The sequence below is a fragment of the Salmo trutta genome, chromosome 3 (assembly GCF_901001165.1).
Source record: "Salmo trutta chromosome 3, fSalTru1.1, whole genome shotgun sequence".
Taxonomy (NCBI): domain Eukaryota; kingdom Metazoa; phylum Chordata; class Actinopteri; order Salmoniformes; family Salmonidae; genus Salmo; species Salmo trutta.
The window spans coordinates 51,727,131-51,831,899 of record NC_042959.1 but is presented as its reverse complement, the minus strand read 5'-3'; the positions used below and the strand labels follow the sequence as shown (position 1 = coordinate 51,831,899).

The window sequence follows — 104,769 nt, the reverse complement described above, 5'->3', positions numbered from 1 at the left end:
TAACGACAGCTGCACAAACTCATACGGTGTAGTCCTTATTTCTTACGTACTGCAAACAAACGAAATGCATTATTTTGCCATTCATTCACAATCTCCTGAAGGTTTTCTGGTGGACACAAAACAAACATGTTACCTAGACAGATCAGAATACGTGTAAACTGTACCTCGTTAGCTTTCAGAGACCTCGCTAACAGCTAACCCACTTGGCCTGTAAGCCACATGGTCCCATCCCGAGCTGCCGGCCGCTGTTGCCGCGGGTGATGATGAAGATGTTGGCACAAGCAACAGAGACTCAGGTGCCATCTCCAAGGGAACCAGCATGCACTGTGACAATGTGATCACCTCTCAGGCGACTGACACCTGCTAACCCCAGCCTGCGAAGCTGCCCAACTGGAAGCAGATTGATAAGGCTGTTGTATGAATGACACAATGCCTTTTATGACAGGTTATAAAAGGTCATGACAAGGGAGATAAAGACAAAGGTTATGGTAAAAAGACTGCGTACGCTACTTTATGTAGGAACGACAATATAGGCTACTTTATGTAGGAAAAATTATGTGGGATACTATATGTAGGAAGACTATGGGATACTTTATGTAGGAAGACTATGGGATACTTTATGTAGGAAAGACTGTGGGATAATTTATGTAGGAAAGACTGTGGGATACTTTGTCACTTACATTTATGATGATAATTGACTTAACACAAAGTTCTGCATTTGATTATCATTATCTCATTGTTGCCTCAGATTAATATGTTAAGAGGTTTTACTTGGGTGATTTTCCTTGAAACTGTGACCACGGTTAGTATATGAAAATAAGAGTTGCACACTCTCTCTCGCACTCTCGCTCGCACACTATCTATCTATCTATCTATCTATCTATCTATCTATCTATCTATCTATCTATCTATCTATCTTTTATATATATATATATATATATAATATATAAACTCCCTGTATTGTATTTGGTAAAACACTAACGTTTGGGGATCATTGTGCCTCCTTCAGGGTTAGTATGACACTTATGTAGGCTGCATATTTGGCAATATCATAAGATGTGAATTGAGTTTGTAAGCTTTTCTTATATGATGACATATTGTAAAGTTTTCCAAGTTGGAGCTGAAATATACGTAGGCTCTTGAGCTCCTGGGTAGCTCAATCAAGTTAATTAGAGTGCAATCATCGCTTTATCATTATTTAACATTTTCCCTCTTTGATGTTGATGTTTCGGGTTCATCCCTCCCAGCTAAGTACTGTACACACTCCAAGCTTTTTCATATTTAGGTGATGTCCCCCTGAAGGTGCTGTTTGACAGAGCTCAACTCCATGTAAACAGAATCAACTTTTTCTTTCCTTGTTAAGCCTAGGCAATATTCTCAAAGGAATACAGCCATGAAGTACTGCTGGCCCATATCAAACGTATTACTGTACTGTAAAAATCAGGCATAAAATGTTTATACTACCAGAAACCTGCAGTATTTTGTAAAAGGCCACCAGTTTATTCATAGACATGTTATTTTGAATATTGGTCATTTATGTCATATAGTGCATTTGCCCAGGTCAGACAACCTCAATAGCTCATTGCTAAATGGAAGTCTTTTAAATGTTCATTGGTTCATTCGATAAGTGTGCCCATTTTGATTGGTAAAAGCATTCACTGCGCTTTTTCTTATTGGCTCTCCCTTATGGGCCAGATGACCATTAAGCATCCATGGGTTCGAGCCTTTTCATTACCTATGTCACACGTCGCCACCGACAACAACAACAAGGAGTGAGAAAGGATTTAAGCTCCCTCTTTAAAAGTGTAATGCTATATTTATAAGCCAGTATTTATAAACACATTTGCATATATCAAGATGAAAAAGTTGTTTGAATTGGGGGCAATTTGCATTTGGTGAAACATATGGCGGAGCGGCGGAAGCCATGGGCCATGCCTTCATTACCCGATCTTCGTTTCATCAGCTCCTCGCTCCCCCGCTGAGCCTCCCCACGGTGTCGCCTTCTGTCCCCGAGGTTCCAGTGACAGGGGACAATATGTCCCCAAGGTGAGGAGCAGGGGGAAAACCGTACGCGCCGCTTCTCCAATGATTATTTAATCAGACTTTTCACTCTGGATCTTCAGAGAGGAACAAGGGGAGAGAGACAGAGAGGTACAAAGTGGTGCTTATTACCCATTTGTTCAATGCTGGGAGGAGAACAAGGGGAGACGAGGTGATTGGTGATTCGTTAACGTGGAGAGAGGAAAGATGAGAGAGAGAAGATGGAGAGAGGTTCATGACAGAGAAAGAGGAGGGTGAGAGGAGAATATAGTATCTAATATAGTAGAGTGGAGAATATAGTATCTAATATAGTAGAGTGGAGAATATAGTATCCAATATAGTAGAGAGGAGAATATAGTATCTAATATAGTAGAGTGGAGAATATAGTATCCAATATAGTAGAGAGGAGAATATAGTATCCAATATAGTAGAGAGGATAAGTGAGAGGAAGCGGAGAGATGGGAACAGTTGATAAGAGAGGAGAAAAAGAGCAGTGAAGAAGAGGAGAGGAGGAATGAGAAGGGTGAGCGAGGAGAAGTGAGAGTAGAGGAGGGCTGAAGGGAGAGGAGAGGGGGGCATGCAGGTGAAGTGCCGGTTGGCAACTTGGCACTTGCCCATCACGGCTGGCTGCAGCTCGGTGTGCCACTCGCACCACATTTGCATGTGCAAAAAGGGCTTGTGTTGATCCGCTGCGGTGGCAGTCTCTCTCTCCCCTCCTCTCCTCTAAGCGTGTGTGGTTGTCACTGCTTGTGCTGTGTGTAAGTGCTTATGAAAGGGGCTCATCACAACTCTCTTTAGCTCTGATCTGATGTGTTTTGACAGGCAATACCTAGTCTGGTCGCATCTTTTCATGACTTCAGGTTATTTTCAGTCACTATCTGGAGCCCGAGAGCACAGTCAGGGAAGGGCAGAAATAGTACAGGTCACAGTTGTCCGTCACGGTTTCTCTCCTCAATGTTTGTCTTGCTATTTCCATAGTTGATTACATTTAGATGCTGCTGGATTTAGAGCCAGGTGGCTTTTACTGAAGACTACTTTTAGTCAAATATGGTGAGGTGAAAGAGCTGTTTAGCAGATTCGGTGTTATTCCATTTGAAAATGAGTGACCCATATTTTTAATGCAGACAAATTGTTCAATTGCACTTAAATTACCAGCAGTGAAGAAAAAAAAGTAACTACCCTTTTAGAATTTGTTTTTTGCAATTGCTGTATATGCTGAACACTTTCCCTTCTACAATTTTGTTCAATCTTTTCTGCAGGAACTGTACAGCAAGAACAGACAACAGGATGTCATATTTATATTTTTAACAGAGAATAAAAGGACATTGTCTTTCCTGCACAGAGTAGCCCACATAGTCTTTCTTACATAGAGTGGCCCCAATACTATTTTCTACATAAAGTAACCCCAATAGTATTTTCTACATAAAGTAACCCCAATAGTATTTTCTACATAAAGTAACCCCAATAGTATTTTCTACATAAAGTAACCCCAATAGTATTTTCTACATAAAGTAACCCCAATAGTCTTTTCTACATAAAGTAACCCCAATAGTATTTTCTACATAAAGTAACCCCAATAGTATTTTCTACATAAAGTAACCCCAATAGTCTTTTCTACATAAAGTAACCCCAATAGTATTTTCTACATAGAGTAACCCCAATAGTATTTTCTACATGGAGTGAACTCAATAGTCTTTTCAACATTGAGTAACCCAAATAGTATTTTCTGCATAAAGTAACCCCAATAGTATTTTCTACATAAAGTAAACCCAATAGTCTTTTCTACATGAAGTAACCCCAATAGCATTTTCTACATGAAGTAACCCCAATAGTATTTTCTACATGGAGTAACCCCAATAGTCTTTTCTACATAGAGTAACCCCAATAGTCTTTTCTACATAGAGTAACCCCAATAGTCTTTTCTACATAAAGTAACCCCAATAGTCTTTTCTACATAAAGTAACCCCAATAGTCTTTTCTACATAAAGTAGCCCCAATAGTCTTTTCTACATGGAGTAACCCCAATAGTCTTTTCTACATAAAGTAACCCCAATAGTCTTTTCTACATGGAGTAACCCCAATAGTATTTTCTACATAAAGTAACCCCAATAGTCTTTTCTACATAAAGTAACCCCAATAGTCTTTTCTACATAAAGTAACCCCAAAAGTCTTTTCTACATAAAGTAACCCCAATAGTCTTTTCTACATAAAGTAACCCCAATAGTCTTTTCTACATAAAGTAACCCCAAAAGTCTTTTCTACATGGAGTAACCCCAATAGTCTTTTCTACATAAAGTAACCCCAATAGTATTTTCTACATAAAGTAACCCCAATAGACTTTTCTACATGGAGTAACCCCAATAGTATTTTCTACATGGAGTAACCCCAATAGTATTTTCTACATGGAGTAACCCCAATAGTCTTTTCTACATGGAGTAACCCAATAGTATTTTCTACATGGAGTAACCCCAATAGTCTTTTCTACATAAAGTAACCCCAATAGTCTTTTCTACATAAAGTAACCCCAATAGTCTTTTCTACATGGAGTAACCCCAATAGTCTTTTCTACATAAAGTTACCCAATAGTATTTTCTACATAAAGTAACCCCAATAGTATTTTCTACATGGAGTAACCCCAATAGTATTTTCTACATGGAGTAACCCCAATAGTCTTTTCTACATGGAGTAACCCCAATAGTCTTTTCTACATGGAGTAACCCCAATAGTATTTTCTACATAAAGTAACCCCAATAGTGTATTCTACATGGAGTAACCCCAATAGTATTTTCTACATGGAGTAACCCCAATAGTCTTTTCTACATGGAGTAACCCCAATAGTATTTTCTACATAAAGTAACCCCAATAGTGTATTCTACATGGAGTAACCCCAATAGTCTTTTCTACATAAAGTAACCCCAATAGTCTTTTCTACATAAAGTAACCCCAAAAGTCTTTTCTACATGGAGTAACCCCAATAGTCTTTTCTACATAAAGTAACCCCAATAGTATTTTCTACATAAAGTAACCCCAATAGACTTTTCTACATGGAGTAACCCCAATAGTATTTTCTACATGGAGTAACCCCAATAGTATTTTCTACATGGAGTAACCCCAATAGTCTTTTCTACATGGAGTAACCCAATAGTATTTTCTACATGGAGTAACCCCAATAGTCTTTTCTACATAAAGTAACCCCAATAGTCTTTTCTACATAAAGTAACCCAATAGTATTTTCTACATAAAGTAACCCCAATAGTATTTTCTACATGGAGTAACCCCAATAGTATTTTCTACATAAAGTTACCCAATAGTATTTTCTACATAAAGTAACCCCAATAGTCTTTTCTACATAAAGTAACCCAATAGTATTTTCTACATAAAGTAACCCCAATAGTCTTTTCTACATGGAGTAACCCCAATAGTCTTTTCTACATAAAGTTACCCAATAGTATTTTCTACATAAAGTAACCCCAATAGTATTTTCTACATGGAGTAACCCCAATAGTATTTTCTACATGGAGTAACCCCAATAGTCTTTTCTACATGGAGTAACCCCAATAGTCTTTTCTACATGGAGTAACCCCAATAGTATTTTCTACATAAAGTAACCCCAATAGTCTTTTCTACATAAAGTAACCCCAATAGTATTTTCTACATGGAGTAACCCCAATAGTCTTTTCTACATGGAGTAACCCCAATAGTCTTTTCTACATAGAGTAACCCCAATAGTATTTTCTACATAAAGTAACCCCAATAGTGTATTCTACATGGAGTAACCCCAATAGTATTTTCTACATGGAGTAACCCCAATAGTCTTTTCTACATGGAGTAACCCCAATAGTATTTTCTACATAAAGTAACCCCAATAGTGTATTCTACATGGAGTAACCCCAATAGTCTTTTCTACATGGAGTAACCCCAATAGTATTTTCAACATAAAGTAACCCCAATAGTCTTTTCTACATGGAGTAACCCCAATAGTCTATTCTACATAAAGTAACCCCAATAGTGTATTCTACATGGAGTAACCCCAATAGTCTTTTCTACATGGAGTAACCCCAATAGTCTTTTCTACATAAAGTAACCCCAATAGTATTTTCAACATAAAGTAACCCCAATAGTCTTTTCTACATGGAGTAACCCCAATAGTCTATTCTACATAAAGTAACCCCAATAGTGTATTCTACATGGAGTAACCCCAATAGTCTTTTCTACATGGAGTAACCCCAATAGTCTTTTCTACATAAAGTAACCCCAATAGTATTTTCAACATAAAGTAACCCCAATAGTCTTTTCTACACGGAGTAACCCCAATAGTCTATTCTACATAAAGTAACCCCAATAGTGTATTCTACATGGAGTAACCCCAATAGTGTATTCTACATGGAGTAACCCCAATAGTCTTTTCTACATGGAGTGAACCCAATAGTATTTTCTACATAGAGTAACCCCAATAGTCTTTTCTACATAAAGTAACCCCAATAGTCTTTTCTACATGGAGTGAACCCAATAGTATTTTCTACATAGAGTAACCCCAATAGTCTTTTCTACATGGAGTGAACCCAATAGTATTTTCTACATAGAGTAACCCCAATAGTCTTTTCTACATAAAGTAACCCCAATAGTCTTTTCTACATGGAGTGAACCCAATAGTATTTTCTACATGGAGTGAACCCAATAGTATTTTCTACATGGAGTAACCCATTAAGGGATCTATTCAATCTGTATCTCTGAAGCGAGATAGAAATGTAAAGGTCATTTCAGATTGAGCTGTCATGTGCACCGTTCACCATGAATGCAGTCTCCACTAACGCGGGAACATTGCCTTTAAATTTCAATCACTCTATAACGCTGAACTTCCGCGATACAGATTGAATAGAGCCCATAGTCTTTTCTACATCAAGTAACCTACAGTCTTTCTAACATGAAGTAGCCCCAATAGTCTTTCCTACATAACCTTTGTCTCCATGTGTTTTGTTGGAATGAGCTTATCTCCACCAGGGTTAAAACCATCAGTAGGCCGGGCCCTGAAGAAACAGAGGCATTAATCACAACCGGGCCTGAGAAAACGGCGTTTCAGCTATGTACACAGTCAATTCAAAATACTGGTTTAATTAATTTCCCCTTATGATAATGATTTCATCTGAGCCAATAAATAGACATTTTCACTTAGTTTTATCAGCGCGCGGAATAACCCTAATATTTTTTCTGCCATTTAGTTCAAGTTAAAATAGGGGTATACAGGATGGGTGCATGTTTAGAGCCACACATCCACACATTCCGACTGGGGAAAAGCATCCAGTGAGTTAATAAGTAATGACTGCCCGAGATCACAGGAACCTTACACTACAGCAAAACAAGTTAAGCGCAAGCTTTGATAATGACTGTTAATAATTCAATGTGTGTAATTATCCCGATGTGGAAAGCAACAATGGTGGCGGGACGCTGTAGGGACGATGAGAAGCAATTACAGCGAGAGGTCGGGGTCACAAGATCAAGGGGGACATGATAGGCTACCGTCTTTGTCGAGTCGACTTTGTTGAACGTGCAGGTGTTGTCGTCGAGACAGACTCCGTCAAACTAACTAGATCTTCTGGGATTCTTTGGATGACTGACGATAGGATTTACATGCCACTTCAGGTGATAGACACGAGCGCAAATGACAGTATTTTCTCAAATCCCATATATTTTCAGGGGAAATGTTCATTTAAATCAATTCATGAGACACTGCCCTAGGCTACTGCTTAACATTCACAGGTTCACAGTATGCTCTGGAGTTTTGAGTAACCTAAATGAACTGTGACCTATTGCTTCCTCAGATATGTACCTCCTTTGTCTGTGCCTGTGATTCACTCAGGGCCCACATTTTGAGGTGAAGGATTTACAACTCAAAACCATTTACATTAATGCCAGAGCTAATCACTCTATTTGTCATCTCCAGATTTGAATCTCATAATGTGCTCCAAAAACCTGGAAAGAATCTGGCGTCACACAAAATCACTGTCTTTCAACAGCCCCTCTCACTCTTTTACGTGAAAAGGGCATTCACACGCGTTCGGCATCCATTGTTGGGGGGTAAATGACTAATCATAACATCATTGAAGTGTGAAACAACAAACGCGGTGTCATTGACAACCTTTGCTCCCGAGCGGTGAGAGTTAATTTGATCTTGATGACACCAGGCTCTTTCAGGCCTTTTCAGGCCACAAACAGCTGGAGCTAAGAGCACGAGATGAACGAGGGATGAATTCCACACGAGGAGCGAGAACAGAGGGGTAGAGTTGTTATTATACCTCTATTGAGGGGCTAAGAGGGGCTGCTGAATTGCCCTGGATTACATGTGTCTAATTCCAGCGCTGGGCCCTGTGAGCACTGAGCAGCCACTGGGCCTAGGGCCAGTATTAGGCGCTGGTGGAGCGCTGGTAAGAATAAGATCACAATTGCATTTAAAGCCCAGAGAGGGAGCGAGAGCGAGAGAGAGAGGAAGCCTATGAACCCTAATTGCCAGATGGCGAATATTTTCGCTCCCTTTCAACGGCGCATTAATTGCAGGGCTGCCCGGGGGTTGAGACGCACTGATCAGTGTGGTAGAGGATCCTGACCCTGATTATCCCCCGTTGAAGGAGGGAGGTAGGGAGGGCGAGGGGGGTTGCAACAGATATTCACCCAATCATTTGCCTATCGAGCCACCTGGGCCTTGACACTAGGGGTGGCGAGTGTGGAAGGGGGGGGGGCTTGGAGGGTCTGTGGGGGCAAGGGGAAGACTGGTGGGGTGTTAGGGCTGCAGGAGGCTTGAGGGGTTGTTTCAACATTCCGTGACCCCCCCCCATCCCACAAAAAACCCCTCTACCCACCTAACTCTCCTTACAAATCCCTCTTACCCCACCACCACCAGCCTAACGCCCCCTATGCGACTCGTTTACATATCTCCCAAAGATGTAATTGAATTAAATAAAGCTTTCTCAGGGGCAGCTGCCACAGCTGCTGTTTGTGGCATGTCAAAAGGGCCGCCACTTTAAGAGCACTTACATATGATCCAAATTAGCAGGTCAGATAGGCAGGCGCTCGATGACAGGGCTGAGGCTGCCAGCGCTACGAGGGGCCTACAGCTGGGAGCATTTCATTGGGAGTGAGGGCCCTTTTCAGTTTAGACCCCTGATTAGGAAGGGTGAGAGACACACACACACTCACATACACACACACACTGGTCACTGGGGGAATTAGGGAGCATTAGTTAACTGTCCCATTAAGGGCCCATAAACACAGAAGAGCAGGGGTCAGGGAGTCAGAGGATGAGCTCTCTAACCAATCAGCTGTGATTACCGTAGGACAGGAAGTGGTGCGTTGGTAAACTGCCCCTCTAAAGTATACATTGAGGTAAAAAAAGTAATATTTAAACACACATTTTGAATCAATTCCGTTACATGCAGTGTTTTTCTGAGGATTATCAAAAGTATTTATAGCCGAAATCCAAAATAGGCGCAACAGCACCACTGTCCGCCCCAGGCCCATTTGTTATTGTTGTTGTTTTGAGGAAATGAGCATCCAGCATTGTGGTAAAAATACATCTTAGTACATACTCGTTGTTTTATCGCGCGTGCAGTGATGTCGGATGGGGAAAAAACGGTGTTATTTGTTTGAACTAACGTCTTTTCTGTTTTAATATCGCAAACGGACTTGGCAGTTTTACCGCTATGGATTCCAGCGTTAAGGATGATGTTATTTCGAACCAATATCTCAATACATGTCCCAACATTAACTGCATTGTTTGTCATTGCTCATTGTGTTGTCAAATTATTTCAAAGGTATACTTTAGTAAAGTCATTGCTTATTATAGTGTCAATAGTTTGCATTAGTTGCGCATCTAAGGGATACGTTTGTATTCCACAATGCCTGTCATAGTAATCAGCTTTCGCAAACAATTATCTAATGACTTGTCACTCAAAATCCGTCTGGCAATTATGTTTATTTTTACTGCATGGCAGTGTGGTGTTTATGACAAATGAACCATTATGTAATTGCACCTGTTTTCTTTAAGAGGTGTGCTGTTTGATTAGCTAGCAGTAGGACTGACATCGTTAGACAAATTAGCCTTAAAGTTAACACGAACATTGCCAACCTTATGTAAACAACCTTGTACTTATAAAGTGGTCATCAAATATGCGATGGCAATGTGTGAAATGTAAATATTTGGTGTCACACCGCTATCAAAATGTGTTAAATTACATATATGTAAACTATTAGATAAGTGCTTTACAGCGTATGTATAAATACGGCGAAGCTATAGATCTGAAGAGTCAAGTTAGAGGAAGTGTTTGTCATGATTCCCACTGTATTTTAAAACTTTATTATCTAGTCCATTCAAGACTCGTTGGATTGACGTATATTGAAAAGATTATTTCCTAAACGCTATATCCACACATTTTTCATATTTGTGTTTTTCCATCAGAAATGATTGCTTATACACACCTTCATGTGTGTGTAAAATATTACTATTCTCAGATTTTTTTATTCATAGATTTTAGATGAGTATGAAAATGTGTTTACTTGCAAAATGCTATATATCCATTAGCTGGAATACAGTGTTGTATCCTGTAAATTTGACTATAATATGTGCTTGTCTCACCTACCTGTAGCTACAGTACAGTAGAATGCACTTACTGTAAGTCTTTTTTGATAAGAGCATCTGCTAAATGACTAAAATGTCAAATGTACATGTTTTACATACAGATATTACTTAATTTAACTATTTGTTCAAAAAAATATTGATGTCACATGTATCATTGTACAGTTCCTTATTAAACATAGTTAAGTGTTACATTTGACTCTGTAAATCCTAGCACTACTACTTATTTCTCTGAGAGTGAGGCAGATATATAGCATTTTGCAAAAAAAAACATGACTATTTGTCTCTCTGTAATGAAACCATCAAGTGATAGATTTTAAAACAAATACATGTCTGTCATTGGACAACCCCGTTCCATGATTAGATAGTGAAAAAGCACACCAATCTCTTTCATAATTTCTTTAAACAATAAAAGCTTATTTACCAACATTTCTGAAAATGGATATATAGCGTTTTGGAATGAAACTCTTCATCTGCCTTTATCAGACTTATCATCTATGAGTTCTACCTGTCCCCTCCAAAGCCTACCATGTTTCCTAGCTTCTACCAAAGCTAGGGAACACCACTACTAACCAAGAGTATGAGGATTGAAGTTGAGTTATCGTTACCCTTTGTGTATGTATTTATCTTACTATTTTTCTATTATTTCTTTTTTTCCCTCTGCATTGTTGGGAAGGGCCCGTAAGTAAGCATTTTACTGTTAGTCTCTAAACCTGTTGTTTTACGAAGCATGTGACAAAAAAACATTTGATTTGATTTGAATCTAAGGCGTTATTGTTTGTCTTCCCGTCCTGTGGCGAGCAGAAAGCCTGTGACTCAGCTGTTTCCATGCTGCATTATAGAAACTGAATGTGAAGGCACACCAAACAGGCCCTTTAAAAATGCATGAGCGCTCCCCAAACCTCCCTCTCCCTCCTTCCAATAGAGCTATCACTGGGGCCTGTTCTCTCCCGAACCCCCAGGTAGAAAATGGTAATGATACCACTTAACATCACTGCACATATGGAGGAAAAATGGAAATGCCAACAGCACCTCAACTATAAAGCAAATCAAATTGAAATATTAATCCGCTGATTAATATAACATTATGAGAGCCCCATTCTCTTTGTTGTTTAACAACAAAGGGTTGCAAAATAAGCAACTGCCTAAGAGGTAAGGGGTTTAAAAGAGTCCCACAGAGGTGCTAAAGCCCCTTTCAAACATCATTACTGTGCATAATGTATTCACTTCCACAGTGCTGAGATTTGATATTGATGTTTACTCATTTATTTTTTCATTAATGTTCGTTGTTAATGAATTCTTTGATGAGAGGCATTTTGTAAATCATTATCCATGGAAGAGAAAAAATGGGTGCAGCGTTTCTCGGCCGTTGAACTGGGTATATAAATGCTAGGTGTAAGGAGAAAAAGTTGATGAAAATTGGGGCCATTGTCAAAACAGTTTTAAAATCCCCGGTGATACATTTTTTTGTTGTGGATTTGTGATCGCAACTTCTATCCACGCGGGGATGTGTGTTGAGAAGTCGACTGGGAGTTGCACGGGAGTGTTGAGCGAGTGAGATGCTTAGCTAATTAAACGAATCTTACTCAAGGCTCCAAGAGGAGGAGATACAGGTTGGTTTCTCCACAGAGCCTTTGGTGGAGCCCTGTCCTTCCCCTCATCTATATTGATCACTGGGGATCTTATGGAGGACAGAAAGTGAGCAGGGAAAACAGGAAGTCAAGTGAAACCACCACCGCTCAGCGTCAGCAAGAGATAGTTGAACAAACTGTTTACTCTGAGTTTTACCAACACCTCTTCTATTATTGGTGAAGTACTGTACTGTATGTTCCTCAGTTACCACCAAAGAAAGATTGTCCTATGGCCTTGGATGATACTGAATCTGTGGAACAGTAGACGGTTTGAACCATTTGGCCATTGGTGAGTCTCGAGTCCCCTACCCATCTGGAGACCGCTTTGAGGAAGCAGAAACCTGGACCTCGAACAGCTCTTGGCAAGGCCAGTCCTGTCTCTCTACAGATACTGTACAAGGCTGTTCAAGGCTCTAATCCTACCAAACAATTAATTGTGTACTTGGATCAATTAGGCATCCCAATTGGTCCCACTGATCTCCCCCAGTTGCATTCTGGTTTGTAAATTCATGAAAAACTTTAACGCAATATAACAACATGTTCCATTCTGCTACTTTTCAGCTCCAGTATGGGTTATTCACCTACATATAAAAGAAAATCTGCCAAATGTTTATTCAAAAATGTTGAAAAAGATTGTATGAAGTACCTCTTTGAATTAAATCTTGATCCTTTCTAGGTTTTAGGCAACATATGCAGTTTTTTATTTAGTAGGCTTTGGTCTGTATCACAAAGATTTCAATTCCATTTCAATCATGAAAGCACTTTTCAAGTTTACATGTCTTGTCATTATGCAGTATATGTTTTTGAGACAGAGGGACAATCTTCGTGACTTATTGTGTTTGCAATATCTCAGTGTTCGTACAGCTTTTTTTTCGTCCTATCCTTCCAGCCAGTCTCAAATGGAGCCCAGCCACACCGCTTTAACGGCACATTTATCAAAAAGTGAAAGCAAGCATGGTGCAGATGTTATGCGTGTCGTAAATGATTGCTCCCACTTTCCCAAAAATGTCGCAACTAGAATTACGGCTTTTCATCAGCCGATATATTTCACTTGTGATTAATTGCAACACTCACATTTGGATCATTTCTGCACAAGAGAGAGCATTTCTGCTTTGTGAAATTGATATAAAAGAAATGCAAATCGATGGTGTTCTTGGCACCAAACATATGCTGCCACAATGCCAACAAGCCTGCCCCTGACAACCCCAGCTGGGGGCTTGTAAGACTTGCTCTTGGCAAAAGACGTTTTTTTCCCAGCCGCTTTGCAAATGAACACCAATTAATACGAACAGCATCCAATTCTAGTGCTGCACCTGGTTAAGTCTCTGAGAAGAATCGTTCTCCAAATCTATTACATGCTAAGGATCCAATGGATTGAAATTCCATAAAGATCATCATTGTATTGGTGATGTGTGTTAAATCCTCCTGAAATCCAAACCGAGACAAATGACTCTGGCCCACCATCTCAGTTCATTTTTTGTCTTGATCCATCAGGTACAATGTAACATTTCTGTCCTGTCCTTTATAGCTCACCACTAACCTAGTTGTCTCTCAGCAAATGCATAGGCATCTCGACTAGTCAGTTTCCCATCGACCAAACTCTGAGCTGCTGTGGTAACATCCTTGTCTCTCTCTCTCTCTCGCTCTCTCTCTCTCTCTCTCTCTCTCTCTCTCTCTCTCTCTCTCGCTCTCTCTCGCTCACACACTTTCTCACTTTCTCTCTCATTCTGTCTTTCTCTCTCTCTCTCTCTCAAACTGATAGTCACCATATGACTTATGATGGATAGGAAGCTTTAATGAGCTCTTACAAGCAATTAAGTAATCAGGGAACCCCGCTGCTCGGAGCAGGAGCTAGCGAGAGCGGTGACAAATGGAGGCCCATCAGTACTGTAATCAACACAGGACAAGCTCCTCTCCTTCGCTCACCACTCCCAAACAATGACACGCAAGGACAGCGATGGGGCAACCAGCACGGCCCAATCTCATGTTGTTGTTGTGTCTCCAAATAGGATCTGAACCGTTGGACATTCCAGTGTGCTCTTTTCAAATTGTACGCACGTTAGACGTTACTTGCAATACCTACATGACAGGTTATCGGCAATGAGTGGAGATAAGTGCAATGTTCATGCTATGTGATGTTTTTTTCTGTTTTCTGATCAACACAAACATATTCCTATGCACGATTCCTATCAATGATATCAGTGTACAGTGGAAGCCTTCATTACCACTTCAGTGGGTTCCAGACGTGCAGGTTTATATCGCAACATGTTGTGGCAAGGAAAATTGAATCTAATTGCAAGACTTGGCCTGCTCAGCTCCCAGTCCGCCTGGGGCTACGGTATGTATGTAGTGAGCCTCTACGTTCTCAGTTTCACATTCTCACCCACCCAAAGAATGGTGTGCACCCCAGGGTGGTATGACACCTCTCCCACTCCTGATCTACTCTGAATAATTCAACTCTTACCGTACGTCTGATGTCTCCGTGTTGGATATCAGAACAGAGTTGGAGCCCGACACAATACCTTGTGTATTGAAAATCAAATATGTTGCTTATTAATAGGGCGGCTTTGGCGAACGCTACCTGGAGAAATGCCTAAGGGAGGCTGGGAGAAGGGCGCCCATAGGGTAACGCTCTCATGTGAGTGAGGGAAACAGCTGAGGGTGCAGATTTGACATCACTGAAACTGGCACAGTGAACACACACCCACACACACACACACAAACGTGCAAGCACGCACTGTATGGAAATCAGAGAGCTAGGCCAGCCATGCATGACAAACTGGGCTTGTGTGTGTGTGTGTGTGTGTGTGTGTGTGTGTGTGTGTGTGTGTGTGTGTGTGTGTGTGTGTGTGTGTGTGTGTGTGTGTGTGTGTGTGTGTGTGTGTGACAGAGAGAGAGCCCCGTTTATACCTGGTGCTAACATGGGTCCTTTGTCTTGATCTTGTCTACATTCTGATTGTGCCCACATTTCCAGAAATGTGTCTACACATGCTATTAAAATGTGTCTGTTATCCATCCACTGTGTCTGCACTGTGTCCAGATTTCCTGGTCCCTTCCTTTATGCAAATTCTTTCACAGCTATTCTTTCAAAAATAATGCTTATTTATTTATTTATTGTAAGATACATATTGATGTAATCAGTCAATGGTGCCACCTGTCAGAATAATAGATATCAGAATAATGATGATTTAAGTGTTTTTTTATGAACAGATCTGTCTACATTTTGTAAGATATCCGGACACAATGCATGTCTGACTACCTCCGGAGGTGGGCAGGATGATCTGATCACAATCCGATCACAATGTGTCTTTTGAATGCCTACACCTGTCTAAAAATGTAGGCACAATCAGAATGTGGACAAGATCGTACAAAGGATGCGAGTTAGAGAGAGAGAGAGAGGGAGAGAGAGAGAGAGAGAGAGATGGAGGGAGAGAGATCTTGGGGACAAAGAAAAGGGCAAGCTGGCAGGAAGCGAGTCCAACCCTCAATTGACCTCTGCTTTGAGTCAATGACAGCACACAATCAAAACAAGGTTTGATGTTTGGGTGGTGGCAGTATCACAATAAAGCACCGGACCAGTTATGTTTTGGTTAGCTACCATCTGGCCCGGTGCCACATGGATTGTGTTCCTTCCAATTCAAATTGGCTCAGGGAGGTACTCATGTCCTTTCATATACTGCTCATTATATTAGCCACCAAACTGAAGGTATAATAATTACCCCATCCACTGCGATCATTTGTAAGTCATTGTGTAAGCAACAATGTTACTGATATCTGTGGGTCCTTACAGTGAAATGTACACACTGAAGAGTGAGCTCTGTTGCACTGCTAACTCGGCGTCATTTCCTCAGATTCCGTACAGATTGCACCAGCTAATTATGATCTAATAACTGGCAGACTGTCTCAATATTATTACAGGAAGAGTAGGTTTAAATGAATAGCTCATCATCTGTCCTCAGTATCAGTCATGTTGTTTTAATGATCATAATTCCACCATTAAATCTTAATAATATGTCAAGATCTTAAGGGAAGTATGTCAATTTGCTGCTCCAATTGGAATTAACCCAAGTATTGCTCAAGTTAGGTCTGTTTTTCCAAGGAGGCTTATTTTGTTAGCTATGTACACAGCGCGCGAACAGACGCAGAGCCACATCATTCTTCAGTCAGAGACACAAAAATGTATGTTCATTCATTTATTCATCTGTTGATGTAACGAGATACAGACAGACCAATAGTTTTCTCCTTTGAATATTTGGGCACTGGCATGTGCAAATACACAACCATTCAAATGTTGGCAAAATGAACGCAGTTTTAAGAGGTCCGTGTGGTTTTCCATTTGGATATGCATCCCTAAATGAACTGATTTTCAGAGTAAACATCTCTGAATTATAAAACAACCATAAAAACACTCAAAGGACCTGTGGAGGGAGATATGGCGCTTTTGGCTGGACTTTCAGAATCTCTAAAATCACTGCTTTGAGGTGTAAATCTGTAAGATAACTTCTCCCCAAGGCGTTCTATTTGTGAGGGAGACAGACACTGCAAACAGCTTCCAGCTAAGAATCGCTGTAGGGGACAGAGAGAACAAGAGAGCAAGAAACAGAAGGGGGAAAAAAACAATAGAGAAAAGAGAGGGAGAGGACGTGGGAGGGAGAGAGAAAGAAAGAAAATAGAGGGAGAGAGAAACAGAAGAGGGGTTGAAATAGAAATAGAAAGAGTGCAAAAAGGTGTCTGATATAGTGAGCATCATCACTGCCGGCCGGTAGTGTCTAAGTCTGTCTAGCTCCGCGCTGTACATGTTACTGGAACACTGGAGGGGCGGTGAAGCACCAGCAAGACATCTAAATCAATCAAGTGTCCGGTTGGTGGGGAGAAGGCTGGACGGGTGGTAACAGGGTGTACCCAGCCCCAGGCCTAGGGGTCACCACGGGCAAGGGAGGGGTTGAATGGCGCACAGTGTCAATGGCCCTATTGAGGAATAGCATGAAGAGACAGCGCTAATGAGAAGGGCACAGTGTAAAACTCACATTAGTGTTGTATTGTGCAGTAGATAAGAGAGGGAGAGACTGTTTTATAGACTGCTGTGTTTAGCAGCTTTAACTTTATGGTAATCATAGCCATCGTGTCCGTATTACTGTCATGCTTGTCGTTGGTTAAGGAGGACCAAAACGCAGCAGGTATGTGCAGGCTCATCTTGACTTTTTATTTAACTATCAAAATGAACACCAAAATAACAAACAGAAATACGATCGACAAAAAAAACAGTCTGGTAAGGCACAAGGCTAAACACAGAACAATCTCCCACAAAATACAAGACAAACACACCCAACTAATATAGGACTTCCAATCAAAGGCAACACCAAACAGCTGCCTTCAATTGGAAGTCCAACCCCAATTAACTCAACATAGAACCACACACACTAGACTAACCATAGAATACATGAAAACCAAACAGTGCCCAAAAACCCCGGAATACTTAAATCAAATGCCCCTTCAACAAACACACCACCCCGAACCACATAAAACGAATACCCTCTGCCACGTCCTGACCAAACTACAATACCAATTAACCTTATACTGGCCAGGACGTGGCAATTACAGTCTTATAATAAGTTGCTGTTTGACTTAGTGAGAGTGGGCTCATGATCTCTGCCATTATACTGTGAAGACAGATATGTGGTAATAGGTAATTGATGAACCTATGATGAACCTACTGTACATACCGTATGTACATCAGTCAAAACAGTGGAAATAATAGTTTTCCATTCTTCTGAAATGCCATGAATAGAAAGGTGAAATATAGACTAAATGGCAAAAATAAAACTGTTTCCTAACATGAGCTTTACCACACACACACACAACACACAAATACAGAGCCCATTAAAGCAACACAAGTCTCACGAACTGAGAAACACAGTTATCCCTGAATCCTCCCCCCTCCCTCTTCAACAGATCCTCACCTACAAAACAACTCCAAAATTAGGTGAACGCTCGCTCAAAATAGGCCCTGTCCAAAATAACCGTAAGCCATTGCACCTCCAACACCAATTGATCAATTGTAATTACCTACCTGTGGATTAGCCTAGTGCTGCTAGTGCTGCTCCTTAGGCCCCTGGGGCCGGTGCTATAGACAGACCTGGAGCCTGAGAGCCAGTCACAGGTAGAACTCCATAGGAAGGAGGAGAGAATGAGCTTTTAATTGCTTTGTGCACTGTGTGTAATTGAAGGTTGAAGTGTGTTTGCCATTAGGAGTGTGACTTCACTTGGCCCTGTCTAATTAATCCTGTCACACGAGCCTTCTGCCTTCAATTTTCACTTTGCCGCTCAGCATCGCGAGGTGAGAATACAACTGGAAATATAGGTTGGTAACTGTCTATCGCTCACTGGGCCAGACGCAGCACAAAAACAGCAATATGAAAGGGAGAGAGAGAGAGACTCTGTTTTTCTCAATGTGGGGAGAACACATATTGGGAGATGTTTGATTCAATCAAGCTTTAGCGAAGCAACTTTCCCAGTACACACATTTGATGGCAGTTTTTCTGTTGTTGCTATAGGGACCAATACTGTAGATTCAAGTGTATCAATATGGCTTCATTAGCATAGAGATTAATGACATTTTTAATGAGTGAAATCTCATATAGGATGAGGATGACTCATTCAGACCTTCTGGCTTAAATATGTATATATCTTTCTTATATGATAATCTTATCTAAAAATAAGAAGTATACAGATGTAGGATCTTAATTTAACCTATATTGTCACAGCAAGCAGGATTTGAACGTTTAGTCCATAATGTTACTTGATCGGCGTTTAGGCAACTAGCTGGCCAAACGTAGGCTACATGAAAAGCGCAATGCTGTTAATATAACCGTGTTTAAGTGCGGGTTTTCAGTGAATTTTGTGTTAATCATGAAGCTCATTTGCAGGAAAATTGTCAGCAACAAAAGAGTTATCAAATTAAGATCCTACATCTGTGGCTAAATACTTGACTTACTTCTCACTACACTAGAAAATAAACACATACACATAAAGTAATCACATATCATACCCTCTCCAGCCTACAGACACTGAAGGGCAGAGCCAGAGACAAAATAAACAAGCTCCCTGCCTCCCAACGGACTGAATGCTGACATCTTTGGCCCACATTCTGCACAAAGAGTTGTGATCATCATCACTTTTGACTATTTTTTCCCCCATTTCCACTGTTTTCCCTGCCTGGACTTGCAGGAGGAGTGAAGACGAGCCGTTGCCCATAGTGAGTCCCCCTGGCACAGATAGACATGGGATGGCCGTGCAACAGTATGTACAGCCTGCCTTCCTTCTGTTAGCAGTGCATCTGAAGATAGCAAACTGCACTGTTGCTCGCACTCCCCGATCCTGTTGTTGTCGTTGGCCAGCAGCCACCGCTATAGCGAGCCAACTGAGTTAACAGACACTTCCGCTCGGCACATAAGGAACCATCTGTTTAAAGGCAAAAAATAAATAAATAAAGGGCCTCTCTATACCACCCGTTTCCTCCCTCCTCCCATCCTTCTATGGCCATGCTACAGTAAATAGTGTTTAATAACAGGGCTACTCCTCATACTTCACTGAACAGCCAATGAAATAGCGGTAAAAGTGTCTAATGTGCCTATTGTCTCTTTCTTAAAGGAATGACTTAGCAAGTATTTCTCGACACCTAGATGGCCTTGATTCGGGACTCTCCTCGCTGTCTAATAGGCTTTATTTAACCTCCCATGTTTTTTTAGATTCTCTTTTTCGGTCCGCAACATTATTCATTGGTCGACTTCACACAATAGGGGTTGTTGTCCCTTATGAACTTTTTTATTGTCGTGTTACTAGGGCAGAAATGACAGACTAGTGCCAGAGTCTTTGAGCAGTAGATTACTGTGGTCAATGTCAAGTAGGGTTTTAAAGCCTGATAATCCTAAAGTCTCGGTGTGTTTAAACCATGGTTCCACAGTAGCCTTGGCTCTGTAAAACTCTTCAGACATGCCAGCTTGTAGCTAAATAAATATTGGCCGAGGGGCATTTGAAAAAACATATTGTCCTGGCTCGGCATCCAATCCTTCGGCCCTCTGTTGCCAAAACAAGACGACGGGGGTCTACAGCAGAATTGATCCTCACATGAGTGAGTTTGTAATGGTCAACTCAAACTCACTGCCATGGCTGTCTCTCGGGCTTTGTTCAGGTTTTGTGTATATTTCATATACCCTACATGCCATGTATAGGCATATATTACAGTGTCATATATATATTACAGTGTCATATATATATACAGGAAGAGTAGGTATATATACAGGAAGAGTATATATATATATATATATATATATATATATATATATATATATATATATATATATATATATATATATATATATGATGTTACATCATGTAAGCTTGTGGAGGAGCCTGGGTGTGCCATTTACAATATCACACAGCGCCTTTGTTGCTCCCAATACGGTTAACGAGAAGAGGAGGGTTCTTGTTCTTCTGTCTTCTGTTTGCACCTTGAAAGAAACACATTCAGAAATATATTTGTCTCCCTTGTTTATGACATGTATTTTGAGAAAGTGTTCTAAATCTGACAGCCGCCACACTGGGGTTTATATTTCATCTTTAGAAACCATTGGCCAGGGTCTGTGTCATTTCATATGTACACTATTTGGAGCATTTTGTTAAGCTTAAAACCATAGTGTTTCTATTTTTGGTTCCGCTTACTTTATTGACTCGGTTAAGTTCCAACGCACATTTTTAGAATCTCGCCAGGTCCTGGATTTAGCTAACAAACCAAAGCAAACTTTTCTCTGCCTACCTTATTTAACATTAAGGAAACTTCAACATTGAGCTACAAAAGAATAAAATAACTTTAAGAGAGTTATGACTAGAATATTACCACCTGTACTCAATCTCACATGTGAATGGCCCATAAATTCTCATCATAAAGAAATGAAGGTGCATTTTAATAGGTGCATTTAGTAGATTTGACATGGCTGCCGTGTATTAGCACAGCGAGAGCGTCTGTAAAAACTCCACAGAGAAAGAAACTGATAATTGTCTCAGAACCTATTTCTATTTCTCCTCTTAAGCCTATTTTAAGAGCATTAGGTCGTTATAAATGTGAGATGGTCTAAATTTAGCCATGCAACATCTATCATCATCTGACTACATTAGTGTACTTTCCAGGCTCTGCACTGACTAAACTCTCTCTAGGAATTAAACGAGTGGGACTCTTGTATTGAGACTTATTTTTATAACTTCTCCCAGATACATTTTTCTTAGTGTTGTCATTATTATTATTTACACTACTGTCTATATGGCAGAAGGTTTTTGTTAAACAGCTGAGGAACAGCATGTAAATGGTTGAAAAAAATGAATCATGTATGTATACACTGAAAAGCAGCCGTATGGGAATTATGTCGCTAGGACTCCATTTTGTGCCTATTAAGATCCCCCCTGGATACACTTGCTGTATGTAGCAGAGCTAATGGTCCAGGGGAGGGGAAACTGTGCGTGAGGAGGTAGAGCCCTACGCTTCTAAGGTCTCTGGGCCCGGCGACAGATGGTTGGCCACCACACTGACACTGGGTGGCTGTGTGTACTAGGGTCCGTCGTGAGACTGATCTGTGGTGTTGGCGTGGCAGAGATCAAACGACATTGTGGAAGGTGAAGAGACGGGTCGAGCGCCAGGCCAACTGTGTGACACCCGGAGAAGGAGATGCGAGACGAGGCGCCGTCGTGGCAACCCTGCCTCGACTGTTGGTTTTGACAGCCTCCCGTTTGTGTGTACAAAACGTCTCCGGAGTCGAGCGTTGGCTGGCAGGGAATGTGGCACGCTACATGGTGTTTTGGGGCTGTCGTGTGAGAGTGTTAACCCTCACTACTCGTAGTGCAGGCAGGAGATGAAAAAAGTAGCCACACTAGCAATAAGTACAACAACAAATTATCACCATCATCATCATCACTAAATGCAAAAACAATTAGCAGATTCAGGCAGCAATCATTACCTCAAAGCTATGTGAACAATAGATGCCATACTGCCATGCACTCACAGATCATCATCAAGACACAAACACAGTGTCAGTAAAGGGTTGTTTAAACACATCACCCATTTTGACAAAGGATATTGTGTAAACGGTAAGAAAGGTAGGCCTACATATTGAGAAAATACTTTGAATGGCAAAGTACGTTTGTTTTCATTTAGATGGTAGTAGACAAAATGAGATGAATGTGAGAAATCCCCATTGAAAACAAGCAGGGCATCCATTCTACAACAGATCCACCCTGGATAAAGGGTAGGACCGTCAAGCGATTACTACCCCGTCTTACATTCCCAATGATCAGATTATCTTCTGCCCACAGTCTAGTCAGAAACTACTTCGACCCGACGCTCCCATCTAAAAGCATCTCAATATCCAATTTCACAGCTTTCTAAACATGGATCATGCCCCTATTTATTACTGCCATGATCTTTGTGTCAGTTTCTGTCAGTCAGCCCCCAGTCTGCTCTTTGTGTTTCATCTGCTCCAGAACAGGAAGATGGCAACCAGATCAACAGGGGGAACAGTGTAATGAGTGTAGATGGAACCACCGGCGATGCCTAGATCTGAGAGGGCTCCTCGTCAATTACAGACGACGCTGTTCGTCTCAGGAGTCAGCAGCTTCTCTGAGACCTTTGATCCATTCGCTGTGAGTGAGTGGCTACTGGAGATAACAATTACAGCAGCCTATACAGTACACAATCTGGATGGGCTCGGTGCAATTGATGAAACGGTTGTAGATGTAGGCCCACCTACATTGGACAATAAAGGGCCGATGTGTATTTATGAAAATTTGTGTTTTCATGTTTTACTTTCATTCTATTCCCCATGTTCAGTGGATGAAATATGATTGGTGTGTAAAAAAAAAATAATAATAATAATATATATATATATATATACATATACCAGTCAAATTTTGGACACACCTACTCATTCAAGGGTTTTCTTTATTTTTACTATTTTCTACATTGTAGAATAATAGTGAAGACATCAAAACTGTGAAATAACACATTGTAGTAACCCAAAAAGTGTTCAACAAAATATATGAAATATTTTAGATTTTTCAAAGTAGCCACCCTTTGCCTTGATGACAGCTTTGCACAATCTTGGCATTCTCTCAACCAGCTTCATCTGGAATGCTTTTCCAACAGTCTTCAATGAGTTCCCACATATGCTGAGCACTTGTTGGCTGCTTTTCCTTCACTCTGCGGTCCAACTCATCCCAAACCATCTCAATTGGGTTGAGGTTGGGTGAATGTGGAGGCCAGGTAATTTGCTGCAGGACTTCATCACTCTCCTTCTTGGTCAAATAGTCCTTAAACAGCCTGGAAGTGTGTTGGGTCATAGTCCTGATGAAAAACAAATGATAGTCCCACTAAGCGCAAACCACATGGGATGGCGTATCACTGCAGAATGCTGTGGTAGCCATGCTGGTTAAGTGTGCCTTGAATTCTAAATAAATCACTGACAGTGTCACCAGTAAAAGCACCCCCACACCATCACACTTCCTCATCCATGCTTCACGGTGGGAACCATACATGCGGAGATCATCCGTTCACCTACTCTGCATCTCACAGACACGGTGGTTGGAAACAAAAAATCTCAAATTTGGACTCGTCAGACCAAAGGACAGATTTGCACCGGTCTAATGTCCATTGCTTGTGTTTCTTGGCCCAAGCAAGTCTCTTCTTCTTATTGGTGTCCTTTAGTAGAGGTTTCTTTGCAGCAATTTGGCCATGAAGGCCTGATTCACATAGTCTCCACTGAACAGTTGATGTTGAGATGTGTCTGTTACTTGAACTCTGTGAAGTATTTATTTGGGCTGCAATTTCTGAAGCAGGTAACTGTAATGAACGGTGCAATTGCAGCAGAGGTAACTCTGCTAATGAGTCACCTCCACTGAACAGTTAATGTTGAGATGTCTGTTACTTGAACTCTGTGAAGTATTTATTTGGGCTGCAATTTCTGAAGCAGGTAACTGTAATGAACGTTACCTCTGCAGCAGAGAGCATGAGAGCAAGTTTCATCATAGCTCTTGATGGTTTTTGCGACTGCACATGAAACTTTCAAAGTTCTCGAAATTTTCCGTATTGACTAATGATGGACTGTCATTTCTGTGTTCTTTTTTAAGCTGATCTTGCCATAATATGGACTTCGTCTTTCACCAAATAGGGCTATCTTCTGTATACCACCCCTACCTTGTCACAACACAACTGATTGGCTCAAACGCATTAAGAAGGAAAGAAATTCCACAAATTTACTTTTAACAAGGCACACCTGTTTTTTGAAATGCATTCCAGGTGACTACATCTTGAAGCTGGTTGAGAGAATGCGAAGAGTGTGCAAAGCTGTCATCAAGGCAAAGGTTGGCTACTTTGAAGAATCTCAAATATTAAATATATTTTGATTTGTTTAACACTTTTTTGGTTACTACATGATTCCATATGTGTTATTTCAAAGTTTTGATGTCTTCACTACAATGTAGAAAATAGTAAAAATAAAGAAAACCCCTTGTTTTTGTGTGTCCAAACTTTTGACTGGTACTGTATATGGAACCCGTTCAGGGAACAGAACAGAAAACTGGCAAAGAATGACATTTTTCAAGGAACAGAAATGGAACTTGGAACGAAATGAGCCATACTGTTTCGGGAACAGAATCATTATTTTAATGCATAGGAATCGGTTAATAATGCTATTTTATGTTCCAGACATTTTTTTTATATTCCTACAACAAAACATAACAAAGCATCTATGCAAAGCCCTCACTCTGCCAATCAGAAACGTATTCCAGTGTCTGCCTGCAAGCTGGAAATCTTTGCCTGTGTGTGTTTAGGTTACCTGCCCCTCCCCCCTCTGAAGCGAAGGTTACTGTAGCTACTGACGTTACAAGCGTGATTCAGAGATTATGGAGAGAGATTTTTTTTATAAACTAGAGAAGAATGGATTAACTTTTTCAATGTTTGTTAATGATACTATAGACCTAGTTACCACTTTTCACGCTGGATTTATTAACTACAAAAGGTAAGATGTGTTTTTAATTCTGGTGGCGCTCTGAACACACAAGCTTTCTAGCTAGCTAGCTCAAATGACATTCAAAGTTCCTCTATAGAAGTGGCTTCTCCTAGGTTATAATTCTGTAGACCTAGTTCATATAATGCATGTCATAGCAAGATGCCCATCACTTCAAGCCTCCTCCTCAACCCTCTCACGCTATTATTGGAAGAAAAAAATAATAATCAGCAGACAGTGCCTTTAACTGTACCAACAGCTGTAATGGGCCTGCTATTACAGAGGCCTTATTATCTCCCTGCTTTTCCTTGTAAAACCACTGTTGTTCCTCTGATTTACCCCTGAATGATTTATGCTCACTGGTCTGGCCACTGATGGCCAGACCAGTGGCAGGAAAGACACCCTGGCAGGAAAGATAGAAACACACTTAGGGGCTTTCTCACGGGTAAACACACCATATTAAAAGCACACTTGTTTCGAAAGCCCAAACACATTTGCTACATGGGGGTGGCCCAATGTCATTTCACTTGTCAAATACTACAGTGTCAGAGCCAATCAGGCTACTCGGCTGGCAACACAACCCATTTAACCTGAGCAAACATGGTGTGTCATAAAGCCCAAAGAGAACTTAGAGCCTCTGCAAACACCGGCGAGGGATAGCGAGGACCATCGGGCACGAATCAAGGCAGCCACGGTGAACACGAGTCACTCCCGTAATGGGTTTGTGATGACTCAAGAACCAAGGGCCATCTGCTTGCTCCAGTGGGGGAGGACAGAATGGACAGAATCACAGTTCAGAGACACACGAATCATACCATATTAGCATGACTGGTAGTAAAGGGAAAAATAACTGTCACACAATGCATAAGGTTTAAAAAAAAAAGAAAATCTTAAAGTGATAGTTCAGTGATTTGACATATTAAGATACGTGTTTTCTTTGAAAAGCAGTATATGGACAATGAAAGAAATGTAAAATGGCTGAACTATCCCTTTAAGCCATGTTCTATGTATTGTAACCAGATAACAGGATTAGCATGGCGATTTTCAGCTCCTATACATGAAGCCTAGAGGGCTTCACAAAATTAACTCCTTTCTCTGAAACCTGTTTATTTCTTGGTCAAATAAAATGTTATAGGATCTCTATAAGCTCTCTTGCTTAGTGCTCTTTTGTAGGGCATTCAATTTCCCTGATGACATGAATGCTCACCACGTATTTAAAACACAGGGGTTTGCATGGGATTTCAATGTAGAACTTTGAATAAACCACAGTCATTTGTGTCCGCTCTGGAACCGTGAAGTTCATTTCAACAGCCAAAGTCAACCACAGCCTTGGACACACACAACTGCAATGAGGCACCAAAACAAAAAGGCTTTTCTCCGGAAGCACAAGTTTGAATGTACGGTCGTTCCACGAAAAGAGTGCCTTTTACGTTCTTTTGATATTTTAAGTAGAAATTGTGCATCAATATTTAATTTTAAATGCCTGCTATATTAAATGAAATGCCCTTTAATATAGACCATATAATCACATTTGTAATATGAACAGAGGCTTGCTAAAGTGAAAAAAGTCCATGTTTCGCCATCATTGTAAAGCCCTAGTTATTTTGTTGCTTTGATAAAGTCATTTCTGAAGACTATTATTTATTTAATAATGTGATTAGTGACTCTGTCCCTCATTTTAAGGTCAACCCTGTTACATGAACTGAACTCTCATTTTAATATGGTGAAACTATTGCTTTAAAATAAAAATCCCATAGAAACATTGAACATCTAACAGTCAAATCAGAAGAGCTGGTTTGACTATTTTTGGCCATTTACTGATGTTTGTGGTGGATAACTGAGTGGGTTGAGCATACCATGTTAACCCTGATACCCATAGATAGACAGGCTAGAAATATTTTTGCAATTAAATTGCCACTCCCTGTTGCACACAACAAGCTGATTTAAGATGACATTTCCTACCCTGTTCTGGTCAACCTATTTTTTTATGTAGACTGAACAAAAATGAGTTTTTCTGTTTGTAATGAAACTCATTCTGATTGGCTGCGCCCCTGCCCAGTCATGTGAAATCCATAGATTAGGGCCTAATTCATTTATTTCAGTTGACTGATTTCCTTATATGAACTGAAATTGTTGCATGTTGCATTTATAATTTTGTTCAGTATAGTTGAACATGTGTTCTTTATGACAGAATGTTAAAATTAGGTCAAATCAACTTTTTTTTACCAAGTTACACTTCTCAAAGCACTGAATTGGTGGAATGACCCTGTAATCAAATAATATGAAATCCATCATATTAAAAGTTAGGTGTTAGTAAATGCTTCAAAAAAGCAATCAGATGGATAAAGTTAAAGGGGCAATACATTGCACTATAGGCAATCAATAAAAACATCTAAGAGTAGGACCTATAATAGGGTTTGCCTGTAACCTGGCCTGACAAATTAAGGCAAGCTGTGTTTTTTCATTACTTACACATCCGTTTTCATTTTTCCCCCAGTGAAACCAATTAAACAACGCTTCCTTAAATTAGTCATTGATTTTTTGGCGAGTGACACTTTACACGAGGCAATAATAACTTTAAGGCAGTGTTACTTTTTCATTACTGACACTCCAGCTTTTTAAGAGTAGGAATAAAAGACACCAACAATTGTCCAACATGAAAAAAAATACTGCCTTAAATTAGACATTGATTTTTCTTTGTGTGTCACTTTTGGCTAAATGCTTTGCGGTAGAGAGTATCCCCACCAACCTGGAAATTGACGAGTTACTTTTCTCCATTGCACTTCTCTACACCAACCCACACATGTTTGGTTGAACTGGTCTAATTGTTTTTATGCCTGTCAGTAAATCTACTGAGTAATGTGGTTTTGAAACCTTACAGAACATTTGTGTTTAATGCAACAAGAGGTTTTGTGGTAAGATTGGCTGTGGAAATTACGACAAAAATGATATTTTCTATTTCAATAGTTGCCATAGATAGCTCACCAAGATCCCATACTTCTATTCTTTTTACAAATGTTTCTTGTTAAGACTTAAATAAATCTGAAAATATTGTATTCATGGTAAAAAAAAAAAGAAAAGATTTTCATGGGTGACAATCACGCATATACGAGTTTTTCAGCACTATTTTATTCCAGAATTTTGGCTATTGCTAATCCCATCCCAACCTGTATACTTTTTACAGAACTTCATCGTGGTGACCTCATTTTTTTCATTTTTGAAGAATATAAAACAAAACATATGAATAAACAAAACACTTAAACATAGAACGCAGAATTGCAGTTGCCATTATTTTTAGACTATTAAAATCACAGTTACAATTAGAAGCAGCAACCAATGTGCATTTACCTGATAACACATGGAAACCCTATTTCAGATATAACATGGATCTTTATAATACTATAAAATTCAAAATATTTCTGATACCTTTTTATTAAAATGCAACCCATGTATGCAACATTTACACCATTTGTCTACAAACTAAAAAGGAAAGTTAGATATGATTTCATTTAATTTAGCATGTTTTTCTCTTTTTGTACGGTATGCATTCCTCACATTACCTTTGATTTTAAAAGGGGAAAGCAACATTGTGTAAAAGGATTTAAAAGGAATGTTTGTTTTGTACATTTCCCATATTGTGGCCTTGAAATATTGGATAACTAGTGTTATGGCTGAACTGCTACACATCATTAACATAAAAACCATTTGTGTCATGTAATGTAGGACAAATCAGAATGAAATGTTTGTTCTAAATATGTAATTCATTAAGTTGACTGCTGGTGTGATATACATAAAAATGCAAAGACTAAATAAAGGTACAGTCTCCGCTTCATTTGTCCTTCAAATACAAGTCATTTGCATTACATATAATAAAGTATGTTTAGGGTGAATTTGATTGCATCTGACAGTTTCGTGTCGAATTCCTACAGGTCTACACAGTCAATGCGGTTTTGAAAAGGAACCCAAAACGCAGTCATATCATGATGTACTGTTGGGCAGTCAGTATTGGCAAAGGGGCACGTTTAAAACTGGTAGCAAGGCAGCATGTAGATGTCAACTAAGATTGGTATAATTACATTACTGTTTCAAGTCTATAATTATGTCACTTCACCATAAAAGTATCCTAAAAGCATGTCATTACAATACATTGCATTATTCACTTAAATGAGTAAGAAAGTACACATGATGGAGATGAAAGGGCAATTGAACAAAAAGAGGACTGAGAGAAATAATTGAGGATGCTTCCTGTAACTGTCGAAAAGATCAGGATGAATTTTTTTCTTCAAGCTCTGAGGATTCACCTGCCTAGACTGCAGGAATATGTCCATATGTGACCTTTGGCCTTTGAGTCCTATCTCATACGAATACGGCATGCTCGGGGGGGGGGGGGGGGGATCCCTCCTTTAAAATCAACATAAACATCTGAAATGACCCAATTACATAGTTAGCCCCCGCAGGTTCACACACTGTCAGTCAGTCCATAAAGTGCACTCTCTATCCTGCAGTACGGCTTGGACGTCAACAAAATTGTGAAGAAAAAAGGTGGAGTTTGTGAGAGAGGGTGAGTCGGGGTCCTCTGAATGACAAAGTCTTTCCCCCCCGTTCGTAGTGACTGTGAAGTACATTGCAGTTCGGCGTCTTGGGGCTTTACGTTAATAAACGTAGCCCTCGCTGTACGGGTGTGGCGGGTTGCAGTAGGGCCCCGCCTCCTGCACATAGGCCATGTTCTCGTCAAAGTGTGACAGCGGCACTGTGTCCTCCTCGTTGATCTGCCGCTCCATGTCCGTCTTCAGCACGGGCCGCTGATTGTCAGGGAAGGCCATGGAGAACAGAGCCTCGGGGTCGCACACAAATTTGTACACGTATCTCTCCCCTGCCACCTGGAGATAAGATTAGATAAGATAAAATGAGATTAACTTTATTGTCCCCAAAGGGACATTTGTCAGAGCACATGGTTGACTATGGAGAAGAAGGTATCACAGCTAATCAAACACAGAACCATCGTCATATGTCTCTTGTCAGGATGCAGCCTTAGGCCTCTTTTACCTTCTGCATAATGCCTTTTTCGTAGTAATAGCGTAACGATCGGCTGAGTTTGTCGTAGTTCATAGCTGGTCGATTCTTCTGGATTCCCCATCGACGTGCAACCTTTGTTACACACATCCACAAGCAGACAGACACACATAAACAAAGGGGAAATGGCCATGGTGAAATGAATAGAACCAGAATGCCATAGAAAGATCACATTTCTTATGTTTATTCAAGGATTAGTGGCTTCAGTCTTGTAACATATTCCCTGTGCATAATAAGAGGTGAGAACATAACACGTAGTGTTATGTTACACAACTTCCTGGTAAGAATGCAATGACGTTGTCTAAATGTCAAAGCTTACTAATCCATATTTCCTAATAACAGCAATTAGAGTGGAACCAGACTCCACACCCCTTGACAGGGATGTGTTCATTAGGAACTTGTCACCCACCCAGTGTAGCAGGCAGCAGATGTTACAGCACCTGTCTACCAGACCACACAACCTCCCATCCTCCATTCTAAAGCCATATTCCCACTGTCTCTGTATACCACTCTCTCTCTCTCCCTGTCTCTCTCTCTCTCTAACCCTGTCTCTCTCTCTCTCTCTCTCTCTCTAACCCTGTCTCTCATCCCCTCTCTCTCTCTCTCTCTCTCTCTCTCTCTCTCTGCCTGGACCCAACACTAAAAACATTGCGCCCCCTTTCATGTCCTCATGCTCATTCATGTGTTACACCTGCCCGGGCCAAAGGCAGAATTTACGGCCACCCAAAGCCCAAAGTTAGCGCGTTTGGTCACCTGATGGTATGAATGGCCGCCCTGTTCGCTGCAGCTGGCTGGTCCCACTGAGTTGGGCCACGTGGACCGATGCCAAGGTACCCCCCCCCCCCCCCAACACACACACTCCACTAACCATTACCCTACCAACACACCGGACACTGACTGTGCCTCTCTGTCTGCGATGTGAGCGCACAAACCCAGACCTGTTCTATTTCAAAGGGCCGAACCGTCAACACCGTTTATATTTTTAGGAACAGGTTAATTGAAATATTTAGTAGGCCACTCTCCGGTTGACAGTGTGTTTGATTTGATCAGATTACATACTTTTAGCACGTGGTGAGGCAATAAAAAAAAGAACGTCAGTACGGTACATAGCCTCGTTCAAAACGTTTCCTAACACATTATTCTGACCATTTGAAGAGCAGGTTTCACCTCAAACTCACTTTAATGATCAGAATAATCTGGTCACTGTTGCTTGAAGGGACTAAGATACTCTGTGGAATATGATGAGACAGACATGCTCTCACCTCCTCAGGCTCGATGAGTTTGAACTCCATGCCCCGGCCAGTCCAGGCGATAAAGTGAGAGTTGGACGGGTCATCCAGGAGAGCCACCAGGAACTGCCAGAGCTGCAGTGAGCCTCGGCGCTGGTAGGTTGGACCTTCACGGTACAGACCTGACTCCTGCTTTATGTCACCTAGAGTGGGGATGGTGGGAGGAGGTTGTCATTTCACATGTTTCAATGACTTAAAATGTCTTTGATTGAAATTACAAGTGAAAGCAGCAGTTTGTGTCGACTCTTGGACGTCTCACCTTCAACCTTTTCGGGGACCACGCAGGTGTCGTCGTAGAAATGTCTCGCGACTTTATCGAACATGCAGCCTGATAGATGAGACAGTGTTGAGAAATCGCATTAGGAAAACGGCAACTTGGACGGGATGAATAACTCAACCAACATGCATATCTCCCAAGCGTCATCCCTCACCTTCAGTCCTGCTGCTGTGAGCCAGATAGCCGTCTTGCCTCAGGTAGACAGAATGGCAGCTAGGCACTTCTGCTGGAGACAGGGGAGAATGGGTGTTAGAAGCCCTTAAGGCAGCATTAGGACAGTATCAGATATCTGAGAGTAGTCAGTTACTGCTCACTCACTGCCCCTGATAAAAGAACATGTCTTCTAGCATCACACTGGAGCTCAGTCAACACTACGCTTACAATATGAAACTAGTACTGAACAGTGTAGTGTCATAGTCTTGGCTAAGCTCAAGATAACCTATTAGCAGCGCTGGAGTAAATGTAGCATAACGTGTCGGCCATGTTTTCTGCCTGTTCTGTTTCTTCAGCAGTGAAACATGATAGCTGTGATGACTTTGTTTCACTGCCGACAACTTCACTGGTACTATTTACAACAGTATAATATTATACTGTATATGTCTGGCCCTCCTACAACATTACAGCTGCTGGTTACAATCAAAGGGCCGAAACAGTTACAAAGTGAATGGTCAATAAAATGACTAATCCTGTTAATTTAATTCATCAAAGTAATGGGCTTGTAGAGGAAATTACTGCTAATGAAATTACCAGGCTCCCCTCCCATCCTCTCAACAGACCTGGTCTAGTAAACAAGCTGCAGAATGACTGCTAATAAATTCGCCTAAATGGTCAATCTGGGATATAAAACATGCTGGAAAAGAACTCCCTCTGTTCATCCATGCCATCGAGATACATGGAAACCTGTGTAAATGTTTGCAGGGTAGTGTTCATTGGACACCAAACTGAAGACAACAGACTGAAATAAACTGTCCAGTGTGGCTCAGTTGGTAGAGCATGGTGCTTGCAACACCAAGGTTGTGGATTCCATTCCACGGGAGGACAGTATGAAAATGTATGCACTCACTACTGTAAGTCGCTCTGGATAAAAGAGTCTGCTGAATAACTCAAATGTAAATAGTGAGGACTACCTGGATATAGAAACATTGGTTTTCTGTTGCAAATGTTTTCTGTTGCGCTCTCTTATGAACATGTCCCTGTTGAAAAGGGCTCATGTTACAGAGAGAAGGCCCACTCAAAGGGAGCTCAGTGCTGTTAATATTGAAATCTTTCTCTGCAGTGGATGCCACATTCCACCCTGACTGGGCACACTATTACACCACTCCACAGTAATCTCTCCTTGAATGAAGCCAGCAGTCCAGTGCAGGTTCATTCATTCATGCTCCGGCGTGGCCTCAGGCTTCTGGGACCCGGGGGGTTAGAACACTCCACCACCCCTTCTGCGGGGGCGGACTGTGACCAGGCACAAAGATTAGAGCACCACAGGAAATGGAGCCCGGCACAGACACCCAAACCAGAACCCCCTGCGCTAATAATGGGTTAATCCAATCAACAGGCCCATTCCTCAAATGACAACTATCTGGTCTGATTAAAAAGAGGGTGGTTTGATGCCGTGGTGGGTCCAAATGCTCAAGTATTTGGTTATATTATTGAGTGCAAAGAGTGTCCTTTGGTTGAATTTCTCATATTTATCTAATGATGGACACTAAAATATAAATATGTAGTAGGCTACATTTTTCTATAGTTCTTACCCTAGTTATAGATTCAATGGTTGTAAAGATGGGGAGAGGTCCGGCCGTAATAAAGAGATGTTCTGCTTTCTTTTGACACAACACTCCACAAAGCATGTCCTGCAGGCTGTATGTATTGATATGTAGGCTACATGTGAAGTTTTTAAATGTGTGTAGTTCTGTCCTTGAGCGGTTCTTGTCTATTCTGTATTATCTCATGTTTCATGTTCTGTGTGGACCCCAGCAACAGCTAATGGGGATCCTAACAAAATACCAAATACCAAATAAGATAATGACAACACAATATTAAATACAACATATTTTACTGTATCTCTACGACCACCCCCTCCTCCCCCCAATAAAGAAGAAGACACCCATCACACCCACTCACCTGAGTCATAGGTGAAATCCCTGGGCTCCTGTTTGATCATCATGGAGGGGGGGTACGTGGGGGGAATGGGTGCCCCCACCATGGCAGGGTGCTCAAACAAGGGGTCGGGGTACTCCTGCTTGAAGCCTTGTGGGGGGAACAGGATGTTGGGCTCGGACATCTGTCTGTGGTACATGGGCCTGCCGTCCCGAGACATCGACGGTGGGGAGGGGAACGAGTGGCAGGGCTCCGACAGCTGACGTCGAAATCTGACAAAGGAAAAAATATTACATTTTCACAAATTTTCATGATAACCGATTGAGACAGATGGACTGACATAAATACACATGTTTATACCTAAAGCTTGACAATTTATACAACCCTTGTGTCTAATTAGAATGGTACATCTAGATTCTGGTAAACTGTACTGAATGTACTAAAATGATCAAATAAACGTAAAATGTGCACTTGAAACTATGTCGATAATGTTTTGTTAGTGCCAGTTTAAAGATGATGTAGTGGTGGCCTCAAGTATACAGTAGCTGTGTAGTACAGTACCTGTGGTCCATGGAGTAGGCGCTGTCAGGGAGGGGCTGGGAGGGCTGGAGGTGGGGGTACGTCCTGTCTGGTTTGGGGGTGGGGACTGTCGTGGGTGAGCCATGATGAAGGGGGGACACGGGGGTGCTGCAGGGGGGCGTCGCTGGGCTGGAGGGCTTCATGCCTGTGGGGTGTTTGTGCTGCTGGTAGGCACTGAGAGACACACGGGGTGGAGGGATCAGTCTGATGTTGTTTTTACATTATATCCATGCATGCCATTTGACAGAAGCCATTGTAGTGTGGCCTAGTATTTGAACGCTATCCTTTTTCATATCCAATCGTCTTTTATGTTATAGTGAAACTGTGAAAATGACAGTTTAAAAACTTTTCGGACAAAATTATGAATTTGAATCTTTACACATTTTCCTTCTTTAAGAAAATATATATTTTAGCGTATTTGTTTAGGGTTTCAAATACTTTTGTGTCGCCTCTTCTAGAATACTTCTTCAAGATGACCCTTGACGTACATGGTACTGTAATATCGTAAGCATATATCAAAATCCATATATCAGAAGTCAAATCAATTCAAGATTTAATGTAACTAGGCAACTCTTGTGCCATGGGTATATTGGTTCATTTGAAAAAGCAGTTCATTGAATTGAATTGAATTGAACTTGCACCTTAGGTAGACAGTATATTATCCTAGATCTATTCCCCAAGTCAAGTGCATCCAACTTGAAACATTTAGCACAGCACCTGGCCTTTTGTTTCATAGGGAATGACTGCAATTAAGTAATACAGCATTGAAAACAGGGTGGGAAGCCAGAAGTACTGTAGTTTATCAAGCAATCATAATGAAGCAGTCATTATCCATCCAACAGTGTTGAGATATATTGGACAGCCTGAGGAGATGAAAAAAGACTGCACAACGTGGGTTTAATGTTTATTTTAATCAAACCACATTTACCTGCAGAATCCTTGTGAGATGTCACTACAGGTCAAATAAATACTACTTCAATATCCCACAGGATATTTTCCAAACCACCAAAACCTATGATGTTCATTTTTGGGTGTTAGTCTATTTCTTTGTATGCAATCTGGCTCTGTTGGTTCCAGATAGGGGAAAGTGACTGGTGCTGTGGCTTACCTACCTGATGTTGTACAGGCACTTCTCCCCATAGTGGAGTTTGAAGGGCCGCTCCTGGCCACAGGTGGAGCCCAGCTCGGAGCAGGGGCTGTGGGGCTCCTTCTTGATCTTCAGCTGCAGTCCGTGGAATGCCACTACGACATGTATGTGTGAGAGGGAGGGAGGGGGGATGGAGAGGAGACAGGTGGAAAGGTACATTAGATTGGTGATGTTGAAACATTTATTCAGTAACTCATTCATTATTTATCTGTACTCAATATGTCCAAATGTACAATAGTCATATCACCATGGAAAGTAAACCTCTTTTGAAGGCCCTTCCACCACATATAAAATCCTTACTCAACACATAAAAGCATATCCAGTACTTCATCTTACTCCACTGCTATCCCTAAGGACAGGGCCGGGAATATCTATGCAGACTATTTCTAATTCTAAGTCCAGAATCCCAGTCTTCATCACTCACTGTAACTCACTCTTCCTTCCTGAAATATGACAATCTCAAAGCAGGGCTAGACTCCACTAAATCCCTATCACATTTCAGCTAACTGCCAATACTGTCCAGACAACACTAACAAAGCCCATTGATCTGAGCCCACTCTCTGTACCTATGCCCAGTTTCCCACAGTGGCCTGTGCATTTAAGAAGCTGTTAAGTGCCAAATCAGTCCTGATTAACGTCCCATCATCTTGAGTCATGATCAACACTAATTCAATTGGCCACGCTGATGAAAACCCAGTCAGTCAGGATCAAGTCAGTCCTGGGTACCTGGAGAGCTAGCGTGTCATCGCTAATAAACACACGTAGGCTACGTACGTGCACGAACATGCACACGCGGTTGCACCAGGTACATCCACAATGACTGAGGAGAGTATAAACCCAAAGTGCTTTACTTATGCAGAGAATAGGGCACAATCATTTCCTCGTTACAGTTGACAGGAAGAGGTTGGTCAATTTTCATGTTAAAATCCGCATCAGACACAATGTGACGTCAAAACAAAGTCGATAGCGATCATGAAGGGAAGTGAAAATCTATCAAACTAAACAAAAAACTAAAATTGCTTGTCTTTTCTCTGGTTATTTAGGGCTAGAACCATGCTCAAATGTCTACATGGGTGATTGCCAGCCCAGTGTATATTTTTCTTGAATGGGCCTTGTAAAACAAGTCCATTCCGGGGCTGATGACTGAGGAAGTAGTTTAGGGGTTGAGGAGCTGAGAGAAGCGGATGTTTTGAGTTTCTCACTGCTGACTGACAGCTTGGCCTGTGTGACAGTGTCACAGTCTCTCTGTGTGGAGGAGTCAATCTGTCAACACCCCATCTGACGCCTGGGTCCCGGGGGACTGATGCACGGGGCACGTTGTGGCAAAGCACAGGGGATGTTCACAGGTCTCGCTGGCCTCGGTGGGGCGCGACCTTTACGGGTCATCGATCGGAGGTCAAAGTGGTACTTCCTGAGGGGAGACATTTGACGAGGTCGAACGGCGTCACAGGAGTCGCAGACACAGAGGCTGCAGCCTTATCTGGCTAATTAAAGGCTTATGGCAAGAGGGACAATAAGTAACAGAGACTTATTGTTTACTGTTTTGTGATGTACATGTATTTATCAATGGACATACACTGAATAAAAATATAAACACAGCATGTAAAGTGTTGGCCCCAATGTTTCATGAGCTGAAATAAAAAATCCCAGAAATGTTCCATACGCACAAAAAGCTTATTTCTCTCAAATTCTGTTTACATCCCTATTGGTGACCATTTCTCCTTTGCCAAGATAATCCATTCACCTGGCAGGTGTGGCATATCAAGAAGCTGATTAAACAGCATGATCATTACACGAGTCCACCTTGTGCTGGGGACAATAAAAGGCCACTTTAAAATGTGCCGTTTTGTCACACAACCAAATGCCTCAGATGTCAACATTTTTGAGGGAGCATACAATTGGCATGCTGACTGCAGGAATGTCCACCAGAGCTGTTGCCAGAGAACAAAATGTTAATTTCTCTACCATAAGCTGCTTCCAACGTCGTTTTAGAGAATTTGGCAGTACGTCGAACCGGCCTCATAACCGCAGACCACGTGTAACCACGTCAGCCCAGGACCTTCAAACCTGGCTTCTTCACCTGTGGGATCTTCTGAGGGGGGTGGAGGCGCTGAGGAGTATTTATGTCTTTAATAAAACCCTTTTGTGGGGAAAAACCCATTTTTATTGGCTGGGCCTGGCTCCTCAGTGGGTGGGCCTGGTTGCCAAGTGGGGCCTATGCCCTCCAAGGCCGACCCATGGCTGCACCCCTGCCCAGTTACGTGAAATCCATAGATTTAGGATCTAATTAATTTATTTCAATTGACTGATTTCCTTATATGAACTGTAACTCAGTAAAATCTTTGAAATTGTTACATGTTGCGTTTATATTTTTGTTCACTATAATTATGGTTTATGAAATTATGTTTTTGTTATACAACACAGTAAGTTAATATGCAAATTAACTGAATGCGCTACAATGTTAAGAATAGCTCATGCGCTCCAAGAGAGGCACCTAAAATAGAGATGTAAATGTCACAATAGATTTATCAGTGGGGTGCCAAATGTACACAATCAATATGGAAGACATCACCTGTAACGAGAACAGATAAACCTTTTTAGAATGTCAGGTCCATCAATGTTAAATTGCTGTGATTATCTACAGATTGATTTATCTAAATGACTGTGTTTCTTAAGAACAAGCATTTACGACAGTTAATTACATCATTTTGAATGGATTTCATTTGAATTTCTCAACTATTCTGTCAACTTCTTTGGCTGGTTTTCTGTACAAAATGAACATGTGTTATGCTTGCTCACATTATTTGCATTTTAATATTTTGATAACAAATTACTATTGTTTGTTTGGACCTATTCCTTATTTAGAAACCAAAGCATACATTTGGTTCAAAACAACATTTTGATCATTGATTTTTATAAATACAGATTTTAGTCTATTTGCATTTTGTCTCTGACTTTACGCTTTGCAGTGCACAAAGTAAGTGCACACTATCTCTTTCATTGATTATTTCAGTTCCCTTATTTCAATCATATTTGAAATACCTCCCAACCAGCTATGCCGTTCACAGTGAATTTTCTCAATACAGCCACTATATTAGCTGCAAGCTAATAAATGTCATTTTGGTGCCAATCATTCCAAATTACCACAAACCGCCCTTGAGGGCAACAGTTGTGTGCGTTGGGTTACAAACTGTGTATTTTGGCATTTACAGCGAAGTCTACTTTTGGCAGATATTTCTCCAGTCCATTCATAAAATAGCAACAAGGGGAAAAAAAAAAATCAATTTTCACAAACTAAGTGCTTGCCATTACTGTTAATGTTAGGAGCTTATCTGCTGATTACATGTGGTCTCATTTTACACCACCTACAGTACTTCTTCATACCCTGCTAAGTTATGCTAATGAGAGCATGGAAACCACTAACATTGAAGGTATTAGACAAAGAAAATGTCTCCTCCATGTGCAAAGCCTTAAAAATCAGTGTCTGGAAGTTTCCCTTTCAAATTTGATGTTTAGTATGGTTGACAGCATGGAAAAATTGTCCACAAGTGAGGTGATAAAGTGAGGACATGAATGCTTCTCTTTGAAGCTCAAAAAAATATGTAAAAAATATCAGCTTATATCAACAGTGTTCTCAAAGTCTATTGCCACGTTTCCACCTGTTCTCAATGTATATTTCTTCATACTGTAAGAATGAATTGACTGCACATGTCATACACCTCGTTTTACCTCTATTGACCTCTAAACAATCCCACCATCCTCTCTCACTCTCTCCTTGGTGAAACCCATATTGGAGTGCTGCAGGCTGGGACGCCTGCTCGAGAGCCCAACCACAGTGCCCTCGCCCTCCCTCCCACCATCTGTTTGTGCCTCTCCAGTCTGCTCCGGCATGCCAACAGGACGTTTCCTATGGTCAGCAGTCTCCTACTACAATGGACATGATGGGCCATGGATGGCTTTGAAGGACATGGGGACCTCAAGACCTTATGGATGTTACTGTGCAACCATTTTGGATCCTATAGTGGCTTTGTACCATACTGTACGTCTATGGATCTCAGAGAAACTGGTAGGAGGTTCCTCAAAGCCAAACAGTTCCTTGAGACAAATGTAGAAATAAAAGTATTGAAATGAATAAAATATTCTGAGGTGAATATCAAACATGTGAGTGATAAAGGGGGGTAATGGTCATTACAGACACAGTTTCCTGCTTTCTCACTGTTGCACAGGCCTTTTGGCTCATCTAAAAGACATGTGCTAGCACTGGATCCCACTGAGCTCCACTCACTCCATTTCTGTCTCCACGCTGGCTGACTTCCTTCATAACCACACAGTGCCAACAACAGCCTCGTCTCCACTCACTTTAAATGCTCATTGTACTGTGCCACCAAGTGCATTATAATGTATAACGCATTTGTGTCAAGATATATTGGATTTCTTCCAGTATAACCACCACAACACATACTGACAGTTACAGAGGATAAAATACTGTAGGAAAATATTGAGTTTGAGATTATTATATATATACATATATATAAAAAACACTATTTGATTATTATCACTCATTGCAAACGACTCAAAATATTTGGATGTTTTCCTACATAAATAAACCCCAGTGCTATAATATCATAGCTACCTATTCTACCCCCTCTCTTCTGCCCCTGTCTGCCAACCCGCAAGACTAGCTCTCTGGAGAGCACATGTGAGAGTGAAGGTGGGGGTACTGAGAGACATGGAAAAACACACACACTCACACATACACACAAGTGCAAACACACACACACACACACACACACACACACACACACACACACAAACACATAGACTCACACATACATACACAAATACAATAACATTGTGGCATCATATACTCACAGTTTTCAGTCTGGAAGTCTGGGACAAACTGCTCGTCATTGTCGGGAACTTGAGCTAAAGAAAGAATCAGAGAGGAGAGGAAAAGGTGATTTTCAAGCCGATGGACAACACCAGATTCATGATATCCAGTCTAACCATCTCAATCCTTTCCTTTGGCAAAAAGCCCCTAAAGACATAAGAAATCCCTTTATGGACATTTATCTATTCATGAACAAAGCAATGTAACCACAGAATCCTCCCAATGTTTATCCACGGTATAACGCACTGATGGACAAACAGAATGCAAATGGGGTAGCTAAAAGTTAAAATAACGGTCTCTAGGGAGAAAGAATCTTTCTCTTGATTACATAAGTCCTGAGGTTGTCTAGTCAGTTTTTTGATGATGCTGTAGCTTCAGGAGTTTGCTATCTCCACGCCGATAGCAATAACACCCATTGTTAACAGTAGCTAATTGGGTTCTTCCCCACTGCTGAATCCACCTGTACCTGCCAAGTCAGCTCTGCTCCAATCCAGAGGGTTTCACCTATCATTCACACTCCTGTGCTTTCAGCTAATGCTAAGATAACGAAGGCTCTGCACAGGGTCCAATTAGGCATGTACATATTTATATCACACATATTTGTACTTTTTAGGTCCCTGAAGTTTGACGAGTTTGGAGAATTGTGGCAAATGGCAATATGAGAAATTTAAATGTGTCATTAGCACGTCTATTTTTACGCACAAAGAGGTGGATTCTCATTATCACTGAATCAGTATCATGTCGAGGCAGGTCTGTATCACATGATCAAGTTGTTCTGTATTTTCACTTTCAAAAGGATTTTCACTTTTCAAAACGAGAGAAAACGAACAATCCAAGAAAATTAAAAAATAAAAACTCCTATTTTCTCACAATATAAGTTGTGTAAAAACAAGTGAAAAACTGTTAGGTCAAGCCTTGTGTGAACTAATATTCACCGTAAAACAATTGTCAATAAAGTACACTGTTGTAATACACACTTGGGAAGATGAATTGTATTGTATGGTGCAATACTGTATAGTGATAAAGATCAACATAACAGCAACTGAAGTATAATTGTAAAACCCTGTGCACCTGCTGACTTCAACTCTTTGTGCCAGCCAAGCCCCCTCTTGTAGAGGGTGTGTGGTATGCACTGTGATTTCTGCATCAATATGGCCATTGTAAGAACTTGAACCGTTTCATACAAAGCACCTTTTAGTGCAAAATAATGTCATACCTTACCACTATAAATAATTACAAACCAGAACTTTCTCTAAATTCAAAATACTGGCTCCACCACAAGACCATGACTGGCAAACATTCACCCAGTGCAAGCCGTACCACTCAAAGAAAAAACAACAACGTCTCGACCACAACCGTGTACAACTTCTTTCTACCTCAAGTTTGCTAGCACTGTGTAACACACGCGCACTGCAGACATCACAAAGTCGCAAGGTTCAAAGCGAGAGGGGAAGAAGGATGGAGACGGACAGGCGGAAAGGAGAGGGGGACAAAGTGATGTTGCAGCCAGGAGCTGCAGCAGGATGTATGAGTCACTGGACCCAGTCTGTGAATGGGCCAGCTGATCCCTGCAACAATTCCTGGGGCGAGCACCAAAACTGGAACTCTGCCGCCATTCACAAAAAGAGAGAGAGAAAGAGAGAAAAGAAGAGAGAAAAGAAAAACAGCAAAGCCCCATACACAGGCCCTGAGCAGTAGTGGCACATCCTTTGTCTTTTCCTCAACCCGTTCTTTTCATCCCAGCCCTGTCGTTGGCGCGCTAACTAGATTTGTTTGAAACCCAACACCATCAGGCTCCTGTACCTACAAGTGCTGTGTGTCTGATGGTGTTCGGTTTCAAACAAATCTAGCTAGCGCGCCAGCAGGGCTGAGATGAAAAGAACGGGGTGAGGAAAAGATTTACCGTCTCCTTTTAAAACTTTGCATTCAATAGGCCAGACTACATCAACTATCATTTTCACATTTGTGTCAACATTTTTATTTTATTTTAAATGACAGTATTCTAAAGTTGTGGCAACCTCCCCAAATAGATCTCAAAGTGAAATTGATACTTGAAGAACTCCCAAAAAGAGAGAGAAAAAAAGCCTTGGCCAAAATGGCCAGGTTAAGAACCCTTCAACCTCTCGGTTTGTGATGTCGGAAATTCAGTCTGTCTCCCATAATTCCTCCTCTTATTTCCAATTACCTGAATGAATAAATCTTTGAAATAGGTAGCTAGGTATTCCTTTTTAACTTAATGGACAGGAAGTAATTTACTAAATCTACTTCAATCTTGAAACGTACATCACATTGATCCATGACATGCAGAACTGTACTCCTTACAGTAATATCTATATCAGGAACCAAGTCCTTTTTTCCCCACTTAAATACTAAAATATTAAAACGACATCTTACTCTTTTACAAGCCCTGCGGTATATACTTCATAATCTAACTGGCAGAGAGTAGCTGGTAAAGTATTCCAATATCTATTTCAAAGCATACTTTTCATTTTTAAAACCCCTAAATTACACTGCAAGCATTTTTAAATGTATTAAAGAATAGATGAATCTCATCAATGATTAAGTTGCCTATCCACCTGTGCAAAGCAGGGAGAAATATGTTTCTACCTCTGTGGAAAATGTAATAAGATAACCGCCCAAAAAAATTTTTTTACAGAAAGCATTACAGTTGATTGAGTATAATAAAAATGTATATTATTGGGTAAGGATCTGCTGTATACTTTAGACCTTAACATTACGACTAGAATCATCTGCCAGTAGAGACTAAGGCCTACTGGATAAAGGAACAGGTTGTCTTGCTCAATACTAATATAGTGCAACAGTAGAGCTGAAGAAAATATCTAAACAATTTACCATAAGTATATATTTTTCTATTTGAATTTGAAATATCTGGTCTGAATATAAATCATCAAAAGTTCAATCTGTCATCAAGCCTCGATTCCCCTCAAAGCTTGAGAGACCAACAAAGGACAAAAGCCCTGACACTGACATAGATTGAACCACAAAAGAATGATGGCATTATTGATACCAAATGTAGCCTAATCCTAATGCAAACAATATTTGTATTAAATAGTTAGCTGACACAAGATGTTGGCATGTTTTTGTCTCCCATAATGCAGTCCACATAAATCAATGATGTGTAGTGCATATAAGGAGAAAAATAAATATGCAGTGCATTGAGAAGGATGTCTCACATACAGAGATAAACGCTGTTATACTATGTGTAGAAAGGGAACTCATGGTACATTTACAATACGAGTTAAAGTGATGGGACCAAATTATACAGCACAAAATGTTGTGGGCTTGTTTTGGTCCCTAAGCAAGAGGCAAGTACAAACTTCAAGATTTGTCACGCATGCATACAATCATATTGACATGGGAAATGTTAATGATTAAAAAGTAATGTAGATTACTTTTAAAGAAGCTACAAAGAACTCACATGTTGAATCCACATCCTACTTCATATTTACACCACTATTTACTCAGAGTCTGAACCTTTGTGATTTCATGTTTTAAAACCTAATGCCAATAACATAGATTGGACATACTGTATATTATAATTTATAGCTCACTCTAAAGGTAATCAAAGCAATAGTAACATCCAAAATGTACCAACAAAAGTTTTAAAGAATAAAAGGCCATGTTTTTCTGTTAACGCACAATGCAGCTTATTAGCAATCAATTAATTGTAAAGAATAAACATTGCAAACTAATACAAATGTCCCATGCAAAGAAAAGGATTTTCAATATGTAAATGATACTCAAGAGAAGAAGATCAAATGTAGATACAAACAGCAGACTAACACGTTTACAAACTTAGACATGCACAAACACAGGAAACATGCATCTTACGAAAATGGTACAGGCACAATATGATCAATATTCTTTACTAACCAAAACTTCTGTGCTGCAAACAGGGTGGAAAGAAGACACCCGCGCTTAAATCCTGAAGCATCACGTCTGAGTTATACCACACAGAGCAAGTCTTGCCATTAGAAAAAAAGTATTAAATAAACAAACAAAAAAACTAACTCTCAACAAAAAATCTCAGTTGCTGATCACAGACCAACTGATTTTTCTAAGTCAAAAGTAAATCCGTTATTTTTCTTCCAAAAGAAAAATAAAGAAACGGAGAAGACAGCTGATACTACAGCTATGGAGGATGATCTTTAGAGAGATGCGCTGAGAGGAAAAGAAAGAGATTGAGTGAGGGAGTGTGAGAGAGAGAGAGAGAGCGATAGAGAGTGAGGAGATGGTAGACAACCGGTGGAGTTGGTGCGGTGGTGGCGGCTCGTGTGCGTTAGCTCTTGCCAAAAGCAGAAGAGACAGTGAGCAGCGGACAGCTTTCTCTGGTAATTTGTGATGACACTGAGTAGAGCCTCCTCAGTCTCCCTCAAGACCACGCTCATCACAGTCTCTAATGTATGCATGACACACAAGGTGCCTCTTCCACAGAAGCTTTAATTGGACTGCACGTTAGTAGGAATGGAACTTGGGGCCGATTTCTGTCTACATCTCTACCTTTCCCTTTCTCTCCAATTCTCTTACTCTGTCTTTTAAACCAAGTGAGCTTGTTGAGCTTCGACAGTACAGTAAATGGGTAAACACTTACCTTCCGCCAGCCAGGTCTCTTGCAATTGACTGAGGTCCTGGAAGAGTTCTAGGAGAATAAAACAAAGGAGGACAAACATGGAGGGGAAGAAAAAACAGGACAAAAAAGCTTCAGAAACAATTCCCTCCACTATGACAGGCTGATAGGCTTAGAATGCCATTGGAGGCTTGGCCAGATGATTCAGAGGCACGTGTGTAACTAATAACAACTCAATTTGGGTCTGTAGCCACTGACAGATGCTACTCGCAATCTTCACAGGTGAAAGTGTTGTAATTGAGATTTTGCTTAAGAGTGCAGGTGGCCACAAACCAATTGAATTTTGCTAAATGTTAAGAAGCCGTGAAATTAACTTTTTCGTCCCCTCTGCTCTACCTACCTTCAGTGTCCAGGGCCAGGTCAGAGTTAATTAATTTTATTTTTCTGTCATTTGCTGGTCTCTCGCTGTAAGACGTCTTCCCTTGTGGCCTCTAAAAGGGAGAAAACAAATCAATGTTTCCCACTGGAGTGATTCTGTTGTGTACTAGCACACTTACACAGATGACAGCTGAGAGAGCAATAGATGTCCATCAATCACACAGCTCACACACTTTTAAACTTGGCCCTGTCCCTTTTCTTTACCTATAACTACAGAGGAAATGCAACACTTTAGTGATTACTAGTAATAACGTTATTACAATATTCCTTAGAATATATAACATCATGTATTACACAGTAATAGTTCAAATATTATGCTATCCGTACATACATCTGCACATGGAGGAGGTGACTGAGCGACCAACTGAGTGACCAGCTTGCAGGTTTTACAGCAACGTAATAACACAATCATGAATAACAATGTCATGATATCTAAATGCTGTTTTATTTGTTATTTGGTCTTGGATTATACATTTAAAAAAAAGTGTCTCTCACTCACATTGGATTTAATATAAGGCACTTGTTGGTCTTGAATCCCATCCATTCTGCAACGCTAATGCTCTACTTTAATTGATAAGCAATTAGCCAGAATTGTCCGCAGATGTGCCGTCCGAACACCCTATATCAAGATGGATTGGGGGGAAGAACAAAATGAATGGACCGTCTAAACCTACCGAGGTAGTCGACCTGAAACAGTTCAATTCATAAAGGTACAAACACCTCCGCAGTGAACTTGCACTACGATTATCCCACTACAAACGTAAATAATTGATATGTTAGCTGCATAGCTCACAATGAGTTGTGTTTACTCACCTTTGTATAGAGGTAGGCTATGCACAAGGTTGTTTACAAACGGTCCACTTCTAGCTATAGGCTGTGCCAAGGTTGGCGATACAAATTGAGAACAACCACCTAACGTGACCAAAAGCTTTAAAAAAATAATAAAAATAATATAAGGCAAAGGTAAACACAAAATAGAAAATAAAAGAATAGGGACACTCACCTAATTAATATGCGCCGCATTCATTCACGGGTTTCTGTCTGTATTTAGTAAGAAACAAAAGTCAGCGACGTGAAGCCCACTGCTGAATCTGCCGGCTGAAGCTCGCGCACACAGCTCTAGTGTTGCTTTCGCGCGGCTTGGCTTCGCCTCCTGGGGCCTCCCATGGAAAAAGAAGGCTCTCCGTTTCCTATTGGTTGTCAATGTCTTTCACTGGATCCGATTTCCACCCTTCAATCAGGCACAGTTTTAATCAAATGTGTTAAACTTCTAAAGAGAACAACTTGTGAAGAACAGTGTCACAACTGTGTGGGTGTGTGTGTGTGTGTGTGTGTGTGTGTGCTTGCGTGTGCATGTCATGTTGGTCTAAACTTTTATCAATGTTTCTCAAAAATTGGGCTCTTAAAAAGCCACTTATTGTACTTTACTTTATGCTACATTTGAAAGAAGGAAATAGGTAACCTGTGGACAGAACCTGTTTTGTTTTGTTTGAGAGCATGTTTCTCAGAGCACGTTCTTGATCAAACACACACACAGTCACATACACGTACAGTCGCATACACACACGATCACATACACACACAGTCACATACACACACAATCACATACACACACACACACACACACACACACACACAATCACACACACACACACACACACACACACACACACAATCACACACACACACACACACACCTTATGTTCTTCTATTTTCCCTAACACCTAAAGCTAAACCTAAACCTTACTCCTAACTCTAAACTTAAAATAGCCTTTGTCCTCATGGGGACATGGGAAATGTCCCCACAATGATTTTTTTTACTATCCTTGTGATTTTAGGTCCCCACAAGGATAGAATAACCAACACCACCCCCCCCCCCCCCCCACACACACACACACGTACCCTTAGCCTAACTCTAACCTTAACCCTAGCTTCTAACCTTAATTCTAACCCTAGCTCCTAACCCTAACCTAAAATTAACCCTAGCTCCTAACCTTAACCCTAAACCTAATTCTAACCCTAAACCTAATTCTAACCCTAAATCTAATTCTAACCCTAAATCTAATTCTAACCTTAACCCTAAACCCCCTAGAAATAGCATTTGACCTTATGGGGACTAACACAATGTCCCCAGTTGTTCAAATTTCTGTCCCCACAAGTATAGTTAAACACATCCACACACACACGTACACACACGCACACACACACATACAATCTCTCACACAAACACATGCTCCCTCTGTCCTTTCTTATTCAGAGGCAACACACACAGACTTGAGCACACACACTTTGTGACCATGGAAACAGCGTTTTGAAGTGGTTCCAGAGGGACTTACTAAAGCTGCAGCTCTCCCCTAATGTAAGGGATACATTGTTGTGTGCCTCAGACCTGCAGAAGGCACTGACCTGTACGCAAATCACAGGTCACCGGGCAACTGAGGACAGGTTTGCATCACAAACAATGGGACACTAACACACAGTGAGAGCAGTCTGGGGCTTTACAAAAGAAAGATATCACTAACACTCACACCTGACTCCACCCCGTACTAGCTCTGACTTTGCTGAAAGCTACTTTATTGAGGAAACATGTATTTACTATGACTATGATATGTGGTTGTCCTACCTAGCTATAAATGCACAAAATGAATGCACTAACTCTAAGTTGCTCTGAATAAGCTGTCTGCTAACTGACTAAAATGTAAATATACAAAATCTAATGATTTGGAGGAAATTCTAAACAGTTATTCCTAATATTATACAAACTCCCCCTTTTCCCTCCAAACATAACGATGGTCATTATGACCAAACAGTTCTATTTTTGAATCATCAGACTAGAGGACATTTCTCCAAAAATACAATCATTGTCCCCATGTGCAGTTGCAAACCGTAGTCTGGCTTTTTCATGGCGGTTTTGGAGCAGTGGCTTCTTCCTTGCTGAGCGGCCTTTCAGGTTATGTCGATATAGGACTCGTTTTACTGTGGAATAGATATTTTTGTACCCGTTTCCTCCAGCATCTTCACAAGGTCCTTTGTTGTTGTTCTGGGATTGATTTGCACTTTTCACACCAAAGTACGTTCATCTCTAGGAGACAGAACGTGTCTCCTTCCTGAGCGGTATGATGGCTGCGTGGTCCCATGGTGTTTATACTTGCGTACTATTGTTTGTACAGATGAACGTGGTACCTTCAGGTGTTTGGAAATTGCTCCCAAGGATGAACCAGACTTGTGGAGGTCTACAATTTTGTGCTGAGGTCTTGGTTGATTTCTTTTGATTTTCCCATGATGTCAAGCAAAGAGGCACTGAGTTTGAAGGCCTTGAAATACATCCACAGGTACACCTCCAATTGACTCAAATTATGTCAATTAGCCTATCAGAAGCTTCTAAAGCCATGATGTAATTTTCTGGAATTTTCCAAGCTGTTTAAAGTCACAGTCAACTTAGTGTATGTAAACTTTTGAGCCACTGAAATTGTGATACAGTGAATTAAGTGAAATAATCTGTCTGTAAACAATTGTTGGAAAAATGACTTGTGTCATGCACAAAGTAGATGTCCTAACTGACTTGCCAAAACTATAGTTCGTTAACAAGAAATGTGTGGAGTGGTTGAAAAACGAGTTTTAATGACTCCAACCTAAGTGTATGTAAACTTCCGACTTCAACTGTACATACACTGGATAGGTGCAGTGAAATGTGTTGTTTTACAGTGTCAGCCATAATAGTACGGCACCCCTGGAGCAAATTAGAGCTAAGAGCTTTGCTCACAGGCACATCGACAGATTCTTCACCTTGTCGGGTCGGGTATTCAAACCAGCGACCTTTCGGTTACTTGCACAAAGCTCCAACTGCTAAGCTACCTGATGCCTAAGACATTGATGGGGATAGGAAGTGAATTATCTTGTCACTCCTGTGGAACCCCCCGGAGGCCTGAGAAACACAGGTCAAGCGTAGGTGTCCTGTCCATCTGACACCAAGCGAAGAGGTAAACACTAGTGCAACACTCATTTGCAACATCCCTAGAGAGTTAGGAAAACAAGCATTAGCTATGTGTTCCAGTTGATATTTTACATTGTATTGAATTAGTAGCAACACCATGTAGTTACTTTGTGCAGAAGGCATTAGTTTGTTTATGTATAATGTACAGTAAGCCTACAGTAAAGATACACATGAGATCATAATGAGGAGTTATGAATGAAATGATGTAATACAATCAAAGTCCTTCTCATTATTTTTAAAGTAATATAGGCTAAAGGAAATGATTAGATTTGGTAAGGGGCATTTCTTTTAAGACTAATCATATATTGATTTAGTTGAATCAAGCAACAAGAAAAAAGCATGCTAAAGGGTCATTGACGGGTCATCGCAGGATCAGGGTGTAAACAGTTTGACAGGCATCTCTCATGACTTGAGTGTATCCACTGTATAAATAGCTTTAGAGCCAGGTGTAAGGACACTAACAGGACAGTGAGTGTCCTGTCGGTGACAGTCAACCCGTCTCAGGTGACATTGTGCCATTGAGTGCCATTAGGTGTCAACAGGGTCAAAGGTAAAACACATGTAGATGAGCATGTCAAACGACAACTACATTTAATTGTTTTCAGGTTCGGTTCAGTTTTTGAACAGAACTACACATTGGTGTGATTTACAGAGAAGAGCAATACTTTATGCAGAAAAATAACATTGTGTACAAAAATACAACTTCACTGTACAAAACAAACACTGCACTTACAAAGCAAAGTAATGGAAAAGTTGGCAGATCCAAATCTTCCATAGGCAGGATGGCACTTTGAACAGAGACAGTAATATTCTATCCTTGAATTGTAGTTAGAAAACATGCAGGAATGCATTTCAGTTGAAAACTTGTATCTATTCATGTACAGTTTGGTGTCATTCTTGTGTAACAGATTTGAAGAATTTCAAATAGTGTATGGATCTGATCTGAATATGTGATCGGAATATGGCCTTCCGTTCTGTTAATCTTTGGTAGTATATTATATTGAGGTATGGGTCAGTGGTTTAGGTGAAAACTGGAGGAATGATGTCAATATAATAAGTCACTATAGATTTCTGAAATTAAAAATACAAAATACTGTTCAGGTTAACAATATCAGGCCCTTCTTATGGTCAGCCTTACTTATATGCATATCATGTGCAAGACCAAATAGCCTCTGCAGATATCTATAGGGAGAATACAGAGCTTCTTCTTGTCTCTGAATAACCCAGTCATGCAAATTGATTAGACTGATTCTCATGATTGATTCTTCAATTCCAGCTCAAGTATGTCAATAGTAATTTCACATTTGGACTTGAGTTCTAATTGGTTAATGTATGCATGTATGAGTGATGTATTGGGATCATTCTCAATGGCAAACAGCTGAAAAAGACTGAACAAATCAATAACCCAAGGAGGTCAAAACCTGCTCTGGAGTCTTGACTGTGACAATTGTACTACGTGGTGTACTCAATTCTATTCGTTGAAAGGTTTTTCTATAATAATAGTTAAGTGTATAAACCTTTAAGCAACATTATATCTTAAAAATACCTGAGTACCTGGCCTTGAAAAACAGGACTCCCTGAACACAAAAGGTTGATTTCAGGTTGATATGATTTCATACATTGTGAGAGAAAGGCAGTACTTAAACCCTGACAAAGTGTTTTACTTCCAAAAGGACCAGCGCAGTACAATTCCACAGGTTCAAGAATACAGTAGATCTTGGTTGTCCATGCAACTCAAGATGTGCACTGCACAATTAGAAGAAATTGTCTGGGTATCCGGTGCAACATAGAAAAAGTGTGTATGTCATGTGACGTGTGCATGCATTTGTTACCAATTCATTTTCCTTAATTGGTCTATGATCCTTAATGGAAATAGTTTCTGTGATCCGGCTGCAAGACATTTGAGCATTAACCCGTCAAACATGTTTAGCGGGAAACCTAACAGAGCCTTTGAGATTCTTAAATCCATTCTCTGATGAAGTCAACATTGAAGAGATAGTCAGTGCCCAGATGAATTGTGAAGCAAATTTCCTTAGACCAAAAGCTTATACTATATGTTAACTCAATTTCATCACTGTCCTTATGCACCCTGAAAGATATGTTAACTTCATAAACAGTAATCCAAAGTCCATCATGCATTGGGGTGTTCAAATGCAAACACATTCAAAACATTGATGCAGATAAAATCAATACCTTACCATACAAATGACTTTCAATGATTGACAGAAATGCGTCGCTTCCTTCAAAGGACTTGATCCACATGGCACATTGCACAAGACCACTATAAAAATGACATTTCGAAAAACATGCCATCGTAACAGTATAAAGTTATAATCTGGAAAGGTAAACAACTGTTCCAGAGGGACAATGCCACGGCGTTGGCATTGTGGAGTACCAAAGCCTCTGTCCTTGTAGTTCCTCACTCTAAATAAGTAAGGGGGAATTGACATTTCCATGGCAGAAGTAGCATGCACAGCTACAGTATGCTATTGAATGGAGCTAGGCTAACAATTTGGAATCCTAGCATCATAACCTAGCGACCCAAATGGAGCTAGGCTAACAAATTAGCATTCTGGCATCAAACCTAGCGACCTCCATGGATAAGACGGCTTGTTTCTCTGGAGAAGAGGCCGAAGGCTAAGTCTCCTACTCAGTCTTTGCTCTCGCTGCATGTTCGTCGGATCATAGAGGAGAAGAAGCTGTTGCCTTGTGGGGGACCCATCAACATTGGTGCCTGGTTCTTATGCGCTATTTCAATCTGGTGTGGACAGAGAGTGAAGGAAACAGGATAGAGTTACATGGTGGTATGCTACGGTTGGGTGAATACTTTCATAACATGGAGCACATGGACCCACTGAACATACCTGTACATTGTACAGCAAGGGAGGTCATGGCCTGTGTAATAATGTAATCATGCCATTCCAATAAGCGACCACAGAGAAAAGCTTGGTGCTTGAATTCTATGAGTATTAGACGTTATTAGTATTTCAGAAGAAGAAAACGTTAAATTACCACAGATCAATGAAATGGTAAATATCAACCATCAAGGTATGCCCTGACCTGACAAGAATAATGAGCAAGGTAAATGGTATCATCAGCATTAAAGAAACCCTTTTACTTCAAAGAGAAGCGTGCCATTCATCGTTCATGAACTCTAACACTGTAGAGGTTGCTATTGTGCGTGGGCTCGATGTCCAAATTATATTCAACATGATTGAACTTAATGTTACTGGAGTATCATTTAATTGACAAATTAACCTTTCCATGAGAATTGAGGTCAAAAAAAGGTTCAGCACAAAATAAGGACTTGAAAGAGAAGCTGGCCATGTTTGAAAGCTTAAAGGGCTATAAGAGTTTGTATTTTATGATAAAGAAATGTATTTGATTTTTCAAATAGATTAATTCAAGGAGAAATCTGCACAGCACAACAAAGCGGCTACCCTAGCATTGATTTGGTAAATAGCTGAGGGATGGGGCTGGAGAACGTAACCAAACAAAGCTATCAATACTGGGACTGACCATCCATTAGATCAAAATGATAGTTTTAACCATGTTTTAAACCTACACAGTCAGTGTTTGTTTACAATTTAATGGTTTACAAACAATGGAGTAAAACAAATGTATATTTTGGGGTTCTGATGGTGTACTGTCACACCCTGATCTGTTTCACCTGTCCTTGTGATTGTCTCTACCCCCCTCCAGGTGTAGCCCATCTCCCCCATTATCCCCTGTGTATTTATACCTGTGTTCTCTGTTTGTCCATTGCCAGTTTGTCTTGTTTGTCAAGTCAACCAGCATTTTTGTTATCAACTCCTGCTGTTCCCAGTCTCTCTTTTTCTCACCCTCCTGGTTTTGACCCTTGCCTGTCCTGACTCTGAGCCCGCCTGCCTAACCACTCTGCCTGCCCCTGAACCTGAGCTTGCCTGTCAACCTGTACCTTTACCCCACCTCTGGATTGTTGACCTCTGCCTACCCTGACACTGAGCTTGCCTACCGTCCTGTACCGTTGCCCCACCTCTGGTTTACTGACCCCTGCCTGCCTTGACCTGTCTATTGCCTGCCCTTGTTGGAATATTAAACCATTGTCAATTCAACATGTCTGCATCTGGGTCTTACCTTGATTCCTGATAGTGTACAACAGTTAAACTAAGATAATTAAGGAATTTCTAAGTTATAGTCGTCAATAATCAATGGTTATATATAATTTAAAAAAAATGCATGGCCCTTTAAAGGTTATGCCAGTGTACAATTGAGATGTAGTCATACATGATATAAGTGCAAATTAATGGGGTTAATTATCTTATGTATGCAAAACATGATTTGCATAACTGTTGTTGTTAATAATTAGTTGGATAACATCCCATTTTAATGAACATTTAACAGGTTGACTGATTCAAAATTCAGCATCGAGACGTCTGTAACTCACCATGGAAATCACCCAACACACAATTATGTGTTGTCAGAGCCTAACTTTGATTTGTGGAGTTTTGCCAACAGACACAAGTGCACTTCTAAACTACTTGTTTTGTCATGCACTAGATTATCCCATAACGACTGAAATATCTGTATGTAAATTCTGGCTCCACTTCATCTGTGATGCTGTCAGAGGAGTCACATTGTAATTAAAAGCAAACACTGGTTTAATCAGCACAAGTTGAGCCATTTCATTTTGAAAAGTGAACAAAATGTAAAACAAAACAAACACTTGTACTTGTGCAGGGGAGTAGTTTGAGGGACCAGGTGAATACATTAAAATAAAGCTTTGTGTTATTACATATCAGTTAGGATAAATTACAAATATTTAAAACAATGCAACTTCACTCTCGAGAACTTCTGCCGGGTACTTTAAAGCATTAATATCTTATGTGGGAGCATAGAGACGCCTAGATGATGAACTTTCTATATGAACCACCTGTGTGTAGCACATTGTACTGTACAGTACATGCATTAATACCACAATGCACGGAACATTGACATGACTTACAGTACAGGGAGTTTGCATCCATGGCTCCCCATCAATCTGCATGGGGAGGGCTTTGGTGGTCCTGACAACGACAAACACAAATCCCTCTTAAAACATGATTCTTCACTTCTGTTATGGCTTCCATCTAGATTGTTTCTATGTTGTTAGACGGTAAACAGTGTTCAAAAAGGCAGAATGTTGAATGGAAGGGATAAAAGAAGGTGACTGTGGTCAGACAGTGATCAGTGGTTATGGTCAAGGGGTACTGACCTGATGGTGACCGAGGAGCACTGGGCCAGGCGTCTTCCTGCGCTCCTCAGGCCGATGTGGATCTGTCCCATCTCCATGGCTCCCTCCAGACCCACCACCTCCAACAGCTGGTCTGACGGGTCTACAGACACAGAGATGCAACTACACATAGAACTCAGACCATCTCTCCACCATCCTGCTGAGCTGAGCATTACACTCTGAATTGATCCTAAATCAAGCCATTGGTTAACTCTGGAATCCACGCATCTTGAGTAAGAAAAAGAAGAAGAAGAAGAAGGAAGAAGGAGGAAGGAGGAGAAGAAAGATGGCGAGAACAGGAGTGATAAAAGAGGCGAAAAAGAGGTGTGCTTCATTTTCAAGGTGCACAGTTTGCCTTCCGTTCTCCAAAGCCTGAATATTCACTGTTGAAAGGAAAAAAAGAAGCAACAAGAACAACAACCAGCAGCCATAAACAAAACACCTATTAATTAGATTGCGCCGGCAATGCAAAGCAATCTTGTCTTCCTACAATTATTAATTTATTTTCTGTTTTGAAGTTATGAGCATTGATTTTGCCCCTGCTGGAAGCCCAGTGTCGCGCTGAGCCCATCTGTTTCAGCGGGCCTGTTACTCCTCCTACTCTCAGACTACTCGTCCCTCCGCAAATTAAGCCCTGTTGGGAGTGCAGAGAGACACTAATTGAAACTAAGACCCATTTTAGGGACTTGGTGGGTATGGTAGAACAAACTAGCATGCTGTCATTGATCGTGCTGCTGTATGGTGCTGTTGCTAATGCTAGATTGCTGCTGCTAGGGCCAGGCTGATGTTCAGGGCTTCTAAGATGTTTAAGTGATGCCTTAGATACAGTATATAAATCAACCATATTTGTATTTCTATGGATGTTACTGTTGAGACGTAGGGTCCAGCTGTCACTATAGCAACAGGATGGGTCGGCACCCTCTGTGTTAAATTGTGAATGGAGAGCTTGCCGTGGCATGAGAGCTAAAAAGAGAGTTTGTGTGCGTTCGCACATGTGTGCTTGTGTGTGAATACCTGTGTGTTCACACCTGTGTGTGTGTGTGTGTGTGTGTGTGTGTGTGTGTGTGTGTGTGTGCGTGTGTGTGTGTGTTTGTGTGTGTGTGTGTGTGTGTGTGTGTGTATATGCATGTGTGTGTGTATGACTCCGTGCCTGTGTGTGTGTGTACACAATGTGCTAGCCCCTTGACACTGGGCCCTCCCTCCCAGCATGCCTTCTCACGTTAGCGCTGCTGGCTCACACAGCCCCTGGCTGACACGTATGATGGACAGCATCACCACGGTGACGGATAAACGTGTGGAGCTTCCTGGTTGCCCGGGGCTACACACAGGTCATATAGTATACCCCAGAGTGCTTACTGTGGGCAAGTCGAGGAGCGTGCACTGCTCTCAGCAACCAAGGTCAGGGCAGGGAGATCATCAACGGACATAAGGTTTCATGAATTTGCCTATGTTTGAAAAGAACAAATGATTGGTATATGATTATCATAAACAGTGGTGGTTGTATTAGTATTTTCATGAGGCCACTTCAGTTTTTTAAGTATAAGCTGTTGGGGGAGGGGTGGGAGACTAAGCTAACATTTGGAATTATTTTAAGATGGGCATACCATGGATCATTTAGCTATTTGATTTAGAACTGTATCCCCCCCAAAAAGTTAAAATTTAAATGATTTGAGAAAATATTGAATATGGCCTTTACTACTACAGCCCATAGAAATGCATTGAATAACACATTCATGAATGGAAAAACAGACAGTAAAAAATATTTAACCCTGTATTTATTGGGGCACAAAACTACCTCCATACTTCCATTCGTTTGTACTTCAGACGAGTCCCGTGACACTTGTGGGGGTCGTAGAGCAAAATGTAGAACATCGCGTTCGCGAGAGTCTCCCTTTTCCATAGTGGTGTAATATTTGTTTGTAGGCCAAACGGTTCGGGACGCTACAAACGTTTTCTTGAGAAGACTGATTTTCGGGCATGTCTCATGGCCTGACAAACACAGCTCTGCCACCTTCCAAGGCCGACAAATGCGAATGAGGTGGATTGAGACGCAGCCCATGCAAAAAAAACAGATATCTCTATCTTAAACTGACGGATTTTGATGGGGATTTTTTTATTATGTTTGTTACATTGAGGCACAGGTGAGTCAATAGACTCTTAAGGATTAATGAATGCGTGTCTAATACTAGCTGACTGTTACAACCAGTGCAGTGCCCGTTTAAGAATAGTGATGGATGCATAACTATAGCTTGGTCTGAAGTCTATAGTCATGGAAGAAAGAACATGTGAGCTCAGAGGCACTGGTTGCACTTGTCTGATGAGAGAGACCGATTAAATACTTACTTTATTTCTTCTCCCCAAGTGATGACACCAGCACTTCCGGACAGGTTTCTCTAACTCAAAGCCATGTAAATATATGGCTGGGCTCTCACTTATCTGTCTACTACATTCTGGCCAAGTGTTGTTTGTTGAGAGTTGGTCATAGCGGAGATGTTTTGTAACATATCATCAAGCTTTGTACCCTGAGAGAAGACCCACACTCACTCATCATGCAGTGTTTAAAAGGGGTAAAAGGTGGAGGGTGAAGTAGAAATATAGATCTTGAAAAAATAAAAACTTGTTAGTGTTGAGCGATTAGTGATTTTTTAGGTCGCCATTCAACTGCCAAAATATTGAAAATATTCCATTGTCTGTTAGGTCCACACTGGGTAGACATCAATAGAAACATAGAAATGTATAATATAATACAATATTTCAGTTGTGTATATTACTTTATTTTTATTTGATGGCTTTATTAAAATGTCATTCCTTAAAGTCATCTCATCTCTGCTTTGGCAGTAGAAGCCATGCTGTACTGTCTGTAGTCATCCTATTTAGCTAGGCTAGCCTGCCTAAGTATGCTGCGGAGCTGTCTGAAGAAACCATTTTACTAGTTCTTCAAGGTAGATAAGGCATACCATCACAAACTGTCTCTATCACTCCCACTCGTAGTAGTGTTGTGTACATTGCTCTCTCATGTGGTCTATGCGGTCTCTGTGTATCTAACCTAATGTACCAGGCATAAAGTGTATCCATCTCTGTCTGAGCCAGAAAGAACAGGCGCAATAGATCATGGCCACTGTAGTTAATTACCACGTTTCTGCACTGAACTAGGTTAAATATTTGCTTAACGAAAACTACAACTCCCTTCAGCCCAGCGTCCCACATAGTTCTTGACTTGATTTCTCTCATGAATAATTTGATTTCGCTCTAGGAAAACGGCACATTGGTCTCACAAAAAAACAGAACTAAATGGAATTCAAGTAATTGAACTGATTAGTTGTTTAATAACTGGGGTGGAAAAAATACATTTTGGTTAATTGCTTAGCACTACAACTTGTCCTTTTCATACATCAACACCCCTTATCGTAGATAAATGGAAAATACAGTCATACAAATAATACACATTTAGTTTTACACTCATAGTGTTCAAAACAATCTGTTTTAAAAGAGGGGACCAAATAAAGACCAAATCATTCCTGTTCACACGTCAACGTCACTTATTTCAGATAGAAGACAAGACCGAGTCACAGAGATGTTACAGTGGCTTACGCACACAGCCAAGTCCTATATTAGGCAGCCCACGCGTCATAATCGAGTTGTCACAGTGCAAGATTAGTCCCAGCATCCTTGTCATTGTCAAATACCTGTCCATGGCAGTCTCTACTCCACTGACAACATGCAGAGTGACAGAGAGGGAGGGGGGTGAACGATGTTGAGACCACCTTCAGAATCTTCATGGTACATGTCTCAGGGCATCAGTCCCCCCCGTCCACCCCGTCCCTCCCCCCGTCCCCATTCTAAATAATTCACCCATAGCCATTCCCTTCCACCTGAGGGGCTTGTCTCCTGGCGTCAACAGCGGGACGACTTAACAGTTCCAGAAAGGTCAGTCGTTTTTTCCCAGTTTGATCCGCACTTCGCACTCCGTGCTCTGGGTACGTGTACAGCCCCCAGCCCCCATGGCCCCCAGCCCCACGGTCACCCAGGTTAATGCACTCTGTGTTTACGGGCCCCTCTAATACGCCATTCTCTGATCTGACAAGTTGGGCCTCTCATCTTGAGCACACGTTCAGCAAGGGCAACCAGCACTCACTCACTGGCCACTAAGTGCCTTTTCAGGTTCAGGCTGAGGGTTAGGATAAAACAAAAAAAAATCCTTTGCACCAAATCGAATGATTTTTGGGTGAATTAATGGAAGGGAGGGATTACTGTAGTGTATCAACGGTGTGTGAATTGATCATCTCCGACCACCACTACCATCTTAACCCCCCTTGCCAAAGCTGTCATTTCTAGGGCTCTGTCCATTGCCTTTCTCCCAGTCTATAAGAGTAGAGCTCAGTGAAATGGATGATGTCCTACGTTATTAGAAAGAACATGCATGATCCAAATGGGTGCATTCATCAGTGCTCGACTCGTATTGACTGAAATTAAAGAGCAGGGGGAATCTCCTCGATACTCCACTGTCTGCGAAGCACACTGGCAGATAATGGATTTGGTACTTTGATTTTAACTGAGGTGGATACATCCCAGAATATGTAGTCAATGGGTTGCCTATTATACAGTGCAGTGTACATCGCAGTGTTACTAATTCATGAAAACATTCTTGGTATGATTGTACATTTGACTGTGAGAAATTGTCACATGCCCAGTCTTGTATGATTTGACTTTCACTATGCACTGTAGGAATCTGATTTGGTTGATCTATGATCTAATCAAGACTGGACATAATACACCAGCAAAACACTACCACGTCCCACAGATGTAGAATCTTAATTTGATCACTCTTTTGTTGCTGAGAATCTTCCTGCGGTGCAGGGAAGGCGGGTTAGCTTTGTGATTTACATACATTCACTGAAAACCCGCACTAAAATACGGTTGTATTAACAGTAGAGCACTTTTCATGTGGCCTACTTTTGTCCAGCTAATAGCCTATCCACCAATCAAGCAACACTACATACTAAACATTTAAATCCTGTTGCTATTATTTTGCTACAACAACGCTGGTCAAATGAAGATCCTATATCTGTACAATGCCCTTGCAATAAAATACTGTACACCTTCTAATACAAACACCCTGATCACAGCTACAGCGTCATTGTGCATCATCTGGACATATGTGCGACAAAGACTTAACATTCACGATTTCTGTCAAGCGGTCTACGCATACAATTTGATGATATGTTTGATAAATCCAAAGCATGCACCTCACAGAACTCACTGCAACTGCCTCTGCAATGGAATGCTGCAAAGCAAACGTAGCGTTCCATTGGAAATAAATGTACTTCTGGTGTAACCAAAACGCGATGACGCTGTCGCTGTGATCAAGGTGTAAGGAGTAGCCCTAGTCCACTGTGAATTGCACTTCCCTACATTATGCTGCTCCATGTGAGGACAACCCTCTACATAGTATTACCTAAGAAGGTGATAAATGCGTGTTTACAGTAACTTAACCGGTGACTAAGGTGATCATCCATAAACTAGACATGAGAAGACAGTTTACCAGTTGACCTTAACTCCTCCTAAACAATAATCTGTGTTAATTCATAGATTCTCATCGATGAGCTCCCATCTGACATATTTATGTGTTCAGTGCCCATAAAGGCGACAGAATTCACACTGAGCTCCCTCAGTCTGCTCCTATTAGGCCTGGTTGTCCACTTCCGCCTACACAAGCCATTACCAGTCAAGTGACAGTGCGAAACAGTGACATTAAACCGCACCCCTTCATCCCAAACCAAATCTAAGCACTGTAATTCAACTTGTCATTGGTGAAATATTCATACCAGCGCCAGGGAAAACTTTGTCCCAAAGTTTGTCTCTGATCTGTCTAATGTGAGCTTGGACAAGGTCTTGCTTCTTAGTGTCACAGGTTATTAGGAGAAAGGGTCTTCTATGCTAAAAAAAATGTATACACAAAATGGCAGCCAATCAGCCATTGAGTTATAGCATTTCAAGCCTGGTGTTATCCTGTGTATGTTTGGTTGTAGTACTGATCTGTAAGAGGCCTACCTGAATATGAGCAAGCCTTTGACATTTTAAAAGACCTTAAAGGACCTATGTAAAATACCCCATGTAAAATAAATGTGACAATGTTTCCTCAAAGTTGGAATTGCAATAAATACATTTCAAATTCACCAGCATCCATCATTACGATAGCTACCTTGGACAGCAAATTGAAGCTCTTTGGGGTCCAGCACTGTTGTCCTCTTATCCTGGGTCTTCTTCCCGCCCCGGCGGTTGCCCCGCCTTTTCCTGCTCTCACCCCACAGGTTGGAGCCGCCATGCATGCTGGGAATGTTTAAAATTGCGATGCCTTCCAAAGAGATGCTGTCTAGGTCCAGAGTGATGCCGTCACACTTTACAAAGGACAAGGGTCAGGAAAGAAAGCAAGAGAGAGGGAAGAGGGAGGGAGCAAGAGAGAGAGAGATTACATCAAATCAAAAATCAAAGTGTTCCTCTTGAAACATTTGTGTAGCAATGAAATTACAATAAGTAGATCATGCTAATTGTGCTTGAGCCAGAGCTTCTCAGTTAGGTGTTATCAAAGCTTTACCACGCTCATCTGGCAGCCTTCACTGCTGAGTGATGATTAACAGTTTATGTCGAAGCCATTTGATCTTTGACAAGCTGGAAATGTCCACCAGAAGGGGACCTGCCACCAGCCATGAATCATAACAACCTTATACTAGTACGGAATCCATATTAGGAATTCCCTCAGTTGCCAGCTGTATAATAACAGGCCAGTTCTCTGTCCTCTCTCAGTGGAGTTTAAATACATGGCCTGTATTCCACACCGAACCTGCTCCCCTTCAGTACCATACTAAGTAGCCATCCACGGCTAATTAATGAAGACCTCTGCCACCACTGATGGCTCTGAGGAGGGGGAGATGGATCGGCTAGACACCACCTTCATTATCCCTCAATATCACACACAGCAGGTCCGTGCCGGGATAATTACCTGTGTGTTGGGCTGAGGATCCGTTAGGGGAGGGGGAGAGGGGAGGCCTCCCTCCCTCCTCAACACTTCCAGACTGAAATTGGTACAAATGGAAGGCTATTTCTGGATCAGGAGGTGGCTGGTGCTCAGTGTCTTAAAATGGTGTGCACTAGATTAGAGGCATTATTCTCTCTCCCCGGGAGATTGTACCCAGGTGTTTTACTTTTTGCTTTTTGTTCTCACTGCATTGTGTCTGCTTTCAAAGACTTCATTTTGCATGTTAACAGTAGGTGTTGTTGTTGCAGAGAACAGTACAAGTGAGAGTAGTTTATGTTGAATTATTGCTTATTCATTACACAGTAGTGCAATCAAATGGTGACAAGTCATAGCATTAAATAGCATAAACATACTTGGTCCCAATCTCCCAAAGTTGAAAGCAGGCAGTTGTATTTACCTCAACCTCCAGAAAGTCGTGGAGCTTCTTGCATGTGGCCGAGAAGGTCTCAGAAGTGCCAAACTCAAAGTACCACAGCTTATTCTTTGTTCTGAAAAACAAGACAACAAGAAGTGTAAGGGGACTAGGAGGAAACAAAAATCTCTCTCTCCCCACATCAAAATCTACTGCCATACAGTCAGCAATACAAAAAGGGGATGAAGCGATTTCCCTGTCTCTCCTCGTAATTCCTCTCTTTTAGTTAGTCTGGGTTTTATGGAATAGCTCTCTGTCTATAATAGCTTTAATTCATGTACAGTTTGTCAGAAATGTATTTATTTCAGACTTTTCAGAATTGACTTGGAAGCATTCTTCACCATTGTTTATCAACAAAAACATCTATAGTAATAAAACACGTTTTATTGTCACATACACCAGAGAGGTGCGGTGAAATGTGTTCTTTTACAGCATCAGCCATAGTAGTACCGCGCCGAGGGAGCTAATTAGGGTTAAAGGCCTTGCTCAAGGGCACATCGACAGATTTTTCACCTTGTTGGCTTGGGTATTCAAACCAGCAACCTTTTGGTTACTGGCCCAACACTAAAACCGCTAGGCTACCTGCTGCCCTATAACCCGCTACAGTGAATACCATCCACTATTGTTTGAGAATTTAAAATACATTTCATATTGGATTTAAAACATATTCACAAAATCCAACCTCCAAAAACATACAATGTCATTCATTAATCATAATGTCTCACACACGCAGAAGCCCAAAGACTAACGTAAAGCCGATTAACCACTAGAGTATGCGGGGTGGGTACCTAGCATTAAAACACAGCAAGGGGTGAGAGAGGGTAATCTAACTGGCCCTTCAATTAACTGAGGACTGGGGTGCTGCTCCCCTGGTTTCCTAGGGGCACATGATCCCAGAGCTATGCCTGATGATCAATGACCCTGCTAGTTAGAGTCACCATCTGTCTTTATAACAGTGTGATACTCCGTACAGAGCCTGTATGCTTTTACTTTACTGAGCCGGCTTGTATTTATTAAGCGTCTAAGAGCAGGAGTGCAGATTTAGGATCAGGTCCCCGCCGTCCATTCATTACAATCTAAAAAGGTCAAACTGATCCCAGACCGACACTCCTACCCCGAGATGCTTTCTGAATACGGTCCCAGACGTTAATCTGAAGATTGGTGCAGAATGTAGGCTACACCTTAAGACAGAGCAAGCTGTAAAACCAAGCAAATGGAAACTCTGAAATACTCCACGTGGAGCGATGAGTGAGAATTAATAACTGTCGGCCTAATACCCAAAGGGAAGTTATCATACAGAACAGAGAACAAAAACATCTATGAAGACAGGACTTCTTATAGACTCTCCAGGTTTAAAAAGGCCTACAAGGTGAATCAATATTACTAAACGCTCCGGGAGCCACAGTTTGGCCAGCAAAGATGACTTGTCTCAACTTATTGCACTCTGCCCATAGAGTTGTTGAGCCTTGAAAGAGTCATAATAACTCACAGCTCATCCTCCATCGAGCATGAATTAAGTGGGGGAAAGAAGACATCGACAGTATCAACATGTGTTAAGAAAGATGTTCAAACATCTTTCGCCTGGCAAAAACCAGATGGAGCAGTCTTTGAATGAGGAATATTAGCTGCTCTTTGTAGATTCTGTACTGTGCACGTAGTACACATTGGAGTTCAGTTTAATAAGCAAATTTAATGAGGCATTAATCAACCTCAGGAGGCTGAAGAAATGTGTCTTGTCACCTCACAAACTTTTACAGATACACAAAACTGAGAGCATCCTGTCGGGCTGTATCACCACCTGGTACGGCAACTGCGCCGCCCACAACCGCAGGGCTCTCCAGAGGGTGATGCGGTCTGCACAACGCATCACCGAGGGCAAACTACCTACCTGCCCTCCACCTACAGCACCCGATGTCACAGGAAGGCCAAAAAGATCATCAAGGACAACAACCACCCGAGCCCCTGTCTGTTCACCCCGCTATCATCCAGAAGGCGAGGTCAGTACAGGTGCATCAAAGCTGGGACCGAGAGACTGAAAAGCAGCTTCTCTCTCAAGGCCATCATACTGTTAAACAGCCATCACTACCACAGAGAGGCTGCTGCCTATATACAGACTTGAAATCATTGGCCACTTTAATAAATGCAACACTAGTCACTTTAATCATGTTTATATATATTGCATTACTCATCTCATATGTATATACTGTATTCTATGCTATCTATTGCATCTTAGCCTATACCGCTCTGTCATTGCTCATCCATATATTTATATTTATATATTCTTATTCCATTCCATTCCTTATTCCATTAGGTAGTTGTTGTGGAATTGTTAGATATTACTTGTTAGATATTGCTGCACTGTCGGAACTAGAAGCACAAGCATTTCGATACACTTGCAATAACATCTGCTAACCATGCGCATGTGACCAATAACATTTGATTTGATGGCGGACTAAATGCTGCTCTAACATTCAGAGCATCCCATCCGTATAGAGAAAGTTCATGAGCACCAATGTCTATTTACAGCTAAATGCTTGACTTTCTTTCGAGATTTCTTTGAAAGCACACCACACAGCCAACAGAAGATTTATCATCACGGGGCTTTCGCGCGAGAGAGAAGAAAACAACCTTACCACAGTGCTGACATGCAGAACTGAAGACAATAAAAAATTGCCTTCTTTTCGCTGGAATCAAAGCCTTACAAGGGGGATGTATTAGTGTAAGCAGAGTAACAATCACTAAATTATTGATTTCCTCATTAGGAGTTTTGTCAGGGCCATTTAGCTGCTTTATAAATTAGCTTTCATTAGCCACTTGCAGGATAGCCCGGGCTCAATGTTGATTTATAATGTGCAAGATGGTCAATAGGTGCGGGAAGAGAGGAGTAAGGAGAGAGAGGGAGAGGGAGAGAGCGAGAGAGGGAAAGAGAGAGCGAAAGAGAGCGAGAGACAGTGGGGGAAGACATGGGGCGTGCTGAGAGGGCCTACTACACAATGACACATCTAGCATCGCTCAAACATGACTTCCAACAGCTGCCCTGGGCTCCATGTGCAACCCTCGCCATAAATCTGTGTGCTTAGCAGACCTAAGACAAGGCCGGCTAAAGCAAATGCGCAAATGTAGGCTATTTCGAATACCGTTTGAATCCAGGTCTGGTTCCTTCTCACGAGAGACTTGTCTATGGCAGCCGAGAACGAAAACACACAAGCACTCCTGCCGCAGACAAAACCCAAATGCAGACATGAGCATCATTTGCAAACAAACAAATGTGGTGGCCTATTCACGAGTCTATTAAAAAACAAAGCAACTTGTGGTGTGACTGAAACTAAACGATGTGCAGTCTTTACACCTGCAGTGAGCTGTTGGAAGAATAATTTGCAGCACTCGCTGAGGTGAAATTGTTTTGGTTTGTTTTTGTTATTTTCAAGAGGCTCTCGCACATCTGAAGCACTGCGACCTTTAAGACACAGGGGAACTACCCAGGTTTCCAAGCAGCTGTATTATTTGGTTGCCAGGCGGAAAGTTTCTCTCTGTTTACATGAGAGGCAAACTCAAGAGGCTATTACTCTCCTCTGATGTACAGTACCTTTTGTACAGTGCACCACTTATCACCACAGTAATAGGCTTAATACAGCATGTCTAAAACACATAACATACAGTACACACAGCACATACAGTACAATACAACCAAAACCAAACAGCACTTTCTAGACAGTCTCAAGTCGACTTTTGTAGTAGTTAAAAATGGGAATAGACAGTTGACATCTGAACTTCCTGTTTGTTCCCTCTGCTTAATGTAGGATGTCTAAAACATGTGTAAAACATACAGCAGTTTATACAGGAAATTCACTCTTATCGTACAATATCAAGGTTATATTTTACTGTAAACAAAACCAAAACACAGCACTTTGTCGTCCTCAAGTCTACTTAACGTAGTTAAAGAAGGGAATAGATAAAGTCAAAATCAACAAATACTACTCCAGCATTGACTTCTTTCCAGTACAACATAACCAAAACCAAAACGCAGCACTTTCAACTTTGTGCAGTAGTTCAACACGGCAACAAATAGAACGGATAGAGTCGACATCTGACTGTCCTGTCGATTCCCTCCACTTAACCTAACAAGAGAGCCATGGCAACAAATCACGGCCTTATCTCCCCGTTCATGAGATAATTAGGAGCATCCCATTGGCCCCATCGGATTCCCATCCTTTATGTGCTGATAGACTGGCGCTCAGCACCATGGTCTGAAACACAGCTGGAACAGGGAGGACCTCCAATGAGATGGCCATTGAGGATCAATGGAGAATCAACTGAAAATGATGATCTTCTGAACAGGCTGATACTTTTAACGTGGGTCAAGAGATTTGACTTTGCAATAAAAGTGAATATAAAAGGGTTTCATTAACCAGAGTGTGTCCATAATATCATAACTTATAGTATATTGCAAATGTAAGTTCATTTTGAAGATCAGATAAACAAAGAAAGATACTTTTTCCACCACTGAGTGCACGAGAGACAATTTGTAGCTACAACTGCGATGTCAAAAGACAACACTGTCTCAGGTTTCACCAACCAGTGAAGCAAGCAGCTCCCTGCGCAGACTTAACACAGTATTATGCCCCTGTTCTCTCCTCATCAGTCAACTCATCTACTTTCTAAACCCCTGCCTTGTCACTGTATTAAAAAGTGTCAAAGGCAAACAGGCTTCAGTGTAGCATGGCTAGGCTATCCCCAGGCCACAGCACCTTGTAATACTCTTCAATGCTCTTTCTACTGTCTACTGTTAGCATGAGGCACAGAGCCATTGATTTTTCCCTCTGACACTTAATCTAAGCCCCCATGATCTATGACCTTATTTTCACACTCATTTATTTTTGATCAGAGGTGATAAATATCACATTGACATAACCAACTCTTTGTGCATTGCATCAATGCACTGTTTTGTTTAACATGACACCACCCCGAGTGTTACAACTCTGACTGGCAGCTTGAAAAATGGCCTGTGTCGTGTTGTCTCCCCTTTCTTAAAGAGATATGCCAAATAAAACAGTACAATGAATGGGTTTGTTTGAACTACAAGCAAAGGATCCCTGGGTGTATTTATAATATCAGTATCCTCCCAGAAAACCAAAAGTGTTTCTGTCAAATTTCCCAGAACATTTGTTAAGTTGCAGCAAATGTTCTCATAACACAAAAACTGTCCAGTCTTGCTGATGATTATACAATGTTTGCATAAAACATTCGCCTGATGTTGCAAGATCGTTCCCAGAACACATTTAGTCTGTTCTTTAAAGGTTCCCAGAATGTTTCATTAGATTGTGGGAACATTGTGGGGATATGACAAGGTTCCCAAAACACTAAAACTGTCCAGCTGTGCTGACATTCAGATAATGTTTGTATCAGGGTGCACAAAACATTCCCAGAATGTTCTGGGACCAGGTTCCCAGAACATTTAATTAGGTTATGGGAACAGTGTGGGTACAAGATATGCTCAGTTGTGATGACATTCAATGTTTAAGTTAGATTGCACACGACATTCCCTTAATGTTTTAAGAATGTTGACAGAACACCTGGTCCAACATTTTTAAAGGTTCCCAGAACATTTAATTAAGTTATGTGAGTTGTCTGGATGTTGCAAGAATATTCTTGTGATACTCACATATTGTACTTAAGACGTTGCACAGAACATACCCACAATGTTGCAGAATGTTCCACAATTTCCAAATGTTTGTTTTAGGTTTAGAATACCATTCCATTGATGTTCACACAATATATATTTTACCTTGTCTTGGAGGTACCCTGATGAAGACAGCTTGTCTGTCAAAATGTTGGTTATTCAATCATTGCATCTGAACTCCTAGTGTACAGCGCTCCTTTTCTTTTTCAAGTGTTCTACCCCGCTAGCCAGCACCTCGTCTAAACATCTGTGAGTTTCTTTCACCTCCAGATTAACATTGTCTTGGAAGCCCTCAGAACAGTTCAAGAACATTTAGAAAACGTTATATTTAAGTTTTACCTAATATTACCACAACATTCTCAGCATACATATTTCTAGTTCCTTGAAGCATAAGAAAGCAGATTGGAATACAACCCTTATTATTTTTCTCTACAGATTTCATGGCAATTTGCATTTGAGGATTGTATTGTAGGCCAACTACAAGGTGATATAGACACACAGCATTTAATTTCATCCATGTAATTAAATGTTGTTATCAAAAACATTATTTTAATGTTTTTGGGATGTTATCATCAAAATGTTAATAAAATCTTAACTAGAACTTAATGGGAATCTTAGCTAATGTTCTGGGAATGTTCCCGGTTTGCTGGGATAGCTCGAATCATTTTATCTGAGTTTATAAAAAATTGTCCTTGTCATTGGAACTTTTCTGTTACAAAGCTCAGCTCATACTATAAGGAGGGGTTTTGTTGTTTTTTGTCCAATATTGAAATACAAATAATCCTAGATTCATCACAATAAATGTACTGAAGTAACAGAATGGCTTGTAAGGGATATGGTCCAATCAATTGTTATAATATAGGGACTACAATAATCAGATACATAACATCTAAAAACTATCTATCTAATGTAGATTATTTGCTGTCTGTTATCTCTCACCCTAGACGTGAACATACTGCTGGTGGGAAGGTGTGAGAAGGGAACCGTGTAGCCAGCTGGTGGCTCTGCAGGGGCTATGGGGGCTCGACAGAGGATGGGGGACACAACAGGGACTAGGAGACTTTTGGAGGAGTGATGGGGAGTCAATATGTGGCTGGGGTCTTGGACAGTAAGAGCTGCTGCTACAATGTGAGAAATCAGAGGGCATTGAGACTACTTTAGGCCTTTCTTCTACAATCTTAGAAAAAAGGGTTCCAAAAGGGTTCTGCAGCTGTCCTTTAGCTGGTTTTAGGTAGAACCTTTTTGGTTCCATGTATCACCCTCTGTGGAAACGGTTCCACATGGAAGCCCAAAGGGTGATATCTGGAACCCAAAAGGGTTCTACACCTTTTGTTTCTAAGCCTGTATAGAAGTATCATATTAAATACTACATACCAACCAGTTAGAATTAGAGTCTATGGGATTTACTGAACAAGACTGGTGGCTCACGTCTGAGGTCCAGACAAGTGTGAAACTATGTTTATATAGGATACAGCTGTATGTGTGTGTGTGTGTGTGTGTGTGTGTGTGTCCATTCATTAGTGAGTGTGTGCGTTTGTTCATTTTTGTGTGTACAGTATATGTATGCGCTCACTTGCCTGCGTATGCGCATGTGTGTGACTGTGTGTACATTCACGCTGGGTTGGGGACAGGGCCACAGGTGAGATCTCTCTAAATTACACTCACAAGTGGCCATTAATTATAGATGACATCCTGGTCAGACAAACGATTTCATCCTCAAATGAGGTCCGAGGGCGGCCCCTGCCCGGGTCCACAGGGTGCCCCGTGGGGAAGCGGTTTGGAAGTGTGTGTGGCAGTGTGTGAGTGGATCCAGTGGGCCCTGCGCGCACGGCAGGCTTTGATGAACACACTCATTATGCTAAAGAGCGTTCCATGCCTGGGCTTCCCTGTGCCTCCAGGAAAGGTTAAACGCCAGAGTGGTTCAACAGAACAGCCACAGGCTACATGAGGGAGAGTGGTAATAGAACTGCTTAAGACAGTAGTAGTAACAGTAATAGACTGCCATACATCAAATACAATACCTCAGGCTTAGAACACAGACCTGTGTTGGTGGCCATTGAACTGTTGCTAACAGGTTATTGAAATTGGCTGAAAGTGTATCTGTTTCTGAGGGTACAAAGGCAAAAACGACGAGAAAATCTCTACCTGGCTATAAATCACGTATTTTTCTTTCTTTCCATCTCTTTCTCTCCCCCCCCTCCCTTACTTTCTCTCTCTCTTTCTGAGGCAGAGATTAGTGTGTAATTACATGGGAGATCAGTAACAAAGAGAGAGAAAAAGGAGCAGTATATTTTAACTAGGCAGAGGGAGGTAGTGTGTGGCGTCGTCACGGGTCGACTGATTGTCTTACTTTTAATCCTCGACCTCATTATCACCTCTTGGTCAGGCTGCAGTCAGTAAATGAATCTATCTGCCGACGTGTCAAATCTTCACACATTCTCCCTCATAACCGCCCAGAGGTGCCAATACAGAGAGGGAGACACCCCCGGCCCCAGCATTCATTACATTCATCAACCAAATCCCCTCGTTTCATAATTTAAAACACAATATGCCATTATTTTGTTGCTAATTAAACCTGATCAAATATGTATGTCTTCTTTAAGGTCAACCCGATGACAAATGTAATTGATATCCTCTGAAGAAAGAGAGAAAGACTGAGAGAAAGAGAGAAAGAAAGTAATGCAGTCTCCGTTGTGATTTCGATGGGGGAGGAAGGGAGGAATGGAGTGTGGGGGGGATGCTTCTTCCATTCATTGTAACTTAGTAGCCTCTCGTGCCAGGCCTGATGGCTGCTGAAAGACACTAATACAGCAACTGAGAGATGGTGAATATATCTGATTTGGAAGAGTCATCCATTTATGTGTAGTTCAACTGTGAGAATGTGTGTCAGGCTGTGTTTTTGAGTTGGGACTGCTGTGAACTTTTAACGTGTCTTGGTGTTGGCTTTACACAGGCCCAAATGTTCTATCCTGTACACTGTTCATACACTCGGAAGGAAATGGCTCCATGATAAGTTGCATTCTACTTGCAATGGACATGAGCCCCTTGGACAAATCCAACAAAATATATGCTACCTTGAAAAACTATAATCATGCATTATTCAATTGGCAAGGATAGTGTGTAATAGAGAGATCCTAAACCCATTCCCTTCTGTAAATTATTCATTGAATTCAAATAACAGATGGTATAATTTTCTTAAAATATCTCAATCATTTTTCACATGGGCTTAAAATGGTATAAAACAATATATTTGATGTCTTTGTATACATTTTTTTTGTACTGTGTATTAATATATATAGCCATATAATGTTATTGATTGATATTAACAGTTTGGGAATTGAGATTTAACCCAATGATTAAAAAATATGCAGTGTTGCTAAACCTGTACCTTCAATGTATGGCTACAGAAGCATTGGAATATGCCTAGAACACACATGCTGGAGAGAAAAAACACAAACTGCAATACAAGGAAAATTTGAGTACTCTCCCATATATATTTTTGCAGATAACGTAGCCTAAACGAACCTTTGGATAATAGTTTGCTAAATGTTGAACTAAAGTCAGAGTAAATATGATAAATGAATACAAATGGGATTATTAGGAGACTGTGTGTCATCACTCCGACAGATACATGACGTCAAACTACCCAAGCAAATTCAATTACCCACGCCATTACTCCCTACTGCTAGTGGAGACGTATTGGTCATGTTAAATATTGATGGGAACATAGATGCCACATTTGTTCATCTCCAATGGTGAACACATCTATTTAAGGTAATCACAGATGCTAAATATGAGGCATGTCCATTTACTGCATCAAGTGACTACTGAAAAAAAGAAGAAGAAAGAGTCTATTGCAATATGAGGGTTCCAGCCATGTTTTTAAAGGACCAAGGTTCATTATGGTATAGAGCGTTCTGATTTGGTGAGTATTTCTGTTCCTAGGTGTCACACTACCAGAGGTTTTGAATGCCACTTTTTTCCCATATTGCTAAATGAATGATCAACTTCAGAACTATCCCTAGTATGTTTTAACTGTATACTTTGACAGAACCTACTGTATACATTGACCAATCAAACAATCCAAAAGTCCCCCTGTACCAATGCAAAATCCTCTTGACTCCTAAATATATTTCTAGAAAACAAAATCAATTCAGTAAGATATGGGCTAAAGTATGAGGAAAGAGCGAGAGGAAATACCAGAGCTAACCATATACCAGTTAGAAGTGGCAGCTTCCCAGGTGCTGACAGTCAACAGGGAGGGAGGAGTTAACATGCAGTGTTGGTGAAGCGTTGGTTAAAACCCAACAACACATACCTGCTGTTAAAACGCTCAGGGTGCCTCTCCCTCATCATGTGGAACCGATGTGCAATGGAAGCATCCTAAATAAGGGAGAGAAAATAACATGGATTCAGCATTGACTTTGATTTTTATACTAATTTATACAGTGGAAAAGGCCTATTATCCAATGACTGTATAAATAAGGGGAATGCGTACATTACCAGTCAAAAGTTTGGACACACCTACTCATTCCATTTTTTGTAATTTATTTGTAAAACAATGTTTTGGTTGCTACATGATTCCATATGTGTTATTTCATAGTTTTGATGACTTCACTATTATTCTACAATGTAGAAAATAGTACAAATAAAGAAAAACCCTGGAATGAGTAGGTGTGTCCAAACTTTTGACTGGTACTGTATATTAGGGGTAAAAAACTAACAAATATTTTCATTTTGTAATAAGTTACAAGACTAAACGAGTTTACATTTACATGTGGGATATTGTTATTTAAATTAATTAATTTTATGAGATACAAAGATGTCGCAAAATATAGGCAAGACGTTGGTACTAAAATCAATACGATGGCTTTTTTAACACCAATTAAAGTCAACTTCTTCCCCTCTGGTGATAAGCATCTCAGCCAACTTTCTACTGCACCCAAAAAAACGACACATATGCCCGATGCATATTGATATGCCTAAACAGAAACAGGGTGTTTTTGAATTCCTGGCCAACTGGAAGGCGGGCGGTGGTTGAGGTTTGAGCCAGGGATGAGGGTATTGACAGAGAGCTTGACGAACAGCACGCCGTCTTTCCACACAGGCTAATTAATTAAACACACATTGCTAGTAATCACAGCTCCCAACGTACAGGATGCTGCCGGTTCCCCTGGCAACCAACTTGTCCTCTCTCTCTCTGTCTCTCGCTCTCTATCTCTAGACTCTCTCGCTCTCTCTCTCTGACCCGGGGCTAGAAGTGCACCACATTGGTAGACTCACTGGCAGTGTTGGGTGTGTGTGTGTGTGTGTGTGTGTGTGCGTGCGTGCGTGCGTGCGTGCGTGTGTGTGTGTGTGTGTTTGCATGCAGGCATGTGTGATGATAATGACAGACTGAGATTGACAGCTACTCTATTAATCAAGAGAATCTAAGGAGAGAAAATCTGTGCCTGTTTGTTGAAAATTCTGTGTATTCTATGAAATGTTACCAAAAAAGTAGACTACCCTTGGGCCATTTGAAGATGAAACCTCACTAGAATTTACCATGGTCTTTGTGAGTCACGATGATTGCCAAGTAAAAACAACAACTGACGAATAGTCTTCAACCATAAAAAGGGGGGAAAACTTCAGGAAACTTTTAGGGTTTGTTCCCCCCACTTGAGCAATCTGTTTTGACCCGCTCCATGTTGAGTGGCTCTATTGAAACGCCAGCCACAGGGAGGACCCCCTGCTAGCTCTCAGTACAACATGTAGGAGAAACCAAAAAAATCAATGCCGTTTTCTTGATGTGTTTTCAAGACGCTGTTAAATAAAGACCAAAGAATTTCCAAGATCCCCGCAGACTCTATTTATCTTCAACATGAGCCAGAAAAGGTGAGATGATGGATATATGTGAAAGATTGGAACTTGATTTTCTTACAAACAGGACAATAACTGAAAACAAGAGAGTGAAAGGAAGGAGGAGTTGTTTCCCTTTTGGTTTGAAATCTGTGAAAATATACTGCAGCTCAGAAACCAGTGAGCAACCACTTCAAGTAACCTCCAAATTGAAGAAGGTACACTATAACCTTGAATACAATACGTCAAATCAAATCAAAGCAAATTTTATTGGTCGCGTACACATATTTTGCAGATGTTATCACGGGTGTAGCGAAAACGCTTATGTTCCTAGCTCCAACTGTGCAGTAATACCTAGAAATACAAAACAATACACGCTAATCCAAAAAATTCAAAGAAAGGAATTAAGAAATATATAAATATTAAAATGAGCAATGTCAGAGTTCGGTGGGTATAGATATTGGTGTGTATAGACATTATGGACAGTATATGAATGGAAAATGTGTTTACGGTAGTAGTTATATAGGATGAACCTTGACTAGAATACAGTATATACATAAGAAGTGGGTAAAACAGTATGTAAACATTATTAAAGTGGCCAGTGTTCAATGACTATGTACATATTGCAGCAGTCTTGAGTACCGGGTGTTAGCCGGCTAGTAACAGTGACTAAAGTTCAGGGCAGGGTACTGGGCGGAGGCCAGCTAGTAGTGACTATTTAACAGTCTGATGGCCTGGAGAGAGAAGCTGTTTCTCTGTCCCAGCTTTGATGCACTTGTACGGTCTCCGCCTTCTAGATGGTAGCAGGATGAACAGGCCATGGCTCGGGTGGCTGAGGTCCTTGATGATCTTCTTGGCCTTCCTGTGACACCAGGTGCTGTAGGTCACCTGGAGGGCAGGCAGCGTGCCCCCGATGATGTGTTGGGCTGACCACAGCACCTGCTGGAAAGCCCTGCAGTCCCGGACGGTGCAGTTGCCATACCAGGCGGTGATACGGCCCGACAGAATGCTCACAATGGTGCATCTGTAGAAGTTCCTATCCTTCCTGTAGAAGTTCCCGTCAGTCTCTAACTGTAACTAGATGGACTGCTACTGCAACTACATTCCACTAAAGCTACTTTGTCCCTCAGGGCCAATTTAATGTAGCACAAGTTCATATGTACAATAAGAGGACATTAACAGTCGATCATCTGAGCTGATGATACAAACATCTACAACCTCAATCCCCAAAAAGCAGTAGGACAATGAAATCTCACTCTCACGCTCCCTCTCACTCATCTTGGGGACGCCTTCAAATAATTACCATTGTAAAACTCTGGCACCCAAATTAATACAGGACATGTGTAATGTAATGTGCCCTCATAGCTCAAAGTTTAGTCCAATTATGAGTGGTGCTCAGGCAGCTGATGACTCTCCTTCACGGGGAGAGTAATGACTTTGACATGCGAGCCTGGGTCATTAGATGAACTGACTGCATCATCTTAGGACCTCCTCTGTGATTAGGTCTGTTCCTCAGCACACTAAGCCCTGATTGAGATCATTACACTTCACGTCACTTTAACGTCCTCATAAAGGGATGGCACCATTAATTCCATTCAACTGGATGGAATGGCTGGATTGGAAGGATAGGAAAAGGAGGTGTGCTAAAATAGTTGACAATGTGGTCGGATGATGGTCTATTGGGAAGATTTTACGACTTGGCGTTTGGTGTAAATCTTGTAAAAATGGATGAGGAAGTTGTAGGTGATCCTAGTACTTTGTGAAGTTTGACAGGGATGGTGGGTTTAAAATACGTTTTGAAATATACTCTCCCCATCCAACACTGTTACCCATTCATTCACCAACCCCTGGGCTTGTGCAAGTTCAAACAGACGCCTTTCGGTTTGTGCAAAGCCCCAGCCACCTTCAACGCCTGATGCAATGGCAGGTTGATGCTTATTGTCATGAATCTGAAATTAGCGATTTCCACTGGATGGGCCAGCTGCAAAGTCAAAATTGGCTATATTGGAAAAATTCAGGAAAACAAAAATGATATTTTTGGTCTTAATTTAAGGTTAGGTTTAAAATCTGATTCTATGACTTGGTGGCTGTGCCAGCTAGTAACCATTCTGCAGAGCTGCCTCCAGTGCAATAATGACAATACATGCCAACCTGTGATGCAATGCTACGATTTTTTAAGATGAAAAAAGATGTGCACTCTGCACATGAAATGTTTGAAATCCAAGAATAAGATGCTTATGATTACACTTTTCTGTGGCTCGACATAGTGAAACCTTTTGGTTACTACTGATCCTCAGAGTTTGACTCTACAGAAATGTCATTACAGAAACAATCTTTCTTCATCTGCATAATCTCTGAGGTAATTATTAGCTTGACTTGTTTTGTAATCTTTATTGTATTCAGTGTTTCTTTCCAACGGAAAGCAAGATTTGATGTGAAATGTGACACAAAATATATCACACTCAATTCCATCGAGAGCTCCGAATCTTCCTAATCCTGGGCAAACAACTTCATTTGTCAACACGCTCGTTAGATATTAATCCCACTGTTAGAAGGCCATGAAAATAGTGGTATAACAATGAAGTCTATTGGTTGCAATGGCTTAAAGTAATACTTCTGCTAAGGCTGCTACGCTTCTTTGGTTGAAGGGTATTGCAATATCTGTACATACATTCAGAAAACATGTTTTGCCTCAAGCCACGGCGAATATTGAGGAATTATGAGAGAAAGGATCTTTATTTATTCCAATGCTTACAACCCCTCCGTCTGTCAAGTGGACCTACCTTCGTCAATACGGGATAAAGCCAAGGTATTTATTTGACTAACATTTCTAAGGACATGCATCCCTCATTTCCTCGTCGTGTTCGAATGTCACAACACCAAGATGCCACCGTCTCCCAACCTGCAAATGTCAATTACCGTATTTCCCCTGACATTTATCAGTAATGACCCACACGATCTGGGTGTAATCAGTGTCGTTATGTTGAAGATGGACAGAGATGGGTTTGACTCTGCTGTTGATGAGCTTAAAGGTGCGTATCACCACGCAGATGCACAAAATACTACATGTTCTTCAATCAGAGGTGGTCGATGCTTAAACACATCTCAATAAAGGCGTATTAACTAGCATTTGATCCAAATGAGTACGATTACTCAGAAGAACATATGATTACGTTGCTGCTTTAAGTTCGGGTATACAGTATTTATCCAATTGAGGCCTTTATCTAGATTATTCGATTGAAATGGATGATCCGCGATAAGCATGAAGGTGTCAGTCGTGTTGTTTTAGGTGAGAGCCTTAGATCAAACATGGCCCTCTCCTATTGACTAGTCCAGTTTGTTGACCCACTGTTCATGCTGAAAGGGATAGATCATTTTAGATATTTAGATATGTGTTTACTTATCTTGAAAGCCGTCTATGGACAAGGAGTGACCGCAATCCACACTTTCGTTTTGTTAAAATAGCCACTGCCAAGATTTGCTAATATTAGGAATCAAATATTTCAAATCGCTGAACTATGCCTTTAATGTGACATATGCTCTGTATATTAGTGTAAGTAACTCACCACCCCAATAGAGAAGTAGTTGTTGACGATGCTGTAAGGCACAGGGTCTCCCCTCTCTTCTTTGTCCGTGGGTGTGACGTTAATCTTCCAGCGGTCCAACATCACCTCAGAGCTGTTCTCTATGCCCCTCAAGATGTTCAGAATGCTCTCTCCCTCATAACCTAATACACAAACAACATAGGGTAGCTCATGTTGTAGATAATACCCCAGAATATAACCTAAAGCACTTTATAGTATAGGCCATAAGTATTTTAATATAACATTATTCTCTGTAAGTTTAGCTATTCTAACTATTTATGCCTACTGATTTATTCCTACATGAAAACATAGGTAAAATGTACAGTCAAAGGAGAAAATGTATATATGGTCAAATCTAAATTCAATATCATGAATCATGTAATTGGACAAAAAGCTGAGGCCACACATTTATGTTTCCTTCATTTAAGAGGAATAATATAATTCATGAAAAAAAATTGCACACTTTGGGTCAGTAAATTGCTAGCATACCTCCTCCCCATCGCAGACACCTTGCCAGGTCATTTCCTGTTCCAAGGGGAAGTACACACACAGGGGGGTTCCTGTCCAGGTTGGCCTTATCTACAGAAGAGGTACAACAAAAACATCATACTGTATTATTATTACTATGCCATTGAGCAGATGCTTTTATCCAGAGCAACTTACAGTCATGCAGGGCTCCCGAATGGCGCAGTGGTCTAAGGCACTGCATCTCAGTGCTAGAGGCGTCACTACAGACCCTGGTTCGATTCAAGGCTGTATCACAACCGGCCGTGATTGGGAGTCCCATGTAACCTTTACTTGACCAGGCAAGTCAGTTGAGAACAAATTCTTATTTACAATGACGCCCTACACCGGCCAAACCCAGACAACATTGAGCCAATCCCCCCTATGGGACTCCCAATCACGGCCGGTTGTGATACAGCCTGGAATCGAACCAGGGTGTCTGTAGTGACGCCTCAAGCACAGATATGCAGTGCCTTAGACCGCTGCGCCCCATAGGGCGGCGCACAATTGGCCCAGCGTTGTCCGGGTTTGGCCGGGGTAGGCCGTCACTGTAAATAAGAATTTGTTCTTAACTGACTTGCCTAGTTAAATAAAGGTTCAATAAAATTGCAAGCTCCATGCTCTACCAACTGAGCTACAGATGACCACACCCCCACATTCTGACCACAACAAGAAAATTGGACACGGATCCACTTTAATATACTGTATATATTTTTATTTAACTTTGATTTGCCCAGGTCTCTGAGTAAAAAAAACAACAGATAGCGACGTGAATGTCCAGTCTCACAGGCTATTTCAGGAGTAGCATTCATTCTGTCCATGTTATTACTTCTCTTTGTTTTGATTGATAAAAAATTGAGGCAATTTTTAAAGGCAGAACCAGGAATAAGTCTTCAAGAAAAAATTTACTTCAGGCAGGCTGTTTCTCAAATGACGACTAATATGCCGATTTTGAACTCACATAATCATCCTGTTTTACCTCCCTTGAACACGTAGGCTTGGACATAATGAAAATGTTTATATACAAATCATAAAAGTATATTTGATGTTTTCTTGCAAAATAACAAGAGCACTGTTTATTTCACCAAAGTAATACAAAATAATAATAATTGAAACGCACAAAAAATGTCACCATACGGCATAAATGTAGAGGTTTTGAAGAAAGCACAATGAAATGTTAAGGAAAGGGGAAAACTGTTATAATGCAAAAGTTATGTTATATTTAGAATGTAAATGCAATTTTTATTATAAAATTGTGAGGACCAAATTCATACTTAGGCATAGTTCCATTCATCCCACTAGTATAATCACTAGTATATACCAGGATGTGTTCACCAGTCTGTTCACCAGTGTAGCACTGGTGTGGCAGTGGAAGTGCACACTCACCTATGAAATCCAGAATCCAACCGACAGTCCCATCCCCACCACAAGCTAACACTCTGAAATCTGGAACCTCTCGGAAGAAATTCAACCTTGAACACAACAAAAAAATCATATACACAATATCAATTATGTAATGCAGGAAATAATCCCATTTTAGAGAGAAACACATTATTTTCTTTATCTACTAGAAATTCATTAAAAATCTTCAGACATTCTGTCCTGAGAAAATGCACTATTTTGTCCAATAGTAAATTGAACTCAAGGCTACCTTATTCAAAGGTACTGTAAGTGTTTTATCTCCATACTTATCCCTATTTTATCTCACATCTACAGTATATTGTAACTCTGCTGCACTGGAGCGGCTCTGCAAAGGCCCCTATAATCTCACAAAATAACACATATCACATTGACAATTATTCCTTCAGCCAGCTAGTCTGTTCAGAGGCTAATCGGATCAAGATGGCCAATGTTCAGTCCAACTTCTTCCGTTCCTTCACAATAACAAAGCCATAACTGAATGAGGGAGCCTCCAAGCCTCATATGGTGGATAAATGATTCGCTCAATTACTCTCCAACTGGGACTGCAAACCGCATTAGGTGCAAAACAGACGGCCGCGAACATGAAAGGCAACTTTGGGGATATTTAAATACCAAGAAACAAACACTTAATTTGGGCTAATTGCATTAGCGCTAGTGCTAATTGACAGCAGTGTGTGCGGCTGCCTCAGCCTGCTAGTGGCCACGGTGACCAGTCACCTTGCTAATGCCAACCGCATTACGTACACTTCACCGAATATTAACAAGGTTACAGCCGGGCAAGGTCATCTGGAATGTTCCCAACTAAAGCTAGAGAGGGGCTTCTTCTGAGTGCAACACGTCTCTTAGAGCCTCGTCAATAAACATGGCCTTCCCAGCCAACAAAGCTCCAAACACAGAGAATCAATACTGAAGACGCAATACGGCCGACAAGGTCAATTTCAAATCTTACGACTGTGTAAGATAGATATATGGCGTAAAGCCATTATTTTGCCCTTCTGGGCCACTGTAATTATGAGCATAAACTAAACCGTCTACAGAAGTTTATACTGGACTTTTCCTCTTCGCAAACCATTTACATTCTGCTTTCAAAACCTAATCAAAGTCCAGCAACATCAGAGCATGGCGGTGACGTGTTCCTGCATTTCAGAACTTTCAGAAATTGGCGTGTCTGAAACAAAAGGGGCAGAACCTTGTGCATCGAAATGATCTGCTCATCTTCTTAATCATAGACACGGATAGTCCAACAACCCCAGGCCCATGCCTGTGCAGCCTACAGCAGTATGCGTGATCACACATCAGCATGCCTCGCGTCACTCACAATATATCGCTATTCCCACACACTGTAACCAATACTAGACTCAAGCACAGTGTTGTTGTCTCAGTGTTTGTGATCTCTGATCTCAACTTTCAATCACGTCTGCATATGAATCCGGATTGAGTGAGAGGCTCAAATTGAGAGACCTCCCTTGCATGAGATGTTGGATATTATGACTGGGCAATAGCGGAATACATTAGGGCTTTGTAAACAGTCGCTCATCCACCACTCTGATTCCACATGTAACTTGAGGATAATAATGATAGTTGAATCATGACTGTAGAGTGTTCTGTGCACTTTAGGAGATGTTGCTTAGTCTGTGTGAGATGATTAGAGCAGAACTTACCCAGGCATGGGTCCGTTCTTGGCCAGGTTGTATACCTGCCGAGGGTTTAAGAGGTACTGGAATTTTCTGTAGATCCTGGAGGAGAGGAGTGGAGAAGAGAAGAGAGGAGAGGAGAGGAGAGGAGAGGAGAGGAGAGGAGAAAAGAGGAGAAAAGAGGAGAAAAGAGGAGAGGAGAGTAGGAAAGAGGAAAAAAACAGGAGAAACAAGGAAAGAAGAGGATAGAATTGTGTCCACCAGCAATACAGTGTTGAGTTAACCCACAGAAACCTACTGAAACATCTCCCCCTTACAGCTACCACAGAACATCTGGATCGGGAAGAAGAGTCCAAATGCAAACACCTCATTGAAATGTGATCAACTGAACCCCTGTACATAGTCTGTATGCCGTTTTGCTACAGTATGATTGACAGCGCCAATGCCCTATCACAGTGTCATTGTCAGCAACTGGGAGGGCTGTAGGACGAAGTCATTAGAAAGACTAATTCATTTTAATTTCAATTTCATTATATCAACTGGCTCAAGTCATATTTTGATCTCATCATTTAAACAAATGAGGACTGGAGTAATAAGGAGTAGAATGAATATGTTCAGTAATAACCCAATTAGGCCCTGGGTTAAAGAAGGAGGTCTTAATCTATACACTGACAACCAGGGATGTGACAGTCAACCACAGCACCATCTAAGAACCTCTGCTGCATCAGGCAGGAGTCCGTAGGTCAATGTTATTGTGTTTCTATTTGACTCACTAAGCCTTGAGCACTCTGTGTGCAGCCAGGTTTTGCAGCTCTTTGATTGAAGAGCAGTTCTGAGAATCCCTTTTTGCCGAGAGTTAGAGTGTGGGGAGAGAGTGTGCTTACCTGTCTCCCTGCTTCCCTCCACTCTTTGGATTCACAAACACTAGTAGAGGATGAGTTCCCTCTATTGTTGTGATCTATGCAAGATATATCAAAACAGAAAGAGATTTCAGTCCAATTGCTTATAATGTAGTAGGCTGATCTTACGTTAGAGTATAGCGTAAAATCATTATTAGAAACAGTGAATCAAAAATATTAATATTTATTAAAAAAATTGCCTGGCTGCTTCACCCTGGCCCCTCTTGTTACTGGTAAGGTTCAAACATTTCTCATGTGAACAACAGATAACACCCAACAAAATCCCAGGAAATTGAAAAAAGATACCCCTCCTAATTCAAGTTATAACCATCACCATCTCCTGATTGGGAGAAGCACTTTGAGTCTTGAGTGACATGGGGGCCATCCTTAGGGACAAGCCTCTCCATCGCTACCTCTGGTATAGCAGTGGATAGAGAGAAGCAGTAGGCCTCTACCACGCTGGAGGCAGCCAGGGCTGAGGCGAGGCATAAACAAAACAAGCCCTAATCGCGGGCTGTAGCCTACGAGTTGGCCATCCTGCCGCTCAGTGGCGGGCAGCGGTGACAGTGCGCCCGTGCATCTCCCTGACACAGATGAAGCTCTTAACTCCGTCTGCTATCCCAGCAGGCCGAGTGGTGGATTAATGAGCTCCCTGTCCAGCCAGGAGTGATCCATTACTTCCTCTAATTATAAATAATAATCCTGATTATTACGCTGGTTAGCCGGAGAAGGCAGAGATGGATGTGGCGGGGAGATGATTCAGGTTGATTGTCACCGGTTGTCTGTCTGTTAGATATTAGGGAGGATTTGGACGGAGCTGATTCTTGTTTTGTTCACCAGTAGAAACTAATCTCATATTAATCCCACCAGTGTCATTTCATATTATCCTGCGCCCATCAAAGGCTAAATTGTGGTTAGATTAGAAATGTCAATTTACAGTACACATTTTTCACAAATTTCTAAATATTTTTGAAGAAAAAGAAAAAGGTTTGGATTGTCACCTGTAGTCCTTGGCCATCCACTGTGACTGAGTTGGCTCTCTGCATCTTCCCTCTGCCTCCTGATTGGCTGGATCTGGAATCTTTCCTCACCGTAGACTGTCTTTCCTGGGGGTCAAAGTGCAGACAGTAGAAACGGGCATCTTGAAAACAATCTAATTGACGTTATCAAAAAGATAAACCTTTTTTTTAAATCGACATTGCCTCTATAAATATGGGAAACTGTGATCTACGTATGAGGAAATATACATATCTTTTCATAAAGCTATCCTGCGGTGAATATGTATATATGCAGAATATGGCATAGTTTTGAAAGTTAATCTCACCAGTACGACAGGACAGATTGTGTTGGGGGGCAGGATATGGTCCTTCAGTGGTCCACAGTCACACTCAGGTTTCACATGGGAGGCACACTTATTATGAAGCTGGATGAGGGGAAACACTCAATTACAATCATATTAGTATTAGAGTGACATTCAAGATCATAACATATTATTCAATGTTACCTTTCATTTGATTGTAATTTGATATTAGAGTTCAGTTCCTTTAAAATGTATGGGGGCCATAAAATACAACGCTCAGTATGTATCAGCTATGTTGAATTGTTTTTTAGCTAAACACCAAGCGCTAGTGAGTAAAAAGCAAGAGCATGTTGTGTGATTTACAAAAACACAACTCCTAACACTGGGTTTACTCAAAAAATAATGACATCAAAATACATTTTTAATGTGGTTTATTTTCTATTAGCAGAATACTGGAAATAACTGTTACTTGGTGTAAATTGGCAAAGTGAGAGGACTCGGATAAAAGGTGCAAAAAAGAAATCATAAACAGCAAGAAACAGTGGAAAATAATGAGGAGGTGGCTGATTCTCCTCGGGTCTCCTTGGGGGAGGGGGGGGGGGGGGGGCGTACCGTGACTTGGCACCACACACAGTGAAGCCCAGTCAAACCCTGGTAACACTTAATGGTTTTGTGACACTTGTCACACTTGGTCGGGCAGTTTCCCTCCACCCAGAAATGGTGCATCACCTGTGGAGCGAGAAACGGCGAGAAACAGAGGAGAAAAGCAGAACAGAAAACAAGTGAGAAATCCACAATAGTAAGAAATCAAGAAATCAAGAAAGAAAGTAACAAAAATGTAGCAATAGTGTTTGTGTATTGGGAATGTATTTAAACCAGACTAAATATTGTCATTAGCTATGCTTAGTATCAGAATGAGTTGTTTAGTTCCATTAGTGAGGAAGGAGCCCTGGGTCTAAGCTCCGTGGAGCATCGCTGATCCGAGCGTGCCGATTAGTAAACACTCCAATTGGACGCACCTCTGTGTTTTTCTTGCTCTTCACGTAGGTTTTGATGCACGACGGAGGAGCTCGGGCCACACAGCGCTCATGGACAGTGTACTTGCAGACTGGGAGAGGTGGAACACACGTTTTGAACCGCCCCCCCCCAAAAAATCACAAAAACATCTAAGAATAGCAAACACTAAATTGAGGTTGGAGATGCACATTTCCAAGGGGCGATTTGGATCACAAAAATGCCTTCTTAATGATGAAAAAATGATGCATGGAATAAACCTTCTATGAATGGTAAAATGAGAGTAGACATGAGGAGACAACTGTTGATGTTACCATACTCACATGAGCAGCACAGCCCTTGCTTGCCCAGGCCTATAAGCATGTTCAGACACAGGTTACAGTAAGCCGGCTTGTTGAAGTGCTTCAGTCTCCACACGTGCTGCCCATCGTCTTTCACATTCTAAAGGAAAGATGATTGATTGGTTTGATTGATTGGTTAATTATTGACTGGTTGATGGTTGGGTGATTCGTTACATGGCAGATATAAATAGGCCATGTAAAACAAACATGCCTCTCTGACATGCACAATAAGGAATCACACCGGCTCTTTTCATGGCATTTTTTATCTGCAGCGTTCGACAACGTTTGGCAACTGAATGGGGCCCATGTGAAAGATTTTGATATTTTTTTACTGTTCTCCAAAGCCATCAACTTTAGTGGGGAGGATTGCCTGGGTTCTTCCCTTTAATCCTGTGTCATTAATCATGTCACCTATTTTACGTCAATCACAGCAAAACGACAGTCTGATGTCGCCGTAAGAGACTGTCTCATTAGCCTGTGATAAGTGACGACTTGTTCAAGATCACTGAAGACAAAGGCAGCAAAAAACTGAAAAGATGACTCCATCTAGTGGACAAGGAGAGCTGGGACATCAGTGGTGCCGTCTGACGAAGCTATTGACTAGCTAGGAAGTGGTGTGAATGTCCAGACCTTGTACCTGATTCACACAAAAGGGCCCACCCCAACCTTACTGTGCTGGCTCAAGTATTGTTTTCCCACATTGTCCTTTCCAGCACGGTTCCAGCAACTATGGTGGATGAGGAAGCAGGCTGGCCATAAACAGCCTGCCTTGGCTCGGTTTGGCTTGGTAGTGTGAATCAGGCTATGGTGGGTTTAAAGGCCCAGCGCAGTCAAAATTCTGTTTTGTCTGTGTTTTCTATCATATTATACAACAGCTGATGAAACTAACACTGTCTGATTGTTGGGAGGGGCAATTGAACGCAAGTTTTACAGAACAATTACATATCTAAAACATTTCTAGCCTGTCTATTTATGGGTAACAGGGAAGACGTGTTATGTTCGACCCGCACATTTTTCCACCCAAAAACACCAGAAAATAGCTCACCTGCTCACCTGCACTATGATCTGACTATTAGATGTTCAACGTTTCTTTTGAAATACATATTTTAAAAGGAGTAGTTCCGCCAAATTTAAACAAGAGTTCAATTCACTCAACAGGGTTCTGAACATGAGGGACATACGTACATTAATCACTAATCACATGAGAAATAAATCCTAATCTTCAAAGATGACTTTGTCAAAGCAAGAAAAATAACTAGGGCTTTACAATGATGGTGTAACTTGGATACATTTTTGGATTAAGTAGATTGAAATCTTGGCACTTTAGCAAGCCTTTCTTCATATTAAAAACAATATTTATTGAATTCTTCGTGTGGTCTATATTAAAGTGCACTTCATTTAATATAACATGCTTTTAAAATTCAATATTGGTGCATAATTTCTACTTAAAATATCAAAGGGACACAAAATGCACCCATTTTGTGGAACAACCCAGTTGCTGGTTGAAAATACAATCTACACGGGACCTAATTAGCAGTTTTTGCATGAATGGAGTTTCGGCTTCCCTGGTGACATCACCAGGCGGTAAATAAGTTAATAGACCAAGAAAAAAGAGTTTAAAACCTGCCTGCACAGTAAAAATGAAAGTGTTAATTTAACTCCTATAGAGTTGAATTCAACACTTTTTCAGGTAACATTTGGTCCCAGTCTACATAGTGTTGAAGTTACTCTACATGTAGGTTTCAGAGTTAATTTGACTCAAAATGGTGTTAAAATTCCACTGAATTGAGTTGATGACCGCATAATTTTACACTCCAATTTAATTCCGACACTAGAGCTCATTGACTCCTCATAGTGTTGAAAATAGTCATCCTGGGTTAAAATAAGTCAACACTGTCATTTTTACACCCCCTTTTTTATTGTGTGCCAATAACAGCTAGTTTTCAGTTTCTCCTCAGACCGCTACCAGACAGTCCTAGCAAAGTTCTAGCGTGAGAAATAGTTCTTGCTTAAAAGCTATTTTTGTTTATTTTTTACAGTAAGGTACTACATTTTTACCCAGATATGATTTGATATTGAAATAAAAATGCCTGCATTTGGCCTTTAACTGGGCTTGAACTAAATCCCGCAGGACCAGCTCTGGTCTAGAAAATCTGCCATTGAAAGTAACAACAATGATGATGTTTAGGTAACACTTTCTTGACTACTCACCGTCTCTAGGCCCAGTAGTACGAGCAGGGGGATGGTCGTGCTGCCTCCCTGGATCCACTCCTCTAGAGACACAGTACCGTCATGGTCATAGTCGATCTCCTGCATCATCTCCTGCAGAATCTACTCACAACCAATCAGAGACAGTACAGTGGGATCTGTCAACACAGATTATAAATGACACCCTCATTCGAGCTATACAAGGTTACAGTATTTTCTTGTTATTGATATAACTGAAACTAGGGGGCCCTAGATCTTTAGGTCTATGGATCTGCAGTATATTAAATGTTTATGAAAAATATGCATTTTACCGGCTTCAATTCTGTCACGTCCCATTCCAAGTACTCAGCAACATGCATCATTTGAGAGACGATGTGCTCCAGTTCCTAGAAGTAGAAAACAAATCTTGTGTCAAAATATATCTATGGTACAATAGCCATTCTTCAGTTGACGACAAACATTCAATGGTTTTAGACTGATGAACAGCATGTAATAGTCAATTGGTACAATCTTCCCTCTCCAAAGGAGAGTTGTACAATGTACAACAAATGCAGCTTGAAAACTGATACAGGCTTGATGACTTAATTACAATGGTTGCCCTATTGGAGGGCAATTATTGTCTAGTGGAGAGTCATCACATGCAGGCCAGAGCAATGAACATGAGACAAGCTTTTTTTTTTAATTGAACCTTTATTTAACTAGGCAAGTCAGTTAAGAACAAATTCTTATTTACAATGACGGCCTACCCCGGCCAAACCCGGACGACGCTGGGCCAATTGTGCGCCGCCCTATTGGACTCCCAATCACGGCCGGATGTGACACAACCTGGATTCAGACCAGGGACTGTAGTGACGCCTCTTGCAATGAGATGCAGTGCCTTAGACCGCTGCACCACTCGGGCTTGTGTAATGTTACTTTAGATGATATTGTACAAAATATTCTACATTTCCATATGTCAGTGTCATGGTTAGAATGACTAAGATTCAGATTTCCAGAAGGTCCTCTACTGCATAATTGTATTTATAGAACATTAGGTAGCTATTATGTACAATTTTACCCAGCATGGTCTCATAGACTAGACGTAACATAGTAAATGTAAATCTGGGACACTCAAATTAGTATGATATGTTATGTTTAGTATAGTTACATAATACAGAAGGTTACTTAAGGCAAAAACGAAAGCAGGGTGGTTGGTCGGGGTGAATGGGTAGACTTATAACTCGAACGTCTAGCAACCCAAAAGGCTGCGTGTTCGAATCTCATCACGGACAACTTTAGCATTTTAGCTAATCAGCAACTTTACAACTACTTACTACTTTTTAGCTACTTTGCATCTGCAAGCATGTTAGCTAACCCTTCCCTAACCCTAACATTAACCTAACTCTTAACTCTAACCTTAACTCTAACCTTAATCCCTACCCCCTAGCCTAGCTAATGGTAGCCACCTAGCTAACGTTAGCGTTAGCCACCCAGCTAACGTTAGCCACAACAAATTGGAATTCGTAAAATATCATACATATTGCAAATTTGTAACATATGATACGAAATAGATGACATACATCCACAAATGAATACATGCCATACGAAACGTAACATATTCTAATTGGAGTGTCACGGATTTACATTTACTATGTTAAGTCTACCCTTGAGCTCAGGTTGCAGAACCAAATAATTTTTCAGTAAAGTAAATAACATGGCGTGTATAGGACAGAACCAAACATGGCGCTGGTATAGGCTTTAGCAAATAACAAAGATGATGTTTCATGTAAGACTGTGTTCAAATAATGTTTGGCATATTTTTTGAATATGTCTGAAAAAGGAAAAATGATTACCGAACTATCCAGAGACCCATTCCCATCTGTATCATAGAGACGAAACATAACTGTGGAGAAAAAGATCAAACATTTATGAGTTTCAATTGTTGTTTGAGATGCAATAGATGTCATTGAGACACATTTTTACTACCAATTTAGTTTCATGGATGCACTTTACTATGTTGAAGCACAAAAACTTCCTTTAGTTTTTAAGGGTACAATCAGCTATTGAACTCCCATCAATTCAAAGCAATGTTTCCCCTCATAAAAGTATTCTCAGCATCTCAGTGTTGAAGTCTGATTGGTTCCTGCACTAGCCCCTAGCCACTTAACACCATCACCATGGAAACAGACAGCTCCCTCACCAGAACAGTGATTGGCTATCTAATACAAGAGTGACTGACAGACAGACACACACACACACACACACACACACACACACACACACACACACACACACACACACACACACACACACACACACACCAGTTCTATAGTAATATAATCGTGACAACACTCTCCTTTGCCCCAAGTAATTAACATACTAATGGATATTCCCAATACGTGGAAAAAGTGTTTTTAGCCCAGTCTCAGCGTGACGCTACCCACTCCCCCAATCTCAGTAGTGGTGCGGCTGGTGACAAACCCAGCTGGATTGAAGAGGGTGAGCTGGTGAGTTCACTAAGGACTCGGAGGGGAAGGTTGTTCATTTCATATGGGGTTGACGTCAAGCTGCTGTTTGTCAGACGCTAATTAGGAGCTAATTGACAGCTTCCTGCTGTGTTGCGGTCAGGTCGGTCCACTGGGGCCGGAGGAAGGGGAAGTGAGGTAGATGCCTGGAGGAATGGGAACTCTGCTGGAGCTGGGAAGGTGTTTGTGGTGTAGAGAGACGAGAGGAATAGCATACAGTCGAGTCACTCCAAAAAAGCATAGAGCTAAGTTGTCTAACCCTATGAACCTAGAGTATAAAGACTGTTATTTATCGTTGTCATCACGTCACCTCCTCTTCAAAGCTGAACTAGTACCAGTTGCAGTAACAACAATAACTGAATCCACTGTGGTGACATAGGGTGTATTTCCTCAGTCATACAGAACCAATGGAATTTAGCTTGCTACTGATGATGATCAATACTCACTTTCTAGATGTTTCTCTTTTTGCCATGCATTCCCTGACTTTGCACAATGTACGTAGACCTACAGATATAGCAGCTAAAATGAATGTACTGTAAGTGTAAATTGAAACCAGTCATTCTTAGAAGAACCAGCAGAGGGCCCTATTTAGCTCCACAAGACACCACCGAGGCTGGACGGAAGGAGGGGTAGGGTGGGCAGAGTGGGATTCTCTCTACAAGGAGAGATACTGTAGCATCCAAGGCTAAACCAATGATGTGCTCCCTGGGCCAGACCAGCTAAATTATTAACACACTTAATGCTTAATGAACGGCTCTGTTCTTAAATTATTCAGCAGTTGGATGAGAATTATAAGAACACATAAAAAGTCTGAGGTTCAATTATCTAATATAATCTCATAAATAAATAAGTACACATCTAAAGTTTAAGTAGAATAAAGAGATACCATGGCAACGCTAATAAGGGCTTTCAGTAAACATAATGATTAAAGTAGACTACAGTAAAAAGGCTGGACTGCTACTCCTGCTTAGGTAATGGGAAATATATAGCAGTGTATTGGGATGAAGCTCTATCTCGTTTGGGTATGAGTGTTTTTATTTACGGTGCACAAATATCATTATTCTCACGGGTAAACCACAAAATAACATTCTTGTTCTGGAAATCCTAATTCTGCATTATAGCCAAAGGAGCTCCAGTATATTCCCCTTTCAGAGGAAAAACAATCATTAGCCCTCACACTCCAGCTTGTCCTCGGGTCGGCCACCCTCCAACAGTGAGAGGTAGCAGACGATGTCCTTCAGCTGAACCATGCCTAGAGGTCTGGGCAGAGTCCTGGGTAGAGGGGGCACCTTCAGAGGGGTCGAGTTCCCTTTGATCAGCTTGAGGCCTGCAGAGAGAAGAAGGCCAGAGAAGAAGGTCAAAATGTAGACCGGTTAGGATCACTGCTGAGCTTTCTGCCTCTAATGTCAACCTCAAACTGTCTTTCAAACTGTCTACCAATAAATCTAAATTCATGTTGTGAAATTGAATTGCAGATGTTATATAGGTGTGGTTTTTGCCAATATTACGGTAGTAAATGTTGACTAGATGGCACAGTTTAGTTTATGATGATTGTAGGTAGTACCTCAGGACACGTACAGTTTGGACATTTTGTGAAAAAGTACAAGCTGTGGCTACATACACTGCACTCAATGACTTGCCTGTAAGCTACAGTCCACAACAACAAGGCAATCTGGGGTGGTCTGACGACAGAGTTAACAATACTGAACCAATTACAACAGTATCTATCACCCAGTGAACATGCTCTTTGTGGTAGGAGTAAAAACTAAAGCAGACCTAGACAACTTTAGGCTTTTATTTGTCTGCTGCTGAGGTCATAGTTTCTATGCCTTCATGATCTGTTCCTTTGCTTCTGTCTGAAGTGAAGGTACGGTGGTCCTAAGGGCAAAGTAGCTTTAAAAATTCAGTAACAGCGCACACAGACAACATAAAAGCTACTTTGCCCCTTAGGGACATCATCTGAAGGTTCTAGCTGAAGTGCAGGGTCTTTACCAGTAACTCTGGGCTTGTCTATGGAAGAAGGGCTGGGTTTTGGTCCCTTGTTACTGAAGGATAAGAAGAGGTGCTGACAGAACTCCTCTGCCAACTCGCTCTCCAGAAACGTATGCATGAAGACCTTGAAGCCTTCAAAGTCAATCTCCTGAAACAAGACACAGAACATGATCCTGGTTGGTATAAGTCCCATGAAGGAAGCTTTGATTACTATATCATAACCAAATCATGCCTGGGAGAACAAGGAATGCATTACCTGATTGAGTATGTCTTTCTTCTATGCAGCATTGAATAAAGACATTGGGCATCTCAATAAATCAAACTTAAAAAAAAAGTAAGTTACTCATATCCTGAAAAGCATACAAACAACCATGGTGTGACATTTTCAGCATTTCCACTATAACCAAAGTAAGTAGTGCCTCTTACTTTCAAAAACCAAAACTTAACAAAGATATATTGGTCTGAGGTGACTATAGACCGATACCATTGTTGAATGTTGTTGATATCAAAATGACCAAGAATTGGTAGCAAGTCTGAAGTGCTGGTAGTGTTCTACATTATGAAGAAGCCTCAAAATAGTTCTACAAGGGTTCATGCAATGCTACCAGAACAGTGTCATGGAAAGAAAGACTACCTCCTCTGGGTTATATTTCGCCAACACTCCATCTCCATGGAACTCTTGCAGCACATCTTTCAGCTTCTTGGTTGAGTCTAAAAGAAAAACACTCAACACATGTTATAACCATAAAGGCTTCCCATTAAATAGCAATTGATATCATGTCCGTGAAGGGAGCAGTGGCGGTTGTAGACCATTTCAACTGCGGGGGCCAAGCTGGGGCCAGTTGTACTGTTAGAGGGGCCAGTTACATTAGACGTTATTGTTGTCATATCGTTTTCTTCACTGCATTGCAGGCATTAGCAGGCAAAAGACCATGTTCATAATCATCATCGTTGCCTCTGTCTAATAACGGATGTAAAAAAAGAACGATAGCAAAAATTTGTTATGTAAAAATTATTTCATACTCCACATTTAGGGGGGCCACAAGGGGGCCCAAAATTGTTGTCACAGGGGCACTGCCACCCCCCCCCCCCAGAACCGCCCCTGGAAGGGAGATCCCACAGCGGGATCTCATCCAATTATCTCTAAACTTGGAGTTAGAGTGCAAAAGGTCCAGTCTACAGCTCAGGAGGAATTAGATCAGACACCCACCAGACCGCATCGAAATTACAGGAGAAATCACCAGACTCTGGAACCGGTAGGAGGTTAGACTCCTCTGCCTGGTCCGTTTGGTCTGGTTCCTGTCAAGGTCTCTTCCTGTATTTTCAAACTATGGGAGTGTAGCCCTAGGAGTGTCCTGGCAGGACTGGTCCATTTGGGCCTCTGGTGTAAACATTGTTTTATTATGTTATTCTAGCTGTTCCATTATGATATTTGTAGCTTCTGGAGCAACAAGACTAGATTTGGAAGGATGACCACGTGAGACCATGAAACGTGTGACTGGTTGCCTGCGTGATAAACCCACCAAAAAGAAGTTAAAAAGTATTAACTCATGCACTGTTTTTTTTAGCACTCCTCTACATGGTCAAAAAACTGTCACGATGTCGTCCTAATTCTAACACTTCAAAGGAAATGACTTAGCGTAGGTTACTTTAGGCCAAAATGCATGTCACATCAGTGTTCTTTTACACAGCACCTGGGAAAATACAAACCGCAATGTCACTGTGCAAAAAAAATCCACTCCAATAATCGTCTCTGATTATGAAGTCATAACTGCAGTGAAGAACACTGGAGAGTGTTGGTGCTCATGCGGTATCTGAAGTGAGGAGAGTGTGCAATATCGCTCACTTCACCTTTTAATGAGACGAGGGTGTGGGGGAGGGGTTAAAGTGAGCTGGAGGGACTGAAAAGGAGGGAGGGAGGGAGGGAGAGGTGGAAACAGCGGAAGGTCCGTTGTTGCAGCTCGGAGAATGGGATATTTTATAACCTGTCGCTGCACAGGGAGCATAATGACTAGCTGTGAGCCCATTGAAACACGGTTATCCAAATCTCTCTATCACACACTGTCCCTCACTCTTTCTTTCCTTCTCATTTCCCCCGGTCCCATACCCTGTCTCTTCTCAGACTTTCAGACATTATGGTGGAGTTGGATTTTTTTTAGGAGGTAGATCAGCTTTTAATATTGCAGATGTAAATTGTCTGCATCATTTCCAATCCCTCATATATCTTTTTTTGTAAATATATACATTTATGTAAAATACTTACAAAAAATACATGCGGGATTGGAAATGATGCAGACAATTACATTGATAGAAGCCACAATCTATCTGCAATATTAAATCTGATCTTATGTCCCTTATGTCTTATGTCACCTCTAGAACCAAAGTTGCGCCCCTGGTAAACACTGCAGAAGAAGAAAAACGATCCCAATCAGAGACAGTAAAGAGAGGCTGGAGAGCTGCTTACAGTCGGCAAAACGATGTTGTAAAAACGCGTGGAGCAATTAACGAGAGAGATGTCATGGCCAAGTGAAACCCTTTGCCTGCAGAAGAGATCCCGAGCAAAAAAAGCATTCCTTATTTAGATTTGGATTGAGGCCTGTGAATATCTAATAAAATAACCTCCTGTCAAGACGCTATATAGATTGAGGGTCCTTATTGCTGCTCAAATTAGCTCTGTTGTTTTATTCCCCTCTACTATACTGGGATGAAGTTCTTATTGTTGTGGTCATGCGGGAAGTCTTTTGAAATTCCTTCCTTTTCCGAAAACTATTTTAAAACCAAAATATAATAAATATTGAAAATAATAATGTTACTCAATCTAATTGTTACCCTGGGAAAAAAACAACGCAAGGAAGGTTTCAGTATATCTCACTATTCCCATTGAAAGGCAACAAAACCCTCCATCTCAAAACTTGCACAGTCAAATTTTTCATTTCCAAAAACCTGAATAGTTGCAGTATAACTTCAAGACGTTCATAACTCTCTTTGTCCCGCAGGGGAAGCTTTTGTGTTAGGATTAATAATGGTTTAACATAAACAGCACCAGACCGATTTAACGCTTGAGCTGGTATGCTGCAAAATCAGAAGGGGCGCCAAATAACAGATTACAGACATATGGATGATTCCAAGTCATCAGAGAAAGAGGGGGTTTTGTACTGTTTGAGCTTTACACCAAATCAAGTTGGATTAGGCTGGGTTTCATAATGCAGTGGCAGTGCATGGAGATATTCTCTGCTCTTATGCAGTCAACATTACAGTAACTGGGCTCTGTTATCCTGCCATAGTCAAGCAGTAGGAAAATCTCTCTCTGTGTGAGGTGGATTAGGACATACTGCTGGGATGGGCTCTACAGTATTTTACTAATCCAGTGTCACATTTTATACCTGACTAGATTCAATTTTCAATTAAGTTTAAACTTGATTGTGAGAGTATAAGTGACGGTGTACATGTGCACGCACGTACACACATGCGCGTGCACACGCACACACACGCACGCACGCACACACACACACACACACACACACACACACACACACACACACACTGTCAGAGACACAGACTTACATTGAGCGTACTCCTGCAGAAGGGAGAATTCAGACGGGGTCAGAGTGACCCACTTGTCCTGGTTGGTCATTGTGATGAGTCCTCTTCTCCCTCACATCCCCAAACTATCAGCCCACAGTCCACTCTCTGGAACAGAATGTAGAAAAACATGTTGTTAGGCCTCTTTTATCAAAGTCTCTTGTGGCAGACTGTTAACAGAAAGAGATTTGGTTTGGGTTCTGACATTCATTGCATCATCACCGATCATAAAATTGCATAAAATGACTGTATATTGATCCTCACATCATTACGTTGCTATAGTATAGCGTAGTTTAGCAGACACTATGAAACTAAAATGTCCATCTGTAACCAAAATGTATATCAGTCTGTCAGTCAATTAGAGACGGAGGACTTGTTTGATTCATAATACTTACTGAACCCACTAATGAATGCATTTTTCATGCTATCATAAGTATTACATCAGACAAGTACATGACTCTTAGTACGACTGACAGCCAAGCTAATGCTATCTTGTCCTATCCAGCACTATGTGCTATAGCTAGCTTGTAATTTGCTAAATGGCATGTCAATGTCCAACATGAACTCACCAACTCAATGCATTATTTGACGTCTGTCCTACGTACAGATGTAGGATCTTAATTTGATCACCCTGTTGCAGGAGACCTTTCCTGGCAACGCAGGACATTTAAAACATGTAGTTTATTTGAGGCTGAAACTTCAGGTTTTATTTTCCCTTACGAAAAATGTATCAACCCCTACAAAAATGTCCATTAATTATAATCCACATAATAATTCACATTTCCTGTTGCCTGCTTTAGCAAACTGGCTCAAGTTAAGATCCTACAGCTGTACCTAGGACAACATTTAGTTTATGGGTAAAGAAGCATTAATGACAGACAGTATAAGGGACATGTAAGAGTTTAAGTCTTGATTGTCCAGGACTGCTGCTGCTGTTTAACGACAACAGAATGATGGGCCGGCTGCCAGGGGACAGCCAGCTGGCGTCACTGATTATGGACAATGCCATGGTGACAGAAGATTGGACAGTGTCAGAAAAAAGGGGATGTTATGCCACTTTTCCCTTGCAGTAGACCCCCTCCCACACACACACACACACACTCAATGGGTTAGCACAATACAAGATATGCTTACTGTAAACGTAATCTGTTCTACATTGTAACTACTGTAACTACTGAGAAGGGTTCAAAAAGCATTACACATTCATGTAAAGTGAAATAAATAATATGTGAGTGTGGGTGAATGAGTGTTTTGGGGTTAGTCGGTTGCAACAGTATATAGCCTGGGGTATTGTGTTCTGTGGGCTACTGAAGCTGAATGTTCCACTCCCCCCTGCTCTCTTAATGCACCTGTGTTAGTCTCAGAGCCAGCTTCCTTCCTTTTTGACCCAATTCCTTCTGACCAATTATAAAACCTCACAGCAACAAATGTATGTAACAGTACTTTACCACCTCAGTTCACAACTATTTCATAATGAAAGAGCTGGCATGAAATCATCCGTGTGTGTACTAGTATGCGTGAATTAGTGTGCGTGTATGTGTGTGTCTGCGCATATATGTGTATCTGTGTATAGGCATAGTTAGTATGTGGATTTCGTGAACATACCCATAGTAAACGCACAGTTCTAAACTTAAGGAACCCTTGAGACACTTGAATATGCATGGACACGTACAGTGCAGTCGGAAAGTATTCAAAACCATTCCCTTTTTCCACATTTTGTTACATTACAGCCTTATTCTAAAAGGATTAAATTATATATTTTTCTAATCAATCTACACGCAATACCCCATAGTGACAAAGCAAAAATGTGTTTTTAGAATAAATAAGGTATTATATATATTGTTTAACCTTATTTACATAGTAAATATTCAGACCCTTTGCTATGAGACTCGAGATTGAGCTCAGCTACATCCTGTTTCCAAAGATCATCCTTGAGATGTTTCCACAACTAGATTGGAGTCCACCTGTGGTAAATTAAATTGACTGGACATGATTTGGAAAGGCACACACCTGTCTATATAAGGTCCCACAGTTGACAGTGCATGTCAGAGTAAAAACCAAACCATGAGGTTGAAGGAATTGTCCCTAGAGCTCCGAGACAGGATTGGGTCGAGGCACAGATCTGGGGAAGGGTACCAAAAATTGTCTGCAGCATTGAAGGTCCCCAAGAACATAGTGGCCTCCATCGTTCTTAAATGGAAGACGTTTGGAACAAAGACTCTTCCTAGAGCTGGCCGCCTGGCCAAACTGAGCAATCAGGGGAGAAGGGCCTTGGTCAGGGAGGTGACCAAGAACCCGATGGTTACTCTGACAGAGCTCCAGAGTTCCTCTGTGGAGATGGGAGAACCTTCCAGAAGGTCAATAATCTCTGCAGCATTCCACCAATCAGGCCTTCATGGTAGAGTGGCCAGACGGAAGCCACTCCTCAGTAAAAGGCACGACAGCCCGCTTGGAGTTTGCCTAAAGGCACCTAAAGGACTCTCAGACTATGAGAAACAAGATTCTCTGGTCTGATGAAACCAAGCTGGAACTCTTTGGCCTGAATGCCAAGCGTCACATCTGGAGGAAACCTGGCACCATCCCTACGGTGAAGCATGGTGGTGGCAGCATCATGCTGTGGGGATGTTTTTCAGCGGCAGGGACTGGGAAACTAGTCAGCATCGAGGGAAAGATGGACGGAGCAAAGTGAAGCGAGATCCTTGATGAAAACCTGCTCCAGAGCTCTCAGGACCTCAGACTGGGGCGAAGGTTCACCTTCCAACAGGACAATGACGCTAAGCACACAGCCAAGACAACGCATGAGTGACTTCGGGATGACTCTCTGAATGTCATTGAGTGGCCCAGCCAGAGCCCGGATTTGAACCCGATCGAACATCTCTGGAGAGACCTGAAAATAGCTGTGCAGAATCCAACCTGACAGTGCTTGAGCGGATCTGCAGAGAAGAATGGGAGGAACTCCCCAAATACAGGTGTACCAAGCTTGTAGTGTCATACCCAATAAAACTTGAGGCTGTAATCGCTGCCAAAGGTGCTTCAACAAAGTACTGAGTAAAGGGTTTGAATACTTATGTAAATGTGATATTTCATTTATATTTCATTTCATTTCCCAAAAATATTTTTGCTTTGTCATTATTGGTTATTGTGTGTAGCTTGATGAGGGAAAATAACAATTTAATCAATTTTAGAATAAGGCTATAACGAAACAAAATGTGGAAAAAGTCAAGGGGTCGGAAAACTTTTTGAATGCACTATATATAGTGCTGTATATTATATATTATTGATGCAATTGTACAGTACTGACAGATTACTTAAGAAGAATATACTGTACAACTCTGAAATACATTCAGTATCTGTGGCTAAATAGACCATAATGTGGTGCCATGTATGCATTATTATGCTATTTAGACTGCAAAAAATCACAGTAGTCAATCGAATCACTACAGGCATTGGTACTCCCTGCCATAAATGTTGATCTATTGCTTGTGTGACAAATACATACCGCTACTCTGCAATTCCTCTCTAGGACTCGTACATACTTATCGCTATCATAAATACTAGTTGTTATATCTTTCTTGTAATTCACATTTACAATCCCTTCCCTACGAGTGTTAGATATACAGGAAAGCAAAATGCTCAAAATGATTCTCATTCTCTATTGTTTATAGTCCTTTTACATCAGTGGAGGCTGGTGAGAGGAGTTATAGGAGGACGGGCTCAATGTAATGGCTGGAATGGAATAAATGCAATGGTGTCAAACACATAAAACATATGGAAGCCACGTTTGACTCCCTTCCCTCTAGTCTGAGACGTGGACGTCGATTAAGGCAGCCCCCCCGCACCTCTCCGATTCAGAGGGGGTTGACTTCAAAGCGGAAGACACATTTCAGTTGAAAGCATTCAGTTGTACCCCCTTTTCCTTTCCATTCCACTCCATTACAATGAGCCTGTCCTCCTATAGCTCCTCCCACCAGCCTCCACTGGTATACATACAGCATAATGCACATAATCCTCATCATAATGTCCATAGAACTGCAACATCAGCATCACAGCAGTACTTCAACCCTTCAGCAAATGTCTCAATGCTGCGAAATCCACGAGCAGTGAACCGTAACTATAGTAGCAGCACTGTGATGCTGATAGGCTTGATTCATCTCCAAGGGTGCCACCGCAGGTTATCAAACACTGTTGCTGCATCTATCAATTCATTCATCGGCAATATGACACCCGGTAGAGGATTCTACTGCAAGAGACACCAGCGATACAACTAGAGTAGCTGACACTACTCATGAACAAATACACCCACTACATTACACACCCACTAAATACACGCTCGCATACGGTCAATGAACGAACAAACGATAGACTGCGGTATCAACATGATACTCACCTGCTGGATAGCCAAGGCAGACTGCCGGGAGCAGGGAGTAGTCTTCCAGACAGATGTTAACAGATGATGCTTACACACTCTCACACACACGCATCTTGCTCTTTCTCACACGCAAAATACACACACTCACATCATGTCCCCGCTGAATGTACTGGAGGAGAGCGTAGAGGGTTTGTCATCAGATGGTGTGTATGTGAGTGCGTGTGTTTGTGAGTGTGTGTGTGTTAGACCCCCCCCCCCTGTCTCCTGTGTGTGTAAGAGTATGCGTGTGTGGCTGTGTTTGTGTGTGTGCAAGTGTGTGCAAGTGTGTGTTTGTTCAGAAGCAGTTAGTTTTTCTATTGGATAGAAACTCCAATAGAAAAAGGGGGAGTGTGTGTGTGTGAGAGAGGGAGAGAGTGATAAAAAGCACAGAACGATCTCCGCTTGTCCGCAATGATAATCAGTTCCCATACTCACTGCTTACGTCACCCTTATCCCTCCTCTCCTCCTCTTTCTGCTCCCCCTCTATTCCCTCGTGAGGCTGATGTCCTGAGCTCCCGCTCTCTCTCTACCACTCTCTCTCCCTCTCTCTCTCCCACTCTCTTGTGCTTTCTCTCTCTCTCCCTCTCTCGCTCTCTCTTTCTCTCTCTCTCTCTCTCTCCCTCTCCCGCTCTCTGTCTCCCGCTCTCTCTCCCACTTTCTTGTGCTTTCTCTCTCTCTCCCTCTCCCGCTCTCTGTCTCCCGCTCTCTCTCCCGCTCTCTCTCTCTCTCTCTCCCTCTCCCTCTTCCTCACTCACTCTCTCTCCCACTCTTTCTCTCACCCGCTCTTGCTCTCCCGCTTTCCCTATCCCTCACTTACTCTCTTCCGTTCTCTCTCTCCCGTTGCCGTGGCACTTGTCACCATTAGTATTCAGCAGGCAGGTGGTAACCGCGGCGACCTGTGGGAACACCTCTTGATTGAGCTGATGGGATGTGAAAGGGGCAGGGGCCGAGGGTCTAGGGGAGGGGGTGTCATGTTCAACAGACATGAATCAGGAGTAATATTCTCTCATCACTGTGGTGATGCAGCTGTGGAGGGCTATTGGATAGTATCCCAAGGCCAATTACATTCAGAATCAATAGGAAAAATGATAGGCAGGGTCCTTGACATTTTCGATATTTCAAATACAGTATGTGTTTTCTATGGCTGTAGCTGAAATTCAAAGGGAAAAGACTGGAGGGATACAATATATAATAGTTTGACGACATGTGTTCACCAAGGAAGCACACAACATATGAATACAATAATAGCTACGGCTGAAAAGCAGTGATATTATTTCTACTCATACAGAATGTACAACTTGCTGCTATGTACCAGCCTTACAAAAGAGAGAACATGTCGGACAAAACACTACGCCTCCCAGCAGTCTACTCTGCTATTTGGACCAAAGCTAATACCCACCAATTCATTTAACAACCCCAGATTATATATAGTCAGCTATCTATCGCCCCCACACCTTTCACATAACCTCCCAAATAATGTCTGTCTCATTGGACACTAAGCTCTCAGTGTATTGAATTGAATATCAGACGCCTGAAACAATGAGCGAAAAATAGAGGGGAAATCATTGACCAATGTGCCAAATCTGCCGATACCGTTTATGTTTTCAGAAACACCTACAGGCTCTCTCTCAGTCTTTAGCCGACCGAGGCCAAGGGTATTTGTGTTGTTTGCCAGTGGGCCTGGCTCCAATCTAGGTATTGACATTTTTTCCCATGTGACAGTCGGGGATTGGGAGAATGCGCATCACATTGACGTAGAGAACATATCATCCCCTAGCAGTTGTTTATTACATTTTATCAGCAATATAGAACATGTACTTGTCATATTCCACTCCAGGTTTCAAATTCAATATGGATTTACTATACAGTGTATGTTAGCGCTAACCCATGAATGTGCAATTAGTGTATATAGTGGGATGGTAGTGGCTGGTTTCTTTTTTTGGAGGGAGCATCCACACACACGCATCACCCATCCAAAACAATGGCGGCTGAACGACATGAAAGCACCACTACGTAAACGCTAATAGAGTTGCATTGTGATCAACGTGCAGTAGCTAGGTGAGTCAGATTGTCCGTCTGTTGTGCCGTGCTTACATCATCCCCACTATGAATGAAAACAGTCTGTCGCTGTGGGGATGAATAGTCACTCAAGCAAAGTATGAACCAGGGCATAGATTAGACCTACGTCATTCCACTTCCTGACACAATCGTTATTGATCTTAGCATCACTGTATAATTGACTGTTGTCTTCTGTAGATCATCCACCACACAGATGGGGCTTCAACCTGTGGGCTTACTAATCAAATATTATTACTTAGCAAATATAGAGCTATATGATGAAGCTATAAACTGAATATAAGCTGTATATTGTAGACGCATTATATAAGCTATATACTAAAGATATAAGCTATATTTAAAATAACGGTCCAGTGTTTCCAGATTTCTAGGAAATATGACCTATAATTAATTACAATATGAGTGAAATAGTTTTCCTTTCGAATTACTTTTAATTAAATATGTTAAAAAGCAGCTTTTCTCTGTTGGAATGGTGTAGGAGTACTCCAACAAATAGAATGGTGTGTTTGTATACCGGTCATTCAAAATATTAATGCGGGTAGACTGCTGATTGGCCAGCTCAGCCAATGATCCAACATGACATCATGTTCTATGGCCACAAATGTGAGTATAGGACGAGTCAACAACATTATTTGGATGCGAGTTAACAGAATATGAACTTTTAAACTTTTTTCCCTGGACAGATACTTTTACGGTATCTGTACAGTAATCCTATGACCTAGTCTCACTAATGGATGGCAAAGCATGTTGTCTCACAAATAGTACATATGGAAGGAAGTATGCTATTTCAACAAACACATATAATGACTACCCCACCTAAAGCTTCTTCCCTCTCTATGCTAAATATAGCCACAGTATAGTGGTTGGAGTCTAGTATGGCTGGATGGCTGGCTGGCTTAGCATAATAATAGGATATTACATAAGTGCCATCCCCAGTATACTACAGCAACTACAATATGGGTCCCTAGTCAAATCAAATCAAATACAATTGTATTGGTCACATACACATGGTCAGCAGATGTTAATGCGAGTGTAGCGAAATGCTTGTGCTTCTAGTTCTGACAATGCAGTAATATCTAACAAGTAATCTAACAAATTCACAACAACTACCTTATCACACAAATGTAAAGGGGTGAATAAGAATATGTACACATAAGTATATGGATTGTGCAGTAGATGGTATAGAACAGTATTCACATATGAGATTAGTAATGTGGGATATGTACACATTCTTAAAGTGGTGTTATTTAAAGTGACTAGTGATACCTTTATTAAGTACATTTATTAAAGTGGCCAGAGTGTCACGGTTGTCGTAGGATGAAGCGGACCAAAGTGCAGCGTGTGTATCGTTCCACATTTTTATTGAACTGTGAAACTATGCAATATATACAAATAAACTGAATAACAAAAACAACAAACCGTGATGCAGAGGTGAAACATACACTAACTCAAGACAATCTCCCACAAACACCTACTTAAGTATGATCTCCAATTAGAGACAACGATGATCAGCTGCCTCTAATTGGAGATAAGTAAGTCGCTCTGGATAAGAGCGTCTGCTAAATGACAAAAATGTAATGAAAATGTAATGTAAATGAGATCATCCCAAACAAAACCCAACATAGAAATACAAAACTAGAACATAACAACATAGAAAATCTAAACTAGAAAAAAAACCTGTCACGCCCTGACCTATTCTACCATAGAAAATAACATCTTTCTATGGTCAGGACGTGACACAGAGATTGAGTCTGTATGTTGGCAGCAGCCTCTCTATGTTAGTGATGGCTGTTCAACAGTCTGATGGCCTTGAGATAGAAGCTGTTTTTCAGTCTCTCAGTCCCAGCTTTGATGCACCTGTACTGACCTCGCCTTCTGGATGATAGTGGGGTGAACAGACAGTGGCTCGGATGGTTATTGTCCTTGATGATCTTTTTGGCCTTCCTGTGACATCGGATGCTGTAGGTGTCCTGGCGGGCAGGTAGTTTGCCCCCGGTGATGCGTTGTGCAGACCGCACTATCCTCTGGAGAGCCTTGTGGTTGAGGGCGGTGCACTTGCCATACCAGGCGGTGATACAGCCCGACAGGATGCTCTCGATTGTGCATCTGTAAAAGTCTGTGAGTGTTTTAGGTGACATGCCAAATTTCTTCAGCCTCCTGAGGTTGAAGAGGCGCTGTTGCGCCTTCTTCACCACGCTGTCTGTGTGGGTGGACCATTTCAGTTTGTCCGTGATGTGTACGCTGAGGAACTTAAAACTTTCCACCCTCTCCACTACTGTCCCGTCGATGTGGATGGTGGGGTGCTCCCTCTGCTGTTTCCTGTAGTCCACGATCATCTCCTTTGTTTTGTTGACATTGAGTGAGAGGTTATTTTCCTGACACCACACTCCGAGGGCCCTCACCTCCTCCCTGTAGGTAGTCTCGTCTTTGTTGGTAATCAAGCCTACCACTGTAGTATCATCTGCAAACTTGATGATTGAGTTGGAAGCGTGCATGACCACACAGTCATGGGTGAATAGGGAGTACAGGAGGGGGCTGAGAACGCACCCTTATGGGGCCCCAGTATTGAGGATCAGCGGGGTGGAGATGTTGTTTCCTACCTTCACCACCTGGGGGCGGCCCGTCAGAAAGTCCAGGACCCAGTTGCACAGGGCGGGGTCGAGACCCAGGGTCTCGAGCTTAATGACCTATTGGACAGTTGGTCATCTCATTGTGTATATGCCCCGAGAGAGGTGCATGGGAGCATGAACTTTGAAGGGATTCACAGTTGCTCTTCACAGACCTCCTCCACACTGTCCTCATGTCATCACTCGTTCCAAATGGGCCTCTATGTTCTCTCAACTTCTCCATCTGTCAATTCTACAGTATAACACAGGGGACAAGAGCACAAGTGTTATGGTTTGGAGAGATTGGACATGGATGGGATAGTGGAGGTTTGTCCGATCGATGTGTCCGATCGAATGTGTGTGTGTGTGTGCGTGTGTGTGTGTGTGTGTGTGTGTGTGTGTGTGTGTGTGTGTGTGTGTGTGTGTGTTATGTGTACTACCCCCTCCAGTGCCATGCTGACAGTTGGTAGCACAAGGCTATTACCATACTATGAGTCACTAGAACATTTTATGGCAGTGGGAGAACAAAAATCACATTTGTCGTTGTGGCTCTGCCAATCTGCTGGCTGGTGCCGTTTCCACTTCTCCAGAGTCCAATGGCAGTGAGCTTTACACCACACCAGCTGACGCTTGGCATTGCTCATGGTGATCTTAGGCTTTAGTGCAGCTGCTTGGCCATGGAAACTCATTTCATGAAGCTCCCGATGAACAGTTCCTGTACTGACGTTGCTTCCAGAGGCAGTCTGGAACTCGGAAGTGAGT

At 41.3% G+C, this 104,769-nt stretch overlaps 2 protein-coding genes across 10 annotated transcripts; both read right to left on the bottom strand.

The window, feature by feature from the left end:
- Positions 1–29,729: 29,729 nt before the first annotated feature.
- Positions 29,730–46,815, bottom strand: etv1 (ETS variant transcription factor 1). 6 transcript variants are annotated; one of them, XM_029738820.1, is made up of 14 exons: positions 46,726–46,807; positions 46,536–46,634; positions 46,222–46,341; positions 45,685–45,775; positions 45,309–45,356; positions 40,678–40,731; positions 35,771–35,900; positions 34,641–34,832; positions 34,104–34,351; positions 32,140–32,211; positions 31,968–32,036; positions 31,682–31,851; positions 30,393–30,494; positions 29,730–30,226 (listed from the first exon to the last, which is right to left on the bottom strand). In XM_029738820.1, the coding sequence occupies exons 3-14, from the start codon at positions 46,264–46,266 to the stop codon at positions 29,999–30,001; spliced, it is 1,449 nt and encodes a 482-aa protein (XP_029594680.1). In that variant the 5' UTR covers positions 46,267–46,341; positions 46,536–46,634; positions 46,726–46,807; the 3' UTR covers positions 29,730–29,998. The 6 variants fall into 6 exon arrangements, with proteins under 6 accessions (XP_029594680.1, XP_029594689.1, XP_029594673.1 ...); XM_029738829.1 differs by having other exon boundaries at positions 46,536–46,596; positions 46,726–46,798; XM_029738813.1 differs by lacking the exon at positions 46,536–46,634 and having other exon boundaries at positions 46,726–46,815.
- Positions 46,816–50,290: 3,475 nt separating this feature from the next.
- dgkb (diacylglycerol kinase, beta) lies at positions 50,291–99,866 on the bottom strand. 4 transcript variants are annotated; one of them, XM_029738785.1, is made up of 26 exons: positions 99,761–99,866; positions 99,305–99,455; positions 94,900–95,025; positions 91,970–92,046; positions 91,592–91,612; positions 91,336–91,483; positions 90,521–90,670; positions 88,672–88,721; positions 87,151–87,225; positions 86,843–86,962; positions 84,614–84,731; positions 84,296–84,384; positions 83,889–84,005; positions 83,301–83,399; positions 82,978–83,082; positions 81,962–82,035; positions 81,105–81,179; positions 79,408–79,493; positions 78,007–78,096; positions 77,500–77,660; positions 72,414–72,478; positions 62,401–62,491; positions 61,170–61,365; positions 54,950–55,070; positions 54,701–54,761; positions 50,291–52,474 (listed from the first exon to the last, which is right to left on the bottom strand). In XM_029738785.1, exons 3-26 carry the CDS (start codon positions 94,967–94,969, stop codon positions 52,367–52,369), a joined length of 2,367 nt encoding a protein of 788 aa, XP_029594645.1. In that variant the 5' UTR covers positions 94,970–95,025; positions 99,305–99,455; positions 99,761–99,866; the 3' UTR covers positions 50,291–52,366. The 4 variants fall into 4 exon arrangements, with proteins under 4 accessions (XP_029594645.1, XP_029594654.1, XP_029594637.1 ...); XM_029738794.1 differs by lacking the exon at positions 99,305–99,455; XM_029738777.1 differs by lacking the exon at positions 99,761–99,866 and having other exon boundaries at positions 99,305–99,526.
- Between the last annotated feature and the right edge of the window lie 4,903 nt (positions 99,867–104,769).

Coding starts and splice junctions, on each gene's coding strand:
- etv1 (XM_029738813.1), bottom strand. CDS start 46,266: ATGGATGGGATTCAAGACCAACAAGTGCCTTATATTAAATCCAAT. Junction 35,901..40,677: donor AGACTTCCAGACTGAAAACT/GTGAGTATATGA, acceptor TACATGTCGTAG/TGGCATTCCACGGACTGCAG. Junction 31,852..31,967: donor GGTCCCCGAAAAGGTTGAAG/GTGAGACGTCCA, acceptor TCCCCACTCTAG/GTGACATAAAGCAGGAGTCA.
- dgkb (XM_029738785.1), bottom strand. CDS start 94,969: ATGACCAACCAGGACAAGTGGGTCACTCTGACCCCGTCTGAATTCTCC. Junction 84,006..84,295: donor AGAGCAAGAAAAACACAGAG/GTGCGTCCAATT, acceptor CTCGCTCCACAG/GTGATGCACCATTTCTGGGT. Junction 83,083..83,300: donor CAATCTGTCCTGTCGTACTG/GTGAGATTAACT, acceptor TTTGACCCCCAG/GAAAGACAGTCTACGGTGAG.